Source organism: Somniosus microcephalus, unplaced genomic scaffold, assembly GCF_052327205.1.
Source record: "Somniosus microcephalus isolate GS21.2 unplaced genomic scaffold, FLI_Smic_1.0 unresolved_chr1, whole genome shotgun sequence".
In the NCBI taxonomy this organism is placed as follows: Eukaryota; Metazoa; Chordata; class Chondrichthyes; order Squaliformes; family Somniosidae; genus Somniosus; species Somniosus microcephalus.
Window position 1 is genome coordinate 112,061,123 of NW_028225179.1, and position 135,352 is coordinate 112,196,474.

A 135,352-nucleotide genomic window follows, 5' to 3' on the forward strand; every position below is an offset into this window, starting at 1 on the left:
TCGATTTTTAAGTTGTTTCTTTCTTTTTGTTTCAATAAATACTGATCTGTTTTGCACCTAAACCACGAGTCATGTTTTTTCTGTCTACATCGCTACCGAATAAATCCGGCGGTCAGAACCAGGAATAGGGGAGCACTTCGAAACCGCACGTGAGTCCCTGGAGCAGCTCAGAGGCTTCTGACTGGCCAGAGACAAATAACCCCAACCCCGCTACAGAGACAAATAACCCCAACCCCGTTTTAATCCCTACATAATGGCGACCATGGCAGGACCATCGGCAATGGTGTACAATGTGGCAGACAGTTGTTTGGGTCTGGAAAGAGCAGCAGTTATTGGTTTTCTTTTTATCCCACTGGTCTGTTTGTGGTTAGGTTCCTGCAGGCTTGGGGAGGTTACCCGCAGGCTTAGGGAAGCCAGGGCAGAGAGTTGGGATAGGGAAAGGGAGGTTGAGGAATACCATGCCAATGTAGAGTGCCTGGTAGTTCAGTTTAGTGAGAGCAAAAGCCACACGAGGCAAGAGTCAGAGTACCTGAGGTGCCTAGTTGCAGAGGCCAAGAGCAATGAGATGAGGGTGCGGGAGGAGAATGCTCGCCTCATACAAGAATTAAAAGAGCAGGAGCAGAAGGTTAGGGAAGAAAGGCAGCATATAAGCTGGCCTGCGAGCAAAGGTTTGAGGAAGCAGATCATGGCCCCTGTAGGGCAGAGATAGAAAGCCCAAGTATGGCTTTAAAAAATGCAAAGGGGGTGATATGCCTGATCAGCCCGAAAGTACGTCAGCCGGATTTTACTGGCAACCTAAGTAAAACAGCCCCACAGGCAACACCCAGGGAAAGGTTGGTCAGGGAATCAGAGGTCCCACGACCGCTACCCATGGCTCTGAGCTTTCAGGAGCTCTGGCAGCAAAGGGGAGTGGAGGATGGGAAGGTAGAGGAAGCACAGCAGGCCCCGCTAGATAGGCCGGGACCAGGACCAGTGTAACCCCTCCAACAATGGAGGTACGATCCGCCCGTTGATGGAGATGACCCAGGGGCCATCCAGAACCAGTTTGTGGTGCCATATGGCACCCATCAGCTCAGGGACATGGTTAGCAACATCCCTAAGCTCACTAAAAAGGGAGACCCCTCTCTGCACTTCAGGGAGATAGAGCATGCAGCTAGTGTAAATGACTGCGATGAGGCAGAACAAGCAAAAATGCTGCTGTTTTCCCTGGCAGGTGATCTCCTCCAGTCCCTATCTGGCGAGTACAAGTAGGGGCAGAGGGATTATGAGGGTCTCAAGAATGAGGTATTGGAGGCCATGGGACTCAATGATGGTAGCCCGCTCGCTCGGGTGGAAAGAACAGTGCAGCTCCCAGGGGAGTCCCCGCAGGCGTTCGCAGACAGGTTGTGGCCAGTCTACCGGAGTGCATGCCCGGGAATGCCAGGGCGGGCAGCACTGGACCCAGTCCAATTGACTCACTGGCTCCGGTGTCTCATGACGAACAGCCTACCCCAGATCCAAGCCCAGGTCATGGCTTGGTTTGACCCCCGAAACCCCCAGACCACTGAAGAAGTGGTGATCCACCAGCTCACTGTAGCCTTCAGGAACATGAGGGGTATCGAGGCTCCCCAACCCAAGGGAAGAGTCCATGAGGTTAACCCTGGGGGCCAGAGTAAGAGAGAATGGCACCAGGAGGGGAACCGGCCCTCTCAGGCTAGGCTAAATTGCTATGGGTGCGGGAAAGTCGGTCACTGCAGAAAAGACTGTAAAAATCCTTGGAAGGACAAGGGAAAGGATCCCACAGCCTCAGCCCAAAAGGCAAGGCCAGACCTCCCTCCTGCAGCAATTGAGTCATTTTTGCAGTCCCTACGGTCTCTTCTGACCAACCAGGGAAGAATAGCAGCCACCACCGATGCTTTGACCCCGTCTGCCCCACCTCGCTCCCAGCAATGACTAGAGCCAGCGCAGCCTGTTGACCTGTGTCCCCACGAAAATGCTGAGGGGAGCAGGACCTATGTTAAGATGGGGGAGGAGAAAGTGCAGGGGAGATATTCGGTGGAGACTGGAGCCTCCAGCACGGTGGTCCACTCAGAGGACCTGACCCATTCACCCCGGTCTAACAAGGTCCCATTCAGCTTAATGGGACCCACAGGGAAACAGGCAGCTGGGAGTGAACCTGAGAATAGTAATCCCCAGCCCACAGCAGGTCCAAGTTCACAAGCCGCACAGTCAGGCGTTGTGGCTTGCGTTAGGGGAGGAGCTATTCATGATTTTGAACAGGATTACTGGCAGGCAGCCAGTTATATCAAAGAATGCAGTTTGTTTAAGCAGGGGGCAGGGGAACAGGCAGCTGGGATTCTAGAAGCTCCCCAGCACTTGGCCCGAGCTTTTCCCCCTCTCTTGTGGGACTCTGGGGAGGAGCCTGAACCAGGTTTTAGACCTGTAGGGGAAGGTTCTCAGTCACCGGCAGCCGGTGGCAAGGGATTGCCTGTCCCCAGCCCAGGTTTGGGAAGGGAGGGACCTGAAGGAGGAGGTCCCCAGCCAGCAGGGTGTATGACCCGAGCTAAGGGTCTGCTCGCCAGGGTAGCCCCACCGGCAACACTCCCTAGGAGAACTCTTTGGGTACCCCAGCCCAAGAAGGTATGGTCAGCTACTGTCCAGTGGAGTAGGGCAGTCTCCCGGGTCAGGGAGAGGCCAAAGAGCAGAGGTTCTCAGCCAGTAGCCATAAGCTGTGAGGGACCAGAAGCTGGAATCAGTCCAGCCATGCTGCAGGGAGCAGCCTGTGGCAGCCCAACCAGGGATTAAGCTTGTATATAGCTTTGTTAAGGTAGAACGTGTATTAAGGTAGAACGTGTTGTTAAGGTAGAACGTCTTAAGTTTTGTTTTATATTGAAATTAATATTCGTGTATAAGTTTTGACTGTGGTATGGTTCCAGAATTGTATTGTGGAGCAAGGCCACGGGACCTGATTACACTTCCCTGAGCCAGGGGACCTGGCGAGATGTTTTCTTTTGTTTTTTCAGAGTTCCGGAAGACACCGAGGACCAGCGTGTCGTGAGACCCGAGGAAGAAAGCACTCCCAGCTCGCAAAGAAAAGGGGACCGCGGGAGGCGGATGCCCACAACTTTTAAACTGTTGCTGAAAACACAATTTACAGAATTTTAACTGCTTGTTTGGATTTAAGGGAACGCATTGCATATGCCTAGGAATTGTTGTGCCTGCAGTTCCATGAATATTTAAAATACATTTCTGGCTGAAGAACAGCGCCATTTAATAAAGTGCCTCATTGTAATAAAAAGAAAAGGAAGCTCGTTGTCTTCCATCTGTTTTTTTTAGCAGATATGTTGGCTGGGTGACAATCCCTTTAAAGATGTTAAAATTATGTTACAAGCGGTGCAGTGGTGTAGGACCCCCTCCATGCTTGACTTATTATGAATATAAGTGGTGCAGGGGTGTAGGCCCCCTCCATGCTTTGATTATTTAATTAATTTTGGGTTTTCTGTCAATAGATGCCTGAGATACTACAATCCTCTCTGGGCATGGGAGATGGAGGTGTCGGGGGATCAAAGATAGATTTAGTTAAGTATAAGGGAAGGTGGTTTGTGGGGGGTCAGAAATTATTGCTCACTTTTGGCAAGGATACTACAAGCAAGTTTTAGTATCCGAGGATGGACTGGAGGATTTTGCAATAATTTCAAAATTTCCTACAGCTCCGAAGATTAATTTTGATTAAAGAATCCCTGGGTGATATGAGATTAAAATTCATGGGGGCAAAATGGCCATCAGACCGCATGGCCATAGACAAAAGGACTTGGAATGAGCAGCCTGCATCTGCGAGAAAGGTTCAATGGAGCAGCCAATCTGCCAATCAAAGGGGAGTTCCCAACCTCCGGCAACAGACAATCGATGTGTTTACAGGAACTGGTACTATGTTTGCAAACCACTTAAGCTGCAGTATCAGCCTGACCACAAAGGACAATGGCTTTGTTTACACTAGCCTCCAAAGCTGTTTACTCAGCAATCACAAAAAAACATTTTTTTTTCAAACCAAGACAGCTCCATTCAAACCCATCATTGATGAATGCAAATACATTCAAAGCCAATCGCAGACAATTGAAGAGACATTTAAACTGAGAAAAGGTACAGTTTAAATGAATGGGTAATTCATCCAAACCCATCCCAGACAAGTGGACAGTTTGGATCTCTTTTTTTAGCCCAGATTCATTCGGGTTTGGGCGGGAAGGGTTCAGCCCCAAATGGGTATAAAAGATAGCTTCTCAGAAGCATCTCTCTCTCTCTGGCCTCGCCTCTGTGCCCTCTACAACATGGGAGTCTGCCTGAAGAAGTGGAACACCAGCAGTTTACTTTAAAATACTGGGGTGTTTTTACTTCGGGGCAGTGAAGATCAAAGATTGCAGGGCACGGAGAAGGCATTTTCATTGGTGAGCATATATTTTTCTGGCCTTTTACAAGGCAACTTAGAATAGGTATAGGGGTGGGAATTAATTGGGAATTTTGTTAGAACTGTGATTTTAGTCAATCTTCCCTCGTTGTGTCCATTCTCTTCTCCCCTATTTAAGTAACAGTGTTGCACTAAGCTGAGAAGTGCTTCAGTGAACACTGAAAGTAGCTGTATTAAAGTGCTGTTTTTAATTAAAAGCCATTAAGCAAAGGTGCTGTAGTGAGCAAGGTGTTTCTATATTAAAACTATAGTAATCTGGGATGTAATGTTTAAGTTATCCACCAGATGGAGCAAAATAGTAAGGGTTCACATTCACCAGTATTTAAGGTAATGGGTCATGTATTCAATGTCCTGGTACACCAGTTAGTATGATAATGTAGCATTGCATTATGGGTATGACTCAGAGAGGGATCCTCTATCTTGTGCTCGTGCAGTAAGAAAAGGTGCCTTGCTTCCAGCTTGTAAGAGATAGGGTTCTCTGCTACACCGTGTAAATAAACAGTTGGGTTTTGTTCCTAATATCTCGCTTCTCTCAGTTTCTGACCTTACCACTCGGATATCACATATTGGCGACGATGATCAACAGATCACATCGTGACGGAAATAATAAATAAAAGAGCACTCAATAACGGATCATGGCTGCTACGGTAGGAAAGATCTCTGCTTTTGATGTTCAGATGCAGACCTGGGATGAATACTGCAAGGTGTTGATGCATTTCTTTGAAGATAATGATATAAATGATGTCGGAAAAAGGAGAGCAATTTTGCTCACTTCCGTGGGAAGTCAGATGTATAGTTTAATGAGAAGCTTCTGCAGTCCTGCAAAGCCTGGAGACAGAGCATTTGCTGACTTAGTGGCCTTGCTAAAGGACCATTTCAATCCCAGACCGAGTGAAATTGTACAGTGTTTCAAATTTAATTCACGGAACAGGAAACCGGGAGAGACTGTATTGGATTATTTGGCGGTGTTGAGAAAATTGGCACACGATTGCAATTACAGCAACAATCTGAAAGACATGCTGAGAGATAGGCTAGTTTGCGGGATAATGGATGATCGAATGCAGCGGAGATTATTGTCCGAGACTGGGCTTACGTATGAAAAGGCATTGAAACTTGCTCAAGCCATAGAGACAGCGAACCGAGATGTAAAAGAAATACAAGTTTCAGACTGGGCTACTACAAAGCAAGTTGGAGGTCAGGTTATTGTGCACAAGTTAAACATGCGTCAGAAACCAAAAAGGGAGCATGTAAAGGCATGTTATAGATACAATGGCAATCACCTGGTGAGGGAATGCAGGTTTCTGGAGGAAAAGTGCCACAAGTGTGGGAAAAAAGGACATATAAAACGTGCATGCAGGGCAAAAGCAACCGTGGAGGAATACAAACCAAAAGGGGGAGGAAAGCAAAACCTAGGAAGAGAAGTGAAAAAACAGGGAGCACATCACATCAACGGAGAAGCTGAGAAAGAAGACGACATGTTCATAATGCATAGTATGCTAGAGAACATTCCAAAAGTGGATCCTATCACTTTGCAACTGACAGTAAATGACTCTAAGGTCAACTTTGAAGTGGATACCGGATGCGGGGTAACCATATGAACAGGGAGAGGTACTCAAAATTGTGGAACCGTGCAAAAGTTCCAGAGTTAAAGTCTTGCTCTATGCAGCTTAAAACATATACTGGTGAACGAGTGGCGAAATTGGGTACAGCTACTGTAAATGTGCAACACAGGGACACCGTGGAACAGCTACCTGTAGTTGTAGTATTGGGTTCTGGACCAAACCTGTTAGGTCGGGGCTGGATACAAGAACTTAAATTAGATTGGGGAGCAATAAATCAAAAAGAGGGAGGCAAACAGTTGTCTTTGCAAGAAGTGTTGATTGAACATGAGAAGGTGTTGAAGGAAGAACTTGGCACATTTAATGGCCCCCCAGCTAAGATTTATGTAGACAAGGAGGCACTGCCAAAGTTTTTTAAACAACGACCTGTGCCGTATGCCATGAAACTGAAGGTAGAGGTTGAGCTTGATCGTCTTTTGAGAGAGAACATACTGGAACCTGTGAAATGTTCAGAATGGGCAGCTCCCATTGTACCTGTTTTAAAACCGGACAATTCGGTAAGACTCTGTGGAGATTATAAATTGACAGTAAATAGGGTGTCTATACTAGAACAGTATCTTATTCCCAAAACAGAGGATCTCTTTGCAAATCTGGCTGGAGGGAAGAAATTCACAAAGCTGGATATGAGTCATGCATATTTGCAGATTACACTAGATGGGGAATCCAAGAAGTATGTAACCATAAATACACACAAGGGTTTGTTTACCTATAACCGCTTACCATTCGGTGTCTCATCTAGTCCAGCTAATTTCCAGAGGACTATCGAGGGAGTACTGCAAGGGATCCCACATGTTTCAATCTATCTGGATGACATTCTGGTGATGGGAAGAACCGACCAGGAGCATTTGAGCACTCTGAGAGAGGTACTACGAAGATTGGATATGGCTGTGTTATGGCTCAAGAGGAGTAAGTGCACTTTCCTGGGGAATGAGGCCGTGTTCCTGGGACACAGAGTGGATGCCACCGGGCTCCATCCAATCAAGGAGAAGGTACAAGCACTGCAGGAGGCCCCAGCTCCTACCAATGTGACTGAGTTAAAAGCTTACCTGGGACTGCTAAACTATTATAACAGATTTTTACTGAACTTAGTAACAGTGTTAGCACCTCTTCAGAGACTTCTGTGCAAGGAGACACAGTGGCTGTGGGAAGAGGAACAGAGGGTTTCATTTGAACAGTCCAAGAAACTGATGCTGTCTTCGGATGTGCTGGTTCACTACAATGCAGAGAAAGACATCCTTCTCTCTTGTGATGCTTCACCTTACAGGGTGGGGGTGGTTCTTTCACACAGCTTGGAAGATGTAACAGAAAGACCAATAGGGTTTATGTCTTGAACTCTGACACCAGCGGAAAAAAATATTCCCAGTTAGATAAAGAGGGGTTAGCAGTAATGTTTGGGTTACAGAGGTTTCACAAGTACATATATGGCAGGATAATGAAATGAAAGCAGTACCACAGATGGTGTCATCCCGGATCCAGAGGTGGGCAGTGATGTTGAGGGCATATGCGTATGTCATCGTTTGCAAGGCGGGCAAGTACCATGGGAACGCAGATGCCTTGAGCCGTCTTCCACTGCCAGGTACACCTATCCGTGCAGCTCCAGAGGACAGAGTTTTGATGTTGGAGGACACGGACATGACAATTGTGACCGCAGAACAAGTAAGGACATGGACCGGTAAAGATCCAGTACTGTCTAGAGTCCGAGATTATGTGATGAGGGGTTGGCCACAGCATCCAGAAGGGATTGATTTCACACCTTACAGTGTCAGGAAAACAGAGCTGGGTGTGCAGGATGGTTGCGTGTTGTGGGGAGCACGAGTGATTATTCCACAGCCAGCACGACAGTCTATCCTAGGGCAACTACATCAGTGTCATCCTGGAGTTTCGCGTATGAAAGCCTTGGCAAGGAGTTACTTCTGGTGGCCAAAGCTAGATGAGGAGATAGAAAATCTAGTCAAGACATGCAGCACTTGTCAAGTACACAGGAAGGCACCAGCAGTGGCTCCTCTCCACCCCTGGGAGTGGCCGGATAAACCATGGAGAATATTACATGTAGATTATGCGGGTCCATTCATGGGAAAGATGTTCCTCATAATCATTGATGCCCATTCCAAATGGATGGATGTTTATCCTGTAAATTCTGCTTCATCTACTGTTACTATAGACTGCCTGCGTCAGAGTTTTATTAATAAAGGGCGACCGGAGATCATAGTAAGTGACAATGCCACGTGTTTTGTGAGTACAGAAACAAAAGAATTCATGAGAAACAATGGCATAGTGCACGTGACCTCAGCTCCATATCATCCATCTTCAAATGGACTTGCGGAGAGAGCCATACAAACATTTAAGGAGATGATGAAAAAAAGTGCGGAAGGGAGTTTGGCAGCCAAGGTGTCATGAATTCTGTTCAGCTACAGAATAACACCTCAATCTACCACAGGGCTCTCTCCTGATCAGCTGTTGTTAGGACGTCGACTACGCTCCAATCTTAACCTGGTTCACCCAGACCTAAAAAGGAAGGTGGAAAACCAACAAATCAAACAAAAGGAGAACCATGACAGAAGGACAAAGAGCCGCAGTTTTGGAGAAGGAGATGTGGTCCTTACCAGGAATTTCAGTTATGGTCCAAAATGGATTCCTGGCATCATAGACTCAATGACCAGTCCAGTATCATATATGAACATGGTGGGAACTGGTCAGATAGTACGCAGACATGTAGATCAGATACTGACAAGACAAGGGGAAATCGAAATGGTGGTTCCAGAGGAGATGTCGGAGGACAAGTTGGCCCCCAGTTATCCAAATGCATCAGTGGTACCACCACCACGAACAGAGCCAGTTCCACCTGGACCCCTTTGTCAAGAGGAAACCATCGTAGCAGAGTCAGATACTCTGAGTACTGCTCAGGAGCAGCAGGTGGCTCTACCACAACCAAGCAGGGACTTGACTGTAAGACGTTCACCAAGGTCTCACAAGCCACCAGAGATTTTGATAACGACCTGCTAGATTCGTTCAGTATGGACTATCGTTAAAGGAGTTGCCTTATGGGACTTTTTAAGAATGTTGTTAAGAAATTAATGTTCAACTTAAGAGGGGAGGAATATAGTAATCTGGGATGTAATGTTTATGTTATCCACCAGATGGAGCCAAATATTAAGGATTCACATTCACCAGTATTTAAGGTAATGGGTCATGTATTCAATGTCCTGGTACACCAGTTAGTACGGTAATGTGGCCTTGCATTATGGGTATGACTCAGAGAGGGATCCTCCATCTTGTGCTCGTGCAGTAAGAAAAGGTGCCTTGCTTCCAGCTTGTAAGAGATAGGGGCCTAGAAATTGAGTAGCCTTAGCGCCGCATTTGAGGTGCTAGAGGGCCTAGCGCTGGAGTTATGGCCAGTTTAGAAATTCCCTGGGGCCCTAGAATCGGCGGTAGACCGGTTGCGCTGCGCCGGCACCGATGACGTCATCGGTGTGCGCAGCGTTCCGGTTGCCGTGGTGACGGGCCCCAGCACCGAAATTGAGTTGCGGCCGCCTCGCCCGTGACAGCCACAACTAAGATTTTTTCAACCGAGTCTTCCCCGAGTTAGCGCCGGCGCATTAAGGTCGCGCGGCGGCCGGCCGCTTTCCCGCCGGCCGCCTGCCCGCACCTCCCTCCCCGGACTCCTCCACCACCCCCCCGCGGAACAGATGCATCTGGCCTGCAAGCCCGGCACTTGTCCGAGGTGCCGGGCTCATTTTTTTCAATATTTGAACGGACAGCGGGCGGGTGCAGGCAGCCCCTCCTTAACTGAAGGAGGAGGCCTGCACTTCCCCAGCCTGCCGCACCGCATCGGGTCCTGCAGCGCCAGATTAACGCCGCAATGTGGCAGTCAGCGCCCATTGGGAGGCGCTCACGCCCGCCAGTAGCGCCGGCAGCCGTCTGGGCGCGGCGCTACTGAATTTTTGGCGCACGCAGGGGGACTTAGCGCCGGCGCTAAATTTCCGGCGCTAAAGCCCTGGCGCGGCGCCAACTCAATTTCTAGGCCAGGGTTCTCTGCTACACCGTGTAAATAAACAGTTGGGTTTTGTTCCTAATATCTCGCTTCTCTCAGTTTCTGACCTTACCACTCGGATATCACAAAAACAGTATTAAAAAGAGGTGTTGCACCAAGCAGATAAGTGCTGTGGTGAACACTGTGTAGATGTTTTTAAAGTACTGTATTTAAAACTTTATTAAAAAGGGGTGTTGTACCTAGCAGAGAAGTGCTGTGATAAACACTGTGTAGCTGTTTTTAAAGTACTGTATTGAAAGGAGTGTTGCACTGAGCAAGGAGCGCTCTCGTGGATACTGAGTGTACTGCTTTAAGCAGAAGTGCTGTACCAGGCATAGCTGTGCTATATCGATTTTTAAGTTGTTTCTTTCTTTCTGTTTCAATAAATACTGATCTGTTTTGCACCCAAACCACGAGTCACTTTTTCTGTCTACATCGCTACCAAATAAGTCCAGCGGTCAGAACCAGGAATAGGGAAGCGCTTCAAAACCGCACGTGGGTCCCTGGAGCAGCTCAGAGGCTTCTGACTGGCCAGAGACAAATAACCCCAACCCCGCTGTTAATTCCTACAGTCTTCATGGTAGAAGACATTAAAAGTATCCAAATAATAATAACAAATCAAGGGGCGATAGGGAGGGAGGAACTTAAAAAAATCAGTGTCACTAGAGAAAAAGTACTAGGCAAAGTAATGGGACTAAAGCTGGACAAGTCCCCTGGACCTGATGGCCTGCATCCTAGGATCTTAAAAGAAGTGGCTGCAGAGATAGTGGATGCATTGGTTGTAATCTACCAAAAATTCCCTGGATTCTGGAGAGGTCCCAGCGGATTGGAAAACTGCAAATGTAACGCCCCTATTCAAGAAAGGGGGGAAACAGAAAGCAGGAAACTATAGAACAGTTAGCCTAACATCTGTCATTGGGAAAATGCTGAAGTAATAGCAGGACATTTAGAAAATCATAATAAAATCAAGCAGAGTCAGCGTGGTTTTATGAAAGGGACATCATGTTTGACAAATTTGCTGGAGTTCTTTGAGGGTGTAACGAGCAGGGTGTATAAAGGGGACCCAGTAGATGTAGTGTATTTGGATTTCCAGAAGGCATTCGATAAGGTGCCACATAAAAGGTTGCTGCACAAGATAAGAGCTCACAGGGTTGGGGTAATATATTAGCATGGATAGAGGATTGGCTAACTAACTGAAAACAGAGAATCGGGATAAATGGGTCATTTTCAGGTTGGCAAACTGTAACTACTGGGGTGCGACAGGGATCAGTGCTGGGGCCTCAACTATTTACAATCCAGATTAATGATTTGGATGAAGGGACCGAGTGTAATGTAGCCAAATTTGCTGATGATACAAAGATAGGTGGGAAAGCAAATTGTGAGGAGGACACTACGACTCTGTAAAGTGATATAGAGAGGTTAAGTGAGTGGGCAAAAATTTGGCAGATGGAGTATAATGTGAGAACATATGAGGTTATCCACTTTGGTAGGAATTATTATTTAAATGGAGAGGGACTACAAAATGCTGCAGTACAGAGATATCTGGGGGTCCTTGTGCACGAAACACAAAAAGTTAGCATGCAGGTACAGCAATTAATTGGAAAGGCAAATGGAATGTTGGCCTTTATTGCAAGGGGGGTGGAGTATAAAAGTAGGGAAGTCCTGCTACAACTGTACAGGGTGTTGGTGAGACCACACCTTGAGTACTGCGTACAGTTTTGGTCTCCTTATTTAAGGAAGGACACACTTGCATTGGAGGCAGTTCAGGGAAGGTTCATGATGTTCATTCCAGAGATGAGGGGGTTGTCTTATGAAGAAAGGTTGAACAGGTTGGGCCTATACTCATTGGAGTTTAGAAGAATGAGAGGTAATCTTATTGAAACATATAAGATTCTGAGGGGGCTCGACAGGGTAGATGCAGAGAGGATGTTTCCCCTCGTGGGGGAATCTAGAACTAGTGGGCATAGTTTCAGAATAAGGGGTCACCCATTTAAAATGGAGATGAGGAGGAATTTTTTCTCTGAGGGTCGTGAATCTTTGGAATTCTCTGCCCCAGAGAGCTGTGGATGCTGGGCCATTGAACAAGAGGTCACAGTTTCAGGATACGGGGTAGGACATTTAGGACTGAGATGAGGAGAAATTTCTTCACTCAGAGGGTGGTGAACCTATGGAATTCTCTAGCACAGAAGGCTGTGGAGGCCAAGTCACTGAATGTATTTAAGAAGGAGAAGGATAGATTTCTAGCCACAAAAGGCATGAAGGGGTATGGGGAGAACGCGGGAATATGGTATTGAGATAGAAGATCATCCATGATAATATTGAATGGCGGAGCAGGCTCAAAGGGCCAAATGGCCTACTCCTGCTCCTATTTTTCTATGTTTCTATATATTTAAGGTGGAGATACACAGATTTTTGAATTATAGGGGAGTCAAGGCTATGGGGAGCAGGCAGGAAAGTGGAGTTGAGGCCCAGATCAGATCAGCCATGAATTTATTGAATGGCGGAGCAGGCTCAAGGGGCCAAGTGTCCTGCTCCTGCTCCTATTTCTTATGGCCTTATTTTCAATCTTCTCTGTCACCGCAGCAGACACATTATGTGACATGAATTTATAATGAAGATTGTAAAATAAAAAAGGTAGCTTGTGATGTACAATCTTACGTGTTGGAATAAGAATGCAACAATTTTGTGTGATTAATTAAGTGATAACTCAATCATTTACATTTCACAATCTAATTGCTGTCTAATTCGCTGTTGACATTATCTGTAAGGATTCAAGAAAGGGCCGTCTCCTCCTTATTTGCCACATGCCAACAGCGATTCATGTTATTCCTGCAAATACGAAGTTACTTATTAACACCACTCAACCTCGAACTCACGAAAAACCCGTCACTTGCTCCATGCGCTACTGAAATACGTTCCCCCTGTGATTATCATAAAGAGCAAGTTCACTGCACTTTACCCACATGTTAAACTGCACAACAGACTAACAAAAATATAATTAAAATTGTAACGTTGCCTTGCTAGTTTTTGTTAAATCTGTGAGTTGTTCAAGTAATTAATACTCAGACTTAATCAGTAACAATAAAACAGGTCTTTACTGGTTGGAGGTAGGGACTATACATAGGTCTTTACTTCATGCCCACAGGCGGGAACTGAGGGGAGATCAGTACCCACAGTACTATTTATACCCCATGGCCAGGAGTGGTACTGCGTATCACTACGCCCTACAAGTAGTGCAGTCCTGTCCATAGGTTCAAAGTAGCACACATATTACATACACAACATTCCTCCCTTCTTAGCTTTACAGTCATCTCCCCATTTAACATAACGTAATAACCTATATACATATATAACTTCAGGTTTACATAACAGAATAACATAGATACATAGATAACTTCATGTCAAAACAGATCACAGATTCAGTCTCTGCGGAAAACAGTTCACAGATTCAATCTCTGTGGTGTAGTCGGTTCACGTTGCTGGAGTGACTCATTCAATAGTCCTTCCATGGATTTAACAGTTTGAACTTCCGAACTGAATTGGCTCCATTTGGAGGGACCACGTGTGTGATCTGGTAGAGGTAATAATGGTTCAGATGGGTCATCTTCTGTTTCGACTTTTCCTTTTCTGCTTCTTGGAGACTCTCTGGGCTCCACTGTCAGCTGCCAGCTGCATGCGCAGTTCCTCCTTCTCTTCCTCCTTTTTCCGTAGTAGAGCCACCTTCTCCCGATGTTCCGTAGACTTTCGGTGCTCCTCCATGATTTCTGTATGGTGGGAGTCGAAGTTACAAGTTGGGCAGGACAGGACATAGTAATATTCGGTGTCGTCCTGATGTAGGCCAGCGAGAGGTTCTTCTATTTCCTCCATATCCAGCTGGACGTTAGCCAGCTCTTGTTCCAAATCCAGACATCTTTCCTGAAGAGACTTCTTCATGTGTACCTCTGCATCCAGCTTTTTCTGGGCTTTCAGCAAGTCGTTTACTAGTGACCTCATTTGTGATTTTAATACTTCAACTCCCTTTGGAGATTGATTGATCGGAATATGCAATCCCTCTACCGGGGCAGCTGTTTCAGCGGTCTGTTGTTCTACGTTGACGTGAGTCAGCGTACTTTTGGCATCCAAGGGCTGCTCTGTTGCAGTCATCTCAGTCTGTGTTGCCACCTCAGCTCTTCCAATAACCTTTGAGAGCTCCGAACCCCTTTCGTTTGAATATTGAAGTTCATGTTCAAGTTTTTCCCATTTCAGAGTCCTGTCCTTCAGCATATGCAGGAGTTGGCTGACCGTTAACTCCTCTGACATCAGACGTTTTGTGTGCTCCTGCTCCATTTTCTCCATCAGCTGCTTCTGTTGTCTTTCCAGATTCTCCAACTCTATATCCAAGAACTCTTTCGTTGCATTCAACTCTTGCTCAAAACGGCGAAGCATTTGTTCTAATTGCTGTTGTAGTTTGAAATGGAGTTGAGTTCGAGCCCGGTGTCCCTCAGAAATGGGCACATCAGTAGACTTGCCAGACTCAGAATCCACAGTTAAACTATGTTGTTGTTGCTCAGTGGAATTCTGTGCTGAAACTTTGTCTTTTGCACCTGAGTTGGGCTTACCATCATCCGTTCCAGAGTCTGGGCCGACTATCTTCACCGAGTTCTCACTCGTTATTGTTTGTAGGAAATGCCAGTCCATATTCATTTTCCTAATCCACTCCCATCCTAGTAGTGGAGGACCTCCTTCAGATATCACATATAAGTCCATTATTTGACTGTCTTCGCCCTTGTGGACCACTGCAACCTCTATTTTCCCGATGGGGTACACTCTTTGCCCCGTGTATGTTTCCAATATAATCCCCGTATCCTGTAGGGGAATATGTTGGAATAACTTTCCGTAATCTTTCTTATTTATGACCGTCAATGCCGATCCAGTGTCCAATTCCAGTTTTACTTGGACTCCTTCTATCTGAAGAGTGACCCAAATTGTCTGGAGGTCTGCACCCTTACCAGCGTTGAGTACTCTTAAGCTAGCCAGTTCATTACAGCTTAAGCTAGCCAGTTCATTACTGCTAGCGTCTGAATCGGACTCCTGTTCGGTCACCTTGTGTACCTTTGCGTATTTTCCTTGCGGTGACTTCTTGTTGCTGGTCTTCTTCGCTGACCTGCATACTCTAGCTATATGTCCAAGCCTACCACAAGTTCTACATTCTTGGTTTTTAAACCAACACTGGTTCTGATCATGCGTTGTCTTTCCACAATGATAACATTTGCCAGAACTCACACCCAATTTGTGTGCACTGAGCTCCGGTGACCGTAGCTGCATTACTGCCGTGCCTCTCGCTGCGGCTTCGTGTGCTGCTGCCATAGTGACCGCCTTCTCAAGCGTCAGCTCATTCTCCTCGAGCAGTTGCTTTTGTGTATCCTGTTTAAATAAACCACACACAAATTTGTCTCGAAGTGCCTCTGTCAGTCCCGTTCCAAACTGGCAATATTTCGCTAATTTACGCAATTCCAGCAAATATTCAGCATTGCTTTCATGCTGTAGCTGCCTTCTGTCATAAAATTTAAATCGTTCCGCTAGCATCAGTGGCGTGGGGTTTAGATGATCTTTCAGGACAGTAACAATCTCATCGAACGTCTTATCCGCCGGTTCATCTGGTGATAACAGGTGTTTCAATTGCCCGTATGTCTTCGCACCCATTAAATTTAATAATGTTAGAGCTTTATTTTGGTCACGAATTTTATTGGCCTCAAAGGTGCTAATATTCCCGTGTTTAGGCATTGTAGATTTGCAATTTCTCAGATTTTATTTTCTTTACTGCTATCCAAGATGGCGGCTTCCCGCTCTTGCCGTCGTCCTCCGCCCACAAAATGGCGGTTTTCCCACGCTTGGCGGTCTTCACCCGTCCCCCAATGCCGTCTCCCTTCAGCCCCCGAGTGCGGCCCTTATCTTCGCCGCGATCGCCCGAGTGCGGCCCTTATCAGCGGATGCGATCGCTGGATCGCGAAGCGGCTCTTATCAGGAGATGCGATCGCTCTGTTGAAACGCCTCCCGCTCGAAGCGGCTCTCATGCCCTATTCCTCCTGCTCCCCCAGCCCCGTTAGTGCGGCCAACGCGGTCGACTGCCTGTCGCGTCGCTGCCCGGCTCAGGCAACGGCTTACCCACCACCAAGCTGGAGAAGAAGCTGACGGTCGCCGATGGAGGCTCCGAGGTCAGGATGTCTTCCAGTGGGGTGGAGAGGGTGGAAACCTCTCTGCAACGTCCTGGCTGTGGACAAAGCTGCGTGGAGTGACTGCCGCAGGGTCCGAATCAGACTCGTCGCCAGTGTTAAATCTGTGAGTTGTTCAAGTAATTAATACTCAGACTTAATCAGTAACAATAAAACAGGTCTTTACTGGTTGGAGGTAGGGACTATACATAGGTCTTTACTTCATGCCCACAGGCGGGAACTGAGGGGAGATCAGTACCCACAGTACTATTTATACCCCATGGCCAGGAGTGGTACTGCGTATCACTACGCCCTACAAGTAGTGCAGTCCTGTCCATAGGTTCAAAGTAGCACACATATTACATACACAACAGTTTTGACCTAATCATTAGTCATAATTTGAATTATTACAGTGAAAGTATATTATTGCTATCATTAAGTTTCAATCAAACTACCACTTTCCACTTGAAGGGGTTAGACACTAACGACTGGGCACTAATATTGAGACTGCGTCACATTCCTGGGATGGCAGGACTGCCGTATGAGGAGAGATTGGGTTGACTAGGCCGGTATTCACTAGAGTTTAGAAGAATGAGAGGGGATCTCATTGAAACGTATACAATTCTGACAGGCTAGACAGACTGGATGCAGAGAGGATGTGGAGGCCAAGTCAATTAATATATTTAAGAAGGAGCTAGATAGATTTCTAGACACAAAAGGCATCATGGGGTATGGGGATAGAGTGGGGATATGGTATTGAGATAGAGGATCAGCCATGATCATATTGAATGGCGGAGCAGGCTCGAAGGGCCGAACGGTCTACTCCTGCTCCTATTTTTCTATCTTTTTATGTTTCAGCACGTCCCACCGACTACCTGCCTCGCTTCCGCGGCCATGTTCGTGCCCGGGTGGCCCAGAGATGGAGCGCGCGGTGTCCGCTGGCAGGCTCGTGGCCTTCCGTGACCGGTGGGCATTGCAGGGACTGGAGTGTGTCATCATCACCCCCGGCAACCAAATTTTAATTTGATTTGTTAAGGTTCCTTTTTATTTGTTTTAAGTCACAGTCCTTATTGTTTGTGCCCCTTTAAAAAAGGGGCACATGGTCAACTTTTAAATCGGCAATTGCCTGCATGCAGAAGAGTCAGCACGTCACAAAATCGCTTTGCAACTAAACAAGCACTTCTGACGTCTATTTATTGGTGTACTCTTTTGGTGGCAACAATAAACAAATAAACTGTATCTTAAAAATACATTATATGAAGTTTAACAACTTAAATTAAAATTTGGTTGCTGGGGGTGATGACGATGCACTCCAGTCCCGGCGGTGCCCACCGGTCGCGGAAGGCCTCGAGCCTGCCGGCGGACACCACACGCTCCATCTCCAGGGAAACCTGGGTGCGGACGTGGCCGCGGAAAAGAGGCAGGCAGCCGGGCCGAAGGATCCCCTCAACCACCCGCTACCTGGACCTGTTGATGGCCACCTTGGCCAGGCCCAGGGGCAGTCGCACGAGGAGGTCCCCCGATCTGCTCGCTCCTCTCCGCACCGGGTAACCAAAGATCAGGAGCGTGGGACTGAAGTGCAGCCAAAAATCGAGGAGCAGCCCCTTCAAATAGTGGAAGAGGGGCTGCAACCTCTCACACTCCATATAGACGTGGAACACGGACTCCTCCAGGCCGCAGAATAGGCAGTCAGCCTGGGAGTCCGGGAACCGACTTGAAACCTTATTGCATGGGACTGCTTCGTGCAACACCCTCCAGGCCAAGGCCCCAAGAGATAAAGGGAGGACTCCTGCATAGCAAGACCTCCACTGGGGATCCCCCCCTCCGCCGGACGGCAAGATGGTGCACCAAGGCGTGTCCGGACGGCAGACGGGGATGGCAAACTGGAGGGTGTGCAAGAGCAGCCCGTACGGGAAACCCCTCCACACAGAATGAAAAGGCATATTCCCTGGTGTAATGTAGTTAAATGCAGCAGCCAATTGAGCACAGCAAGAGCCAATCGACAGCAGTCAGCTCAATGACCAGATAATCTGCTTTTGGTGGTGTTGGTTAATAAATAAATAATTGCTAGTGCAATGCAGAGGAACAGATTTATAGATATATATAACCCTGAAATGCTGAGAGTTAGGGGTTGAATTTCGAGCAGGGATCTCTCGATGGTCCTCCGCAACTTTGGTGCCAGATCCAGCTACCATACATTTAGGACAGGGAAAGAGAAAGAAGGCCTAAAAAAACAGTGGAATTGACTTTGCTCACGCACTGCCGCTGAAATATCCAGCAAAGTCAATAAGTAACTTTAAATCAATATTATTGCCCAAATACAAAAAGTCACGGAAGACTATTGGGCAGCACAGTCAGGTTGACACGGAACGATCATTTACCTCGCTCCCCTACCCGCAGAGAGCGGGTCCTTCGTTCAACAATGGGAACGTTGATGCTTCTCCTCTGGTTGTCTGTAGTTATCCCTGCTGCTGAACAATCAACATCGTAAGTATGCTGTATAATGTGAAGGCTTTACAGCTACAACTAGACTGATTCCTGGGGTGAGAGGGCTGTCCTATGATGAGAGGTTGTGTAGAATGGGCCGATACTCTCTGGAGTTTAGAAGAATGAGAGGTGATCTCATTGAAACATACAAGATTCTGAAGGAGATTGACAGGGTAGATACTGAGAGGTTGTTCTCCCCTGGCTGGAGTGTCTAGAACTAGGGGTCACAGTCTCAAGATAAGGGGTCGGCCATTTTGGACTGAGATGAGGAGGAATTTCTTCACACAGAGGGTGGTGAATCTTTGGAATTCTCTGCCCCAGAAGGCTGTGAATGCTGAGTCTTTGAGTATATTCAAGGCTGAGATAGATAGATTTTTGGACTCTAGGGGAATCAAGGGATATGGAGATCAGGCGGGAAAGTGGAGTTGAGGTCGATGATCAGCCATGATCTTATTGAATGGTGGAGCAGGCTCGAGGGGCCAAATGGCCTACTCCTGCTCTTATTACTTATGTTCTAGTGGCACAGTACAAAGAATAACATTAATATGGATTGTGTTTCTCCCTTACACAACATTATAAACATTCTTACGGCTGTTAAATGAATTTCTCTAAGGTAAAATTTCCAATGTATGCCTTCCCGAATAAACAAAGGATGGCCAGTTGTTCCACCGAGTATATCGGTAAAGTCTCAGGTGAGACGTTAAACCTTGGTCTAGTCAACCCTCGCCCACTATTTGAAAAAGACCAGGCGAGTTCTCCCCAGTGTCCCAGCCGGCCAAGGTTCATCCCTCAACCAACAGGACTTACACAGATTATCTAGTCATTTATTTCATTGCTGTTTGTGGAATCTAGCTGTGTTCAAATTGGCCTTCTGCGATTTCCTGCCCTACGCTTCAAAAGAACTTCATTGACTGGCAGGGGCGCCCTGAGGTCGTGCAAAGCGCTATATAAACGCAAGGCTTTCTTTTTGCTGATCTAGCAGATCTCAGTTGTAATAGAATTTCAGCACTATGATTAGCCTGAATGGCTCTTGCTGTAGATGCGAAGATACACCAGACTGATACATGGGATGGCAGGAATGACATATGAGGAGAGATTGGGTCGATTAGACTTATATTCGCTAGAGTTTAGACGAATGAGAGGGGATCTCATTGAAACTTATAAAATTCTAACAGGACTAGACAGACTAGATGCAGGATGGATATTCCCGATGGCCGGGGAGTCCAGAACCAGGGGCCACAGTCTAAGGATAAGTGGTAAGCCATTTAGGACAGAGATGAGGAGGAATTTCTTCACCCAGAGAGTGGTGAACCTGTGGAATTCTCTACCACAGAAGGCAGTGGAGGCCAATTCATTAAATATATTCAAGAAGGAGTTAGATATATTTCTTAAGGCTAAAGGGATCAAGGGATATGGAGAGAAGGCAGGGACAGGGTACTGAATTTGGATGATCAGCTATGATCCCATTAAATGGTGGAACAAGCTCGAGGGGCCGAAAGGCCTACTCCTGCTCCTATCTTCTATGTTTCTATGTTTCTATGCAAGGAAATCATTTTCGCTGATCAGTGTCTGTTTGTCTTTTGCTTATCTGTGTGTCTAGTTTGTCTGTGTGCTTCATGTGAGGGCATGAGTGCTGTGGTCTGCAGCCAGAGAGCGCCTCCCCTTGAAGTCAAGTAGCTCTATCTAACCCGCAGCGCTCGGTCGAATGTTTAGGGCCATAAACACTGCAAGAAGACAATTTAGCAAAATACTGCGGGTGCTGGAAATCTGAAACAGCAACAGGAAATGCTGGAAACACTCAGCAGGTCAGGCAGCATCCGTGGAGCAAGAAACAGAATTAACATTTCAGGTCGTTGACCCTTCGTCAGAACACTACAAGAAGGTTGACTGCAATGGAGAGTAAAATTGGGCCGGGCGTAAAACCAGCGTTGCATGCGATCCTGTCAGATTCCCAAAGGACAGGTTTGGTTATAATTGCCCACATTGAATCAGCGCAATTGCAATGTGGATTTATCGCAAATCGATTTTGATTCAGACTCATTGAAAGATAGCGTTACAAAGAAAAAACATATTTACAGCAGTTCAGCTCAGCCATCACTTGTAAGGGTTGTTATATTTCACCTTATCCTGCAGTTACCAGTCTGAGATGAAAATCTGTCTAATGTGGTACACAGCCAACAGATCTCAGTTTTACAACATAAGAAATGGGAGCAGGAGTAGGCCATTCACCCTTCCATTTTATTGAATGGCTCCACCATTCAATAAGATCATGGCTGATCTTCCGCTTCCTCAACTCCACCTTCCCGCACTTTCCCCTTACCCCCTCAGTCTTTTATTATCCAAAAATCTATCTATCTCAGCCTTAAATATACCCAATGACTGAGCCTCCACTGCCCTCTGGGGTAGAGAATTCCAAAGATTCACCACCCTCTGAGTGAAGAAATTTCTCCTCGTAAAGCCAAAATCCAAATCTTCAATTCAATTGATTATCCCATTACATCCAAGAGGTCAGCAGGAAAACACACTGCCACATTACTTGCAAAAAAAATCAAATAAGATGTATTTAGGAAGGCAAATGGAATGTTGGCCTTTATTGCAAGGGGGCTGGAGTATAAAGCAGGGAAGTCCTGCTACAACTGTACAGGGCGTTGGTGAGACCACTGTGGTAAACCACTGTTATACCTGCCTGTGTGGGTGTTTGTATTCCACTGTGTACATGTCTGTACATGCCTCGGCTGACTCCTCCCACGAGTCCAGGTATAAAGGTGACTGCTCCACAGTCCCTCTGTATTCTGGACTGGTCGACCACTCGAGGCACACCTTCATTCTCTTGTTAATAAAAGCCTGTTAGTTACTCGCTTAACCTCAGTCTTTTGAGTAATTGATAGCGCATCAATTTTATTAACAAGATTTTTTTATAATGGAGAAGATCCTCACACCAGCATGCCTGGACTTAGACCATCAGGAGGCGGATGCATCCACCAAATTTGCTCACTGGCTTAGGTGCTTTGAAAGATTCCTGATCGCCTCCGCTGCAACGGTCAAATCGGATGAGGACAAACTGGATGTCCTGACCTCCAAAGTGAACCACCGAGCGTACTCAGTCATCCAGGACGCGACCTCGTACATGGCTGCTCTCAAGCTCCTCAAGGACCAGTACACGCGCCCAGTGAACGAGGTGTACGCCAGGCACCTCCTGGGGAGTTGTAAACAACAACCTGGGGAATCGACCGAGGAATACCTTCAGACACTGTCTGTGCTTGGCCGGGCCTGTGGTTGTAAGGATGTAAAGGCCGCCGTGCACACAGAGGAACTTATCCGGGACGCTTTTGTAGCGGGCCACAGGTCCAATTACACCCGACAGCGACTGTTGGAGCAGAGTGACCTCGACCTCAACAAGGCCTCTGAACTCGCACTATCATTGGACGCAGCCTACCGGGGCATGGATGCCTACTCCTCTGCACCATGGACGCCGCGGGGAATGACAGCCTGGGGCACGGTAGGACCGTCTCATAGCGCCGTGCCACCCCAGCCACATCCCAGCAACGGCCCAACTATCGCAGCAGTGTCCCAAGGCCAGAAATGCTACTTCTGTGGCCAGGCCAAACACCCCAGAGCGCGCTGCCCGGCGAAAAATGCGATCTGCTCGGGCTGCGGGAAGAAGGGACACTACGCCAGCATCTGCAGGGCCAAAGCCACCCCAAACCCCAGCAGTGCCGCGTGTGGGCCATGCGGGCCGCCATCTTGGGCCTCCCCAGCCATGTGCGAACCACCGGAACAGCAGCCATTTTGGACGCCTCCAGCCACATGGGGATCATAGACGCCGCCATCTTGGACGCCAGCCAGGATGCAGCAGGCCCCCAACACCGCCTCATCTGATACCCGCAGCGACACACCGGCCCGTACGCTGGCCTCCGTTACGCTGGACCAAGCGAGACCGCACCAACTGGCCCGGTCCACAATGGACATTAAGGTAAATGGTCACGAAACAACCTGCCTTTTTGACTCTGGGAGCACGGAGAGCTTCATCCACCCCGACACGGTGCGGCGTTGCTCTCTCCCAGTGCTGCCTGCACACCAGCGGATTTCTATGGTCTCCGAATCCCAGTCGGCGGACATTGGCGTCTACTGCGTGGTGACACTCTTAGTAGACGGGACTGTGTACGATAATTTTAAACTTCTGGTCCTGCCCCACCTCTGCGCTGCCGTTCTACTGGGGTTAGATTTTCAGTGCCACCTTAAAAGTGTTACGATGGTGTACGGTGGACCCCTCCCCCCACTCACAGTCTGCAGCCAGCAGCTTCCAAACTGCCCGCCGCGCACCAGGTGCAACCTCTCCACACTCAGAGTCACCCCCCCCCCACTGTTTGCTAACCTCGCCCCCGGCTGTAAGCCCATCGCCACAAAGAGCAGGCGATACAGTGCCGGGGACAGGGTTTTCATTAAAACCGAAGTGGAGCGGCTCCTGAAGGAGGGGATTATTGAGGGCAGCACCAGCCCCTGGCGAGCCCAGGTTGTGGTCATTAAGACCGGCGAGAAGCAGCGCCTGGTCATCGACTACAGCCAGACAATAAATCGCTACACCCTGCTGGACGCTTACCCACTCCCCCGCATAGCTGATATGGTCAACCAGATCACGCAGTACCGCGTCTTCTCGACCATTGACCTGAAATCAGCGTACCACCAGCTCCCTATCTGCCCTGAGGACCGCCAGTATACTGCCTTTGAGGCAAACGGCCGCCTCTATCACTTCCTCATGGCTCCCTTTGGTGTCACCAACGGGGTCTCCGTCTTCCAAAGGGAGATGGACCGGATGGATCAAAATGCGTTGCAGGCCACTTTCCCATATCTGGACAATGTGACCATCTGCGGCCATGACTTGCAGGACCATGACGCAAACCTCGAAAAATTCCTCTGCACCGCCCAACTCCTGAACCTGATGTATAACAAGGAGAAGTGCATATTCCGCACAACCCGCCTCGCCATCCTTGGCTGTGTTGTGGAACACGGGGTCATCGGTCCCGACCCCGACCGGATGCGTCCCCTTATGGAACTCCCACTGCCCCACTGCCTCAAGGCCCTGAAGAGGTGCCTAGGGTTTTTCTCCTATTACGCCCAGTGGGTCCACTACTATGAGGACAAGGCCCGTCCGCTGATCAAGTCCACCTCTTTTCCCTTGATGGCAGAGGCCCGCTTAGCCTTCCACCGTATCAAGGAAGACATTGCCAAAGCCACCATGCATGCAGTGGACGAATCCATCCCCTTCCAGGTGGAAAGCGACACGTCCGACTTTGCCCTGGCCGCTACCCTTAATCAGGCGGGGAGATCCGTGGCCTTCTTTTCACGAACCCTCCAGGGCCTGGAGACCAGACACTCCGCTGTTGAGAAGGAGGCCCAGGCTATTGTGGAGGCTGTGCGTCATTGGAGGCACTACCTGGCCGGAAAACAATTTACCCTGCTCACTGACCAGCGTTCAGTTGCTTTTATGTTTAACAACAAGCAGAGGGGCAAAATCAAAAACGACAAGATCTTGAGGTGGAGAATCGGACTTTCCACCTACAATTACGAGATCTTGTACCGGCCCGGGAAGCTCAGTGAACCCCCGGATGCTCTATCGCGTGGCACCTGCGCCAGCGTGCAGATCGATAGACTGCGGGCCCTCCACAATGACATCTGCCACCCGGGGGTCACCAGATTCTTCCACTTCATCAAGGCCCGCAACCTGCCTTACTCCATTGAGGAGGACAGGACCATGACCAGGAACTGCCAGGTCTGTGCTGAGTGCAAACCGTACTTTTATAGACCAGACAGGACTCACCTGATAAAAGCCACTCGCCCCTTCGAGCGCCTGAGCGTTGATTTTAAAGGGCCTCTCCCCTCCTCCGACTGCAATGTGTACTTCCTCAACATCATTGATGAGTACTCCCGTTTCCCGTTCGCCATCCCCTACCCGGACATGACCAGTGCCATGGTCATTAAATGTCTGAACGACCTCTTCACCTTGTTCGGTTTCCCCAGCTATATCCATAGCGACCGGGGCTCATCGTTTATGAGCGACGAACTCCGCCAGTACCTGCTCGCTAGGGGTATTGCCACAAGCAGGACCACCAGTTACAACCCCCGGGGGAACGGACAGGTGGAAAGAGAGAATGCGACAGTTTGGAAGGCCGCCCTGCTAGCCTTAAAGTCTAGGGGCCTTCCGACCTCCCGCTGGCAGGATGTGCTCCCCGATGCACTCCACTCTATTCGGTCACTGCTCTGCACTGCCACTAACGCCACCCCTCATGAGAAAATGTTTGTCTTCCCAAGGAAGTCCACATCGGGGACATCGCTACCGCCATGGCTGACGTCCCCAGGGCCGGTCCTACTGGGAAGACACGTGAGGACCCATAAAACGGACCCCCTGGTCGAGAGGGTCGACCTCCTCCACGCCAACCCCCAGTATGCTTACATTGCATACCCGGACGGGCGGGAGGACACAGTCTCCATACGAGACCTCGCACCCTCGGGGGCCCCAGTAACCCACTGCTCACTACCACCCCCCCCACGATCCAATATCCAACCCCAGCAGACAGCACGCCTGGGCCCCGCGACCCGCTCGACACCCACGAGGACTACACACCAGTGCCCCAGCCTACGCGGGACTCGACGCCGGAAGCTTCACTACCCCTGCCGTCGCCACGTCGATCACAGCGGCAGACAAGACCTCCGGAGAGACTCCAATACACAAACTTTTAATACACTTCACCCCGCCGGACTCATTTTTAAACAAGGGGTGAATGTGGTAAACCACTGTTATACCTGCCTGTGTGGGTGTTTGTATTCCACTGTGTACATGTCTGTACATGCCTCGGCTGACTCCTCCCATGAGTCCAGGTATAAAGGTGACTGCTCCACAGTCCCTCTGTATTCTGGACTGGTCGGCCACTCAAGGCACACCTCCATTCTCTTGTTAATAAAAGCCTGTTAGTTACTCGCTTAACCTCAGTCTTTTGAGTAATTGATAGCGCATCAATTAATTGATAGCGCATCAACCACACCTGGAGTACTGTGTACAGCTTTTGTTACGTCCGTGAATAATTGGGACACGGACAGCAGGAGTGAACAAAGTAAGTCTTTACTGGTGGAAGTCAATAGTGAAACTAAAAACACAGAGACTCAATAGCGCCTTTTATACAGGGGTGTTCACTGCCAGTACTGCAGTCTGAGACCAGTTATTCTCTTAAAGGTACATACACAACAATTCCTCCCCTTTTAGGTAAACAGTACATAACATTCATTTAACAACTAAATGATAACTAGTTACAATCACAATTACTGTTGCTAGATACATTGGTTAAGTTTAAGCAATTATAAGTTCAGTCTTTGAGGAGGCTTCCTGATTCTGTCTGGATAACGCCTCTTTGGGGTATCAGGTTCTTCTGGCAATGTTGAGTCGGGATCAATGTCGTTGTGTGGTTCATCTGCTTCCAATATTACCGGTTCAGCGGTAGCTGCAATTGAAACGTCGATTTCATTACCAGGTGTATCAGATCGTGGTGTGGAGTTGACGTTTTCCCGTGACTCTAGAATCTGGTCAGCATGGCGTCTTACAATGCTCTCCCCAACGTCCACGGTATACATGAGAGGTCCTTGTCATGTACAAATCGTTCCTGGCTGCCATTTCTCAGTGCGGTAGTCCCGGGCCAAAACTGGTTGACCTATCTTAAAACTCCTGGTCGGCCTTTCATTCATATTCTGAAACTGCCTGTTCTCCACATCTCTTCGGACGTTTGGCTTAACCAAATCCAAGAGGCATCATAGTCTTCGATTGAAGAACATCATGGCTGGAGTTTGGTTGGTAACCGCATGTGTCGCATTCTGATAGGCAAACAAGAAGTTGTCCACCTTGTGTTGTAGGAGTATGTCTTCATTACACATTGCCTTGATAGCCTTCTTGAATGTTTGGACAAACCTCTCGGCCAATCCATTAGTGGCTGGATGATATGGGGCAGATGTGTAATGCTTAACACCATTGTTCTTTAAGAACCTCCGGAACTCTTCAGACACAAACTGTGGTCCATTGTCAGAGCAAATCTGTTCAAGCAGCCCATTCCTGGCGAATATGGTTCGTAAAACGGTGATAGTTTTTTGCATGGTGGTTGAGGACATTTTTATTACCTCTGGCCACTTTGAATGTGCATCCACCGCAATTAAAAACATCGAGTCCATGAAGGGACCAGCAAAATCAATGTGCACCCTTTGCCATGGAGATGAGGGCCACTCCCATGGATGCAGAGGAGCTTGTGGTGGGGCGTTTTGGACCTTCTGGCATCCTGCACAGCTCTTGGTCATCTCTTCGATTTCTCTATCAATTCCCGGCCACCACACAAACGCTCTGGCTAAGCTCTTCATTTTTACCCCACCCAGATGACCCTCATGAAGCTCATTGAGCACTCTATCCGTCAACTTAGGTGGAATTACTACTCTGGATCCACACATCAAGGTTCCTCTGCACTCTCTTCTCGGCGAGAATGCTGGCAGCAGTGGTTCGCCATGTGCTGGCCATCCCTTCACCGTTAAATCATAGACCCGTGATAGTGTCGGGTCATTCCGTGTTTCCTTTTCTATGTTTGCATTCGTCACAGGGAGACATTCGACTGTGGTCGAGTCGAATAACTCCATTGGATCCACTGCAAGGTCTTCTTCTTCCACCGTCGGCAACGGTAGACGTGACAATCCATCAGCATTTCCATGCTGTTTAGTTCCTTTGTACTCGATGTCATATTGGTGTGCCGCGAGGAAAAGGGACCATCTCTGCAGCCGTTGTGCTGTCATTATCGGTACGCCCTTCTGAGGGTTGAAAATGGAGACAAGAGGTTGATGATCGGTTAGTAGAGTAAATTTTTGACCGTGCAGGTAGTGATTGAACTTCTTCACCCCCCACACTAGGCTGAGGGCCTCTCTGTCAATCTGGGCGTAGTTACGCTCGGCAGAAGTTAACAAGCGTGACGCAAAAGCTATCGGCCTCTCTAAACCATCAAGGAATTTATGTAACTGTACCGCCCCAATGCCGTAGGGAGACGCATCACACACCAGCCTGATTGGCAGTGCTGGGTTGTAGTGAGCCAATACTTCCTTCGAAGTGATTAAGTCCTTACTCTTCTGAAAAGCACGTTTACAATCATCGCTCCATTTCCATGCTACACCCGTTCGGAGCAGGGCGTTCAGTGGGTGCAGAATTGTCGACAAATTCGGCAAAAACTTATGATAGTAATTCACCAACCCGAGGAATGACCTCAGTTGCGACACATTTTCAGGCGCTGGGGCCTTAACAACCGCTTCAATTTTGTCAGGGGACTTATGTAACCCCTCTTCATCAATCACGTGGCCACAACACGATATCTGTTTCTTAAAAAATTCGCACTTGGAGCGGTTGGCTCGCAGCCCATGTTCCCGTAGTCTAGTGAGCTCCTGTTCTAGGTTGTTAAGGTGTTCACTGTCATCTTCACCTGTTACAAGGATGTCGTCCAAGTAACACTGAGTCCCCGGAATCCCTTGCAGGACTTGTTCCATCGCTCTTTGCCATATCGCCGGAGCCAATGCTACTCCGAATACCAATCGATGATACTGGTAAAGACCTTTGTGAGTGTTTATCGTGAGATACTTCCTAGAGGACTCTTCAACCTCCATCTGCAAATATGCTTGTGCTAGGTCAATTTTTGTAAAATGCTTCCCTCCAGACAGTGAGGCGAATATGTCTTCTATCCTTGGAAGAGGATATTGTACTGTGTGAAGGACCGGGTTCACCGTCACCTTGAAATCCCCACAGATGCGAATCTTCCTTGGCTCTGGACAGTCTCTCCTGCAAGTTTCCAATCCGACGATTTGGAGGGCGGTTGCCCACGGTCGACGCCCGTTTCTCGAGTCTCTTTGGATTTTATTTTATTTTTTTTCTTTCTTCTGGCTTTGACCTTCAATAACGTCGTCTGAGGTGCTGCTGAGTTGCAGTTAAGTTTGTTTCTTACTCGTCGCCAGTGTTACGTCCGTGAATAATTGAGACACGGACAGCAGGAGTGAACAAAGTAAGTCTTTACTGGTGGAAGTCAATAGTGAAACTAAAAACACAGAGACTCAATAGCGCCTTTTATACAGGGGTGGTCACTGCAGTCTGAGACCAGTTATTCTCTTAAAGGTACATACACAACAGTTTTGGTCTCCTTATTTAAGGAAGGACATATTTGCATTGGAGGCAGTTCAGTGAAGGTTCACGAGGTTGATTCCGGAGGTGAAGGGGTTGCCTTATGAAGAAAGGTTGAGCAGGTTGGGCCTATACTCATTGGAGTTTAGAAGAATGAGAGGGGACCTTATTGAAACATATAAGATTCTGAAGGGGCTTGACAGGGTAGATGCATAGAGGATGTTTCCCCTCGTGGGGGAAGCTAGAACTAGGGGGCATAGTTTCAGAATAAGGGGAAACCCTTTTAAGACAGAAATGAGGAGGAATTTCTTCTCAGAGGGTTGTGAATCTTTGGAATTCTCATCCCCAGTGAGCTGTGGAGGCTGGGTCATTGAATATATTTAAGGTGGAGATAGACAGATTTTTCAACGATAAGGGAGCCAAGGGTTACGGGGAGCGGGCAGGGAAGCGGAATTGAGGCCAAGATCAGATCAGCCATGATCTTATTGAATGACGGAGCAGACTCGAGGGGCCAAATGACCAACTCCTGCTCCTACGCCTTATGTTCTTATGTATTTGTAAAATAAATAAATGCAAATTGCATGAATATTAATCCTGCTCAGGTGATGTAACTGGTGATTGTTTCAGTCTTCAATGTCATGTTAAATTTGCTGTTAGTTGAGCTTCACAGAGACTGAACTTAGAATAGAGCGGATGTGAATTTACGGATGGATTTACTTGCTTTGGAGGCAGTTCAGAGAAGGCTGATTAGGTTCACTAGGTTGATTCCTGGGATGAAGGTGTTGTCTTATAAGGAAAGGTTGAGCAGGTTGGGCCTATACTCATTGTAGTTTAGAAGAATGAGAGGTGATCTTCTTGAAACATATAAGATTCTGAGGGGGCTTGACAGGGTAGATGCTGAGAGGATGTTTCCCCTCGTGGGGGAATCTAGAACTAGGGGGCATAGTTTCAGAATAAGGGGTCGCCCATTTAAGATAGAGATGAGGAGGAATTTCTTCTCTCAGAGGGTAGAGAATCTCTGGAATTCTCTACCCCAGAGAGCGGTGGAGGCTGGGTCATTGAATATATTCAAGGCTGAGATAGACAGACATTTGAGCTACAGGGGAGTCCAGGGTTATGGGGAACAGCAGGGAAGTGGAGTTGAGGCCAAGATCAGATCAGCCACGATCTTATTGAATGGCGGAGCAGGCTCGAGGGGCCGAATGGCCTACTCCTGCTCCTATTTCTTATGTTCTTATGTTCTCACTAGCATTAAAAAAGACATTCTATGCTCAGTTTTTAAATCTGCCCAGAGCATCAAGCTGCGTGGGTACTTTTCAAGCATTGCTGATCGCAGGTTGGACTAAACTGCACCCAGACAATTTGATACCCGTAACTTGTTATTTTTGACAAACATTACTTGACTACACAGTTTGGTTCTTCGCTTTTGGAAAGTTTCAGTCTCAAGGTCTTCTGTCAATAATTCAGTCGTGCTAAGATTTGAATTGACATTGTGTAATCACTTTATTTAGAATGGGAGTGTTTGAAGTGAATAGTATCGATGCATTTAAGGGAAGGCTGGACAAACATATGAGGGAGAAGGGAATAGAGGGTTACGCTGATAGATTTAGATGAGGAAAGACTGGAGGAGGCTCGAGTGGAGCATAAACACAGCATGGACTGGTTGGGCTGAATGGCCTGTTTCTGTGCCGTATATCCTCTGTAATGTAGAATCCTGTAGAGAAAAAAAGCTCATTTACACTTTAGCTAATTCAGTATTTAAAACAGTGCGGGTCGTTTTATAATGTTTAATGATTGAAAAATAAGTTGCTTTTCCAAAAGGAGTGCAATTAGCCCCTGTTACGTGATTTGGATATAGGTGCGTTATGGCGCATGAGCTGACAGATGCCTTCATTTTCTCAATTAGCACAAGCCAGTAGTGTTATTGACGCTTACACCACACACCCCCACCCCACCAGACACACACACAAGGACACTGATGATCTAAGTACATCTCCTGAAGGTACTGGGGCACTGTTCCATAGGCACTGCTTACCCGCAGTTGCAACATCCAAGCGGCCATATGTCAAGTGTGAGCCAGGAGTTTAAAGTTTTCAGGTGATTTCACCAAAGTTTAATTCCAACTCATCCTGATCCTGGTGCTCACTGGGGCTTAATTGCCTGCAAGGAATCATTTTGGGTACAATCGAGGTACATTCCCAAGAGGGGGAAAGGTAGGGCAACTAAAGCCAGAGCTTCCTGGATGACGAAAGAGAACCAGGCTGAATATAGAAAGTTCAGGCAAGAAGTGAAAAAGGAATTAAGAGGGGCAAAGAGAGAGTATGAGAATAGATTGGCAGCTAACATAAAAGAGAATCCACAAGTCTTCTATAGGCATATAAATAATAAGCAAGTATTAAGAGGAGAGGTTGGGCTGATTAGGGACCAAAAAGGAGGCCTACACATGGAGGCAGAGGGCATGGCTGAGGTACTAAATGAGTACTTTGCATCTGTCTTTACCAAGGAAGATGATGCTACCAAAGTCACAGTGAAAGAGGAAGTAGTTGAGATACTGGATGGGATAAAAATTGATTAGGAAGAGGTACTAGAAAGGCTGGCTGTACTTAAAGTAGATGTCATCAGGACCGGATGAGAAGCATCGTAGGATGCTGAGGGAGGTAAGGGTGGAATTTACGGAGGTACTGGCCATAATCTTCCAATTCTCCTCAGATACGGGGATGGTGCCAGAGGACTGGAGAATTGCAAATGTTAGACCCTTGTTCCAAAAAGTGTGTAAAGATAAACTCAGCAACTATAGGCCGGTCAGCTTAACCTCGGTAGTGGGGAAGCTTTTAGAAACGATAATCTGTGACAAAATTAACAGTCACTTGGACAAGTGTGAATTAATTAAGGAAAGCCAGCACGGAATTATCAAAGGTAAATCGTGTTTAACTAACTTGATTGAGTTTTTTGATGAGGTAACAGAGAGGGTTGATGAGGGCAATTCGGTTGATGTGGTGTACGTGGACTTCCAAAAGGCATTTGATAAATTGCCACATAATAGGCTAGCCAGCAAAGTTGAAGCCCATGGAATAAAAGGGTCAGTGGCAGCATGGATACAAAATTAGCTAAGTGACACAAACAGAGAGTAGTGGTGAACGGTTGTTTTTCAGACTAGAGGAAGGTACACAGTGGTGTTCCCCAGGGGTCGGTACTAGGACCACTGCTTTTCTTGATATATATTAATGACTTGGACTTGGGTGTACAAGGCACAATTTCAAAATTTGCAGATGACACAAAACTTGGAAGTATAGTGAACAGTGAGGAGGATAGTGATAGACTTCAGGAGGACATAGACAGGCTGGTGGAATGGGCGGACACGTGGCAGATGAAATTTAAAGCAGAAAATTGCAAAGTGATACATTTTGGAAGGAAGAACGAGGTGAGGCAATATAAACTAAAGGGTACAATTCTAAAGTGGGTGCAGGAACAGAGAGGGTATATGTGTACAAATCATTGAAGGTGGCAGGACAGGTTGAGAAAGCGGTTATAAAAGCATACGGGATTTTGGGCTTCATAAATAAAGGCCAATGAGTGCAAAAGCAAGGAAGTTATGATGAACCTTTACTATGTCCAATTCTAGGCACAGCACTTTAGGAAGGATGTGAAGGCCTTAGATAGGGTGCAGGAAAGATTTACAAGAATGGTTCCAGGGATGAGGATAGACTGGAGAAGCTGCGGTTGTTCTCCTTTAAAGCAGGGAAGGTTGAGAGGAGATTTGATAGAGGTGTTCAAAATCATGAGCGACCCGGACAGAGTAGGTAGAAACTGTTCCCATTGGCAGAAGGGTCGAGAACCAGAGGACACAGATTTAAGGTGATTGGCAGAAGAACCAAAGACGACATGAGGAAAAACTTTTTTACGCAGCGAGTGGTTCGGATCTGGAATGCACTGCCTGAGAGGGTGGTGGAGGCTGATTCAAATGTGGCTTTCAAAAGGGAATCGGATAAGTACCTGAAGGAAAAACATTTGCAGGACTACGGGGAAAGTGCGGGGGAGTGAGACTAGCTGAAGCGCTCTTGCAGAGAGCCGGCACGGGCTCGACGGGCCGAATGGCCTCCTTCTGTGCTGTAACCATTCTATGATTCTATGATTGAACTGGCATCAGCGAAATGAACGCTGGCTGTTTTCCCACTCCCTGAACATAGGGCGCAAAGTGCAATGTGCAATGCTGGTTTGCTGCGATCCGAATAAGAGGTCCTAATCCAAACGTTGGACTTTCTATTGAGTTTGGATGTAGTTCTCCTGCAGCTATCAGTCTCAGATCAGTACACATGATGTGTGTTCCGGATTTACCAGACCAAATGTACCAACTCTGCTGAACTGCAAGTGACATTAAAGTTAATGGGAACAGAGGTTACACTGGCAATCTTGATCGAGGTCTGCTCCCCACCAGGTTTTTTATACCTTTTGCCACCTGCTTCCTACTGGCACTAAAACATTGGCCAGTTGCACTGCGTCACGATCAACGAGAAACTGATTTGCATCAAAGTGGAAATGGCTGCATTATTGCAGGTCATTACATTTTGCCACTTGATTTGTCCACCGCAAAATCTGTTGCCAAATGTTGTCAGTTTGCCCGTTAGTCACTCAACTGAGCAATAATTTGGCACTGTGCAGTGTGGCGAGACAGGTATTCTCAAGAAGCGGAGTTAACCAAAGCCTTCAAAAATCAAATGTTACTGCTTTGCATGAATCCTTGACCCACTCGCTCACCACCTTATCTTTGCAGTCGCGCCTCATGTGATGAAATATGCCATTCATCAGGCACGCTGTATTCTCTGTGTTTGATTGTGCCGGTGACCGTGACAAGCTGGGGAGTTTAGTTTCAGTTCCATTTCCTTACCTGTATTATATTTTGTGTAGGGCTCCGCCCATACCTGGCCCCTACTTAAGCAGGCCCCAGCGTGTCTCACAGGCAGTACAGCAGATCTCTGGATGAGAGACACTTCTCCACTGTGTATTACTTTCTGAGTTAATAAAAGCCTTGCTTTGCTCCGTTAACGTTGGGTCTTGGATTCATTGAGGCACATCAATTTTATTAACTCAATTTTCAACGCAATGGCTCGACTCTTGAAGCCCGAACGTTTGGATTGGGACCCGCATGCTTCGGACGCATCGGCACAATTCGGACACTGGTTTAAGTGTATGGAATTCTTCCTGGACAATTCCGCAGCCATCACAGACGCTACGGACGCTGAAAGTATGAAACTCGGAATCCTGCGGAATTGGGTATGCCACCGGGTTTACCCCCTCATCCAAGACGCCGACACGTACCCGGCCACCTGCGACATCCTAAAGGCGCATTACCAGCAGCCTACGAACGAGGTGTACGCTAGGCATCTGCTAGCTACTCGCACACAGCGACCTGGGGAATCGCTGGATGAGTTCCTAGTCACCCTGAAAACGCTTGGCAAAGACTGCAAGTGCCAAGATGTAAAAGCCGCAGTGTACACTGACCAGCTTGTTCGTGATGCCTTTATCACAGGCCTCAGCTCCACTTACATCCGGCAGAGACTACTGGAAAAAACAGGATTGGACCTGAAACAGGCTGTGGACACAGCGCGATCCCTGGATGTGGTCCAGAGAAACTCGGATGCCTACTCTTCAGCCCGCGCTGCCCACGCCGCCACGTGTGCACCAAGGGCGCCGCCATCTTGTAAGGCATCTTCCCCGCCCGGCAGCCCGACACCATCGGGGCCCCGCTCTCCCCCCAGAAGCCCTACGACAGCCGCGACGCGTCGGGGCCCCAACTGCTACTTCTGCGGGCAGCCGAAGCACACCAGAAATCTGTGCCCGGCGAAAGGCACCACTTGCTTTAAGTGCGGTAAGAAGGGGCACTTTGGGAAGGTGTGCAGAGGGAACCCCACTGGAAAACCCGCCACCGCCGCGTGTGAGCCGTGGGAGCGGCCATCTTGGACGCCATCTTGCCCAACCTCGTGGGGTCCGCCATCTTGTGAGCAGACAGCATGGACGCCATCTTGTCTCGATCAGGGCCCTACAGTGGCATCGGTCACAGTGGACCAGACCAGATCGCACCCGCTATCCAAATCAATGGTGGACATCGAGGTAAACGGGTGCGGGGTTAAATGTTTAATTGACAGTGGAAGCACAGAGAGTTTTATTCACCCTGGAGTAGTACAACAACTCTCTCTAACGGTGGTCCCTGCTCGGGGCACCATCTCTATGGCTGATAAAACCCAGACATCGACCATTATGGGTTACTGCGCGGTACAATTGTCCGTTAACGGAACTGTATACGATAATTTTAAATTACTAATCATGAAGAGTCTATGTGCAAGTGTGATCTTGGGCCTGGACTTCCACTGCCACCACCAAAGCATCACGCTCAATTACGGTGGGTCCCAGCCGCCCCTCACAGTGTGCGGTCTGGCTACCCTGAAGGTAAAGCCGCCTTCGCTATTCGCGAACCTTACTCCCAACTGCCGGCCAATAGCAACCAAAAGCAGGAGGTACAGCTGGGGGGACAGGTGGTTTATTGCGACCGAGGTGGACAGGCTGCTGAGGGAGCGCGTTATTGAACGCAGCAACAGCCCGTGGCGCGCCCAAGTGGTGGTGGTGAGGGGTAGCGAGAAGAAACGGATGGTGATCGACTATAGCCAAACGATCAACATGTACACCCAACTAGACGCCTACCCGCTACCCCGCATATCAGAAATGGTGAACCAAATTGCCCAATACCGGGTGTTCTCCACCATCGACCTCAAGTCAGCGTACCACCAGCTCCCTATCAGACCAGAGGACCGCCCGTACACCGCCTTCGAGGCGAACGGATGCCTCTACCAATTCCTCAGAGTCCCCTTTGGGGTGACGAATGGGGTCTCGGTCTTCCAGAAGGAGATGGACCGCATGGTCGATGACCACCACTTGCAGGCAACCTTCCCCTACCTCGACAACGTCACCATCTGCGGTCACAACCAGCAGGATCACGACTCGAACCTCGAGAGGTTCCTGAAAACCGCACAAAAACTCAACCTCACTTAGAACGAGGACAAGTGCGTTTTCAACACCACGTGCCTCTGCATACTAGGCAGCGTGGTGGAGAATGGGGAAACCGGACCAGACCCCGACCGGTTGCGCCCCCTATGGGAGCTGCCCCTGCCCAACACTCCCAAAGCCCTGAAAAGGTGCCTGGGGTTATTTTCTTATTATGCCCAATGGGTCCCCAACTACTCCGACGAAGCTCGCCCCCTCTTGAAAGCATCCTCTTTTCCGCTCTCTGCTGAGGCCCACGCCGCCTTCAAAAGCATTAAGCGGGATATTGAGCGGGCCACGCTACAGGCAGTGGACGAGAACACTCCCTTTCAAGTGGAAAGTGATGCGTCTGACTTTGCCTTGGCGGCCACCCTCAACCAGGCGGGGCGGCCCATAGCTTTCTTCTCGAGGACCCTCCAAGGGCCCGAGATCAGACACTCCTCCATGGAAAAGGAGGCCCAAGCCATCGTGGAGGCAGTGTGCCACTGGCGCCACTACCTAGCTGGCAAACGCTTCACCCTACTTACCGACCAGCGGTCGGTAGCGTTTATGTTTAATAATAAACAGAAGGAAAGATTAAAAATGATAAGATTCTCAGGTGGCGGATCGAGCTCTCCACCTTCGAGTATGACATCATTTACCGGCCAGGGGCCCTTAACGAATCCCCCGACGCCCTCTCACGAGGGATGTGTGCCAGCGCCACCGGGGATCGGCTACAGACCCTCCACAACGACCTCTGCCACCCAGGGGTCACATGGCTGTTCCACTTCATAAAGTCCCGCAACTTACCCTACTCGATTGAGGAAGTTCGGTCTCTGACCAGGAGCTGCCGCACTTGCGCTGAGTGCAAGCCTCGGTTCTACCGCCCAGATAGAGCCCACTTAATCAAAGCTACACGGCCCTTTGAGCGGCTCAGCTTAGATTTCAAGGGCCCCCTCCCGTCAGTCGATGGCAATGTTTACTTCCTGAACATTGTGGACGAATACTCCTGTTCCCCATTCGCCTTCCCCTGCCCAGACATGACCAACGCCACGGTCATTAAATGCCTCAACAGCCTGTTCTGCCTGTTCGGTATGCCGAGCTACATCCATACGGATAGGGGGGCGTCCTTCATGAGTGAAGAGCTACGCCAGTACATGCTGTCCAGGGGGATCGCCACGAGCCGTACCACCAGCTACAACCCCCAGGGTAATGGTCAGGTGGAGCGAGAGAACGGGACAGTATGGAAAGCAGTCACTCTAGCTCTAAGGACCAAGGGCCTCCCTACCTCCCGCTGGCAGGAAGTCCTCCCAGATGTGCTCCATTCGATACGGTCGCTATTGTGTACTGCCACTAATGCCACGCCTCATGAACGAATGTTTGTCTTTCCCCGGAAATCCACCTCAGGCGTATCCATGCCGTCATGGCTCTCCACCCCAGGTCTGGTATTTGTACGAAGGCATGTGAGGGGCCACAAGACGGACCCTCTCGTGGAGTCAGTGCACCTACTCCACGCCAACTCCCAATACGTGTATGTCTGGCATGCCGACGGAAGGGAGGACACCGTGTCCATAAAAGACGTCGCCCCAGCCGGTAACGACAACAACCACGACAACAACAGCAACAATGATCACAGCAACTCTTACCCACCCACTATTCTTTCATCACCCCCGGAAGAACATAGACCAACGGTGCCCCCACCAACTACCCCTTCAACAACCCTGGTGGCGCCCCCGGCAGAGACCCAGGAGGCCACCGGGGACGCCCAGCCGACACCCGCGGCACCACAACAGCTACGTCGGTCACAGAGGACTACCAAACCCCCGAACAGACTAAATCTGTAGAAGGGGTGAATGTGATGAAATATGCCATTCATCAGGCACGCTGTATTCTCTGTGTTTGATTGTGCCGGTGACTGTGACAAGCTGGGGAGTTTAGTTTCAGTTCCATTTCCTTACCTGTATTGTATTGCGTGTAGGGCTCCGCCCATACCTGGCCCCTACTTAAGCAGGCCCCAGCGTGTCTCACAGGCAGTACAGCAGATCTCTGGATGAGAGACACTTCTCCACTGTGTATTACTTTCTGAGTTAATAAAAGCCTTGCTTTGCTCAATTAACGTTGGGTCTCGGATTCATTGAGGCACATCACCTCATATAAACTCTGAGCAGGAAACTGGATTAGACGGTTCCTTACATTTCCAATTTATTGTATGAATCGAACCATTCAGTCACCCACTTCTGCTCCTGGTTAGAAAACGGGGGAGAGGGAGACTACTCATCAGCTCTTCTACCGATTTATTCCCAGGCCTACAGAAAGACCACTAGAGGAATAATAGGGATACATTTCCACGGGAGTTCTGCTGGTCGTCCATCGTAGCTTCGGCAGAAACCTCGGGAAATGGCTGTCAATGTGGAGAACTCTTGGGGAAATTCACCCCCATTATTCTGTGCTTGTGTGTGTGGTTTTTCAATGAAGGGATCCATGTCGAATACTGATTAAAACATGCTTTGACTTCTTCCGTTTGCTAGCTACTTAATTACAGCCCCTAACATTATTCACGTTGGGGTGAAAGAGAGCATCACCATTCAGCTGGAGGGAGCAGGAAATCCTGTCCGCATCAAAGTATATTTATTCGATGTTACAACCTACACAAAGTGTTCAGACGACGTTGATTTTGAACTAAAGGCAGAGAATCGTTACCATCAAATTAAAGATATCATTGTAAGTATTACCACCGTAATCCGTCAAGTGAAGTGTAAAGAAATCTGTCATTTGCTTATTGTAATGTTACCTCTTATTGAAGAGCACATTGCATAGTCCGAGTTTGTTACTATGTCCATGTTATGCTAACCTTATATATAAACCATTGGTACTCTACTGCAAAAACAGACAATGGAAGTTAGTTACTTATTTGGAAAGCTTGATGCATTGGAGTCCACTCCCTCTCTGAGCACTACTGTCCAACGGATTCTTGAATTTCCAAAAATAATGTATGCAGTGTTGCACTGGGCAGCATGATAAGCTATGCTCTTACTCTGTCACAATATTATTTTCTAAATTAAATCGATATAGTTCTCGCTGCCAAAGTTAATTTCCATCCATAATAAAATGCAAATTAATTAATATTATGCATCCAGTTTTATTTGCTGTCTAAAGCTATCATTGTATGTTCTGAAGATTATAAGGTGCATATTCCTGATGTGGTGGGGGCTAATTAAAAAAAACTTGCATTTATATAGCACCTTTCACGACCACCAGACGTCTCAAAGCACTTTACAGCCAATAAAGTACATTTGAAGTGTAGTCACTGTTGTAATGTAGGAAACACAGCAGCCACTTTGCGCACAGCAAGCTCCCACAAACAGCAATGTGATAATGACCAGATAATCTGTTTTTGTTATGTTGGTTGAGGGATAAATATTGGCCCGGGACACCAAGGAGAACTCCGCTGCTCTTCTTCGAAATAGTGGCCATGAGATCTTTTACATCCACCTGAGAGAGCAGATGGGGCCTCGGTTTAACGTCTTGCCTGAAAGACGGCACGTCCAACAGTGTAGCACTCCCTCAGCACTGCACTGGAGTGTCAGCGTAGCTTTATGTGCTTAAGTCCCTGGAATGGGACTATGAACCCACAACCTTCTGACATCAGAGGCAAGTGTGCTACCCACTGAGCCACAGCTGACACTTTCAGACTAACTCGTAATTAAGGAACATGGTGTTGGCCCAGAAAATAATGTATTAGTCATTTCTTTAATTATTGAATGAAAAATTCTTTACAATGACTATTCCCAATTAAAAGTTAATGTGGGGGTTTATTTTATCGAACTTGCTGGGTGTGAACCCCACAGGATCGGGTATAACGTTGGATTTACACACCACCCATTGTTACTCACCAGTGACTTCAATAGAGATTAAAATCAACCGACTCTTAAAACCAGCGTTACACCTGATCCCTTCAGTTTCCCGACGGGTGCGTTAGTTTAAAATTGCCCCCAATGATCCTGGATTATGGCCCGGATTTCGCAGTCAGTGGTGAAGCGACGCATTTGCTGCTGACCTCGTGAAAGCTGCCCACAAAGATCTAGCGATTTCTGTGGCATCGATTGCAGCTCTTCCGACCTCTGCTTGAATCTGTCGCCAAATCAAGCGAATCTCCAGCATCCAGCCACAGTGATGTCATCAAGCAGGCTGAGCAGTCAATCGCATTGAAGAATTCTCGCAGGCAGCAAACCAGGAAGCAAATTGCACAGATTCGAATTTAGTTTTTGTAAATTTTACAGCGAGCAAAATAAAAATTGGGACATACACAAAGGATTAAGGTAGAAACTGAAATATCATAAACACAACTTAAAAAATATATTGGCCCTGCATTTGCAGTCAGTGGCATAGCTAATGAACGAAATCCGTACTTACCTCATGCGGTGCCCCCTTCACAAAGTTGCTTTGAAATGCTGCGGAGTAGCGGCCCGCGAATCCCAGGGATGCACCGTTGTGCGTAAGCGTACTTGGGATCACGTGAGAGTATGCCGTCATACCAACTGCAAATTCAGGGCCCATTATTTAAAAAAAACATGTAATTCTTAATCATATTAATGGAAAAGTTGAACATTTCTCAAATATAAAACTAGATTTTCATGGCCAGCAGTCAATATGCCTCTAATACCCAGTTACACCTCTTTCAACAAGGGTTAACTTTTTCGGGGGGGGAGTGGTGGTTTGGGGGTGTAGTGTTGCTTAAAAGCATTATTCAAGCGTAATAGAGAAGTTTTTGTCCTTCGGTGTGATTTTCATTAGTTGCCGGCTCTGGGGAGTTCCACAGCACAACCTGTGGCGAATCAGGGAATGACTGACCGCAACGTCTAGATACCCACGTTTATCTGAACAAGCGCTAAATCCAGAAGTTGCTGTTAGTTTCAGAGGGATAATGACAGCGAGCACTGACAGTTTCGCTGCCATTACCACCTCAAAATCCTGGCTTATAAATGAAAATAAAGGAAGCAACATCGGCTGTGGATTTATCATGCCTTGGAACTTCTTTTGTAGCAGCTCTAGTGTAGTGATCAATAGCATGTCATTCTATAGTGGACACTAGGTGGAGCCGTAGAGCTGTATATAGCTGTATGTATATAAGACTACACTACCCAGCTGTATAGATATTAAGACTACATTACCCATGAGGCACTAGGCTACCCACAAGGCAACAGTCAAGATGGCAGCCTGCACACAGGAGCACACATACAGCATCTCTACAGATACTGGCCTAGAAATTCAGTTCGGATGCTATTGCGGCGCTAAAGTCGGGCGCTCGTCAAATTTAGCGCCCGCCGGAAAGTGCAGGCGAGCTCGCCGAAATTCAGTAGATTTGGCCAACTTTTTGGCCGAGCGCTGCACAAGGCATTGGAACCCTGTGTTCAGGCGCTAATCCGGCGATGCAGCCTAATAACGCCGATTCCGGGCGCAGCGCAGGTGCGATCATGTGGTGAGTGTCAGCAGACACCCTGACGCCGGCCAGCTCTTAAAGGGGGAAGGGTCAACTTTGACTGCAGCCACGCCCTGCATGCTGTAGCCCTGCAACTAGGCCTCAGGAGTGGTTGTGTGGCATCTCAACGCCTGGAGGACATGGAGAGGGCCCGTGAAAGAGCCGAACGCTTCTCTGAGCATGCGCTGGGTGTGCTCCTTCATGGGGTGCGCAAAAGAAGGCGGGTCGTTTGCCCGGCTAGTGGCAGGAAGGCTCCCAGGAGCCAGTTCAGGGAGGCCTGGACCAAAATTGCCCGGAGGGTCTCCTCCAACTCAGATGTTCCCAGGAGTGCGGACCAGTGCCGCAAGAAATACAACGACCTATGTCGGCTGGTCAAGGTGAGTACCCTTTCCAATGTCCCCCTCATCCTTGCATGTGCACCTCCCATTAGGGCCAAAGGGACATCCAAGGTCTAATGGCCAGCCCTGCTGCCGCTGCAGTGGCACTTGCATGTTAATCAAGAGCTCTTTCTGCACTTACCACACTGTGCAAGCTATTCCACCACGGCAGGCCTCACACACAGCTACAGGGCACCACACTGTGCAAGCTATTCCACCATGGCAGGCCTCACACACAGCTACAGGGCACCACACTGTGCAAGCTATTCCACCATGGCAGGCCTCACACACAGCTACAGGGCACCACACTGTGCAAGCTATTCCACCATGGCAGGCCTCACACACAGCTACAGGGCACCACACTGTGCAAGCTATTCCACCATGGCAGGCCTCACACACAGCTACAGGGCACCACACTGTGCAAGCTATTCCACCATGGCAGGCCTCACACACAGCTACAGGGCACCACACTGTGCAAGCTATTCCACCATGGGAGGCCTCACACACAGCTACAGGGCACCACACTGTGCAAGCTATTCCACCATGGCAGGCCTCACACACAGCTACAGGGCACCACACTGTACTTAGATGCCCTCCTTTCTCTTGCAGGCCAAGCTGGCGAGGAACGCCAGGAGCCTCCGTGTCACTGGTGGAGGCCCTCGCGATTTCCAGGAGCTGACGCCTCTGGAAGAGAGGGTGGCCCGACTGCTGCGGCACCCGGTGATTGGGCCTGTGGCGATCGGCGACGCCGACCCTATACTGGAGCCCACTGGTAAGGACAGGACCGGCTGCACCTCTATCCTTGCCCTTGCGCATCAGATCTACATCCTTCCCCAGTGGCCGATAAATGCGCATAATGCACCAGTGCGGCCTCCATCGCTGTCGGCCTGTCCTCACTCTAAAGCTACACTTGTGCCTTCCTCCTTTCAGCTGGTGAGGAGGAGGTGCTCCCTGAAGCCCACACAGCCAGGCCCTCGGAGGAGGAGGACGTGGAGGAGCAGCAGGAAGGCGTCACCTCGGGGGAACCCTCCTCCGCTCCAGGAGATGCCAATGAAGGGGATACGTCTGGCGTGCCGGAGAGCCAGGGGGAGGCGGGGGAGGGGAGCCCCGAACCTGGTCCCAGTGGCATGGACGCCCGCGGCAAGGCTCCGGCGGCACGCGACCCTTCTGCCCAGAGGGGGGAGGCGGTGGAGGGGAGGGCAGAACCTGGTGTCAGTGGCGTGGCCGCACGCGGCAGCGCTCCGGCGGCACGCCAGCCTTCTGGCCAGAGGGTGGAGGCGCCCTCCAGTCCGGACTCGGACGTCGCCCAGGAGGTGCGCCTCCTGGACGAGATGTCGGCGGCGTCGGAGCGCCGCCACGTGGAAATCATGGAGGTGCTGGCACAGATGCCTCAGGCCATCGAAAGCCTCTCTCAAAGTGTGGTGGCTTTCGGCCAAGCCCAGGCCAGGGGCCTAGAGGTTTTCGCTGCAGCGCACGCCAGGGGGGTGGAGCTCCTTGTGGCAGCGCATGAGAGGGGGGTCGAGCAACTCGAGGCAGCGCAGCACGCCACTCGCCAGCTGAGAGGTGCTGTCCAGACAATGGGACTGCAGATGCGGGGACATGCCGGCGCAGTTGGGGCACTGACTTCTTCGACCCTCGCACTGGCGGGGAGGCGTCACCAGGCCAGGCGCCGCCCTGCTGCCTCACACCGGTCTGGCCACCCACAGTTTGGCGCGCTTGCTCCCCGGCCAGGCCGCCCGAGTGCACGTGTGTCTGGCGACCAGCGCGCGCCTGGCATCACCCACCTTGTACCCATTGGTGCAGGCGAGCCTGCCACTCCCCCAGCCACGGTGCAAGGAGCTCCTGCAGCCACTGAAGAGGGCCACCCACAGCTGCAGCAGCCACCAGCCGGCCCCTCCCGGGCCCGCCCTCGTGTAGGCCGACCCCCAAGGGCATCTGGCGAGACGCCTTGTCGCCCTGAGGATCCTTCCCCCAGCCTCGGCACAGCCTCACGGCCCAGCTTGAGGCGCAGCAGAAGGACGGGCCGGGGCAAAAGACGCCTGTCCACAGACTCGCCCTCTCGCCACACCCAATAGAGTGTGTTGAGCGAGGGTTTGGGTGATGCGGGGGCTTCTGTTCTGGGGGGCATTATGTGTTTTTGTTTTATGGGGGTCTTTGTGTTGTTGGGGGGGCTTGTTTTTGTTAGGCCAGTGACGAGGCCATTTGGATGCTGATGTTATGTTAGTCCTCCCCAGGTTTTGGGAGTGACAGAAGTTTGTTACTGTTTTTTGGGGGTCTTCTCTGTTTTGCTCTTCCATGTGGGAAGGGCCCTGAGGTTTTCAAATAAAGATGTTTATTTATTCACCATGTGCAGGTGTCATGTTTCAAGTGGTTGTTGGGTTAACCGGCTGAGGGCTTGCGAAGCGGCTGCGTTCAGTGGGCCAGGCCATTCCCTGACAGGGGGCCTAGAAGTGTCGAGCAATAAGCCCCCGGCGGACGGCCCTTGGACCTTGTCGCTCCCTCCTGGCCTGGTGCTGCTCCTCCTCAGGGTCCTCCTGCTCGCCCTCCTGAGGTGGTGGGCCAATGTCAGGTGGCAGTGCCTGAGTCCTGCGGATAGCCAGGTTGTGGAGCATGCAGCAGACCACGACGAACTGGGAGACTCTATCCGGCGAATACTGAAGAGACCCGCCCGAACGATCCAGGCAACGGAACCGTTGCTTGAGGATGCCTATCGTTTGCCCTATTAGGTTCCTTGTGGCTTGATGGCTTTCGTTGTATGCCAGCTCCGCTGGGGTCCTGGGCGCGCGGAGCGGGGTCATGAGCCATGTGCACAAAGGGTGCCCTTGTCCCCGAGAAGCCATCCCCTTGGTTGAGGCTGTGCCTGGAACATGTCAGCCACAGTAGTCTGTCGCAGGATAAAGGCATCGTGGATGCTTCCTGGGAAGCGGGCATTGACAGCTAGGATGCGCTGCCTGTGGTCACACACCAGCTGCACATTTAGGGAATGGTAGCCCTTCCGGTTGCGGTCTTGCTCGGCATTGTGGATAGGTGGCCGCATAGCCACATGCGTGCAGTCAATGGCGCCCTGCACCATGGGGAAGGCCGCGATCCTGGCAAATCCGACTGCACGCTGCTCCTGCTTGTGTTGGGTCATGGGGAAGGAGATGAATTGGTGGCTCCTCGCCAAAAGTGCTTCGGTGACCTGTCGGATGCAGCGATGCGCGGCGAACTGGGAGATGGTCGCGATGTCCCCAGCAGCAGCTTGGAAGGAGCCACTTGCATAAAAGCTGAGAGCCACCGTGACCTTCACTTCCACCGAGAGAGATGCCCTGGACATGAGCTGTGGCTGCAAATCTGCATGAAGCCGCTGGCAGATCTCTTCAACCACCTCCCTTCTGAAGCGCAGCCTCTTAACACAATGCGCCGCAGTCATGGTGAGATATGAGACCTGCTCCCGGTATTGCCTGACTGGGTAAGGCCTACGTTGGCGACGCCTAATGGCCCCTCTGCGTCTAGCCATGCCTGGGCCTGTCTCAAAGCGTCTGCCAGCCCTTCGCACAAAATGTAGCAACTGAGGGTTGGCCCCCCATGCAGCCCCCATTACAAAGTTCCAAACAGCAAAATCACAAGGATGCAAATGTCAAAGCACTGGCTAGAAGCCAAAAATACCTCTCCTATGGTGTCCGAAATCAGTAATCTCTGTGCCTTGCTCTCTGTGCAGAAATCCAAACCAGTCAAGTCATTGCAGCGAAATGGCTAGCTTTTATGGGTGAGTGGATGTGCCCTTTAATTAGCGCTCCCCGAATCCCACAGGGCCTCTGTTGAGTTCCATTTCACAGTTCTTAGCAGCGCCACGCCAGCATCGGCCGGGCGCCACTGAATTTCCGGTTTGGGGCGCACAAACGGCGTTGCACGACGGAATGACGTCATAAGATGCGCGTGCAGCTGACCGGGCGCTAACACTTTGCGCCGGCGCTAAAGCCCAGCTGAATTTCGGCGTAGGCGCAGATCCGGCGGTGCCCGGGCGCTAAGTGGATAGCGCCGGAAATCTGGCGCTAACGGCTGGCGCAAACAGCTGAATTTCTAGGCCACTGTACCTAGAGAACGTGTACTGAATAAATGACTAGCTAGAAGCTAGCTGTGTTCATAATAAGAATGTCTAGTTATTAATGAACATAAGATCTAGGTCAGAATGTTGTGGGTTCAAGTTCCACTCCACAGCCTTGAGCACATAATAAAGCTAGGCTGACACTCCAGTGCAGTGCTGAGGGAGCGCAGCACTGTCGGAGGTGCCGTCTTTCAGATGAGATGTTAAACCGAGGACCCGTCTGCTCTCTCAGGTGGACGTAAAAGATCCCATGGCACTGTTTCGAAGAACAGAATGGGAGTTCTCCCCAGTGCCCTGGCCAATCGTTATCACTCAATGAACATAACAAAAAAACAGATTATCTGGGTCATTATCACATTCCTGTGTGTGGGAGCTTGCTGGGTGTAAATTGGCTGCCGCGTTTCCTACATTGCAATAGAGACCACACTTCAGAAGAACTTCATTGGTTGTAAAGTGCTTTGGGACATCCTGACATCTTGCAAGGTGCTATTTAAATGCAAGTCTTTTATTTTCTTGTAATTGTGACATAGAACCTAGCCGACGTCGACAGATAAGAAGCGAGACCTGGAATGGACAGGTTGTCTTATGAGGAAAGGTTGGACAGGCTAGGCTTGTATCCGCTGGAGTTTAGAAGAGTAAGAGGTGACTTGATTGAAACATATAAGATCCTGAGGGGTCTGGACAGGGTGGATGTGGAGAGGATGTTTCCTCTTGTGGGAGAATCTAGAACTCGGGGTCACTGTTTAAAAATAAGGGGTCGCCCATTTAAGACAGAGATGAGGAGAAATTTTTTCTCACAGAAGGTCATGAGTTTTGGAACTCTCTTCCTCAGAGGGCGGTGGAAGCAGAGTCTTTGAATATTTTTAAGGCAGAGGTAGATAGATTCTTGATAAGCAAGGGGGGTGAAAGGTTATTGGGGTAGGCAGGAATGTGGAGTAATCAGATCAGCCATGATCTTATTGAATGGTGGAGCAGGCTCGAGGGGCCGAGTGGCCTACTCCTGCTCCTAATTCGTATGTTTGTATGTTCGTAAGCTATTGGTTACGCATTCAACATTTTGATAGTCTCAGCCACTGTTCTTGCAGGGCAGTATCAACGGTCAAGTCACACTGGAGCTAGGCCATGGCTCAGTGAAATATATAAGCAGACTAACCAGTTTTAGCACCACTGACCTCCACAGTATCAAACCCACAGGCTCTCCCTGACCGTATCAAGAAAGCTAACATTTGGTTACGTAAAGACAAATACATCTCCCTTGCTGCTGAATGCCAGCAACTGTTTCCGGAAAGGAAAATGGTTCCCGTCCTGCTCTCCTCGAAAAAGGGTTACATATTCATTCAGACAGACAAGCCAATATACACGCCAAACGAATATGGTGAGTACTGCTACAGTATAATGCACACGTTTCAATATTTACATTAATTTATTATATTTATAATAATATCAAAAAGGCGAGGGAAGCCCAGCTAATGGTTTGACACAGACTACATTCTGATAGAAATCGGAGGGCTTCCCTCTGTTCATCGAATAATGAAAGCCTTCCTACGTTCGGACACAAACATAGGGATTGGAAAGTGTTGTGTATGTAACCTGTTCCACCTTAAGAGAGCTTAAGCCTGTTCCACCTTAAGAGATGTACTACTTTCTCAGGCTGCTGTAGACGTAATACCGGGGGTGAACACACCGGTATATAAGCACTGTGCAGTAATCTTGCATTCAGTATAGTCCCTACCTCCAACCAGTAAAGACCTGTTTTTATTGTTACTCATTAGTCTGTGTCTTAATTAACTAAATAATTCACAGACTTAACAGAAAGGAATACTTAATATCATTTTTCATGGATACATTATTAGGTGGCACTTTATAAAGTCAACACTTTTAGGAAACCTTGACTGAACTCAATGACTATTCTTGCATTTGCCAAGATCTATCATGTTTAAATTCACTTGAGAGCAAGAACAGCTAGATTTTAACAGACATTTTAGGTGATATCTTAAATAGGAAGGATCCTGTGAAGTTACTTGACCTTGTTCCATTTGCTAGTGATGAATGTATGACCAGTCATAAAATAATACAGCTGGAGAGTCTAGAACTAGGGGGCATAGTCTCAGGATAAGGGGTCGGCCAATTAACATAGAAACATAGAAGATAGGAGCAGGAGTAGGCCATTCGGCCCCTCGAGCCTGCTCCGCCATTCAATGCGATAATGGCCGATCATCCAAATTCAGTACCCGGTCCCTGCTTTCACCCCATACCCCTTGATCCCTTTAGCTTTAAGAAATATCGAAACATTAAGGAATTTCTTGACTCAGAGGGTTGTGAATCTTTGGAAATCTCTGCCCCAGTGGGCTGTGAATGCTGAGTCTTTGAGTAGATTCAAGGCTGAGATCGATAGATTTTTGGACTATGGAGATTGGGCGGGAAAGTGGGGTTGAGGTCGATGATCAGCCATGATCTTATTGAATGGCGGAGCAGGCTCGAGGGGCCGAATGGCCTACTCCTGCTCCTAATTCTTATGTTCTTATGTTCTTAGAAGGAGGCCATTTGGCCTGTCGTGCCTGTGCCAGCTCAGTGAAAGACTTACCCACTCAGTCCCACTCCCCTACTCTTTCCCCGTAGATCTGCATTTTTTTTCTTTTTCAAGTATATATCCAATTCCCTTGTAAAACTTACTATTAAATCTGCTTCCACCACCCTTCCAAGCAGTGCATTCCAGATCATACCTGCTCGCTGCATAAAATTATTCTCCTCTGGTTCTTTTGCCAATTATCTTAACTCTGTGAAATCTATCAAAACCCCTCATAATCTATTAAACCTCCCCTTAATGTTCTCCACTCGAAGGAGAACAATCCCAGCATCTCTACGTAACACCACATATTGTCTCCACGTAACTGAAATCCCTCATCCCTGGTATCATTCTAGTAAAACTCGTCTGCACCCCCTCCAAGGCCTTGACATCCTTCCTAAAATGTGGTGCCCAGAAGTGAACACAATTCTGCAGCTGAGGCCTAACCAGTGATTTATAATGGTTGGCCATAACTTCCTTGCATTTATACTCTATGGGGGAGAAATTTGGCTGCTTTGCGCCTCCCATTAGTGCTTGCGTGGGGTGGGGGGTGTAACTGGGTGCTAAGGGGATAGCGACCGGGCACGGAGAATTCTGCGATGCCCGTGAACTTCCCTGGCAGTTTAATGCTGGGGCTAACACTTACCGCCTTGCCCTCTATGACGTCTCGATGTGCGAGGCGCTAAAGTGCGCAGCGCCCCGTTACCGCCCCGGGTGTGAGATTGCCTCCCGCCACCCTGCTGTATCGCCAGGTGTCAGCAGCATCAGGAAGAGGAGGCGTTGCCCCCTCGGCTGGCCACTTGGGGTGCGCTAATTAAAGGCAGTGGGTTTCAGGTAGGCCACACTTTATTCTTTGCACCAGAAGGTGCCTGCTGAAAGTTGTCGATGTTTTACTGCTGCAAGATTTCCAAGCGCTCCACTCTCTGAGAGTGTTTGGGGCTGTAATAGTAGTCGCGCAGGTCGCCCGGCAACACAGAACTGAGCACAAGTATGTTGCGCACCAACATTAGCCCTTCCCTTGAGCGAGGGAAGCAGCCTCCGATGCGCGCCACATTGTTCAGTGTACTGCCGCTACTGCCGCACTCTTGCACGTTAGCGCCATAAGGGAAGCGGTTAGCGCTTGATTTAATGCTCCATCTCCCTCTTGGACCATTAATGCTCAATTTCCCGGGACCAGAAAATGATGATCGCCTGGCAATACTTTTCCCAGATTTCAAATGTTATCGTCCCAAAGCGGGGCGCTATGGAATTTATAGCCCCCAAGTCTCTCTTTATAGTGCCGAGGATCTCGTGTGCTTTTTAACGGTTTTCTCGACTTGTCAGGCCACCTTCAAAAATACGTGAATGTGAACCCCCAGGTCCCTCTGTTCCTGCATCCCCCCTTTAAAATGTCGTTTAAAGTCCCCCTCCCCATTCTTCCTTCCAAAATGCATCATTCGAGAGGATTCGAGTACAGGAACAAGGAAGTCTTGCTGCAGTTATACAGGGCCTTGGTGAGACCACACCTTAAGTATTGTGTACAGTTTTGGTTGCCTTATCTGAGGAAGGATGTTCTTGCCATGGAGGGAGTGCAGCAAAGATTCACCAGACTGATACCTGGGATGGCAGGAATGACGTATGAGGAGAGATTGGGTCGATTGGGCTTATATTCGCTAGAGTTCAGAAGAATGAGAGGGGATCTCATTGAAACTTATAAAATTCTAACAGACTAGGCAGACTAGATGCAGGAAGGATGTTCCCGATGGCGGGGAGTCCAGAACCAGGGGTCACAGTCTAAGGGGTAAGCCATTTAGGACTGAGATGAGGAGGAATTTCTTCACCCAGAGAGTGGTGAACATGTGGAATTCTCTACCACAGAAGGCAGTGGAGGCCAATTCATTAAATATATTCAAGAAGGAGTTAGATATATTTCTTAAGGCTAAATGGATCAAGGGATATGAGGAGAAAGCAGGGACAGGGTACTGAATTTGGATGATCAGCCATAGTCCCATTGAATGGCGGAGCAGGCTCGAGGGGCCAAATGGCCTACTCCTGCTTCTATCTTCTATGTTTCTATGTTTCTATTTCACACGTCTCTGTATTAAATTTCATCTGCCATGCGTCGGCCCATTTCACCAGTCTTCCTCGGCCGCCCCTTGTGCGCCTCCCCTGGTTTTCCTTTCTATTGGATGGAAGCAAATATCAGGAGAGGTGTACAACCTGCGGCCAATCAGATATCACCTGCTTTATATTATTGCCAGAAGTCCAAATCTCCCTCGGTGGGTGCTCATTACTTCCACCACAGGACGTGGCGACCATCCCATCCGCCCTAATATTTAAAAAAATAGATTCCATGTTAAGCTTGTAAAGTGTCAGCGCTACACCAAGGGTATATATAAACGTCGTTTCGCGTATGATGGAGAAAGCTGAATTTGATTAAATTGAAATCCATGTGTTACCTAATTTAGCTAATAACATGGCTCATTCAAATGCACTTTGTTTAAATCTTTTAGATCAAAATGTTGACTAGAGTCTATTTGTTTACTTTTACTGCGTAGTGCGTTACAGGATCTTTACTCTTGATCATTATATGAGACCAGTGAGCGAGAGCATTAAAATAACTACATACGTGAGTACATTGGAGTTCTGTGGCATCAGTCAAATGCACTTTCCGCTATATTTTATGACACGGCAGTGTAGAACAAGTACAATTACTTCAATTTCCAATTTTCTGTATGGTGAACTATATTATCCGTGCAGTTCTATTTCATTTTCTCCCTAGCATCTCTCTGAGGCTGAGCCACACTGTTCGCAAACTTGGTGTCATATTTGACCCTGAAATGAGCTTCTGAACACATATCCGCAGCATAACAAAAAACGCCTATTTCCACCTCCGTCACATCGCCCGCCTCCGCTCCTGCCTCAGCTCACCCGCTGCTGAAACCCTTAACCACGCCTTTGTTACCTCTAGACTTGACTATTCCAACACACTCCTGGCTGGCCTCCCACATTCTACCCTATGTAAACTTGAGGTCATCCAAAACTCAGCTGCCCATGTCCTAACTCGCACCAAGTCCCGTTCATCCATCTCCCCTGTGCTTGCTGACCTATATTGGCTCCCGGTTAAGCAATGTCTCAATTTCAAAATACTCACCCTTGTTTTTAAATCTCGCCATGGCCTCGCCCCTCTCTATCTCTGTAATCTCCTCGAGCCCCACAATCCCCCCACCCCCCAAAATACCTGCGCTCCTCTAATTCTGCTCTCTTGAGCATCCCTGATTATAATCGATCAATCATTGATGGTCATGCCTTCTGTTGCCTAAGCCCTAAGCTCTGGAATTCCCTCCCTAAACCTCTCTGCCTGTCTTTCCTCCTTTAAGATGCTCCTTAAAACTGACCTCTTTGACCAAGCTTTTGGTACTCTTCCCTAATTTCTCCTTATGTGGCTCGGTGTCAAATTTTTTGTCTTATAATACTCCTGTGAAGCGCCTTGGGATGTTTTACTGTTAAAGGCGCTGTATAAATACAAGTTGTTGTTGTTGTTACATTAATGATGTAAGTCAATACCTAAATGGGCAAGCAATTTTAAATTATGTCTCTGTACAAATAGTGGAATCACAGATTGTATGGCTTCATTATATTCTAGTTTATGGTCACTGATGCATTAATTAACACAAATAATTACAAATGTGATTTTTATTCCTGATTTTAATTATTAGTTATTTTGCGCATGGCGACTATTCATATTTATCACATTTACTAAATTTCACTATTGATCTTATTTCAAGTATTAATGAAATCTATGTTATTATCGACTTAATATGTATCTTGGATTTTCGCCTGCAATGTCTGCGGGGTTTTTCCTGATTCCACCACTGTAACTTCATTGGAAACCCGGGCAAGCAGTTTTAATGGTCGTTGAGCTTCCTTTTACCACAGATTTTAACCCATCTTCCGCCGAAGTTACAGCGAGGTAGCAGGAAAATTCCGCAGAAATTCTACCCCGTTTTGTTAATTAAGTATAATCGAATATGCTGTCAAATATGCACAGTATAGAGGATCGTTGCTGTATTAAGTCTAAATTTGAATGCATTCAATTCTCCTCCTAGAACTCCAGAAATATGCAGTTTCCCGGCTTGTTGGTGAAGTCAGGAAACGTAGTCACTCGGCCGCTAAAGATCCCGAATATCGCAGAGTGAGTTGCCACAATATTTGAGAAATTAACCTTTTATCCCAATCGGAGTATGGCGTTTCATCGAACACTTCTACTTTATTTTTTTAAACAAGTTCAGTTTCTACAGCTTTCGTGCCCATTGTACTGTGTGGCTATTGCTCAACTGGGCAAGACAGAAAGAAGGATTTCTCACCCTACCGCAAGGTGATCTGTTCAGCAAGTCATCAGTCGCAGCTGATTAAATGATTATTATTACACCTATATGCTGAAACTACAAATCAAAAACTGTACGATTGAAAACAGTGTGCAATTTGGAAAGATTGAAAAAGTGTGCCCTGTGCAACCCATTCATAATTTTAAAGACTTCTAACAGGTCATCTCTAAGACTTTTTACTAAAGAAAAAAGCCCACCTGTTCAATCCTTCCTGAGAGCTGTAATCTCTCAGTTCTTTTGCCATCCTTGTAAATCTTTTCTTTTTGCACTTTCTCCAGTGCTTCCATGTCCTTTTTATGGTATGGAGACCAGAACTGTGCACAGGTCTCTGTGCGGCCTGACCAGCGTCCTATGTAAGCTTAGCATAACGTTACTACTTTTGAATTCTAGACCCCCAGAAATAAATCCCAGTGCTTTTATCGCATTTTTAATTGCTTTGCTGACCTGCGATGCTGTTTTTAATGATTTTTACACCAATATCCCTTTGGTCTTCTACCCCATTCAGTTTATTCTATTTTCTAAGGTGTAGGTGATATTTCCATTTTTCCTACCAAAGTGCATCAACTCGGTCACATTTATCTATGTCAAATTGAATTTGCCGCTTTACTGTCCAGTCGGCACATTTTCTAATGTTGCCTTGTATTGTGTTGCATTCCTCCTTAGCATTAGCTATACCCCCCAGTTTAGTATCATATGCAAATTTTGATATTGAGTTACTTGTTCCTAAGTCCAAACCATTAACATAAATTAACAGTGGTCCCACTACTGATCCTTCTAGCCTCCTACAATCTGAATAGCTACCTTTTACCCCTACTCTTTGTTATCTGTGTTTTTTTAGTCAATTTGCTATCCATTCAGCCATTTGTCCTCTGACTCCACATGTCCTAACTTTTGTCATGAGTCTACTGTGTGGTATCTTACTGAAAGCCTTTGGAAAGTCTAAGTATATGACATCTACTACGCTACTATCTACACTTTCCATTACCTCTTCAAAGAATTCTATCAGGTTAAGTAAACATAATTTCGCCTTTTGGAATCCATGCTAACTTTTTTTTATCACACTTTCTGTCTGTGATGTTATATTAGACAGTTGTGTCAATCCTAACATGAGAATGAAGGTGAAACTGCTGGCCATGAAGCATGATACATTAGTCACATGTCTAGCACCAATGTGAGCAGCACGATAGCTGATATTTTAACAATAGTTGGAAATTAAGCACATGCATAATAGTACATGGCAGCATTGACCTAGTCAACCACTGTCACTGTCAACCTAATTTTACAAGCCAGTTGCCGGTGTCTTGCTGCAGATAGGGTTTTGCAACTGTCAAATTGACTCAGAGCAAGCAGAGGCAATTGTACCACATCACTGCCAAATACATGGGTCAGGGTAGCCAGGTATCACCCAGCGCTGATCTCCATGGCATTCCTTCTTTTATCAGCAGCCCATTTTAAAAATCACCCCATTTTTGTTTCCCTGTTTACTTCAATGGAACAGAAAATCGAGCAGGGTGTTAAATAGGCTCAGAATCATTATCACGATTTTGCGCCTCTGCCTAAACCCTGTTTCTCCCCACAATGCTACAAACAAGCAATGATTCTGTAACCATTTTGTGCAAACTGAAACATTTGTGTTTCAGACTTTAGCTGCCCTGACATTGCGGGCAGGGCTACATCCAATTACTTGCAATAACTCCAGGAGGAGACTGGAGTAAACCACAAAGAAATGACGTAAACGCCCGTATAAACTGTTTCAGGATAATTTTAACTTTTGGCTATAGTTTAAAGTGAGCAATATTGGATTGGCCGCCTATGATGTCCCCTCCTGATTGTCCCTTCCATTGAATGTATAACGGGCAACCGACCTCATATATCCCAAGTAAATTATCCCTTTTCTCCGAGCGCCTTCTTGTCACGTTTAGTACTCAGCTGTATGTAAGAGATACAAAAGCCAGCTTCACTTAAGAATTAGTACGCCAGTTTCGTTTAACACAATTCTTGTAAAAAAAAATGGATAAAGTTTCACCTTGCTGCCCATGAGTAAAACCAAACCACAATGCCAGTTTTACAGTGGAACAGCAAGTTCAAAAGTTTACCCCATGTTGAGTGAGACAGGCGCAGAAGAGAGGGGTCAAGTCATTCAATTCAAATACAAACATCTTGTAAAATTTGTTCAAATATGTGTTTGACTGGCAGAATTCCCCATCATCTAGATTTGACCGGTCCCCTCACTTTTTTTTGTAGCTACTTATTAGTTTATGTTGATCGATTCACAAATCCAGGTTTTACCTGGAATGGCAAATAGAAAATTTACCCCAGAATTTCTGTCTGAAACTTTTCAATAGAGATAGATCAGGCAGATAGCTTCCTTAAATGCCTAAAGAAGGGAAATAACTTCTGAAAATATAATTTACACCTTTCTGGTGCACTATTTATGAACTCTTTCTTATCTTCTATCCCCAAGAGAAGTTGACAAAGTTTAGCAATCACGGACCATTTAGATGCTATTTTTTGCCTTCTAAACACAAGGAGTATCACATGAGATAATGTGATACGACCAGCAGTGTAAATATACAGAAGAGGGAACTCTGTCCATGCATTGGACAGCCTACAAGTTACCTATATACCTGGGCAAATGATAAACTCTATCAGGGGACTTAAGGATAGCGGCTCACCACCACTACAGTGTGATTGGCAGAAGCCAAACAGCGTACATAAGAACATAAGAAATAGAAGCAGGAATAGGCCACTTGGCTCCTCGAGCCTGCTCCACCTTTCCATAAGATCATGGCTGATCTTGGGCTCAAAGCCACTTCCCCACCCATTATTAATGTAGATTGTAAATAGTTGAGACCCCAGCATCGATCCCTGTGGCACCCCACTAGTTACCGTTTGCCAATCGGAAAATGACCCATTTATCTGGACTCTCTGCTTTCTGTTAGTTAGCCAATTCTCTATCCATGCTAATATATTACCCCCAATTCCGTGAGCTCTTATCTTATGCAGTAACCTTTTATGCGGCACCTTATCGAATGCCTTCTAGAAATCCAAATACACCACATCTACTGGTTCATCTTTGCCCACCCTGCTCGTTACACCCTCAAAGAACTCCAGCAAATTTGTTAAACATGATTTCCCTTTCATAAAACCATGCTGACTCTGCCTGACTGCATTATGATTTTCCAAAAGCCCTGCTACTGCTTCCTTAATGAAGGACTCCAGCATTTTCCCAATGACAGATGTTAGGCTAACTGGTCTATAGTTTCCTGCTTTCTGTCTCCCTACTTTCTTAAATAAAGGTGTTACATTTGCAGTTTTCCAATCTGCTGGGACCTCTCCAGAGTCCAGGGAATTTTGGTATATTGTAACCAGTGCATCCGCTATCTCTGCAGCCACTTCTTTTAAGACCCTGGGATGCAGGCCATCTGGTCCAGGGGACTTGTCGTCTTTTATTTTACCAAGTACTATTTCCCTCGTGATAGTGATTGTCTTTAGTTCCCCCCTCCCTGTGACCCCTTGATTATCCATTTTTGGGATGTTGTTTGTGTCTTCTACCGTGAAGACAGAATAAGAAATAACGGGGGATAATGTTAACTTTTATCGCTGGACCAAAAGCGGATGATAGCAAACCGGCAATCTGTTGTACAGCTCGCCGGATTCTCTTTGCCATTGAAGACACTGGGCCTGAATTTGTGATCGGAGGCTTCCCACGGGCGGATGCCTCCGGTCATCAAAAAATCAACACATTTACCTGGTGGCCCGGGAGATACGGAGGCTTGCGATCCTGGGCCTCTCCTAGTAGAAATGTGCAGAGCCCCACGTATCCCAGGGGTGCACACATTTCCCAAGTGCCCCTGGAATCAGGTGGGCCGGCCCAACCAATGAAAGAAGGGAATCCCCGTTCATACTTAGTGGGTTTCCGTACATACGGAACTGTCATAATATGAATGGGGATGACATAAAAAATACATGAACACATGAAATTATTTTTTTTTAATTACATATATAAAATGGCATTTCATTAAATATTTTAAACAAATATTTAATTTTTTGAAAAAGAATGCATATGTTTCAACGGGGCTAATTATAAACTCACCTTATTGGACAGGGTTTCTAATGTATAAGTGAGTGATAACATTTTATTTTTCTATTATTTTTAACTTTTATGCTGGTAAAAGCAGGCCTTATGCCTGCTTTGACCAGAAGTAAGAATTTCACAGGCATTCAGCGGGTGGAGGTTGGGCAGAGAGCGCAGATCTCCACCCGCGGAGGCCCCTCTCCCAGGGATGTGGAGGATCTGTCGAGAGGATTCTTGACCGATCGCAAGTGCCGGGTTTCAGCGCGTGCGCTTCGCAGGCTTACACCCGGAACATGCGCAGCCCCTACAGGAGGATACGCACCTCGTTCACACCCGTGGGGGTCGCAAAATATGGCCTAATGGAAAATCGGATATGGTTTAAAATGGCTAGCACCTGTTGTACAGACTGAGGTAAAAGTTAAAATCACCCCCAGAGAAGAAAGCTCCCCCAAAGCATAATGGGGTAGAAACTGATCTTGGGCACTAGCGCAAAATGGGTCACCCATTAGACTTCAATGGAACTGAATATCAGGAGGGGTGTACAACAGGTGACCAGTGGAATATCTCCATATCCGCCCACGTCCCCAATACAGTCATCTTCGCTATTTTTTTGTCTTTATCATCGAGGTGTAACCATTGTAAGATAAAGTCGAGGAAATACACTGAAGTATGTTCTGTTTTCCTTTCCTAAACAGGCCCGGCATTTGGCGAATTGAGGTGCAGTTTGACGATTCACCAATGTCCATGGTGTTCGCGCAATTTGAGGTCAAGGAATTCGGTAACACTTATTAACCTATTTAAATTTTCAGCGAAAAATAATGTACGAATTAGTTTCAGTTGCCAAGGTTTCCAATTAGGTTTGGAAGGTTTTAACATTTCTGAAAAATTACCTCAGGCTGTTGATTGAGGCAGTGGGCTGAGAAATACGAGCCGCTCATTATACGCAGAACCTGATAGTCAGTTCCATTGCAGTCTGTGTGGCGGCTGCATATGACGGGCGGCCGATCCGATATCGCCCGCTTTGCGCCACCCCACATCCCAAGATGAATTTCTGAGCCATGAATATCCAAAGTAGATACAGATAAGGAAGAGATTAATTGACAAGTATAGTTATCTGGCTGTCTACATCTATGTAATGGGGATTACTTTTCACCAGCCTTGCTTGGGGAGCAAAGTCCATGGGGTGAATTTTCACCTGCACTGGCGGATGGAAAGCGGGCAATAGCGGATGGCTGCCCGTTTTACGCCTGATTTCCGTTCACCTTGATGACGGGCCTGCTCCATAACCGAGGGCAATATGCTCCAACGCAAGACAGGTCTAGGTATATAGAAACATTTCAAATGAGAATGGGAGATGCAGGATTAAAAAGCAAGCATTGGCTGAGCAGCGCAGGGTATCTGCTTTTAGGTAAGATTGCTTCAGTTATACAAGTTACAGAATGCAGTGTACATTTTAAATAAGTAAGGCTTGGTACTTTCCAGTCTTATAATATGCTTTGTAAACAGCTATCCATTTGTTGTTCTACAGTATGCTGAGAAAATATGCCTCTCGCATATTTCCTTAAAAAGTAGTTTTAAAATTGTTGTCCTTACCTAAGGAACGATATACTTGCCATAGAGGGAGTGCAACGAAGGTTCACCAGACTAGTTCCTGGGATGGGGGGATTGTCCTATGAGGAGAGATTGAGTAGACTAGGCCTATATTCTCTAGAGTTTAGAAGAATGGGAGGTGATCTTATTGAAACAAACAAAATTCTTACAGGGCTTGACAGGGTAGATGCAGGAAGGATGTTCCCCCTGTCTGGGGAGTCTAGAACCAAGGGTCACAGTCTCAGAGTAAGGGGTTGGCCATTTAGGACTGAGATGAGGAGAAATTTCTTCACTCAGAGGGTGGTGAATCTGTGGAATTCTCTACCCCAGAGGGCTGTGGAGGCTCAGTCGTTGAGTATATTCAAGACAGAGATTGATGGATTTTTGAATATTAAGGGAATCAAGGGATATGGGTGTTATGTCTGACATTGGTAATAGGAACTCGATTGCCTTGGCCAGAGCACATGGAGTTTGATAGTGCTGTAATCATTGTATTGTGTATAGGTATTCAATTGCTTTTTGCCTGAGTGTGTGTGTGTGTGTGTGTGGCAGCCATTATAAAAGCAACATGAACTGAACTCTTCTTACGCTCTCTGGATTATCTTTGCAAATGCAACATTTGGCGACAAGGATGGTTGAAATCTCTCTTCCACCACCTCCTCCCTTCCTTGCACTACCAGGTGAGCCCCCGATCCCATGGGTTCGCTGGTTACAGTCCTTTGAACCCTTCCTCATTGCTCTTGGACTAGAAACTGTGAGTACGGCTCGGAAAAAGGCACTGTTATCCCATTGCTTGGGAGCGGAGGGCCAGCGTGTTCTTGGGACATTATGCACAGCAGACTCAATCCAAACATATGATGAGGCTGTGGCTCTGTTAAGCACACACTTCTCTGCCCCACAAAGTGCCCTCCTGCGGTGATTCATTTTTAGACAGCGTCACCAACTCCTCGGCGAGTCGGTGCATCAATACGTGGCTAATTTGAGGGGGTTAGCTAGCTCGTGCAAGTTCAGTGCATTACAAGATGAGATGGTGTGTGATCAACTAATAGAGCACATAAACAACGTGAGAGTGCGTGAAAGACTGTTACTCGAGTCCGACAATCTGTCGTCGTCACAGGCAGTCAACATTGACTTTCAAGTGGAGTCTGCAGCCGAATGTGCAGCGAAACTAGCATGCACACCCAGTGACAGCGCCCTTGGCCCCGACAGCTCTGACACGGTAATGCTCGCGCGACAGCAGCAACGCGCGCTACCGCGGCAACAGTGTGGAAACTGTGGATATCGTTCACATGCTACCAGAGCGCAGAATTGCCCCGCGCGCGGCCAAGCCTGTCGCAATTGTGGAAAACAAAATCACTTTGCCAATGTCTGCTGCTCTGCCCCGATTGCTACAAATGAACACTCTCAGTCCTCAAGCACTATAATTCACAACGTGAGCTCTGGGCCAGTAGTGGCTTTCAAGTCATGCACAATTAACCTGAATGATGTGTGCATCCCACTGTTGTTGGATACCGGTGCCAGCGTCTCACTGCTGAATGTGGACACATTCAAACGCTTTTTCAGCGCCCTCCACTACCCTTTGCGGGTATGGTAATTCGAAAATTGGACTAGTGGGCTCAGTCAACCTCACTGTATGCTATGGAACAAAAGTATTGCCAGATTTTTGTTTTCATGTGGCACGCCAAGGAGCTAATCTGATGGGACTGGATCTTTTCACTGACCTGGGTTTTTCTCTCTTGGACACCGGCGGGTCTGCGATTCTGCACGTCGCCTCACCATGGCGCCAAACATGGCCAGCACTCTTCAAGGGTCTGGGCTGCCTGACTGCCTTCACCCACCAGCCCATGGTTGACTCCACCGTTACCCCTGTCATTCAGCCACTGTGCCGCATCCCGCTTGCTCTCCATGACGGGGTCACAGCTGAACTAAAGCAGCTACTGGAAGCCGGCATCATCGAACCAGTTGATGCCTCCCCATGGGTCTCCAACCTGGTGGTCGCAACAAAAAAGCCAGGTGGTCTACGCGTCTGTGTCGATCTTCGAGCAGTGAATAAGGCCGTAATCCCTGACAAGTATCCACTGCCCACGTCAGAGGAACTCACAGCGCAGTTCTATGGTTCCATCCTGTGCTCGAAACTGGACCTTCGACAGGGCTATCTACAGGGTCCCCTCCACCCCAGCAGCAGGGACCTCACTGCTTTTGTGACACATGCTGGCATCTTTCGGTACACCAGGATGCCATTTGGACATAGCTCTGCACCCAGCTGCTTCCAAAAGGTGATGTCCTCTGTGCTCGCGGGCATTCCTGGGGTGGCCATCTACCTGGATGACATCGTCGTGCATGGGCCTTCGACCTCCACTCACGACGAACGCCCTCACAGAGTTTTCACAGCTCTAGCAAAACACAAGCTCACACTGAATGGCGAAAAGTGTGTCTTTGCTGTTTCAGAGATCGAATTTGTGGGGTTTCGGTTGTCGGCTGACAGTATATCCCCACTCCAGTCAAACGTGAATGCCATTCACAGCATCCCAAAACCCAGCTCTGCAGCACAGGTTTCCTCCTTCCTTGGCATGACTGGGTACTACCTGAAGTTTTTGCCCCAGTACTCAGCCACCACAGCCCCACTGCGCCAGCTCCTGCGAAAGGATGAGCCCTGGGTGTGGTCACAAGCCTGTACGGAAGCTGTTTGCCTCCTCAAATCGCAGCTCATGTCACCTCCAGTGTTGGCTCACTTTGACGTCGCCAGCCCCACCCTCGTCAGCTGCGACGCATCTGCTGCAGCTGTGGGGGCGGTGTTATCGCAGATACAGAATGGAGTGGAGAAACCAATCGCCTTTGCCTCCCGAGCCCTTAGCCCCACTGAACAGAAGTACTCAGTAGGTGAGTCTGAGGCGCTGGCGTGCATCTGGGCATGTGAGCGGTGGCACCTGTACACGTATGGCCGTGCCTTCACCCTGCGAACTGATCACCAGGCTCTCAATGCCCTGCTGTCGACATCCAGCACAGGCCACAGACCACTGCGTCGTCACCGCTGGTCTGACCGCCTCCGCCAATACAATTTCAGTCTCCAGTTCACACCAGGATGTGACAATGTTGTTGCAGATCTGCTCTCCCGCACTGTCTCGCTGCCCCAGCCCCACTCGTCAGGTCTGAACATGTGGAACAGGATATCGTCCAGATGCTGCACACGCCTCTCCAAACCACAGTCTCTCTCCAGGAGCTCAAAGAGGCCTCTGAACAGGATCCGGCCCTCTCCCAGCTGTGCACCTTCATCAGAGATGGCTGGCCTCGCAAGGTGCCTGAGGAACTGTCTTCCTACTCCAGAGTTAAAGAGGAGCTCTCCTGCTGGAATGACTCCTGTGTTGCATGTGGGCTCTGCACTGTGGTCCCAAGTGCCCTTCGTGCGCGTGTTTTATCCATGGCGCATGAGGGCCACTTGGGCATAGTGAAGCTCAAACAACGATGCCGAGACCTAGTGTGGTGGCTGGGTATCGACAGTGAAATCGAGGCCCTGGTCAAGGACTGTGCAGCTTGCCTTGTAAGTGGCAAGACTGGCCACCAAGCTCCCCCACCCCTGCAACCCCTTGCCTGGCCCTCTCAGCCCTGGGAGCACCTGCAGCTGGACGTCTGCGGGGAGATCCATGGTGTCCCCCACCATAAACGGTTCCTAGTGGTGACCTATGACCTGCACTCAAAATGGCCAGAGGTCACTGCCGTGGGTTCCGTCACCTCTCGGGTCATCATTGATATCCTTGAGTCCCTCTTCTCCCGCTGGGGGCATCCAAAGGCCATCACCACAGACAATGGCCCCCAAATGGTCTCTTCGGAACTCTCCTCTTACCTTGAGAGCGAGGGCATCCGTCACATTCACACAGCGTACTACCACCCCGAGTCAAATGGGGGGGGTGGAGCGTTTTAACCAGACACTGAAAAATGGCCTCAGAGCACACCTATCCCAGGGGTGTGCATTTGACAAGGCCCTCCTCCAGACACTGCTTCACTACAGAGCCTCCCAGCATTCCACTACAGGGATCTCACCCGCATCCCTCATGCTAGGCCATGAGCTCATGCTGCCCCTTGGCAGGCTCCGCCCCTCGCTAGCTCAGAGCCCTGCTCCACCGGCTCAAGCCACAGTCGCAAGACAGCAGGAGAAGATGAAACTCCGCTTCGACCAGTCGAAGAGGGCCAAGGCGCCCAACATCTCAGTCTCCGATTGGGTCAGAGTCCGTAGGCCTCACCGCAATAATAAGATGGCGTCATTCTGGTCCTCCCCTCTCCAAATCAGCCGTCAACTTGGACCAGCCACTTTCTGCCTCACTGACGGCTCTAGGTGGCATGCCAGCCGCCTTCGGAAGGTGCCAGCACCGCCTGATGCGGGATTATACGGACCTAACCCCCAAGCCTTATCCCCAGAGTGGCGGGATGCACATGTGACTCAGCCAGCCAACCACCAAGCAGATGTTGTGCCTCAGCCTGCTCCTCACCAGTCCACACCTCGGCCTGCTCGTACACGTTCTCGCCCTGGCCACCTACAGGACTTTGTCACTACATTTCATGTTTGAAATTCTGTGAGGGGGGAGGAAATGTTATGTCTGACATTGGTGATAGGTACTCGATTGCCTTGGCCTGAGCACATGGAGTTTGATAGTGCTGTTATTGTATTGTTTATAGGTATTCGATTGCTTTTTGCCTGAGTGTGTGTGTGTGGCAGCCATTATAAAAGCAACATGAACTGAACTCTTTCTACGCTCTCTGGATTATCTTTGCAAACGCAACAATGGGGATAATGCAGGAGAGCGGAGATGAGGTAGAAGATTAGCCATGATCTCATGGAATGGCGGAGCAGGCTTGAAGAGCCACATGACCGACTCCTGCTCCTATTCCTTATGTCCTTATGTTGCCTTTGTCTGAAATTTGAGCGGAATTTTGTCGGAAGAATTAACTCATTTAAAATTAGTAATCAATAATAAAGTAACAGCGCATTTGGTGCAAGTTGGCACAGTTGCTAAACCAGTAGACAAAGGAATTTCAGTCCAATACGTTAAGTTTCTGTAGAGTTTTAACCCACAATGGCGGAGCAGGCTCGAGCGGCTGATTGGCCTACTCCTGCTCCTGTTTCTTATGTTCTAGTACAATTTTAAGCCCAAGCGGTGTCAATACTAGAGTGTGTCATATTATGAAAGAGGTGCTAAGAAATTAGCATCAATGTTTTCTTTATATTTTATGGAAAGAAGCACTTTTCTATTTGAAAGCTAGCGAGGTACCTTTAACTTTGGGGCAGTGGTCTAACATGGACGACATCGAATTCAACGCCCATTACACACCTCGCCTGGTTATCCCGGCCATTCAATTGGATGGAAAGGAAAATCAGGTGACTAATGGGCGGCCAGTTCGATTATCGCTGGTTTGATACCATCGCCCAAAGTTAAAATGCTCCCCATGGTAAACATACGGGGCAAAGTTATTTCAAAGGTTTTATATTAACAGAGCAGGCAGAGAAAGTCGATTCTCAGAACAGCATCAGATACTGTGGATATTCCAACACATTGCAGGGGTAACTTTAACTTCTGCTGAAAGTGTAAACCAGGCAATATCAATGTGCCGCACCTTATACCCCTCCCCTGCTTTCTTATACCACACTGGAAAGGAAAATCGAGGGATGTGTATAAAAGGCGGCCAATCCAGTAGACCCCTTTTTAAAAAATTCATTCTTGGTATGTGGGCGTCGCTGGCAAGGCCGGGATTTATTGCCCATCCCTAATTGCCCTTGAGAAGCTGGTGGCGGGCCAGCTGATACAACTGAGTGGCTTGCTATGCCATTTCAGAGGGCAGTTAAGAGTCAACAACAATAACAACCAATTGTATTTATATAGCACCTTTAACGAAGTAAAATGTCCCAAGGTGCTGCACAGGGTTATTTTAAGACAACAAATTTGACACCGATCCACATAAGGATAAATTAAGGCAGGTGACTAAAAGCTTGGTCAAAGATCTAGGTTTTAAGGAACGTCTTAAAGGAGGAAAGAGAGGTGGAGAGGCTTAGGCAGGGAATTCCAGAGCTTAGGGCCTAGGCAACAGAAGGCACGACCTCCAACGGTTGAGCGATTATAATTAGGGATTCTCAAGAGGGCAGAATTAGAGGAGCGTAGATATCTCGGGGGTGGGGGGGTTCGGTTGTGAGGCTGGAGGAGATTACAGAGATAGGGAGGGGGCGAGGCCATGGAGGAATTTGAAGACGAGGATGAGAATTTTGAAATCGAGGCACTGCTTAACCAATCTAGGTCAGCGAGCACAGGGATGATGGGTGAACGGGACTTGGTGCGAGTTAGGAGTTTTGGATCACCTCAAGTTTACGTAGGGTGGAATGTGGGAAGCCATCCAGGAGTGCATTGGAATAGTCAAGTCTCGAGGTAACAAAGGCATGGATGAGGGTTTCAGCAGTGGATGAGCTGAGGCAAGGGTGGATACGGGCGTGGAAGTAGGCGATCTTTGTTATGCTGTGGATATGTGGTTGGAAGCTCATTTCAGGGTCAAATATGACACCAAGGTTGCGAACAGAGTGGTTCTGCCTCAGACAGATGTTAGGGAGAGGGATGGAGTCAGTGGCTAGGCAATGGAGTTTGAATCAACCACATTGCTGTGGGTCTGGAGTCACATTATACAACTGAGTGGCTTACTAGGCCATTTCAGAGGGTAGTTAAGATTCAACAACACTGCTGTGGGTCTGGAGTGAACATATCGGCCAGACTGGGTAAGAATGGCAGATTTCCTTCCCTAAAGGAGATTAGTGAACCAGATGAACAATCCAGTATTTTCTGATTACTGATAGTGGCTTTTTATTCCAGATTTATTTCATTAACTGAATTTAAATTTCCCAGCTGCCGTGGTGGGATTTGAACTTGCGTCTCCGAGTCATTAGTCCAGGCATCTGGATTATGAGTCCGGTAACATAACCACTATGCTACCATACCCCCTTAGATTGGTGTAAATAGTTATAATTACTGTTTGAAAATTTTGTGGTTAATATTCTCCAACTGCTGAAATAAATGCTCTGCACGATTTCTCGATTATACTAATAACTTTGCTACAATTTAAGGATTGCATATGCCATTATGTTATAAATATGCTCGGATTTATTTGATTAAATCATCTTTCAAAGTTCTCCCTAGTTTCAAGGTCGAGGTGAAGTCAGAGGAGATGTTTTATCTGATAACAAAGGATGCATTCAAATTCAAAATCTTGGCAGAGTAAGTAAAATATTGTTATCTAATCTTTTTTTGTAATTTTTTATTGTGGCATTCGAGTTCTACCATGTGGGACATTGTCAAAAGTCTTCTGTAAGTCTAAGTGATGTAGATAATAGGGAATGCCCTTACCGCCCCATGTCAAATCCTTATTCTGCTGATATGTAAATATTCCTCTAGTCCATCCTTGGAAAAGATGCAGTTATTTTTGTCTGTTATTGATAGTAGGCTACTAGCCTTTAGTTGCCTGGATCCACTTTTTAAATATAGGCAAAATATTTGCCTATCTTTTTTTTATCTCGCCCACGCTCACCAACTTCCAAGACTCAGAATCACAGAATCACAGAAACCCCACAGTGCAGATAGAGGCCATTTCGGCCCATCGAGCCTGCACCGACACATATCCCACCCGATCCCCGTAACCCCTACACCAACGCATATCCCACCCTATCCCCGTAACCCCATGTATTTAATCCCCCTAACACTAAGGGTCAATTTATCATAGCCAATCAACCTAACCCGCACATCTTTGGACTGTGGGAGGAAACCGGAGCACCCGGAGAAGACCCACGCAAACACGGGGAGAATGTGCAAACTCCACACAGACAGTCGCCCGAGGCCGGATTTGAACCCGGGTCCCTGGCGCTGTGAGGCAACAGTGCTAACCACTATGCCTCCGTGATGATATCGCTTTACCTAGAATTTTCCTCACTTGACATTTGCTGCAGTGGGAGGTTTATACAACTGGGTGTGGAACACTGGTCAGCCTTGAGCCCCTTACCTTACAAACTGTAATTGTCTTGCTGACAACAAAATGGATTTTGGGAGCACTATCAAGGAAGCCGGAATTGCCCTCCATAATTTACTTCTGCAAAAATAATATTTCAATATTTTAACTATGTAATTTTCTTTTAATATATCGGATCTGTTTAAAAAAATAATAATTTTGCAATCAAGTGGGAAATTCTGACTGATTTTTCCCTCCCTTTCTCCGGTATTGAGGCAAATTTCAGTACGCCTACCTGGAAGAGATTAGAGAACTCGGCACAGGCGAGGATCCGAAAATGTAAAAATTGGGATGTGTTGTTCCACTTGGAGCTTTTTAAAAAAATAAAGTGGTTTATTGTAAGCAATATGTCTAACTTGAGAGAGTGGTTAACAAAGCATAAGGGATTTTGGGCTTCATAAATAGAGGTATTGAGTACTAAAGTAGAGAAGTTATGCTGAGCATTTATAAAGCTCTTGTTAGGCCACAACTGGAGTATAGTGTCCAGTTCTGGTCACCACACTTTAGTAAGGATGCGAAGGCCCTTGAGAGGGTGCAGAGGAGATTTACCAGAATGGTTCCAGGGATGGGGGATCTTAGCTACAAGAACAGGTTGGAGAAGCTGGATTTGTTTTCATTAGAGCAAAGGGGTGAGTTGATAGAGGTGTACAGGATAATGACGGGTTTGGATAGGCTGGACGTGGAAAGGCTGTTCCCACTAGTGGATGGTACAAGGAGTGGGGGACACAGATTTAAGGTTATGGGCAAGTGATACAGGGGGTATGTGAGGAAAAACTTTTTTACGCAGCGAGTGGTGAGGACCTCAGTCTCCCTGCCGATGGAAGTGGTGGAAGAGGAGACACTTAATGTTTTCAAAGGGGAGACTGGATAGGTACTTGAGGAAAATAAACTTGCAGGGCTACGGGGATAGAGCGGGGGAATGGGACTGAGTGGATTGCTCTACAGAGAGCCGGCACGGACTCGATGGGCTGAATGGCCTCCTTCTGTGCTGTTATGACTCTATGACTCTATCTCCTGTTGATTATTTGTTAAAGCCATACATACGGCCAAGCTGTGGAAGGAATGGCATATGTAAGATTCGGAATAATTGACGGAACAAACAACAAAACCTACTTACGAGGACTGGAACAACAACTGCCGGTGAGTATAAAATGGTTACGGAATTTAGTGATAAATGGTGGTGTTCGATTTTAGTAAACACAAACTTGGGGGAAAAATTGGGTGGCGCCCTTTTTGGGGTGCTAATGTCGTCGGGGCCCGAAAAGTTAGTGCTCCTCCACCAGAAATTCAGTGGTAGCGCGCCAAGCAGGAGGCGGGGCGCTACTGGAAGCGCTCCACCTCCTTCTTGGGGCACTACAAGTGAAGATCGCGGTGCTACATGCAACAGCGCCATGCGTGCCGGCACATAGCGCCGCCACTAAACTTTTGCTAAATTTCGCGGGTGGCATTAGCGGCGCTGCGCCAGGGCGCTCGGGGATTTGCGCCCTGTTAGTGCCCCCCACTAACGAGAGGCGTAAATCATCCCAATTTTCCCGCCCCAAGTGCTTGGGCTAGAAATTTGTCTAGGGCGGTGGCGCAAAACTGCAATGACTGAATCTCAGGCGCTGCGTATAACGGGCGGCTGATCCGATAGCGCCCGTTTCCCGCCATCGGCTGAGATGAATTTCTCGGCCGATGCGTTTTTTTCGAGATTCCTTCTTCGGCTATTTTGTCGGGTGTCAACCCAGTCATGTTGACAGTTTATGCACTGGAATGCCACATCAGCTCCAACTCGTACAGTGGGAGGGTCCGGTACCAATGCTTAACTGTATCCTCCGAAATTCTTTGTTCCACCTCCAATCATTAATTTTAAGCTCAGTTTAGGTTCACGTCCACAGTTAAATACTGAATCATAAGATCACTGATATTTTGAGGGTAAAAATTTGGAAGAAATGTAATTATTAAGAATGGAACAAGGAGGAAACGGAGAGAAAATAAAGGCACTGAATTGGAATCGGATAATATGCACCTTTATTCTCACTTATAGATCAAGAAAGGAGTGGTGACCTCTTCCCTCACAACCCAAATGCTATTGGAAAAAATCAAACCTTTGGAAAGTATGAATGCTCTTGTGGGACACCATTTGTATATGGCGGTAACTGTTTTTGAAACATTCAGTAAGTGATCTAAAATTGGATAGATATCCGATTAGATGTGTTTTTAATAGTTGTTCTCAGGGTGTGGGCAAAGGTGCTGAGGTCACATTTATTCTCCATCTTTAAATCCCCTGATGAGTGATGGATCTTCTGACCTTGTGCCATTGGCGCTCCCACGACCATGTATTTTAGGTCATAGAAACATAGAAACATAGAAGATAGGAGCAGGAGTAGGCCATTCGGCCCCTCGAGCCTGCTCCGCCATTCAATGCGATCATGGCTGATCATCCAAATTCAGTACCCTGTCCCTGCATTCTCCCCATACCCCTTGATCCCTTTAGCCTTAAGAAATATATCCAAATCCTTCTTGAATATATTTAATGAATTGGCCTCTACTGCCTTCTGTGGTAGAGAATTCCACAGTTTCACCACTCTCTGGGTGAAGAAATTCCTCCTCATTTCTGTCCTAAATGGCTTACCCCTTATCCTTAGACTGTGACCCCTGGTTCTGGACTCCCCGACCATCGGGAACATCCTTCCAGCATCTAGTCTGTCCAGTCCTGTCAGAATTTTATAAGTTTCAATGAGATCCCCTCTCATTCTTCTAAACTCCAGCAAGTACATGCCCAATCGACCCAATCGCTCCTCATACGTCATTCCTGCCATCCCAGGTAGCAGCCTGGTGAATCTTCGCTGAACTCCTTCCATGGCAAGAACATCCTTCCTCAGATAAGGCGACCAAAAATGCACACAGTACTCAAGATGTGGTCTCACCAAGGCCCTGTATAACTGCAGCAAGACATCCTTGTTCCTGTACTCAAACCCTCTCGCTACGAAGGCCAACATGCCATTTGCCTTCTTAACCGCCTGCTGCACCTGCATGCTTACCTTCAGCGATTGGTGCACAAGGACACCCAGGTCTCGTTGCACTTCCCCTTCTCCCAATCTATTGCCATTCAGATAATAATCTGCATTCCTGTTTTTGCTACCAAAGTGGATAACCACGCATTTATCCACGTTATATTTCATCTGCCATGCTTTTGCCCAACCACCCAACCTGTCCAAATCATCCTGGAGTTTCTCGGCATCCTCCTCACACCACACACGCCCACCCAGCTTTGTGTCGTCTGCAAATTTGGAGATATTACATCTAGTTCCCTTGTCTAGATCATTAATATATATTGTGAATAGCTGGGGCCCAAGGACCGATCCGTGTGGTATCCCACTAGTCACTGCCTGCCACTCGGAAAAAGACCCGTTTATTCCAACTCTTTGCTTTCTGTCTGCCAACCAGGTCTCTATCCAAGTCAATACCTTGCCCCCAATCCCATGTGCCTTAACTTTACACGCTAATCTCTTATGCGGGACCTTATCGAAAGCCTTCTGAAAGTCCAAATACAGCACATCCACTGGTTCTACCTTATCTATTTTACCAGTTACATCCTCAAAAAATTCCAGTAGATTGGTCAAGCACGATTTACCTTTTGTAAATCCATGTTGACTTTGTCCGATCCTGTCAATGTTTTCCAAGTGCTCTGCTATTACATCTTTTATAATGGACTCTAGCATTTTCCCCACTACCGATATCAGGCTTACCGGTCTGTAATTCCCCGTTTTCTCTCTACCACCTTTTATGATTAGTCATTCTGAAGGGTGATAAAAGTGTAGAAATGCAGTGGTCACAGGAACAATATAGAGGGGTTATTACGCTGCTGGGTCTAGACTACAGGCCACCAAATCATGAGAAGATGATAGAAGAGCAAATTTTCAGCTAAATTGCTGAAAGATGCAAGAACTTTAGAGTTAGGATAATGGGGGACTTCAATTATCCTAATATAGACTGGAAAAATAACAGCGTAAAAGGCAAAGTTGGGAGGATTTCCTGAAATTTGTACGAGAACTTTCTTCATAGAATCATAGAAATTTACAGCAGAGAACATAAGAAATAGGAGCAGGAATTGGCCCCTCGAGCCTGCTCTGCCATTCAATAAGGTCATGGCTGATCTTGGGCTAAAAGCCACTTCCCTGCCCGCTCCCCATAACCCTTCACTCCCTTATCTTGCTAAAATCTGTCTATCTCCACCTTAAATGTATTTAATGACCCAGCCTCCACGGCTCTCTGGGGCAGAGAATTCCACAGATTTACGACCCTCTGAGAGAAGAAATTCCTTGTCCTCTCAGTTCTAAAAGGGCGACCCTTTATTATGAAACTATGCCCCCGAGTTCTAGATTTCCCCACGAGGGGAAACATCCTCTCTGCACCTACCTTCTCGAGCCCCCTTAGTATCTTATGGGCTAAAAATTCGGGGCGCCAAGCTCGCCTGGGCGCCGGAAGTCCCGCCCCGGAAGGAGCCGGGAGCACCAGCGGGATACTCAGTTTGAGCGCCCCAAACGGAAGCGGGGCACTGCTCGAGGCGCCCCGCGTCCCTCTTGGGGCGCTGAAACTGAATATCGCAGTGCAACACTGCGGCACGGCACGCTGCGGTACTGCAGGCCTTCCTCCCCTTCTTAAAGGGGAGGGGCCTGCACCAGCGCGATCTCCGATCGTGAGTGCTGGCAAAAGAGCCCGGCACCGAGGAGACGTGCCGGGCTCTTGGGACACAGCCGGCACTGCCCGGGTGGGGGGATCAGGAGTCCGGGGATGGCAGCGCGAGGAGGTGCTGGAAGGCGGCCAGCGAAAAAAATGGCCGCCTCGCACCTCCCCTTTAATTAGCGCCACTACCGCCACAGGCAGCTGCGACCGGCACTACGGGGGGGGCCCGACCCAATATCGCGTTCGGGGTGGTAGTGGGGTGCTGCGCACACCGATGACATCATCGGTCGCAGCGCAGCGCTACAGGCTAACGCCGCCATTAGCGCCCCGCTAAATTTCACGGGAGGCGTGGCCAGTGGCGTTAAAACCACTAGGTGCCCTCTTTAGGCGCTAACTGGTGGCACAGCCCACCGAATTTCTAGGCCTATATGTTTCAATAAGATCACCTCCCATTCTTCTAAATTCCAATGAGTATAGGCCCAACCTGCTCAACCTTTCCTCGTAAGTCAACCCCCTCATCTCAGGAATCAACTGTATGAATCGTCTCTGAACTGCCTCCAATGCAAGTATATCCTTCCTTAAGTAAGGAGACCAAAACTGCGCGCAGTACTCAAGGTGTGGTCTCACCAATACCCTATACAGTTGTAGCAGGACTTCCCTGCTTTTATACTCCAACCCCCTTGCAATAAAGGCCAACATTCCATCTGCCTTTTGGATTACTTGCTGCACCTGCATGCTAACTTTTTGTGTTTCATGTACAAGGACCCCCAGGTCCCTCTGAACTGTAGCATTTTGTAATCTCTCTCCATTTAAATAATAATTTGCTTTTTTATTTTTCCTGCCAAAGTGGATAACTTTGCACTTTCTCACATTATACTCCAACTGTCAAATGTTTGCGCACTTACTTAGCCTGTTTGTATCCCTTTGCAGATTCTTTGGCCCCGATTTTCTGCCAGCCATCGGGCGGCTTTTCAGGCGGCCGAAAATCGCCGAAAATCGCCGAAAAAGCGGGTCGCGACCCCCTCCCGCCTGATTCCCCAGCCCGTCCGACTTTCGGGCCGCCGTTTCTCCGCGACCCGCTTCAGTCCCGCCCGCTGCTGGCGGGACTGGCCGTCGGAACACTAATGATCAATTATTACCTTGTTTAAGTCGATTTTCAGGGGCCGTTGCGATTTTGGGGCTTTCTCCACATCAAACACGCTTGCGGGGAACCCCGCTGATGAAACCTGGCGTGAAGCTTGCCAGCTTGCTTGCTGTCAGCTGCAGGTCATTTGGAAAAGCTGCGATTTAAAGGGCCAGCACTTGTATGTTGAAGGACCTTGTTGCTGCAGGCTTGGGCTACTTCTTCAAGGCTTAGGCACAGCTGTGGAAGGTTGGAGCCTCACACACTTCTTCAATGTGATCTCCTAGGAAGCCCCTCTCGCCACCCTCACTCAGCGCTTCCTCAGCGGAGGCACCTACGAAAAGCATGGGACGTCTTTTTTTCCTTCCCTTCTTGCCATTAGAGGATCTCCAGCAGCAGAGGCGGCAGCAGCAGAACCAGGAACAGCATGATGAGCACCAGGAGCACCAGGCTGCTGCTCACTCACCTGAAGCTGCACAGGCCAGAAGGGGCCAGCGCTTGGAAGTGGCTTGAGAGCACCTTGCTGTGCTTTAGGGGGCCATGGGGACCTGTTTCTGCACTGGCAGTCCTACTCAGAAGGACTTCCATGAAGATCTGGTTTCTCTGTTCAATAGATGGCCAACGCTCCTCAAGAGATGTCATTCTCTTATGAGCACTCACCATGTTTTCTGTACCCTGGCGAGTTATCTCCTCCATGGAGGTTGCCAGCCTTTCCATGGTGATGCATTCATGCGCCAATGACTCCACAAAGGCTCTGCTCATGGTCGCTATGGACTCCTCCATTCACTCCACACTTGCAGTGACCCTGGAGACAAAACCTCCCAGAGACTCCTGCATCTGTGCCTGGAGATCCATCACCTCTTCTCTTGCGGATGGACCCAGAGGCAGAGGATCGACATGCAGCGAAGCTGAGCTGAGCTGGCAGAGTCCTGCACCCTCCGACGAGGACTCTCCACTGCTGTCCCTGTCTCCAGAATCTGCTGAGGCTCACTTGTGAGCTGTGAAACACCAGGTAACAACACTACTCTATGTCCCGAAGGTCCCCCCGAGGTGTGAGTGTCTGCGCTGGTGCTGGGTGCGCTTACTTCTGCTGACGCTGCGCCCTCAGAGGTTGGAGCTTTCTCTGAGGCGTCTGGCTGCACAGCCTCTTCCTCCTCCACAGTGAGGACGGGGGCTCTAGATGGTACTGTGGGGGAGTAAAGGAAGGAGTTAGAGATGTAATGCCAAGGTTCTTCTGGTGACTCCCAGCGAGTTGGCATCTGCTGACACCTGCATCCATGCAGCATTGGTCTCAGTGGGAGGCCTCTTCATCCCTGACCTAGGGAAGAGGACCACCCTGTGGGCCCTAACCCCATCCAATAATGCCTGCAGTGAAGCCTCGTCGAATGTGGAGGCAGCTCGGGGTCTGGTACTGGCCACAGCTGCTGCAGGCTCCTCTGCCATCCTGTATGGTTTGTTTGGAAGCCTTCAGAGGATGCAGTGCTTGCGATGGACCTTGAAAGCACCACGAATGATGACATCATACTGTGGGGCTTTTTGACTAGAAATGGACAATTAGCAAGGCTGCCCACATGCTGGGAATTAATTGGCCTCTTGAGGGAAAATTGCGTGGAGCTGGCTGACACATTTTTTTGTGTGTCAGAACCCCACATTTGGGGGAACCCAACCATTTCCCATACAAGCCACAAAATTGGGCCCTTTGAGTCCTCTGCACAACTTGCTTTCCCACCCATCTTTGTATCATCCGCAAACTTGACTAAATTACACTCGGTCCCTTCATACAAGTCATTAATGTAGCTTGTAAATAGTTGAGGCCCCAGCACTGATCCCTGTGACACCCCACTAGTTACAGTTTGCCAACCTGAAAATGACACATTTATCCTGACTCTCTGCTTTCTGTTAGTTAGCCAATTTTCTATCCAGGCTAATATATTACCCCCAACTCCGTGCGCTCTTATCTTATGCAGTTGTAGGAGTCTCTGCACTCCTAGCAAAGAATCTATAAACTCACTAGTGGTTAACAAACTGAGTTTAATGTACTGAAACTTTACAAAACAAGAAAATACAGGAGAAGCTCTAAACAAGTCTATTCACTATCACTCCACACGAGGACTGGCTGGAAACGCCCTCTACCTCTGATGTCATGACGTCATCACATTTCCCGCCATTGGGGACGTCACCTGACCCACGTGATGACATCATCGCGTCAGATCGCGATTTTGTCGATCTAGCTCTGTTTAACCAGAGCCAACATTAAAAGGTAATAAACATGATTAAAGGCAATTATACAAGTCACTGTGAGAGTCTCTTAGTGGCTTTGCCACACAGTAACCTTTTATGTGGCACCTTATCGAATGCCTTCTGGAAATCCAAATACACCACATCCACTGGCTCACCCTTATCCACTCTGCTCGTTACATCCTCAAAGAACTCCAGAAAATTTGTTAAACATGATTTCCCTTTCATAAAACCATGCTGACTCTGCTTGACTGCATTATGATTTTCCAAATGCCCTGCTACTGCTTCCTTAATGAAGGACTCCAGCATTTTCCCAATGACAGATGTTTCCTGCTTTCTGTCTCCCTCCTTTCTAAAATAGGGGTGTTACATTTGCGGTTTTCCAATCCGTTGGGACCTCTCCAGGGTCCAGGGAATTTTGGTATATTGGAACCAATGCATCCACTATCTCTGCAACCACTTCTTTTAAGACCCTGGAATGCAGGCCATCTGGTCCAGGCGACTTATTGTCTATTAGTCCCATTATTTTACCAAGTACTTTTTGCTTAGTGGTAGTGATTGTCTTTAGTTCCCCCCTCCTTGTGGCCCCTTGATTACCCATTATTGGGATGTTGTTAGTGTCTTCTACCGTGAAGACAGATACAAAATATTTGTTCAGAGTCTCTGCCATTTCCCCGTTCCCTATTATTAATTCCCCATTCCCATGCTCTAAGGGACCAATGTTTACTTTAGCTACTCTCTTCCTTTTTATATACCTGTAGAAGCTCTTACTTTTTGTTTTAATATTTCTTGCCAGTTTACTCTCATAATTCATCTTCTCTCTCTATTATTATTTTAGTCATCCTTGGCTGGTTTTTAAAAATTTCCCAAACCTCTGGCCTCCCACCAATCTTGGCAACATTGTATGCCTTCATTTTCAATTTGATAGCATATTTTACTTCCTTAGTTAGCCACGGATATTGCTCCTTTCTCTTAAAATCTTTCTTTCTCACGGGAATATATTTTTGTTGAGAGTTATGAAATATCTCCTTAAATGTCCGCCACTGCATTTCAACTGTCTTACCTATTAATTTATTTTTCCAGTCCACTTTAGCCAGTTCTGCCTTCATGCCATTGTAATTGCCTTTGTTTAAGATCAGGACACTGGTTTGAGATACAACTTTCTCACCCTCCAACTGAATTTGAAGGAGGCCATTCAGCCCATCTTGTCCGTGCCGACCGACAAAGAGCTATCCACCCTAATCCCACTTTCCAGCACTTAGTTTGCAGCCTTGTAAGTTACGGCACTTCAAGTGCCAACCAAGTACTTTTTAAATGTGATGAGGGTTTCTGCCTCTACCACCCTTTCAGGCAGTGAGTTCCAGACCCCCACCACACCCTGGGTGAAAATATTTTTCCTCAAATTCCCTCTCAACCTCCTACCAATTATGTTAAATCGATGCCCTCTGGTTATTGACCTCTCTGCTAAGGGAAATAAGTCCTTCCTATCCACTCTATCTAGGCCCCTCATAATTGTATACATCTCATTATGGTCTCCCCTCAGCCTCCTCTGTTCCCACGAAAACAACCCCAGCCTATCCAATCTTCCCTCATAGCTAAAATTCCCCAGCCCAGGCAACATCCTCATAAATCTCCTCTGCACCCCCTCTAGTGCAATCACATCCTTCCTGTAATGTGGTGTCGAGAACTACATGCAGCATTCTAGCTGCGGCCTAACTAGTGTTTTATACAGTTCAAGCATAACCTCCCTGCTCTTATATGCTATGCCTCGTCTAATAGTATCCCATATGCCTTCTTAGCCACCTTGATCAGTATTTTTCCAACCCAACAAGGAAGGAGGCAGTGCTGGATCCAGTTTCTGGGGAATGAAGTGGGGCAAGTGGAGCATGTGTCAGTGGGGGAGCATTTGGGAAACAGTGATCACAATATCATTAATGGCCCAGAAATTCGGGTTGGAAGCTTCCCGCGGGTGCAAGCCTCCGACCTGCACTTACCTAGCGCGCCAGCCATTGTGCTATGGGCCCGCGTGGGATTCCGATCCTGGGCCTGCTCCAACTGCCGGCGTGCAGTGCTTGCATATCCCAGGGACGCAGTTAGTTCGAAGTGTCCTCTGGGATCACGTGGGCCATGGAGAGCCAATGGTAGCAGGGAATCTGTATTCATAGATTTGACAGGAAGACCTGGCTATGAATACAATTCAGCCCCAAAAACATAAATAAATCTTCAAATAATTTTTTTTTTTAATCACATTTTTAAAATAACTATAAATTACATAAAATAACTATTTAAAAAAATGATTTAAATTTTTGAAAAGATTAATTACAGTTTCTAATGGGGCTAAAAATAAACTTACCTTTCTTTAAAGTATTTAAAAATAATAAACCTGTGAAAAAATTGTTTTAATTTTACTTAATTCACCACTTACCTTGTTAAAAGCAGGCCTTGCGACTGCTTTTTAAAAGCATAGCTCCTGGAGACTTACCCTCCTGGAGAAACCTGCAAAAAAAACGGAAGTTCCAGGTGCATGCGCTGCCTCTCCGGCGCACACGTTCGACCTGTGAACCCCTTCCTTTAAGGGAATGGAAGTTCTGGTTTCCCACGCATGCGCAGTGCATGCACAAAACCGGCACTTTCGTTGGGCCTACGGGTGAGTACACAGTGCGTACTCACCCGTGGGGACCCAAAGTTATGTCCCATTAGGTTTAGAGCAGTTATGGAAAAGGACACGGAACAATCAAATGTGAAAATATAAAACTGGAAGAGGTTTAACTTCAATGAGTTGAAAAGGGATCTGGCCCAGGTGGATTGGAATCAAAGATTGGCAGGCAAAGCTGTAAACGAGCAATGGGAGGCCTTCAAAGAGCAGATACTTTGGGTATTGATGAAACATACTCCAATGAGGAGGAAAGGAAGTTAGAGCTCCCTGGATGACTAAAGATAAAAGCGTGCTGGGCCTGGAGTTTTTGTTTGATTGTGCTGTTTCATTCAGTGCAATTTGCCTGAAATCAGCATAACCAGCACACAAGAATTGTGTAATTTTAAGCGCAAATTGCATTCAGTGCAACTCACGTTTCTGCGATTTTTTTTTTCCCACTAGTTTTAAACAGATTGCACTGGAATCAGGCCCCGCCCACATACATGGCCACTCCGCCCCGGGGTGATTAAATCACCGTGGCGAGTTTGCGCTAATTGCGCTCATTTGCAAACCTTCATGAAGACTCTAAAAATGAAGCTGGATCTTTCAAGGACACTGATGTTTTAAAAGGCCTCGGATGTAATTTAAAGGAACTGACTGGAAAATAGTTTTGTGTATTTATTAAAAGTCATTTACAGTCGTTTAAAAGCGGGTGACTCACAAATTTTTCATCTTTTAATACTCGTGTGAAGCACCTCGGGACGTTTTACTACGTTAAAGGCGCTATATAAATACAAGTGGTTGTTGGTGGACTGACGCTGTGATTTAAAACTGCTGATTTTTTTGTGATAACCCCAATAGTCCATCTTTACCGAATGACCACTCTTAAACATGGTGAGGAATCATTTTTGAAGCAAATTATTTTAAAAGAAATTACCTTTGAAAAGGCTTCCCGACTGTGCGGGTTCATTTGCATTCGGTTATTTGCAAATTGAGTTTGAGCCGACACTCTGGGGAGAGACACCACTTTCAAAACGTGCACTATGTTGGGTGCAATTTTCGTCAGAGTCGCCGACTGCATCCAACGCGGAAGCTTTACCTCTGATGGAGATTAAACTGATACAGAAAAAGGAGGCTAATGCTAAATGTCGGGTTCATAAAATACAGTAGAGGATCAAGCTGATTGGGGATAAAGTACTGGGTAGAACTGAAAAGGGAAATAAGGGGGGCAAAGAGAGTGCATGAGAATAGATTAGTGGGTAACATAAAAGAGAAAGCTAAAGTATTCCATAAACATATAAATAGTAAAAGGGTGGTCAAAGGAAGTTTGGGGCCGATTAGGGACCAAAACGGAAATGATCTTGTGGAGGCAGACGGCATGGCTGAGGTACTAAATTTCGTACATTGTTACGTAATAAAACTCACTACACACTTGGTTTGAGTATAAAGCAAGGCTTTAATCAACTTGTTTCAAAACATGGAGGTCTAGTTATCTTTCACTAGTTCCTGTTTACAAAATGTCTTGGGCAAGCTGGGCCCATGCCCGAGTATTTATACTCCTTGGACGGCGTCACCAGCTGGCCGTCCAGTGTTATTTCATGAGTCTTTCTTCATGGATCATAAGATTCATAACACATTGCATCTGTCTTCACGAAAGACAAAGAAGCTGCCAATGTCACAGTAAAGCAGGAGGTAGTATAGACATTGGATAGGATTAGAATAGGTCAACAGGAGGTACTTAAAGGGTTGGCAGTGCTCAAAGTAGAAAAGTCACCCGGTCCGGATGGAATGCATCCTATGTTACTGAGGGAAGCAAGGGTGGAAATTGCAGAGGCTCTGGCCACAAAGTTCCAATCCTCCTTAGATACGGGAGTGGTGCTAGAGGACTGCAAATGTTACACCCGTATTCAGAAGAGAGATAAACTCAGCAACCACAGGCCGCAGTCAGCCTAACGTCTATGGTGGGAAAACTTTTAAAGACATTAATCCAGGACAATGTTAATTGGCACTTTGAAGATCTGGGTTCATGAATGAAAGGCAGCACTGATTTGTTAAAGGCAAGTTGTGTTTTACTAAGTTGATTGAATTCTTTCATGAAGTGATGGAGAGTGTTGATGAGGGCAGTGCGGTTGACGTTGTGTATGTGGACTGTCAAAAGGTGTTTAAGAAAGTGCCACATAATAGACTTGTTAGCAAAATTGAAGCCCATGGGATTAAAGGGGCAGTGGCAGCGTGGATACAAAACTGGCTACTGTGTGCCTAAGCTAAGCAAGGTAGAGGAGGTTTAGCCTGTTTTTTTTGTACTCTGACCACTATTGCTGGAGGACCATTAAATAAATTATGAGGACGATAGCAAAATACTGCGGATGCTGAAAATCCGAAATAACAACAGAAAACGCTGGAAAAACTCAGCAGGCCAGGCAACATCCGTGGAGAGAGAAACAGAGTTAACGTTTCAGGTCAAAACCCTTCGTCAGAACTGAGGAAAAAAAAGGCAGGAAATGAAACAGATTAAAAGGCCAGTTTGGGGGCTGGGAAATGGAGGAGGGGATGAAAGAACAAAAGGGAACATCTGGGAGGTGAAGAGACATTAAGAGATATTCAAGATGAGACGAGATGGTAATAGGACAGGTAAAGAGACAATAGATGGCTCTAGATGAAGTGTGAAATGCTCTGGCAGAATGAGAGACAGCTGCCATGTGGGAGAGAAAAGATTTGACTCGTGATGAACCCCATGCTCCGATATTCCATTCATATTGTGTGCAGAGTCGTGCGTGGCAAATTCTATTGCGAGTAAAGTACCAGTGGACATCAACGAGCCAGAATGTAATGAGCTTCACTCCTGAGGAAGAAATCACTGGAAATCCTATCGCATTTGGAGAACAAAGAATAGGTAGTGAAATAGTGTAGGGCCTCGTGACTACAAACCATAGCCTAAAGAAAGTACCCGCATATTTAGAGAGTCTTATGGGGTCGTCACATTAATGATATTGGGCCGTATGTTCTGATGCCTACGGGTGGGTACGAGCTGTGTACACACCCGTAGGGACATCGCAAATGCCGGTTTCAGGCATGCCAAGCGCATGCGCTGAAAACTGGCACTTCCAATCTTCCGGACGCCTGTCCTGGAGAAGGGCCTCTGCGGCCGGATAGTTCCGCTTTCTAGAGAACCTCCGCCCGCAGAAAACCCTTAGAAATCTTACGCCTGGTAAAAGCAGGAGTAAGACCTGCTTTTACCAGTATAAGTGTTAAAAAAAGTAAAAAAACAAAAAATGTTTTCACTCATTTAACATTTAAAAATACTTTTAAAAAAGGTAAGTTTATTTTTAGCCCCGTAAAAAACTTTAATTACTTTTTTCAAAAAAATACATTTTTGTTTAAAATATTTAATTTATTGTAATTTCAGCTCATTTAAAAAATGTGATTTTTCTTTAAAATGTATTTAATGTTTTACTGTGTTTTTGGGATGATCTCCATTCATATATTTGACAGGTCTATAAAGGGGAGATTCCCTTCTCCTATTGGCCCCCCATGGCCCACGTGATCCCAGGGACACTTGCGAACTGCCTGCGCCGCTGGGATACGTGGGCCCTGCGCATTTCGAGTTTGGAGAGGCCCAGGGGCGGAAGTGTCCGGACCTCGGGAACCCTCAGGTAAGTCCGTAGATTTTTTCCAGATCGGAGGCCTCCGCATACAGGAAGCCTCCTATCGGAAAATACGGGCCGTTAATTATCACTGCATCAATTATACGTTTCCATCGAAAGTTACTAGGCGTTTTATTTCATCACCAGTTAAATAAAATAATAAATTAAACAAAATAAAATCAGGTAAAATAAATACATACTTATATTTTCCTGCAGGTGGAGAAATGGAGGATGTAGAACTGAGAAGCATCGAGTTTGTTTCCTCGCCATATGTGATCGATTTATCAAAGACAACTGGCTACTTCATACCCAGGGTTCCATTTACTGTACTGGTATGTATCATTGCAGCGGGTTGAAACCATATGTAATCTACCTGGTGAAATATAACTCTTCGTCAACTTGTGTATTTTATGGTCAGCAAGGCGAGGGATATTAACAGTGGGGGGGAGGGGTGGAAACTAAACATTGTCCAATTACGAGCCTCGATTGACGACATGGAACACTTTTAGTCATAGAGAGTCATAGAGTCATAACAGCACAGAAGGAGGTCATTCAGCCCATCGAGTCCATGCCGGCTCTCTGAAGAGCAATCCAGTCAGTCCCGTTCCCCCCGCTCTATCCCCATAGCCCTGCAAGTTTATTTCCCTCAAGTACCTATCCAGTCTCCCCTTGAAAACATTGAATGTCTCCGCTTCCACCACTTCCGTCGGCAGCGAGTTCCAGGTCCTCACCACTCGCTGTGTAACAAAGCTTTTCCTCACGTCCCCCCTGTATCTCTTGCCCAAAACCTTAAATCTGTGTCCCCTAGTCCTTGTACCATCAACTAGTGGGAACAGCCTTTCCCCGTCTCGCCTATCCAAACCCGTCATAATCTTGTACAGCTCGATCAAATCACCCCTCAACCTCCTTTGCTCTAATGAAAACAAATCCAGCTTCTCCAACCTGTCCTTGTAGTTAAGATCCCCCATCCCCGGAACCATTCTGGTAAATCGCCTCTGCACTCCATGCAAGTAAAGCATGGGTCACTGCAGTTTGAATGGCTATCAGCACTGCCCAGAAATGCATATTAGCTTCCACTTCCTCAGAAGATATATCCTACCTGGTCTAGCGTGGCATTTCCATTTGCCATCCACCGGCCATGAAATGTCCGTAAAAAGTTTGACAATTCCGTGTTAATTGGTGCTGAATTAGAAACAGTTGTGTGCTGTGGAGCAGCCTTCACTGTAAGCTAGGTTAGCAGTGTGGGTGGAATTTCCACGGGGTTTCTTGATCTCGCGCGATAAATTTGGTGGAAGATCTGTGGAAAGCCGAAGATCTGGGTGCCATTTACAATGGGCCGGACTTGTCGAACGCCACAGGTGCGTACGAGGTATGTAGGTGCCTGTAGGGGCCTCGCAAGTGCATGCGCTGAAAACCAGCACTTCCGATCTGTTAAAAATCCTCTTGACAGGTCATCCGCCTGCCCGGGAGAAGGGTCTCCGCGGGCAGAGAATTCCGCTTTCTGCACAACCTCCGCCCGCTGAAAACCTTTAAAAATCTTATGCCTGGTAAAAGCAAGTGTAAGGCCTGCTTTTACCAGCATAAGAGTTTTAAAAATTAAAATAATTTTAAAAATTCACTCCTTAATAATTTTTAAATACTTTAAAAAAAGGTAAGTTTATTTTTAGCCCCATAAGCCGAGCATAGTGGTAATATTACTGGAATAGTAATCCAGAAGCCTGGACTAATGATCCAGAGACATGAGTTGAAATCCCACCACAACAGCTTGGGAATTTAAATTCAGTGAATTAAATAAGTCTGGAATAAAAAGCTTGGATCAGCAATGGTGACCATGAAACTGTTGGATTGTCATGAAAACCCATCTGGTTCACTAATGTCCTTTCGGGAAGGAAATCTGCCGTCCTTACCCGGTCTGGCCGATATGTGACTCCAGACCCACAGCAATGTGGTTGACTCTTAACTGCCCTCTGAAATGGCCTAGCAAGCCACTCGAGGGCAATTAGGGATGGGCAATCAATGCTGACCTTGCCAGTGACACCCACATCCCACGTACGAATAAAGTAAAAAAACTTTAATTATTTTTTTCAAAAAATTAAACTTTTGTTTAAAATACTTAATTTAATGTAATTTTAACTCATTTTCAATAGGTGATTTAAAAAAAATTGTTTAATGTTTTAGTGTGTTTCTTAAGTGATCCCCATTCATACTGTTGACAGATCTATACAAAGACCTGTCAAAAGTGTGAAGGGGGATTCCCTTCTTTGATTGGTTCCCCATGGTCCACGGGATCCCAGGGACTGCTGCGAACCACCTGCGCCCCTGGGATACCTGGGCCTCTGCGTATTTCGTAGTGGAGAGGCCCAGGATCGGAAGTCTCGGGACCTATGGAGTCAACAGGTAAGTGCGTAGATTTTTTTCCGATCAGAGACTTCCGCACGCAGGAAGCCTCCGATCAGAAAATCCGGCCCAATGTGCCTCGTGGATTTCTGTCTACCTTCCGCTGATGTTACAGCAGAAGATGAGAAGGACATGTAAGCATTCCAGGCGTGCATTCCTCCAGGTCTGCGCAATAAGATTAGACCAAGAGGGGACCTCAGTACGAAAAGCACAATACAATTTTAGATGGTATCGCAGAGAAAACTGCCAGCAATTTTTAGGTGTCAGTTCAGAAAAAAGGCACCACCAGACCTTAAAGGAAGCAGCATTTTCATAGAATCATAGAATCATAAAAATGTACGGCATCGAAGGAGGCCATTCGACCCATTGCGCTCGATTTTCATTGAGCTGTGGAGTCGGGCTTGGAGGCGTGCGGGGGGTTAAAATCACAAAAACTGGCAGGCGGGACCCCCCCCCACCCCCGGCTGGTTCCCGACTCTGAGCAATTTTAACTCGGGCGTGTCTGATGGTCCCGACTCCGTCCCGCATCCAACAGGTGGGACTGGTCTTTAAGTCCCTTAATAACCACTAAATGGCCTCTACAATCCTATTTTAAAAGGCCCTTGCAAATTTAACCCTTTCCCCACGCAAAATGCGCCTGGTGGGAAACACGAATGTGAAACCTGGCGGGAGCACTATTGGATTGCTGACTGTTGTATCCGTGTGTTAATGGAGACACGGAATGCAGGAGTTGGTTTAACAGGTGTTTACTGAACAAAGTCTGGAGATGAACTAAAAGATACAAGACACTATACAGGCTTATATAGCCCGAGTGGCCACTACCGGCAATACAGTACACAGGGGCTCTTAATGGCACATACACCACAATTCCTCCCCTTTTAGACAACCAGTACATAACATTTTAAGTAATCATTAATTAACATGTTTACAAGAACAATAATCTACACATTTGCTGCAGTTAATCAATTATAAGTCAGTCTCTCTGGAGGCTTCCTGACTCGGTCCGGATAACGCCTCGGTGGCGTAGTAGGTTCTTTTGGCAAGGTCGATTCGGCTTGAATGCCAGCGTCGGGTTCATCTGGTTCCAGTATCACCGGATCGGAGGTAGATACTATGGGTATCTCTGCTTCATCATTAGGCGTATAGAGTTGTGGTGTAGGTTGTCCCTTTTCAGATGACTCTATGAACTGGTCAGCATGGTGCCTTATTATGCTTTCCCCAATGTCCACGGTATACATCAGCGGTCCTAGTCGTGTGCAAATAGTTCCAGGCTGCCATTTCTCGGTACGGTAGTCCCAGGCCAAAACTTGTTGACCTATCTGGAAGGTTCTAGTTGGCCTTTCATTCATGCCTTGAAATTGCCGGTTCTCTACGTCCCTTCTGATGTTTGGCTTGATCAAATCCAGCCGGCATCTTAGTCTTCTATTGAAAAACATCATGGCGGGAGTTTGGTTTGTAACCACATGTGTTGCATTCCTGTATGCAAACAAGAAGTTATCTACCTTATGCTGTAGATTTATGTCTTCATTACCCATGGCCTTTATGGCCTTCTTGAAGGTCTGGACAAACCTTTCAGCCAATCCATTGGTGGCGGGATGGTATGGGGCGGACGTGTAGTGCTTAACCCCATTGTTTTTTAAGAACTTCCTGAATTCTTCGGACACAAATTACGGTCCATTATCAGAACAGATCTGTTCAGGCAGCCCATTCCTGGCAAATATGGTCCTTAATACTGTGATGGTTTTTTCTGTGGTGGTGGAGGACATCTTTATTACCTCCGGCCACTTGGAGTGTGCATCAACCGCGATTAAGAACATTGAGTCCATAAATGGACCAGCAAAGTCGATGTGTACCCTTTGCCATGGAGATGAGGGCCACTCCCATGGATGTAGAGGGGCTTGTGGTGGGGCGTTTTGGACCTTCTGGCATCCTAGACAGCTCTTGGTCATTTCTTCGATGTCTCCATCGATACCTGGCCACCACACAAACGCTCTGGCTAGGTTCTTCATTTTCACTCCACCCAGATGCCCCTCGTGAAGCTCCTTTAGCACTTTGTCCTGGAGTTTGGGTGGAATCACCACTCTGGATCCACACATCAAGGTTCCTTGGCACACTGACAGCTGTTCTCTTCTTTGCGAGAATGCTGGCAACAGTGGTTCGCCATGTGCTGGCCATCCCTTCACCGTTAAATCGTAGACTCGTGAGAGAGTCGAGTCATTTCTCGTTTCCTTTTCAATGGTAGAATTTGTTACTGGTAGACATTCCACTATTGTTGAGTGGAACATCTCCACTGTTGGTGCCACTTCTACCGTTGGCAACGGTAGGCGCGATAAACCGTCAGCATTCCCATGCTGTTTTGATCTTTTGTATTCTATGTCATATTGATATGCCCCTAGGAAAAGGGACCACCTCTGTAGCCTTTGCACTGTCATAATGGGAACGCCCTTTTTAGGGTTGAATATGGAGACGAGGGGTTGATGGTCAGTCAACAAGGTAAATTTTTGTCCGTGTAGGTAATGGTTGAATTTCTTCACTCCCCATACCAGGCTGAGTGCTTCCCTGTCGATCTGGGCATAGTTACGCTCAGCTGAGTTTAATGAGCATGATGCAAAAGCTATCGGCCGCTCCGAGCCATCAGGGAATCTATGCGATAATACTGCTCCTATGCCATAAGGGGATGCATCCCATGCCAGTCTGATTGGCAGTGATGGGTTGTAATGAGCCAACACTTCCTTGAACGTGATGAAGCCTTTGCATTTATGGAAGGCACGTTTACAGTCCTCGCTCCATTTCCAAATTACTCCCGTTTGTAGAAGTGCGTTAAGAGGGTGTAGAACAGTTGACAAGTTCGGTAAAAATTTATGATAGTAATTTATCAATCCCAGGAACGACCTTAATTGTGAGACATTTTCAGGTGCTGGGGCTTTTATGACTGCTTCAATTTTTTCAGGTGACTTATGCAACCCTTCTTCGTTAGTTATATGGCCACAATATGATATTTGTTTCTGGAAAAATTCGCACTTGGGGCGATTTGCTCGTAGGCCCCGTTCTCTCAGCCTAGTGAGCACCTGCTCCAAATTGGCAAGGTGCTCGTTGTCGTTTTCTCCTGTTATAAGGATGTCGTCTAGGTAGCATTGAGTCCCCGGAATCCCTTGCAGGGCTTGCTCCATAGCTCTTTGCCAGATAGCTGGAGCTGATGCTACTCCGAAAACCAGTCGATTGTACTGGTGCAGCCCTTTGTGTGTGTTTATCGTGAGATACTTTTAAGAGTCCTCCTCAACCTCCATCTGTAGATATGCCTGTGCCAAGTCAATTTTGGTGAAACGTTTCCCTCCGGATAGTGAGGCGAAAATATCTTCTATCCTCGGAAGAGGATACTGTACCGTGTGAAGGACCAGGTTTACAGTCACCTTGAAGTCCCCACAGATGCGAATTTTTCTCTGTTCTTCAGATTTATTATTATTCAACGTTTTCTTCATGACCGGGACGATGGGTGTTGCCCACTCGCTCCAATCTATCTTGGATAACACGCCTGCCTTTTCCAAATTCTCCAGCTCTGCTTCGACTGCTGGACGAATTGCGTATGGCACCGGCCTTGCCTTAAAAAACTTGGGAATTGCCGCATCTTCCACTTTTATTGAGGCGGTGACGCCTTTCAAGGTTCCTAGTTCCTGTTGAAACACTTCTTTGGCGTTGGCCAAGATGTCATTTAATCGTTCAGGTATGACGTCATCATCATTTTTTTTCTTACTGGTCACCGTCAGTGCCTGAATGGAGTGCCAGTCTAAACGTATCTTCCTGATCCATTCACGTCCCAACAGCGGTGGACCACCATCTTGCAGAACGTATAAATACAACTTCTGTATTTCCTTGTCGTTGTATACAACAGGCACCCTTATTTTCCCTCTGGGGTATCCTTTCTGCCCCGTATATGTCTTCAAGATAATGGATGTGTCTTTCAAAGGTATATGCGGAAATAGCCGCTCGTAATCCCGTCGACTTATGACGGTGAGAGCTGATCCTGTATCTAGCTCCATTTTAACTGGGGACCCCGCTATCATGAGGGTAACCCAAATGGTCTGGTAATCTTCTTTGGCAATTACATTATGTAATTTGAGACAGCTTAGTCTCTTGTTTTCGGAGTCGCTATCGCTCTTCTGGTCTTCGGAGCTACTGTCCGTCATCATTTGTACCTTTCTGTACTTTTCCGGAGTGATTTTTTTTCTGTCAGTGGATTTTTTTTTCCAGATCGGCATACACGTGCAATGTGTCCCATCTTTCCGCATTGCCTGCATGCTTTGTCCTTGAACCAGCAGTCCCTCTGGTCATGGGTGGATCTGCCGCAGCGATAACATCTCTTGAAACCCCGTGTCATTTCATGGGTGCCGAAGTCCTGTGGCTTTTGCTGTATCTCTGCAGCTCCTCTTGCTGCTGCTTCGTATGATACAGCCACACTGAAAGCCTTGTCCAGTGTCAAATCTTTCTCAGATAGTACCTTTTTATGTGTTCCTTCACTTAGGAGACCGCAGACGAATTTGTCTCGTAGAGAATCTGCCAGTGCTGCCCCGAATTGGCAGTGCTTTGACAGCTTTCTTAATTCGATGAGGTAATCAGCGTTACTTTCATTCTTGTGCTGATTCCTCCTGAAGAATTTGAATCATTCCGCTATCAGCAGCGGTGTTGGGTTTAACTGCTCCTGTAGGGTATCAACAATCTGCTTAAAATTCTTGTCCATCGGTTTGGCTGGAGTGATTAAGTTTCGTAACAGCCCGTATGTCCTTGCGCCCATCAGATTTAGAAGTACCGATGCCTTTTTATCATCCTCTACTTCATTCGCTGTGCAATATACCTCCACTCTTTCCACACATGTGGTCCAATCCTCTATATCACTACCGAAAGCAGTAATATTGCCAGTCTTAGGCATCCTGAAAATCAAAAAGGGCGCCTCCCGCGCTTTCCTTTCTTCCCTGCCGAGAAAAAAATGGCACCTCCCGCGCTTTCCCGCCACTGCCGCTGCTGACAATGCTGTTTTCCGCGGTTTTTATTTACACAGATATTTTTACTAGTTGGAGACTCATTCCCGCCGGACTCTCTGGGACTTTTCCCTCCCTCTGCTTGGTCCAATGCTGACCTGCTTTGCAGCGCCGGCCGTCTCCCGAGTGCTCCACCCTCCGTCTCTGTTTGCCTCCACCTTCCGACTCGCTGCTTGGCCCCGCTGCAGAGCCACCCTATCGAGCCCCAGCCCACCGCCCAGGAAGGATTAGTGCAGTACCTGCCACCAGCCCGGCTAGCTGGTGAAACCACAGTTTTTTTTTTTCTTCGACCTTCGTCTGAGGAATCAATCTCCTTGAGGTGCTGCCGAATTGCAGGTAAGTCCATTTCCAATTCATCGCCACTGTTGTATCCGTGTGTTAATGGAGACACGGAATGCAGGAATTGGTTTACAGGTGTTTATTGAACAAAGTCTGGAGGTGAACTAAAAGATACAAGACACTATACAGGCTTATATAGCCCGAGTGGCCACTACCGGCATTACAGTACACAGGGGCTCTTAAAGTTACATACACCACACCCACACATTGGAAATCAATTGGCCAATTGAGTTAAAATTGCATCTATCTCCCACATCCATTTAGATTTGTGTGGGAAACACGAAATTCGGATAACACAACAACAGCCCGCACCTGAGTTAAAATCCAGCCCATTGTGTCTGTGCTGGCCGAAAAAGAGCTATCCAGCCTAAATTTGGTGGTTAAGTGTGCAGCTGGTTGTTGTTTCATGGAGTTTTAATGGTACAAAGAAGACCACTCTGAACCGGGGAAGGAACCACACCATCCAAAATAATCAATGGTCCAATACAATTGTCTTCTCAGGATCAGATACCCAAGGGTTGAGTATATAATATCTGGCAGCATATCACAATCAATTGCTGGTCTAATCTCTGATTATGGGAATGGTGGCATAATGGTTATGTTACTGGACTAGTATTCCAGAGGTAACAACAGAAAACACTGGAAAAACTCAGCAGGCCAGGCAGCATCTGTGGAGAGAGAAACAGAGTTAACGTTTCAGGTATTCCAAAGGTCCTGGACAAATGATCTGGAAATATGTCATTCAAATCCCACCACGGCAGCTGGGGAATTTAAATTCAATTAAATAAATCTGGAATAAAAAGCTAGTATCAGTAAATGGTGACCGTGGAACTATCGGATTGTCGTAAAAACCCATCTGGCTCACTAATGTCCTTTAGGGAAGCAAATCTGCCGTCCTTACCCGGTCTGGCCGATATGTTCACTCCAGACCCACAGCAATGTGGTTGACTCTTAACTACCCTCTGAAATGGCCTGGTAAGCCACACAGTTGTATAATGGCAGCTCACCACCACTTTCTCAAGGGCAATTAGGGATGGGCAATAAATGCTGGCCTTGCCAGTGATGCCCAGATCCTGTGAATGAATACAAAAAAAAGTTACATCAATTTTACATTGGATTCACTACGCTGACCGTCAGAGTTTTTACATGTTTCTGGAAACAGGTAGAATTGAAATAAGCGGGTGAGGCAAATGTAGCTCCTCATGATGTCATTCAGAAATGCCACACAACATTTTATGAATAATTCAGGCGCGATTTTCGTGTCGCCTTTGGTTCGAGCATGTGACATTACCACAATCGAAGTTCAATGGAAGGGGAATCGGGCTGACTCTGTTGCCGTGGCAAAGATAAATTCCTAAATTATCACATTCTTTCTTCCTGAATAACTGAACAATTTTTGACTCAGCTATTATTTCACTCTGTAGGTCCAGGTAACTTATCCTGATGGATCTCCTGCCTCAGGTGTTCCTGTTAAGTTAGCAGGAGAACAATCACAAAATACACAGGAAACCGGCCATGTCGTGTTAACAATGCCGTCCCCTGCAGATACAGATTTCTTTGAAATTAAGGTAAGAACCAACAGCTTGAATGATTTTTTTCTATTTTTACTTTTTTGCAAAGCTTTCAATCTTTTTGTAAATGTGTGAATACGCGACAGGTTAAAATTAATGTAACAATCTCTACATCAGTCAAGCTCTCAGATGAACAATTCCAAACAAAGTGTTGAATAAGTAAAGCGAGTAGTTCTTGATCACGAAAGCAATGTGAATTAGACGCCGCCAATATTTGTCTATGCAAACAGAACCTTGTGTAATTTGATAACATATATGTGCTACAGTGCAAGTCACTGAACATTTCTACACAACACCCGAGGGAGAAGAATCAGAAATATGAGGTCGAGTATAATTTGGAATAGCAGAAACCTCGAGAAATTGGTCTGTGACATCAAAGCTATAATTACAGCAAATGTAACCTACGGATAATTGTACACATACTTAGCAAAGCCGAGTTGTAGCATACGAGAACATTTTTTTCTCCAGTTATTTCCCTGCTCTAGTTCCTTGACTTATTACTCTTATGGTCTCTAATGTGTGGACAGGATGCAAAATGCTCAGAGTCTTAAGTTTAGTGTGCGGCAGATTTTTAAATTTCATTCTGGGGATATGGGGGTTACTGGCAAGCTCGGCACTTATTGCCCACCTCTTGCTGACTTTGAGAAGGTGGTGGTGAGCCACTTTCTTGAACCGCTGCAGCCCGTGTGGTAAAGGTGCTCCCACAGTGCTGTTCGGGAGGGAGTTCCAGGATTTTCACCGAGCAATCATGAAGGAACAGTGATATACTTCTAAGTCAGGATGGTGTGTGACTTGGAGGAGAACTTGGAGGTGATGGTACTCCCAAGCACCTGTTACCCTTGTCCTTCTGGATGTGGAGGTGGCAGCCTCGACATATCATGGTTCCTTCATGGTCAAAATCCTAGAACTCCCTACCAAACAACACATGGTCCAGATGGATTAAATCCACGCATTTTAAAAGAATCTTGGAAGAGACAGCAGAGGCATTACTACACATATTAGTAATTCATTAGAAAAAGGTGTAGTGCCAGAGGACTGGCGGATAGCTAATGTAAAACCTATATTTAAGAAGGGCGATAGAACACGTCTAGCTTACAAAGCTAGTTGGCAGTGTCAGTTGCAAAGAGGATGTGAAGAGGTTTCAAGGGGCTCTCGACAGGCTCAGTGAGTGCGTGAGAACATGGCAGATGGAATATAATGTGGATAAATGTGAAGTTGTCCACTTTGGTAGAAAAAACTGAAAGGCAGAGTATTTCCTAAATGGTGAAATATTGGGGAATGCAGATGCTCAAATGGACCTGGGTGTCCCTGTACATGAGTCACTGAAAGTGAATGTGCAGGTGCAGCAAGCCATTAGGAAGGCAAATGGTATGCTGGCCTTCATTACAAGAGGATTTGAGTACAGGAGTAAAGAAGTCTTACTCCAATTATATAGGGCCTTGGTGAGACCACACCTGGAGTACTGCATACACTTTTGGTCTCCTTGCCTAAGGAAGGATATACTTGCCATAGAGGGAGTGCAACGAAGGTTCACGAGATTGATTCCTGGGATGGCGGGACTGTCGTATGAGAAGAGATTGAGTAAACTAGGTCTGTATTCTCTGGAATTCAGAAGAATGAGAGGGGATCTAATTGAAGTATACAAAATTATTACACGGCTTGATAGGATGGATGCTGGGAGAATGCTTCCCTTGGCTGGGGAGTCTAGAACCAGGGGCCACAGCCTCAAGATAAAGGGTAGGCCATTCAGGGCTGAGATGAGAAGACATTTCTTCACACAGAGGGTGGTGAATATTTGGAAATCTCTACCTCAGAGGGCTGTAGAGGCTCAGTCATTGGGTATATTCAAAACAGAAGTCGATAGATTTCTGACTAGTAAGGGAATCGAGGGATATGGCGATGGGGCCGGTGAATGGAGTTGAGGCAAAAGATCAGCCATGATCTCATTGAATGGCGGAGCAGGATGTAAGGAATTAGCACATGCTAGCAGGGTTGGGGTTATTGTCTCTGGCCAGTCAGAAGCCTCTGAGCTGCTCCAGGGACCCCCATGTGGTTTTGAAGCGCTCCCCTATTCCTGGTTCTGACCGCTGGACTTATTCAGTAGCGATGTAGACAGAAAAACGTGACTCATGGTTTGGGTGCAAAACAGATCAGTATCTATTGAAACAAAAAGAAAGAAACAACTTAAAAATTGATACAGCACAGCTCTGCCTGGTACAGCACTTCTACTTAACGCAGTACACTCAGTGTCCACTAGAGCGCTTCTTGCTCAGTGCAACACTCCTTTAAATACAGCACTTTAAAAACAGCTACACAGTGTTCACCACAGCACTTATCTGCTTGGTGCAACACCCCCTTTTAATACAGTTTTAATATAGAAACACCTTGCTCACTACAGCACCTTTGCTTAGTGGCTTTTAATTAAAAACAGCACTTTAATACAGCTACTTTCAGTGTTCACTGAAGCAGTTCTTGACTTAGTGCAACACTGTTACTTAAATAGGGGAGGAGAGAATGGACACAACGAGGGAAGATCGACTAAAATCACATTTCTAACAAAATTCCCGCTTAATTCCCACCCCTATACCTATTTTAAGTTGCCTTGTAAAAGGCCAGAAAAATATATGCTCACCAATGAAAACGCCTTCTCCATGCCCTGAGATCTTTGATCTTCACTGCCCCAAAGTAAGAACACCCCAATATTTTAAAAGTAAACTGCTGGTGTTCCACTTCTTCAGGCAGGCTCCCACATTGTAGAGGGCACAGAGACGAGGCCAGACAGAGAGGGATGGCTTCTGAGAAGCTATCTTTCATACCCCACCTGGAGCCGAAATGTTCCCGCCCAGATCCAGACGTATCTGGGCCAAACAAAAGGGACCCAAAACCGCTCCCACTGTCTACAATGGGTTCTGATGAATTACCCATTCGTTCAAACCGTTCCCTTTCAGTTCAAATGTGTCTTCAATTGTCCGTGATGGGCTTTCGAATAAAGCTGCAGTGGTTTGAAATGTGTCCATTTCCTTGATTGCTTGAGTAAATAGCCTTGAAGGTATTGTAAACAGAAAGTCATTGTCCTTGTGGTCAGACTGAAACCAGTCTCAAGTGGTTAATCCTTTGTGTAGCAGTTTCTGTAAACATATCGATTGTCTCTGCAGGGAGGGGAAACTCCCTGAACTGCCTTTGATTGGCAGTCTGGTCAGCCATCTTTGATCTTCACCTTTTTCACAGACACACACACAAGCTGCCTTTTCAAGTCCTTTGTCTTTTGCCATGCGGTCTGGTGGCCATTTTGATCCCCTGGATTTTTAAAGGTATATTACCCAGGTATTCTTTAATCAAAATTAATCATCAGAACTGTAGGAAATTTCAAAATTATTGTGAAATCCTACAGTCCCCCATCGGATACTAAAACTTGCTTGTAGTATCCTTTCCAAAAGTGAGCAATAATTTCTGACCCACCACAAACAACCTTCCCTTATACTTAACTAAATCTATCTTTGATCCCCCGACACCTCCATCTCCCCTGCCCAGAGAGAATCATAGTACAGCAGGATTCTATAGAGAGAAAACCCAAAATTAATTAAATGATTAGTACACGGAGGGGTCCAATGCCCCTGCACCACTTATATTCACAATAAGTCAAGCGTGGAGGGGGTCCTATGCCCCTTCACCGCTTGTAACATAATTTTAACATGATAAAACTTCTTTAAAGGGGCTGTCACCCAGCCAACATATCTGCTATAAGAAAACAGATGGGAGACAAACGAGCTTCCTTTAACTCCAAACAAGCAGTAAAATAATGAACAAGTTCTGTAAATTCTTAGTCTTAAATTGTATTTCCAGCAGCAGTTTTTTAAAATGTTGTGGGCATCTGTTTCCTGCAGACCCCTTCCTTCATGGACTCGGGGTGCTTCTTCTCTCGAATCCCACGACACGCTGGTCCCCTGTGCTTTCTGGAACTCTGAAAAAGACAAAAAAAAACATCTCGCCAGGTCCGCTGGCTTGGGGGGGGTGGTGTAATCAGGTCCCGCTACCTGGATCCACAATACAATTCTGGAACGGTACCACACTCAAATCTTATACACTAATATTATTTCAATACAAAACAAAACTTAACACGTTCTACTTTAATACACGTTCTACCTTAATTCTTTAATCACACATTACTTGACCAAAACTATTTACAAGCGCCACCCATCTCTGGGTGGCCAGCTTAATCCCTGGTTGGGCTGCCACAGGCTCCTCCCTGTGGCATGGCTGGACTGATTCCAGCTTATAGACCCTCACAGCTTATGGCTGCTAGTTGGGGACCTCTGCCTTTTGGCCTCTCCCTGACTCGGGAGACCGCCCTATTCCACTGGAAAGTGGGTGACCATACTTTCTTGGGCTGGGGTACCCGAAGAGATCTCCTAGGGAGTGTCGCCGGTGGGGCTACCCTGCCGAGCAGACCCTTAGCTTGGGTCACACTCCCTGCTGGCTGGGGACCTCATCCTTTGAATCCTTCCCTTCCCAAACCTGGGCTGGGGACAGGCAATCCCTTGCCACTGGCTGCCGGTGGCTGAGAGCCTTCCCATTCAGGTCTAAAACATGGTTCAGGCTCCTCCCCGGAGTCCCACAAGAGAGGGGGAATCACTCGGGCCAAGTGCTGGGGAGCTTCTACAATCCCAGCTGCCTGTTCCCCTGCCCCCTGCTGAAACAACCCGCATTGTTTGATATAACTGGCTGCCTACCAGTAATCCTGTTCAAAATCATGAATAGCTCCTCCCCTGACACAAGCCACAGCGCCTGCCTGTGCAGCCTGTGAACTTGTACCTGCTGTGGGCTGGGGATTTCTATTCTCAGGTTCACTCCCAGCTGCCTGTTTCCCTGTGGGTCCCATTAAGCTAGATGGGACCCCGTTAGGCCGGGGTGAATTGGTCAGGTCCTCCGAGTGGACCACCGTGCTGGAGGCTCCAGTGTCCACCAAATATCTCCCCTGCACCATCTCCACCCCCATCTCAACATAGGGCCTGCTCCACTCAGCATTTTCGTGGGGACACAGGTCAACAGGCTGCGCTGGCTCTAGTCATTGCTGGGAGTGGGGTTGGGCAGACGGGGTTAAAACACCGGTGGTGGCTGCTACTCCCCCCTGGCCAGTCAAAAGTGACCGTAGGGACTGTAAAAAGGACTCAATTGCTGCGGGAGGGAGGTCTGGCCCTGCCGTTTGGGCTGGGGCTGTGGGATCCATTTCTCTGTCCTTTCAAGGATTTTTACAGTCTTTTCTCCAGTGACCATCTTTCCCACACCCGTAGCAATTTAACCTAGCCTGAGAGGGCCGGTTCCCCTCCTAGTGCCACTCTTTCTTACTCTGGCTCCCAGGTTTAACCTCATGGACTCTTCCCTTGGGTTGGGGAGCCTCGATACCCCTCATGTTCCTGAAGGCTACTGTGAGCTGGCGGATCAACGCTTCTTCGGTGGTCTGGGGGTCTCGGGGGTCAAACCAAGCCATGACCTGGGCTTGGATCAGGGGTAGGCTGTTTGTCATGAGACACTGGAGCCAGTGAGTCAATTGGACTGGGTCCAGTGCTGCCCACCCTGGCATTCCCGGGCATGCGCTCCGGTAGACTGGCCAGAGCCTGTCTGCGAATGCCTGCGGGGACTCCCCTGGGAGCTGCACTGTTCTTTCCACCCGAGCGAATGGGCTACCATCATTGAGTCCCATGGCCTCCAATACCTCATTCTTAAGACCCTCATAATCCCTCTGCCACCTTTTGCACTCACCAGATAGGGACTGGAGGAAATCACCTGCCAGGGAAAACAGCAGCATTTTTGCTTGCTCTGCCTCATCGCAGTCATTTACACAAGCTGCCTGTTCTATCTCCCTGAAGTGTGGAGAGGGGTCCCCCTTTTTAGTGAGCTTGGGGATGTGGCTAACCATGTCCCTGAGCTGTTGGCTGCCATACGGCACCAGAAACTGATTCTGGATATCCCCTGGGTCATTTTCATCAACGGGCGGACCGTAGCTCCGTTGTCGGAGGGGTTACACTGGTCCTGGTCGCGGCCTATTTAGCGGGGCCTGCTGTGCTTCCTCTACCTTCCCATCCTCCACCCGCCTTAGCTGCCAGAGCTCCCGAAAGCCCGGAGCCGTGGGTGGCGGTCGTGGGACCTCTAATTCCCTGACCAGCCTTTCCCTGGGTGTTGCCTGTGGGACGGTTTTAATTGGGTTGCCAGTAAAATCCGACTGACCTAACTTCAGGCTGATCAGGCATATCATCCCCTTTGCTCTTTTTAAAGCCATATTCAGGCTTTCTATCTCTGCTCTACAGGGGCCATGATCTGCTTCCTCAAACCCTTGCTCGCTGGCCAGCTTATATGCTGCCTTTACTTCCCTAAATTTTTCCTCCTGCTCTTTTACTCCTTATATGAGGCGAGCGTTCTCCTCCCGCACCCTCATCTCCTTGTTCTTGGCCTCTGCAACTAGGCACTTCAGGTACTCTGACTCGTACCTCGCGTGGCTTTTCCCCTCACTAAACTGAACTACCAGGCGCTCTACCTTGGCCTGGTATTCCTCAACCTCGCTTTCCCTATCCCAACTCTCTGCTCTGGCTTCCCGAATCCTGCGGGTAACCACCCCAAGCCTGCGGGAACCTAACCACAAACAAACCAGTGGGATAAAAAGAAACCCAATAAGGGCTGCTCTCTCCAGACTCAAACCACTGTCTGCCACATCGTACACCGTTGCCGACAGTCTTGCCGCAGTCGCCATTTTGTAGGAATTAACACCGGGGGGGGGGGGGTTATTTGTCTCTGGCCAGTCAGAAGCCTCTGAGCTGCTCCAGGGACCCCCGTGCGGTTTTGAAGCGCTCCCCTATTCCTGGTTCTGACCGCTGGACTTGTTCGGTAGCAATGTGGACAGAAAGACGTGACTCGTGGTTTGGGTGCAAAACAGATCAGTATCTATTGAAACAAAAAGAAAGAAACAACTTAAAAATTGATACAGCACAGCTATGCCTGGTACAGCACTTCTGCTTAACGCAGTACACTCAGTGTCCACTAGAGCGCTCCTTGCTCAGTGCAACACTCCTTTAAATACAGCACTTTAAAAACAGCTACACAGTGTTTACCACAGCACTTCTCTGCTTGGTGCAACACCACTTTTTAATACAGTTTTAAATACTGTACTTTAAAAACAGCTACACAGTGTTCACCACAGCACTTATCTGCTTGGTGCAACACCCCCTTTTGATACAGTTTTAATGTAGAAACACCTTGCTCACTACAGCTCCTTTGCTTAGTGGCTTTTAATTAAAAAGAGCACTTTAATACAGCTACTTTCAATGTTCACTGAAGCACTTCTCGGCTTAGTGCAACACTGTTGCTTAAATAGGGGAGGAGAGAATGGACACAATGAGGGAAAATTGACTAAAATCACAGTTCCACCAAAATTCCCACTTAATTCCCACCCCATACCTATTCTAAGTTGCCTTGTAAAAGGCCAGAAAAATAAATGCTCACCAATGAAAACGTCTTCTCCGTGTCCTGCGATCTTTGATCTTCACTGCCCCAAAGTAAAAACACCCCAGTATTTTAAAAGTAAACTGCTGGTGTTCCACTTCTTCAGGCAGACTCCCACATTGTAGAGGGCACAGAGATGAGGCCAGAGAGAGGGAGGGATGGCTTCTGAGAAGCTATCTTTCATACCCCACCTGGAGCCGAAATGTTCCCGCCCAGATCCGGATGTATCTGGGCCAAACAAAAGGGACCCAAAACCGCTCCCACTGTCTGCAATGGGTTCTGATGAATTACCCATTCATTCAAACCATTCCCTTTCAGTTCAAATGTGTCTTCAATTGTCCGTGATGGGCTTTCGAATAAAGCTGCAGTGGTTTGAAATGTGTCCATTTCCTTGATTGCTTGATTAAATAGCCTTGAAGGTATTGTAAACAGAAAGTCATTGTCCTTGTGGTCAGACTGAAACCAGTCTCAAGTGGTTAATCCTTTGTGTAGCAGTTTCTGTAAACATATCGATTGTCTCTGCAGGGAGGGGAAACTCCCTGAACTGCCTTTGATTGGCAGTCTGGTCAGCCATCTTTGATCTTCACCTTTTTCACAGACACACACACAAGCTGCCTTTTCAAGTCCTTTGTCTTTTGCCATGCGGTCTGGCAGCCATTTTGATCCCCTGGATTTTTAAAGGCATATTACCCAGGTATTCTTTAATCAAAATTAATCTTCAGAACTGTAGGAAATTTCAAAATTATTACAAAACCCTACAAGGCTCGAAGGGCTGAATGGCCTACACCTGCTCCTATTTCTTATGTTCTTATGAACTATAGCCCAATCAGATTAACATCGGTGGTAGGAAAAATATTGGAATTCCTACTAAAGGAGACAATAGAAGAACATCTAGTAACCAAAAATATAATAACAAATAGTCAGCATGGATTTCAAAATGGAAAGTCCTGCGTGACCAACCTAATTTAATTTTTTGAAGAGGTAACATAGAGAGTGGACAATGGTAATGTTGTAGGTGTAATTTATCTAGATTTTCAAACGGCCTTCGATAAGTTACTCCATAATAGACTAATGAATAACGTCAAGGAATGCGGAGTCAGGAGACAAGTAGCAGAATGGATTGCTAGCTGGCTTCAAGACAGAAAGCAGAGAGTAGGAGTAAAGGGTAGCTATTCACAGTAGTAGAAGGTGGGAAGTGGGGTCCGACAAGGATCAGTGCTGGGACCACTGTTGTTCACAATTTACATTAACTATTTTGACTTTGAAATCAAAAACACAATTTCTAAATTGGCGGATGACACCAAATTGGGGAGATTGTCAATACTGAGGAGGACTGCAACAAATTACAAGAAGACATTAATAAACTTGCAGAATGGGCATATAATTGGGAAATGAAATTCAACACAGATAAATGTGAGGCATTACATTTTGGTAAGAAAAATAGGGAGGTCACATATTACATGGAAAATAAGAATCTAAATGGGGTAAAGGAACAAAGGGATCTTGGAGTACAAATACACAAATCACTAAAAGTTGTGACACACGTTAGCAAGGCCATAAAAAATCAAACCAAGCACTAGGGTTTATTTCTTGAGGGATAGAATTGAAAAGTAGTGAAGTTATGCTAAACTTGTATCGAACCTTAGTTAGACTGTGGCGGAAACCACATAAGGACAATAATACAATTCACAATGTATAGCCAATGTGGTTATATGTACCTAAACACAATTCACTATGTATAGCCAATGTTGTTATATGTACGTACTTGGTTGGGTTATCGGGGCAGGGTCCCTTTAAGAGGGTCAGTAGCATGATGAAGTCATGCGTCGGTAGCGTGATGATGTCATAGCCCTGCAACGAGGCTGAGAACCTGTCCTCATGGAGAGTGAATAAAGTAACACGCGTTTTGCCTTTGCTGCAACAAAAGTCTCAGAGCCTGTTGATTTCTAACGACTCCAACTATTGTGACCCCGCTGCTCTTTTGGACGATTCCAAAGACCGCATCCGAAATGGCGACGAATGCCGTTTCCATCAGACTACCCAAGTTTTGGGAACGACAGGCTGTCGCTTGGTTCGCCCAGGCCGAGGCGCAATTTGCACTCCGGGACATCACCGCGGACGACACGAGGTACTACTACGTCGTCTCCGCTCTCGGCAGCTCCACCGCGGCCAGAGTCGTGAGCCTGGTCGAGAACCCCCCGGAGCTCAACAAATTCGAAACGCTGAAAACGCACCTCTTATAAACTTTTGGACTCACTGAAGCCGAGCGCGCACGTCGGCTTCTCTCTCTACCCGGGCTTGGCGACTCCAAGCCCTCGGAGCTGATGGACCACATGCTGGCCCTCCTGGGCACACACAAGCCGTGCTTCCTCTTCAAGGAACTGTTCCTTCAACAGCTGCCAGGTCAGGTATGGTCGGCTTTACCCAACTTTTCCATTACCGATTTCCGTGACCTGGCCAAGGAGGCCGACAAATTTTTCTTCACCGGGCAAGAGCACTGCGCGGCCACGTGGAGCCCTGCCCCCACCGATACAGCCCAACGGCGGCAGCCCACAAGCCTCTGCTTCGACCACGCGCAGTTTGGCCCCAAAGCCAGGAAGTGCCAGCCCCCGTGCAGTTTTCCCACATCGAAACAAACGAAAGACCACTCGTCGGCTGCTATGGCTGTCGGCCGTTCAGGCAGTTTGTTATTTATTACGGACACCGACTCCGGACGTCGTTTTCTTTGCGACACGGGTGCCCAGGTGAGCGTCCTGCCCATGTCAAACATAGACATGCGAGGGGGGAAACCACAGCCCCGTTCTCGAAGCTGCCAATAGCAGTTCCATCCGCACCTTCCGGAAACAGAGCGTGGCACTTTGTTTTGGCGGGCAGCAGTTCACCTGGGACTTTGTCACGGCAAAAGTGTCCACCCCCCTTCTCGGCGCCGACTTCCTCTGCGCCAATGGCCTTTTGGCTACCGTGTTCCCTCAGCGGGTCCAGCACAACGAAGTTGTCCAGCGCACTCTTGGCCTCCGACGAGTTTTCCCGCCTCCTCGCCGAGTTCCCGGACCTCATGAAGCCCACGTTCTCGTCCGCCGCCAGCAAACACGGGGTAGAACACCACATCTTGACCACCGGTCCGCCCGTCTATGCCTACGCTCGGCGCCTCGGCCCGGGGAAACTCGCTATCGCTAAAGCCGAGTTCGACACCATGGAGCGCCTCGGCATCATCCGCCGGTCGAACAATCCGTGGGCCTCGCCCCTCCACATCGCTCCAAAACCAGGTGGCGGGTGGCGCCCGTGAGGCGATTACCAGCGCCTCAACGACGCTATGACCCCCGACCGCTACCCGATTCCATACATCCAGGACTTTTCCGCCCGCCTGGCCGGGAAAGTGGTATTCTCGAAAGTGGACCTCGTCCGGGGTTACCACCAGGTTCCTGTCCGGCCGCAGGATGTCCCGAAAACCGCGGTGATCACCCCGTTCGGGCTGTTCGAATTCCTCCGCATGCCATTCGGCCTCAAAAACGCCGCCCAGGCTTTTCAACGCATAATGGACACTGTGTTACGGGACCTGACATTCCTGTTCGTATACCTGGACGACATCCTCATCGCCAGTGCTTCCAGGACGGAGCCTTTGGACTCTCTTCCAACGCCACAGCCAGCACAGCCTAATCATTAACCCGGCCAAGTGCCACTTTGGGCTGTCCTCGATCGACTTTCTCGGGCACCGCATCACGAAGGACGGGGCGGTGCCACTGCCATCGAAAGTGGAGGCCATGATGGACTTCCCGCGATCCCTCACCGTGAAGGCCCTGCAGGAATTTTTGGGCATGGTGAACTTTTACCATTGCTTCATCCCCCGAGCAGCCCAGCTTATGCGGCCCCTTTATGAGGCCCTCAAAGGCAAGCCCAACAAGCTCGCCGTCGACTGGTCCGAGGAGATGGACAATTCTTTCACGGACACGAAAACGGCCCTGGCTAACGCGACCATGCTGGCGCATCCGTTACTTGATGCGCCGATCGCTCTCACCACGGACGCCTCAGACTATGCGCTCGGCGCCGTCCACGAACAGTGGGTCAACGGCACCTGGCAGCCGCTCGCCTTCTTCAGCCGGCAGCTCCGCCCCAACGAGCGGCAGTACAGCACCTTCGATCGCGAGCTTCTCGGCCTCTACTTCGCCGTCCGACACTTCCGTTTCCTACTGGAGGCTCGCCCGTTCACAGCGTTCATGGACCATAAACTGTTGACCTTCACCATGGCCAAAGCTTCCGAGCCGTGGTCGGCCCGTCAGCAATGCCAGCTGGCCTTCATCTCAGAATTTACAACGGACATCCAGCATGTGGCTGGGAAAGACAACCCCGTCGCCGACTGTCTCTCCCGAGCCGTCGCCAGCGCCGTAAACCTCGGCATCGACTACACCCGCATGGCGGCCGACCAGGCCTCCCACCCGGACGTCCAGGCCTGCAGGACGGCGGTCACGGGCCTTCAAATAGCAGGCGTCGCGTTCGACGATGCCGGCACCACACTCCTGTGCGACGTCTCCGTTGGGCAGCCACGTCCCGTCGTGCCCAACGGGTGGAGACGGCAAGTTTTCGACGCCGTCCGTAATCTTTCCCACCCGGGCAGGAAGCCATCACAGAAGCTGATGGCAGCTAAGTTCGTCTGGCACGGGCTCAGGAAGGACGTTCGCGACTGGGCCAGCACCTGCGTGGTATGCCAACGCTCGAAAGTGCATCGCCATACTAAGGCACCGTTGGCGCCTTTCGTGGTGCCCGAGAGGCGCTTCGACTATGTTAACTTGGACCTGGTGGGGCCCCTGCCGCCCTCCCGTGGGTTCACCCACCTCCACACAATGGTCGACAGAACCACCCGATGGCCGGAAGCCGTCCCGCTGTCTTCAACAACGTCCGCCGATATGGCTCAGGATTTCATCAGCACTTGGGTCGCCCGGTTCGGCGCCCCATCTGACATTTCCTCCGACCGGGGGCCCCAGTTCACATCGGAGCTCTGGAAAGCTGTCGCCTGAGGCCTCGGGTTGAGACTCCACTGCACCACAGCATACCACCCTCAGGCTAACGGACTGTGCGAACGGTTTCATCGCTCCATGAAGGCCGCGCTGCGGGCCAGCCTCTGGGACAACAGTTGGATCGACAGACTCCCGTGGGTCATGCTGGGACTCAGGACCGCCTCCAAGGAGGACCTCCAGTCCTCATCCGCCGAGCTCGTCTACGGACAGCCGCTGCAGGTTCCCGGGGATTTTGTCCCCAATGCAACGGAAACTTGGTCCGCAGCCCGTCAGCGGTCCGACCTTCTTGACAACGCCAAGGTTTTCGCGCCGGTGCCCACGTCGCAGCATGGCCTCCCACAGTCCCACGTTCCGCTCGACCTTCGTGCGGCGGAGTACGTTTTCGTCTGCCACGACGCCCACCGGGGACCTCTTCAGCCATCCTACGATGGACCATTCCGCGTCCTGGAAACCGGGGACAAGACCTTCGTAGTGGATGTCAACGGTAAGCCGGACTGCATTTCCGTGGACCGTCTTAAGCCGGCCCACCTGGATCTGGACCGACCCGTTGAGTTGGCACAGCCCCCGAGGCGGGGCCGACCTCCGGTTTCTGCACTCTCAGTCCACCACCGAGCGCCCAAGGTCCCTCCAATGAATCCCCGGTCCCCGCCCCGGAATTGAGGAGCCGTTCCGACCGTGTGATCCAGCCCCCCCAACGACTGACATTGCCAGTGCTAGTGAATTCTGGGGGGACGTATGTGGCGGAGACCACATAAGGACAATAACACAATTCACTATGTATAGCCAATGTTGTTATATGTACGTACTTGGTTGGGTTATCGGGGAAGGGTCCCTTTAAGAGGGTCGGTAGCGTGATGACGTCATGCGTCGGTAGCGTGATGATGTCATAGCCCTGCAACGAGGCTGAGAACCTCAGTCCTCATGGAGAGTGAATAAAGTAACACGCGTTTTGCCTTTGCTGCAACAAAAGTCTCAGAGCCTGTTGATTTCTAACGACTCCAACAAGACCACACTTGGAGTACTGCGTACAGTTCTGGTTGCCATATTGTAAAAAGGATATAGAGGCACTGGAAAGGGTGCAGAGAATATTTACAAGGATGATACTGTGGCAGAACCACTGAATGACTGGCTAACTGTATATAATTCTCTTTAACAATGTTCTAACACCAGCCTAAACCTGTACCATTGTGTTAGGCATTACTGTGTTTTTTATATAGAGTTTGCATGTACGGGGCATGGCCCCTTTAAGAGCATGGGAAAACGCGGGTAAACGCGATGGCGTCACGTCGCAAACTACAGGGCTGCCAATGCAGTCCTCGTGGCATCTCCGTTGAGTAAAGACCTGTTTAATTGTTCTCTGGTGTCGATCTCCGTTATTCGTAGGAAGTCGTTAATTCCTACATTGGTGACCCTGTTTTTGTGAACATTTTCACAAAAGAAGAGCACAGCATGGAAGCAAACGACATTTCACTAAAGCTACTGCAGTTCTGGGAGCAGCAAGCGCCCTCGTGGTTTATTCAGGTCGAGGCCCAGTTCGCCTTGAGGAACATCGATGCGGATCAGACCAAGTATCTTTATGTGGTCTCCGCACTCGACAGCTCTACCGCCTCTCGGAACGTCAGCCTCCTCGAAAACCCCCCAACGGAGCGCAAGTGTGACACCCTCAAAGCGCGGTTACTGCAGGTTTTCCGGCTCACAAAATCGGAGCGCGCCCGTCGATTACTCGCTATGCCGGGGCTCGGGGACTCCAAGCCTTCAGAGTTGATGAGCCAAATGCTCACACTCCTGGGCTCAGAATGGGAATGTTTCCTATTCCACGAGATTTTCCTCAGCCAACTGCCTGAACAGGTAAAAGCTGCCCTGGCCAAATCTGAAGTTGAAGAGTGCGCAACACTCGCTGAGGAGGCTGACAAAATTTTCGCTGTAACTCGGCAGCACTGCGCCGCCATGAGGCACCCATCCCCCGCAGATGCCGCCCCAGCTCGTCAGCCTGCTGGGCTGTGTTTCTACCATGCGCAGTTCGGCGCGAAGGCGAAGCGTTGCCGCCCTCCCTGCAGTTTTCCCCAACAAAGAAAAAACGACTGACAATGCGACCACCGAGGGATGGGTCTAACGGGCACCCCGCGGCCGTGATGGTGATCGGCAATGCTGGAAAATTGCTGTTCATCACTGATACTCTCTCCGGTCGTCGTTTTCTGTGCAACACCAGAGCGCAGTGCAGCATTTTACCCGCGTCCGCCCTCGATGTGCAGACGGGGAAACACGGCCCCACCCTTGAAGCGGCCAATGGCGGAGTAATTCGGACCTTCGGCAGATGGCGAGTGGAGGTGTGCCTCGGGGGCAACATTTTCACTGGGAGTTTGTTACGGCCAAAGTTTCCCAGCCCCTCCTCGGCGCGGATTTCCTGTGCGCCAACAGCCTCCTGGTCGACGTTAGGAACCGGCGGCTGATCAATGCAGCAACTTTTAATTCTCTTCCGTGTTACCGCAGTAACACTACGTCGCGCACCGTCTCCTGTGCGTTCCCGACTCCTGATGAGTTCGCTCGCCTGCTCGGCGAGTTCCCCGACCTGACACGACCCACATTCTCCTCCACAGCCACAAAACATGGTGTGGAACACCACATCACCACCAACGGCCCCCCGGTCTATGCGCGGGCCCGACGCCTGGAACCTGGCAAGCTGGCGGTCGCAAAGGTGGAGTTCGCAACCATGGAACGGTTAGGGATTATTCGCCGGTCAAATAGTCCCTGGTCTTCACCCCTCCATATCGACCCGAAGCCTGGTGGTGGATGGCGGCCATGCGGCGACTATCGACGCCTAAACGACGCCACCACTCCTGATTGGTACCCGATCCCCCACATTCAGGATTTCTCTGCCCATTTGGCAGGGAACACCGTGTTCTCAAAAGTCGACCTCATCCGGGGCTACCACAGGTCCCAGTTCATCCACAAGACATCCAGAAGACCGCAGTCATCACCCCATTCGGCCTCTTCGAGTTTTTACGGATGCCGTTTGGGTTAAAGAACGCCGCCCAGGCTTTCCAACGCCTGATGGACTCCGTGCTGCGGGACCTCAAGTTCCTCTTCCTCTACCTAGATGATATCCTAATTGCCAGTCCTACTAAGGAAGAACATACCTGTCACCTACGCACCCTTTTTCGACGCCTCAGCCAACACGGCCTGATTATCATCCCGGCCAAGTGTCAGTTTGGTCTGCACCAAATTGACTTCCTGGGGTATCGCATCACCTCAGAGGGAGCGGTTCCTTTACCTTCGAAGGTAGAGGCGGTGACATCCTTTCCGCACCCGCAGAACGTAAAGGCCCTGCAGGAATTCCTAGGCATGGTAAACTTTTACCACCGTTTCGTGCCTAAGGCGGCACTACTCATGCAGCCCCTGTACGAGGCCCTCAAGGGCAAGACTGGCAACAGCCTGGCAGACTGGATGGATGACATGGCCCGAGCGTTCGCCGACACCAAAAGCGCCTTAGCCAACGCGACTATGCTGGTGCACCCGCTGCCAGGAGCCACCATCGCCCTCACCACCGATGCGTCAGACTACGCAGTTGGTGCCGTGCAACAGCAGTGGGTGAACGGGACGTGGCAGCTGTTGGCATTCTTCAAACGTCAACTACGGCAGAATGAGAGAGCATACAGCACGTTCGACCAGGAGTTGCTCGCCCTTTTTCTGACCATCCGCCATTTTCGGTTCCTACTGGAAGGACATCCATTCACCGCCTTTGTGGACCATAAGCCACTAACCTTTGCAATGGCCAAGACCGCCGAACCGTGGTCAGCCTGACGGCAGCGTCAACTGACCTACATATCCAAATTCACCACGGATATACAGCACGTGGCCGGTAAAGACAACCTGGTGGCAGACTGCCTCTCCCGCGTGATCTTCAATACAGTTCATTTGGGCATCGACTACGCCCTCATGGCAGCGGACCAAGCCTCAGACCCGGAAGTCCAAGCTTACAAAACGGCCATCACTGGCCTCCAGTTGGCCGACGTCTAGTTCCATTCAGCAGTTATCACGCTGTTGTGTGACATCTCTGTAATGATCAATAACATGTCATTCTAGAGTGGTACACTAGATGGAGCCATAGAGCTGTATATTTAGTTGTATGTGTTTAAGACTACACTACCCACGATGCACTAGGCTACCCACAAGGCAGTAGTCAAGATGGCTGCCTGCACACAGAAGTACATATGCTGAATCTCTACAGGATGCTGTATAATAGAGAACATGTACCGAATAAATGACTAAGCAAAAGCTAGCTGTTCATAATGCAAACGACTAGTTATTAATGAACATAACATGGTACCAGGAGTTGTGAAAATCTGCTAAACATTGTGAAACGCGACATGGAGACTTTGAAGCCACCAGGAGGTTTGAATCTCACAGGAAATGTCGACTACAATTGGCGAGCTTTCAAACAGCAATTCGAACTCTACATTGCTGCCATCGGGTTCGGTACAAAGTCAGACACAAGGAAAGTAGCATTGCTGCTTATGGTTGCAGGCCCACAGGCGATAGAGGTATTTAATACATTTGTATTTAATCCAGAAGAGAACAGAAACAAATTAGACGATGTGCTAAAGAAATTTGATACACATTGTTCTCCCAAAACCTATGAGAGGTATGTGTTCTGTTCAAGGACACAGCGGCAAAATGAGACATTTGATAGCTTTGTGACCGATCTGAAACTGAAAGCACAGACATGTAATTTCACTGAGCTGAAAGCATCCATGATTCGTGCCCAAATTGTGTTTGGTATTCATGATAAAAAGGTCAGGGAACGTCTGTTGGAAGAAACCGAACTAACATTGGAAAATGCTGTGAAAATATGAAAAGCCAGCGAGCTAGCTCAAAAGCATGCGAAGACTTTCAGTGAAATCAATAATGATGCGATTGTAGTAAGTGCTGCTGTCAGTGCTGTGTCCTACAAAGGGAAGAAACATGGGCAGAACAGAAATGAAAAGCAATCGGAGGAAGGAATTTTTAATTGTAAATGCTGTGGTTACAAACACCAGTTAAGACAATGCCCAGCATTTGGAAAAATGTGCACAAAATGTCATGGAAAGAATCACTTTGCCAAACAATGCTTTTCAAAAGTAAAAAGAAAGAAAGGGCAACAAGTCCAAGGCAGTTTGATTGACGACACTGATTTAAGTGAGACAATTTTTGTACGAATAGTGTCATGTGACAATGTCAAAAATGATACACAAAATGTGCAGCCCTCAGATATGGACAATGCTGAACATAAAATTAATGCAGTAAAAGAGGACAAATGGATGATCCCACTGCAGATAAATGGAGCATTAGTTACATTGAAACTGGACACTGGGGCAAAAGCAAACTTAATCAGTATGAGTGACATTAAAAACATGAAAGAAAAGCCCAAAATACAGAAAAAGTCAGTACTACTGAAGGACTATAATGGACAGAAAATAGATAGCTTAGGTGTATGCAGACTTAAAGTGACAGTCAAAGACAAAGTGCATCATCTCATGTTTTCTGTTGTGGCTGAAGGACTTGATTCACTACTGGGTGACAAAGCTTGTGAGGACTTAGAACTGGTCAAGAGAGTCTACCGTATAAACTGTGCCATAAGCAGACCAGATGACTCGGTGGATTCTGTAGTGAATAATTTCCAGGGTGTGTTCAAAGGATTTGGAGTTCTACCATTCACTTACAAGATCAAGCTAAAGGAGGATGCTCAGCCAGTGGTACATGCTCCACAAAGAGTTCCAGCACCCCTGCGTGACCGGCTCAAGAATGAACTGGACAGAATGACCACACTAGGAGTCATCAGGAAAGTCGAAGAGCCAACAGACTGGGTTAACTCCATGGTATGTGTAAAGAAAAAGAACAATGATCTAAGAATATGCATGGATCCAAAGGACTTAAATGCAAACATAAAATGTGAACACTACCACATTCCCAAGTGCGAAGAAATCACCAGTGAAATGTCAGGTGCCAGATACTTTACAAAGCTCGATGCCTCACAAGGATTTTGGCAACTAAAACTGGATGAAGAGAGCACCAAATACTGTACCTTCAACACACCATTTGGCAGGTATTGTTTCCTCAGAATGCCTTTCGGGATAATATCTGCATCTGAAATCTTTCATAGAACGATGGAACACATAATTGAAGGTCTGGAAGGAGTTCGGGTCTATGTTGATGACATCATCATCTGGGGCTCCACACTGAAAGAACACAATGAGAGACTGACTAAAGTGCTAGAGAGCATACGCCGGAATGGACTGAAGCTCAACAAAGCCAAGTGTCAGTTTGGCATCCAGGAAGTCACTTTCCTAGGAGATAATCTATCTGGTAAAGGAATGGAGCCAGATGTGGAAATAGTAAATGCCATACTTAACTTGCCGCGACCCACTGATAAAAAAGGAGTGCTACGCATCATGGGGATGATGAACTTCATTGGAAAGTTCATTCCTAACTTGTCAGCCAAGACAGCCTGTCTGCGAGACCTGTTACATAAAACAAATGAGTTCGCATGGACAGACAGACATGAACAAGAGTGGGTGAATCTCAAAATAGTGCTGACAACCACACCTGTAATTGTGGTGTATGTGCCTTTAAGAGCCCCAGGTGTGCGTAATGCCGGTAATTGCCACTTGGGCTATATAAGCCTGTGTATTGTGTATATCCTTTAGAACCCCCCCCAGACTTGCTTAGTAAATACCTGTGAACCAACTCCTGTCTTCAGTGTCTTTATCTACACACGGACACTACAGTGGCGACGAGGTGGAAACGGACTTACCTGCAATTCGGCAGCACCTCAAGGACATCGACTCCTCCAGCGTCCAGAAGACTCAAGGAAGTAATAGAAACTGTGGTTTCACCAGCTGGCCAAGCTGGTGGCAGGTACTGCGCTAATCCTTCCTGGGCGTCAGGCTGGGGCTCCAGCGTCGGGCTCTACAGCTGAGACAGGCAGCGAAATCGGAGGCAAGCAATAACGGACTGGGAGGGTGCACTCGGGAGACAGCCGGCACGGCAAGCAGGTCAGCGTTTAGACCTCCGTCGGGAACGAGTCTCCAACAGTGAATAAACGGAAACCACAGTAAAACTGCGTTGTTATCGGTAGCAGCGGCGGGAAAGTGCAGGAAGCGCCATATCGTTGCTACAGAGAGAAAAAAAAAGCGCGGGAAGCGCCATATCTTTTTTGAAATGCCTAAGTCTAGCAATATTGATGCTTTTGATAACGAAACAGAGCCTAACTTTGGCAATATTGATGTTTTTGATAACAAGATAGAGGATTGGACCACATATGTAGAAAGAGTGGAGGTGTTTTGCACCGCAAATGGAATAGAAGATGAAAAAAAAGCTTCAGTGCTTCTGGATCTAATGGGCGCAGAAACATACAAGCTGTTATGCAACTTAATCACTCCAGCCGAACCGATGGACAAGAATTTTGAGGAGATTGTTGATACCCTACACTGCCAATTCGAGGCAGGACTGGCAGATTCTCTGCAAGACAAATTCATCTGCGATCCCCTAAGTGTAGAAACACAAAAAAAGGTATCTTCTGGAAAAGATTTAACACTGGACAAGGCTTTCAGTGCAATAGGAGCGGCAAAGATACAGCAAAGGCCACAGGACTTCGGCACCCATGAAATGACACGGGGTTTCGAGAGATGTTATCGCTGTGGCAGATCCAACCATGACCAGAGGGATTGCTGGTTCAAAGAAAAAGCATGCAGGCGATGCGGAAAGATGGGACACATTCCACGTGTATGTCGATCTGAAAATAAAAAATCCACTAACGGGAAAAGAATCAATAAGGAAAAGCACAGAAAGGTACAAATGATGATGGACAGTAGCTCCAAAGACCAGAAGAGCGATAGCGACTCCGGGAACAAGAGACTAAGCTCTCTCAAATTACATAATGTAATTGCCAATGAAGATTACCAGACCATTTGGGTTACCCTCATAATAGCAGGGTCCCCAGTTAAAATGGAGCTAGATACAGGATCAGCTCTAACCGTAATAAATCGACGAGATTACGAGAGGCTATTTTCGCATATACCTCTAAAAGACACATCCATTATCTTAAAAACATATACGGGGCAGAAAGTATACCCCAAAGGAAAAATAAAGGTGCCTGTGGTATACAACGGCAAAGAAATACAAAAGTTGTATTTATACATTCTACAAGATGGTGGTCCACCGTTGTTGGGACGTGAATGGATAAGGAAGATACGTTTAGACTGGCACTCCATTCAGGCACTGATGGTGACCAGTAAGGAAAAAAACAATGATGACATCATACCTGAACGATTAAAAGACATCTTGGCCAACGCCAAAGAAGTGTTTCAAGAGAAACTAGGAACCTTGAAAGGCATCACCGCCTCAATAAAAGTGGAAGATGCAGCAATTCCAAAATTTTTTAAGGCAAGACCGGTGCCATACGCAATACGTCCGGCAGTCGAGGCAGAGCTGGAGAATTTGGAAAAGGCAGGCGTATTATCCAAAATAGATTGGAGCGAATGGGCAACACCCATCGTTCCAGTCATGAAAAAAGCATTGAAAAATAACTCTGAGGAACAGAGAAAAATTCGCATCTGTGGGGACTTTAAGGTGACTGTAAACCCGGTCCTTCACACGACACAGTATCCTCTTCCGAGGATAGAAGATATTTTCGCCTCACTATCCGGAGGAAAACGTTTCACAAAAATTGACTTGGCACAGGCATATCTACAGATGGAGGTTGAGGAGACCTCTAAAAAGTATCTCTCAATAAACACACACAAAGGCCTGTACCAGTACAATCGACTGGTTTTTGGAGTAGCATCAGCTCCAGCTATCTGGCAAAGAGCTATGGAGCAAGTCCTGCAAGGGATTCCGGGGACTCAGTGTTACCTAGACGACATCCTTATAACAGGAGAAAACGACAACGAGCACCTTGCCAATTTGGAGCAGGTGCTCACTAGGCTGAAAGAACGGGGCCTACGAGCAAATCGCCCCAAGTGCGAATTTTTCCAAAATCAGATATCATATTGTGGCCACATAATTAATAAGGAAGGGTTGCATAAGTCACCTGAAAAAATTGAAGCAGTTATAAAAGCCCCAGCACCTGAAAATGTTTCACAATTGAGGTCATTCCTGGGATTAATAAATTACTATCATAAATTTTTACCGAATTTATCAACTATTCTACACCCTCTTAATGATCTTCTACACACAGGAGTGATTTGGAAATGGAACGAAGACTGTAAACGTGCCTTCCATAAATGTAAAGACTTAATCACATCCGAGAAAGTTTTGGCTCATTACAACCCATCACTACCAATCAGACTGGCGTGCGATGCATCCCCTTACGGCATAGGAGCGGTATTGTCCCATAGATTCCCTGATGGCTTGGAATGGCCGATAGCTTTTGCGTCATGCTCATTGAACTCAGCTGAGCGTAACTATTCCCAGATAGACAGGGAAGCACTCAGCCTGGTATGGGGAGTGAAGAAATTCAACCATTACCTACACGGACAAAAATTTACCTTGCTGACTGACCATCAACCCCTCATCTCCATATTCAACCCTAAGAAAGGTGTCCCCATTATGACGGCACAAAGACTACAGAGGTGGTCCCTTTTTCTAGGGGCACACCAATACAACATTGAATACAAAGGGTCAAAACAGCATGGGAATGCTGACGGTTTATCGCGCCTGCCGTTGCCAACGATAGAAGAGGCACCTACAGTTGACCCAGTAGAGATATTCCACTCGACCATAGTGGAATGTCTACCGGTGACAAATTCTGCCATTGAAAGGGAGACCAGAAATGACCCTACTCTCTCACGGGTCTACGATTTAACAATGAAGGGATGGCCAGCACATGGCGAACCACTGTTGCCAGCATTCTCGCAAAGAAGAGAACAGCTGTCAGTGTGCCGAGGAACCTTGATGTGTGGATCCAGAGTGGTGATTCCACCCAAACTCCAGGATAAAGTGCTAAAGGAGCTTCACGAGGGGCATCTGGGTGGAGTGAAAATGAAGAACCTAGCTAGGGCGTTTGTATGGTGGCCAGGTATCGATGGAGACATCGAAGACATGACCAAGAGCTGCCTAGGATGCCAGAAGGTCCAAAATGCTCCGCCACAGGCCCCTCTACATCCATGGGAGTGGCCCTCATCTCCCTGGCAAAGGGTGCACATTGACTTTGCTGGTCCATTTATGGACTCAATGTTCTTAATCGCAGTTGATGCACACTCCAAGTGGCCGGAGGTAATAAAGATGTCCTCCACCACCATGGAAAAAACCATCCAGTGTTAAGGACCATATTTGCCAGGAATGGGCTGCCGGAACAGATCTGTTCTGATAATGGACCGCAATTTGTGTCCGAAGAATTCAGAAAGTTCTTAAAGAACAATGGGGTAAAGCACTACACGTCCGCCCCATACCATCCCGCCACCAATGGATTGGCTGAAAGGTTTGTCCAGACCTTTAAGAAGGCCATAAAGGCCATGGGTAATGAAGACATAAAACTTCAGCACAAGGTGGATAACTTCTTATTTGCATATAGGAATGCAACACATATGGTTACAAACCAAACTCCCGCCATGATGTTCTACAATAGAAACCTAAGATGCCGGCTGGATTTGGTCAAGCCCAACATCCGAAGGGACGTGGAGAACCGGCAGTTTCAGGGCATGAATGAAAGGCCAACTAGGGCCTTCCAGATAGGCCAACCGGTTTTGGCCCGGGACTACCGTACCGAGAAATGGCAGCCTGGAACTATCTGCACACGACTAGGACCACTGATGTATACCGTGGACATCGGAGAAAGCATAATAAGGCGCCATGCTGACCAAATCATCAAGTCATCCGAAAAGGGACAACCTACACCACCACGCTATACATCTAACGATGAAGTAGAGATACCCATATCTACCTCCGATCCGGTGATACTGGAACCCGATGAACCCGACACTGGCCTTCAAGCCGAATCAGCCTTGCCAGAAGAACCTACTACACCACCAGAAACTACTACACCCCCGAGGCGTTATCCGGATCGAGTCAGGAAGCCTCCTGAGAGACTAACTTATAATTAATTAATACAGCAATGTATATTATTTTGCATATAACATGTAATTAATAATTACTTAAAATATGATGTACTAGTTAGCTAGGAGGGGAGGAATTGTGGTGTATGTGCCTTTAAGAGCAATTGTGGTGTATGTGCCTTTAAGAGCCCCAGGTGTGCGTAATGCCGGTAATTGCCACTTGGGCTATATAAGCCTGTGTATTGTGTATATCCTTTAGAACCCCCCCCCAGACTTGCTTAGTAAATACCTGTGAACCAACTCCTGTCTTCAGTGTCTTTATCTACACACGGACACTACAGTACTCATTTACTTTGACCCAACAAAGAGAATCAAAGTGTCAACGGATGCATCAAAAGATGGCCTAGGCGCGGTCTTGCTACAAGCAGAGGGTGAATATTGGAAGCCTGTTGCCTATGCCTCCAGGTCTATGACTGATACTGAGTGTCGATACGCCCAGATTGAAAAGGAATGTCTAGGCTTGGTCGTTGGATTAGAAAAGTTCCATGGCTATATATATGGACTTCCCACCTTCACAGTTGAGACAGACCACAGCCCACTGGTTGCCATCATAAAAAAGAACCTGAATGAGATGTCTCCAAGGATTCAACGACTCATGATGAAGCTGCAAAGATATGACTTTGAACTGATCTACACACCAGGCAAATACATAGTGTTAGCAGATGCACTATCCCAAGCACCCACAATGAGTCATGTGAGCTCTACTGAAGAAGACGTGGATGTTCATGTGAGTATGGTCACTGCTGCGCTGCCCGTGTCAGACACAAAATCAAAGCAAATAGCAGCAGAAACAGTAAATGATACAGTGTTACAAACAGTAATAGAGAACATTCATCATGTTTGGCCAAAAGGTTCCTGTCCAAAATACTTTCACATAAGGTCAGAATTGAGTGTTGCAAGTGGACTATTACTAAAACAGAACAGAATAGTCATTCCGCAGGCTATATGTCAAGACATGCTCAAAAGGATTCATGAGGGACACCTCGGAATTGAAAAATGCAAAAGGAGAGCAAGAGACACTGTTTATTGGCCTGGCATAAATAAGGACATTCAGAACATGATAGGCAAATGTGAGACATGTCAGAAACACCAAAACAAACAAACAAAGGAACCAATGATAGTAGCTGACTTACCAACAGCACCATGGCAAAAGGTTGGTATGGACCTCTTTCATTTAAATGGTAAAGAACATCTAATAGTGATTGACTACTATTCTAACTATCCTGAGATGGTGCTGCTCTCAAGCACATCAGCAAGCAGTGTCATAATGCATGTGAAATCCATCTTCGCCAGGCATGGAATTCCCAGGATTGCCGTCAGCGACAATGGCCCATGCTTCAACTGTAAGGAGTGGCAACAGTTTGCAGCACAGTGTGACTTTCAGCACATCACATCCAGTCCTTTGTATGCTCAGTCAAATGGTAAGGCAGAGAAAGGTGTTCAAGTTCTCAAGCAGCTACTGAAGAAAGCAACAGAAAGCAAGTCTGATCCTTATCTCGCCCTGCTGAGCTACCGAGCCTCACCTTTAGACTGTGGTTCTTCACCTGCTGAACTACTAATGGGTCGCAAGTTGAGCACCATGCTACCCTGCTGTGCAAAAGAACAGCAAAGTGAGGAACTGAGACAGAGACTTCAACTGTTAAAGCTGAATCAGAAATCATACTATGACAAGTCATCCAAAACTCTAAAACCATTGACAAGGGATGATGTTGTCAGGATTGAGGATCCAGATGCATGGAACAGGAAAGCTACAGTTCTTGAGGAAGTACAACCAAGGTCATACGCTGTTAGAACTGAGGAAGGACAGATTCTCAGGAGGAACCGCCGTTCCCTCCTGAAAACACAAGAAACTATCCAAGAGCAGATTGATGACAATGCCGCAACTGAATCTTGTCATTCACCACCAGAACAATCTCATGAAAACACATCAGACTTACTTGTGCTGAGAAGACCCACACGTGTAGTAAAAAAGTCTGATAGACTTAATCTTTGAGTACAAAGAAAACTATATTGAAAATGTATTGACTGTTGTGAAATGTTTATGTTTATAGAGCACTAACAAAAGTGTTACTGATATCATCTTTATCGTTTTTCTTGAAAGTTGATTGATATTGATTTTGTTAACCTCAAAGAAAGGGGGGTGTAATGATCAATAACATGTCATTCTAGAGTGGTACACTAGATGGAGTCGTAGAGCTGTATAGAGCTGTATATTTAGTTGTATGTGTTTAAGACTACACTACCCACAATGCACTAGGCTACCCACAAGGCAGTAGTCAAGATGGCTGCCTGCACACAGAAGTACATATGCTGAATCTCTACAGGATGCTGTATAATAGAGAACATGTACCGAATAAATGGCTAAGCAAAAGCTAACTGTTCATAATGCAAACGATTAGTTATTAATGAACATAACAGTCTCCGTACAGGATCCTCGCCCTGTCGGGCCAGTCGTCTGGCACCGCAAAGTGTTCGACGCCATACATGGGTTGTCACACCCAGGAATGAAGGCCTCTCAGAAGCTGATGTCAGCAAAATTCATGTGGCATGGCATGCATAAAGATGTCCACGACTGGGCCAACACCTGCGTGGTCTGCCAAAAGGCCAAGGTACAGTGCCACAGCAAAGCTCCGTTGGCCACCTTCACAGTTCCGGAGCGACGTTTTGACCATGTCAACATGGACCTGGTAGGACCACTCCCACCCTCCCATGGTTTTTCACACATCCTGACCATGGTTGACCGCACCACCAGATGGCCGGAGGCGGCCCCTCTGTCATCCACTACTTCGGCGGACGTGGCCAGGGCGTTCATTTCCTCCTGGATCGCCCGTTTCGGAGTGCCCGCAGATATTTCGTCAGACAGGGGACCGCAGTTTTCTTCCGAACTCTGGAATGCAGTGGCCCAAGGACTCGGTGTCAAATTGCACCACACCACAGCCTACCACCCACAGGCGAATGGCCTCTGCGAATGCTTCCACCGCTCAATGAAAACCGCCCTGAGAGCCAGCCTCCAGGACGCTGGATGGGCAGACAAGCTTCCGTGGGTCCTGTTGGTCTTCACACGGCACCCAAAGAAGACCTTCACTCTTCATCAGCGGAGCTTGTGTATGGTCAGCCGCTGCGAGTCCCAGGGGACTTCCTACCAACATTGATGGAGCCATGGTCCACGTCTGCCCAGTTTGCTAGTCACCAAGAGGCGGCCAGATGTTTCGCACCGGTGCCCACTTCGCACCACGGGCTGCAGAGGTCACACGTTCCCATGGAGCTTCACAAGGCTGAATACATTTTTATTCACCATGACGCACATAGGGATCCACTCAAGGCCCCATATACCGGTCCCTTCCGTGTGTTGGAAGCAGGGGACAAAACCTTCACGGTAGATGTCGGTGGTAAACCGGACCACATTTCGGTCGACCGCTTAAAGCCAGCACATTTAGACCTCGACCGCCCCGTCGAGACAGCACAACTGCCGAGACGGGGTCGGCCACCCATCGTCGTTACGGCAGACCAAGTGCGACCGCCCGCCAGACCGCCAGACGACCAGCAGCCTCCGCCTCGAGAGTACAGGAGTTGTTCTGACAGGCTCGTCAGACCCCCTCACCGTTTGACTTTGTCCGTTAAAGCGAATTCTGGGGGGGCGCATGTGGCAGAACCACTGAATGACTCTGGCTAACTGTATATAATTCTCTTTAACGATGTTCTAACACCAGCCTAAACCTGTACCATTGTGTTAGGCATTATTGTGTTTTGTATATAGAGTTTGCATGTACGGGGCGTGGCCCCTTTAAGAGCGTGGGAAAACACAGGTAAACGCGATGACATCACGTCGCAAGCCACGGGGCTGCCCAGGCAGTCCTCGTGGCATCTCCGTTGAGTAAAGACCTGTTTAATTGTTCTCTGGTGTCGATCTCCGTTATTCGTAGGAATTCGTTAATTCCTACAATACCAGAAATACGAGGGTATACATACCAGGAAAGGATGAACAGGCTGGGTCTCTTTTCTCTTGAAAAGGGAAGACTGAGGGGTGACCTAATAGAGGTCTTTAAAATTATGAAAGATTTTGATAGAGTGGACACAGAGAGAATGTGTCCACTTGTGGGGAAGAGCATAACTAGAAGCCATCAATATAAGATCGTCACCAAGAAATCAAATAGGTAATTCAGAAGTAACTTCTTTACCCAGAGAGTGGTGAGAATGTGGAACTCGCTACCACAGGGAGTGGTTGAAGCGAATAGTATCGATGTATTTAAGGGGAGGCTGGACAAACATATGAGGGAGAAGTGAATAGAGGGTTACGCTGATAGATTTAGATGAGGAAAGACTGGAGGAGGCTCGAGTGGAGCATAAACACAGCATGGACTGGTTGGGCCGAATGGCCTGTTTGTGTGCCGTATATCCAATGTAATCCTGTGTAAAAGATTGTGGGCGTACCTTCACCACACGGACTGCAGCAGTTCAAGAAGAAGGCCCACCACCACCTTCTCAAGGGCAAGAAGGGATGGGCAATAAACGCTGGCCATGCCTGCAGCGCCCATACTCCCCAGAGTGAAATTAAAAAATCTGCCGCACACTTAATTTTTCAGGTTTACATGTCGTTATTATCATTAATGGATGCAATGCACCACAATCAGTGGATTATTAGTGCTGCTAATTTAACACATGCTAGACTGGCCTTCTACGACCTTTGGGCATAGGCCAAAGCAGTGTAACTCGGGTATCATGTCAGTAAGCAAGACTTGCGATGCCCAACACCAGCTGATAGTCTTGTGGTGCGTAAGCTTCTGAGAGTCTGTGGTGTAACTCCACTCAGGTGGGGGGACTACATCTTAAAGATACCTTGAACTGCCTGGGAGATTTATAGAACTGTTTAGATGCAGGGTAGCGGTGCTCTGTGGATGCATTGCTGATAGTAGGGGTTGTTAACGTCTCTGTATCACATCCCTATACCCACTATTTAAATAAAGGGAATACCATCCTAAGGAGAGAATGGATAATGGGTGGTTTAAATCCAGAGAGCTGAATGTAGTAGAAGTACATTAAGGGGTGTGTATTATAATCGCGTGTAACTGTTACAATACTTTGATCCTTAACCAAATCCGTGAGAAATCTCTCAGCGAATTTCTTCACCAAGTAATGTCCATACATCTGATTGGATAAAAACAGCTAGGGGGAAAGGTCAAAGCTTGGCTTAACCTGTGTCTGTCTTCTTCTGTCAGGTGACAGCTGGGGATGGGACTCCTGGAAGAGAGATTAGTGAAGCGAAGAAAACGGTGCGAATCTACCAGTCCAAGAGCAAGAGCTTCCTCCACTTCAATGTACCGCACCACGTGCTCGATCCAGACAGCTCGTTTTCTGCCGATGTAACAGCTGTCACTCCTACTGGCAGTGAGGCGATCAAATACTATTATTATATGGTTAGTACATTATTATAACAGGATTGTTATAAAACTCAATTTACACACAAATACGGACTTAAAAGTTATTAATAATAGAAAGAAGAAGGAAATAAATTGGATGATTCTTGCATTATTCGCGATTTGGGGACATCCATCTCTCACACACTCTCTCACACTCTCTCACACACTCTCTCACACACTCTCTCACTCTCTCTCACACTCTCTCACACACTCTTTCACACACTCTCTCACTCACTCTCTCTCACACTCTCTCACACTCTCTCACTCACTCTCTCTCACACTCTCTCACACACTCTCTCACACACTCTCTCACTCGCTCTCTCTCACACTCTCTCACTCTCTCTCACACTCTCTCACTCACTCTCTCTCACACTCTCTCACACACTCTCTCACACACTCTCTCACACACTCTCTCACTCACACTCTCACACTCTCTCACTCTCTCTCACACTCTCTCACACTCTCTCACTCTCTCTCACTCTCTCTCACACTCTCTCACTCTCTCTCATGTAGGGTTTTTTTTCCTGCTCTCTTGCCCGTTCTGGCCTCCTGCCAGGCTTCGTGCAAGAATTACCCTTGAGTGGTTCGACCCACTCCCCCTACGGTTCTAGACCTTGGACTTAGATGCAGAGAACAGTAGTGCAGAGAAAAGGACTCAATAGACCAGGCTGAATAGCACGAAATGGATGCTTTTATTTTTAAACAGTTTGAAGCATTACAAAATACATGTCATAGGCACAGATTAAAGTAACTACAATCATGCACAAATTTATGAACTTGACTCTATGGAAATGGGGAACACACGGCACATCGTAAAAGGGGAAACACATTACGATTTCCCTTAACTCCCTCCCCTATACCTAAACTAAGTTTCGACCTGGGGAACCTGGGATCATGCTCACCACTCTCGAAATCGCGAGAAAGGGGGGTTCGCAGCCCTTTTGGCACCGCTTTCCGTCGTCACGTGGATTTGGAAACTTCTGGCGCAGTCGATATTCTCTCTCTCTCTCAAGGCGATGGGGTAGACACAGCCTCGATGAGCGCTCGTCAAGGTTGAGATCCACTAAGCCTGTCGTGGATTTTTGTTCATGGAGTAGAACAACAACCCAATGGGATGTTGAGACATGGAAGTGTCAGGCCCGGACTGTCCTTTTGCCTCCGGCCTGGTCGGTTCTCCAGAGGGTTTCTTCTCCGTCGGCCTGGGTCGTCGATGATCTCCCGACCCCAGTACCCGGGCCACCCTCGTCGTCTTCTCGTCGTGGCCGAGCCTTGTTTGGCTGAACACCGACCACGTTGTCTTTTTACCGAAACCGTCCGTCTTTAAAAAGACGAAAACGTTTTCATCGATTCTGCATCTGCCGAAGTGGAAGAGGCGCCGATCCTGGCCCCGTCCGAAGAAGTTGAAGTAACGTATATAGACTTTCAATCCATAGTTATACTCTTTTGGAACAGTCTTATCTCCCGCCAAATCATAGTCCTGTCTTTGTATTAATTTTGGCGGGCAGAAATCTCTGCAGGGGCGCTTTGTCTTGTAACGGAGCCGGTGATAACTTAAACTGGCCTTCCTGGCCGATAATGTCTTTTAATGCCTTTTGCATTGTCACCGCGGCTCGGTTCGCATATTGATCGGTCCGGAGATTTTCCTTGATGGCTGCTAAACGGTTTTTCCTTTGTACAATAAATGGGTATGAGTGATTTTGCATTGTCTGCCCATATCTTGATGGGCCCCATCCTGTACTTGTAATCCATTGAATATGTATGCTGTTCCTCTGAGTTTCGGTTCCCAGATACTGGCTTTCGCGGGCTCACTGTCTTCAATCCACAAGCCTGTCTGGCTTGCAGTAACAGAAATAAAATGGTTCAGAAACTGATCACGGGGCCTGGCGGCCATTTTGTATGCCCTTTTATCAAAGGTTTTTCTGTGCAAGCTTACTTTGGTCAATAAACAGTCTTATTTTATCCAGTTTTCTTGCGTGATTTTTGCTGAAAATTGCGAATCTTACAGGCCCCCCTGTGATACTGATAGCTTGCTTAAAGCATCAATAATCCTTGATGAACAAATTTTCCCTGATTCCCCACATCCAAACATTCCTGGCACTTAGCTATCTATGACCCTCACGACACATGCAGTTCCCATTTCCGCAGAAAACGAAAATTACCTTTTGTACATTTGGACAATCATAGACAGCGTATTTTAAACTATAACACATTCACTTGTCAGATGTGCGGGGGTTGATACCCCCTGGCACCATCTGCATGCATCTTTTATTAATCCAAAAAAACTTAAGAACGACTAATAACATAACAATACTTATTTCCTTATAACCCAAAACAATCACAAAATTTTTTTTTTAAATGGAGGGACGCTTAATCTTATACTAGCAGCTTAGAGTGGGGTATCTGCTTCCCCCATTTGCACATAGCGTTCTCTCCATTCTCCTGTGTTCTCGTGCCTCTGGAGGCGTTTGCCTCTTTTGCAATGCACGAAGAGCAAAAATATCACAATCAAAACCTGACATACTACTAGGATATGGGATGCTATTCTAATCCAGGCGGGGACCTCTATGTTAGTGAACAAGTCCCACCATGGTGGGGTGGTTATGTCCAATATGTCTTTTCCTATCTCTAATGTCTTCTGCTCCAGTGTGTAGAAATGTTTCTGTGAAATTATAACGGCTTTTAAAATCTTGGTGAGGTGTTCGGGAAGAGGGGGAATGACATAACCAAAATGCGCGACAAATCGTTGTAAGTCTGTGAAATTCTCTTTGATAGTGAGGTGAACGGTGGAGGGCGCAGGAATGGGGACAATTCGTTGTTGTGCCACTTGAACCTCGGCCCTGAGTTTAAAACAGAAACTGCCATCACCGACCGAACACCACTCGTGTTGTCCATATCGGTACTGAGGCGCTGCGGTGGTGACGCAGTATGTCCCACCTCCGATATATGCTACCTGTGGGGGCACATGGTCCTCTGCCATTGCCTCCATGGTGCAATTCACCGGCTTTGCGCTAGCAGTCCTGAACCCGCACTGCGGTTTCAGAAAGGCGTTCAAGTGCTGGGGACACAGGATGATGTGTGCTCCCCGGCTCCGACATCCCGAGAGGTCGGTGCCTGTCATCGTACGCTCCCATCTGATGACGTAAGGCGGGACCGCTGCGTAACGAATGTGTGCGCCCCCCCGAATGACTCCAATGTTCTCTACTCTGTACACCGGGGCGGGCTTTGCTGCGGGACCCAACACCGGCATTCTTACTACTATTCCCATAATAGTGTGATTTGAATGTCCGCAGTCCACTGGGACTGGGTATGCTTCTGCGGCTAGTCTGAGCTGGCACGGGCTTAATGCATTCTCAAAAGGGTGGAGCGCTTGCAAGTGCTTGTTGCTGATCCAGGACGGGACCAAACCCTGTTTTAAATCCTCAAGATTACTGCGGCCCTCGCCCAGTAACCACGCCCCGTACAGCACACAGGCCTCGTTTTGCGCAGCTTGATCGGACGCATTCCGATCCTCCTTAATGAGTGCATTTACCGTTCTCGCGTGTTTCTCCAGCTCAGCAATTATGTCCTTAAAGTGTAGTGTCATGGCCTGGTCCTCATGCAACTCAGAACCCACTACCTTGTTTTCGTCTGTCAATATGTTCCTTAACTGGGCTTTTAAACCGTTGATCTGTGTCTGCAGCTCCACGTTATCTAGAGCATTGACAACAGATGTCCCGGTATTAAAAGCAGTGAATATGTCATTTACTGTACCCCTTCTTTGCCTCCCGACTCGATCCAAAACTTCTGGCGGTGTGGTGTATAATTTGTCTCTGTCGATGTCGGCAAAGTCAAATTCGTAAAATTGTCTGAACATACGGGTTAACAGGACCTGGTATAATTGTTCCGTTTCTTTGGGACACCACTCCGGCAATCTTACCTCAGTGAGATTTAAAATCACTGAGGCCACCACGTAGTGTACCCCTTGGTACAGCACCTGACCGGTGGGTACCAATACTAAACCGTTCCCGGGTCCCTTGGTGGTGGTTGGGCACCCTCCTTTCTGGGCTAGTGCTACCGGAAGCGTGGGCAGGGGCTTGCGTGGGCGGGTGATGAGTTCAGTGGCGTTCACCGGAATAGGGGAGTATGGGGCTCTGCACGCTCGAGTGCTAACATCCCATCTCATCCCCTTCCCTTCATCCTGCCACTGCCTCTGGAAGAAGATGGACACGCCCTTGGGGCAGATGTGTCTCGAACCCCACATACAGACATATATTCCCTCATCTGGTTCCCACCATTTGTCCCAACACACACGTAATTGTCCGTGAGTTCCCGTAATAGTCCGATGGGTATTATTACCCAGCCGCTCCCACTCGACCGTAGAGTTTCTCATGTCCTTTCCCAGCTTTCGTAGCCACCACCATCGCCTTAGTGGTACGTTCCCATTGCACACCAGACAAATCCTCTTTCCCACAGTGACGCTGACTCTGGGCGCAAGGATCCTCACTCGAGGGCACGTTAACGAAGTCTCTTGGTAGGCAAAACCGAAGTTGCTGGAATATTCCGTGGAATTTGTTCCCAACCAACCTGGCCATCTCCCTTGGTGGAAGTAGGTGGCGGTTTCCTCAACCTCTCGCTTCCCCGTCCCATCCGTTGCGATGGGGGCCGTGTCCCCGGAGCATCCGAAAATGATGACGTCCTTGGTGCGGCCTCGGTAGGCCCACCCGCACCCGATCGCCATGAACGCGATGAAAATCCTTTCCATCATATCCCAGGTTTCTGTAACCAACAAAATGATGTAGCCGGGCTCCCGATAGGTGCTGGCCTAAATTAATTGGACGCGCGGGTTCCTGGACCCCGCTCCCTAACAAACACACATACCGGGCAGACCTCAAAATTGTACTCTTAACACCATATACTTTACATTCCTTAAAACTATGACCATAATTACCTAACTTAACTTATGTACAGCGCCGCCCTCCGTGGGGCGGCTTTCCGAATCCCTGTGAGGCCTGTCGTGTGCCACACCCTGCGGTGGGGCTGCATTGATCTTTGGCTTTGATCCCCCGCAGCCTGTCGCTGCTGAACGGGGATCATGCCTTCCTGGGGCTGCTCTAAACCGTGATTGGGAAGGATGGGGAGAATCTGGCCAAAATTTTCTGGGCTGTGGCGCTCGAGCCGACCTACGAGGGGCTGCTTTGGGTCGGGCTCCCGGGGCCGATGGACCGGGGGTTGGGACTGTTACCGTCACAGCCTGTTGTTCCTCCGCAGCTGCCGGCTCCAGCTCCCTTCCCTCAGGCTCCGCCCCCCCGGGGTTGGGATCTGTGGCTTCTGACTCCACCTCACCTGTCCCTACAGGTAGTGGGTCTCCGCCCCCATTCCCTACCTCCCCCAAGCTTGAGTCGAGGGCGGGATCGTCGCCCTCTGACTCTTCCTCCTCCATGACTGGGTCTAAGGCGGGGTCGAGCTGTTCGTGCTCTCTCCTGCCTAAATCCCATTCAAAAGATGAGACCTCCCACTCCAATGGGATGGCCTCTCCCTTTACGCAGGCTACGGTTCCAGCCTGTGTGGTCTGTGACTCTGTTACAGGCTGAGGATCTTTGTTCTCCGACCTGGTCCCCTTTGATGGCCCTTGTGCACCCGATTTAAATAGTTTACACTGGTTGATGTGAAACCATTTGGTACGTCGGGGTGTTTTCACTGCATAAACCATGGGGCTGGCCTTGTCCACAATGCTGTAGGGCCCCATGTACAGTGGTTCAAAACTCCCTACCCTGGCGTAGTTTCGGACCATGACCTGGTCTCCGACTACCCACTCTTGTTGTTTCTGAGGTTCCAACAACAGTTTATTTCCCTGGTGCTGTCTTCCCATGTTCCCAGCCGCCTGCCCATAAATCTGCCTCAGGCGCTCCAAGAGGGTTTGGGCGAATTTGTCCCGTTTCACCTCTCGGAGCTGGCCCTCAGTGAGCACCGGGGCTAGCACATGGGTGGGTGTTCGCATGATCCTTCCAGTCATTAACTCGTGCGGGGAATACCCCGTGCTTTTGGACTGGCTGGCTCGGATCCCCATGAGGACTAAAGGCAGGACCTCCGCCCATTTCTGGGGCGAGCCCATTGTCTCTTTCCTCAGCTTTTCCTTGAGGGTCCGATTCGTACGCTCAACAATCCCGGATGACTGGGGATTGTATGCTATGTGCCACTTTCCCTCAATGCCCAAGAGCATGAGGGCGTTCTGCATTACTTGACCGGTGAACTGACTCCCCTGGTCGGACTCTACAAAACGGGGGAGTCCCCACCGTGGGAACACTTCCCGAATCAAGATCTTAGCAGTACCCAGTGCCGTAGCTGTTCTGCACGGGAAGGCTTCTACCCATTTGGTGAACACATCTACCAGGACAAGGCAGTACTTATAGCCTCCCTGGGCGGCGGGCAGGGGCCCTATGTAGTCGACCTGAATCGACTGCCATGGTCCCTCTACCCTCCTGATGTGCCCCATGGGCACCTTCCTTTTGTGGGGGTCTGGGTTGTTAGCAGCACACACAAGACAGCTTGCGCAGAACTCGCGGACATCGTCCCGAAGTCCCGGCCACCATCCCGCCTGCTCCACCCGTTGCCAGGTGACCTCAGGTCCGGGGTGTCCCACTCCTGGACCCTCGTGGGCCAATTGCAGGAATTCCCTCCGGTGCTGCTGCGGCACAACCCACTGCTCCTCTCGGAACAGCATACCTTCTTTGACTGTGAGGGCTGCCGTACTGTACGGACCTTCTACCTGTTTGCCCTCTGTGATGGCTTTTAGGACTGCTTTTAGGGTGGGATCCAGGGTTTGGACGGTCTTTAGGTCTGGGGGCGGTGTCACCCCTGTGTTCCCGGGAATTCCCTCCCTGCCTTGGATCGCCGCCACGGGTCCGGGTTCGTATGGGTCCCAGAGAATGCCGTTGCGGGCACCCTCCCTGGCTAGCGCATCCGCCTGCTGGTTGCCCTGACTGCGGGGTTCTGTGGTGGAGTGAGCCTTCACCTTATGGATGAACACCTCTCCTTTCTCCCCCACAGCTGCTAGGATCTTCTCCAGCAAGGGCTTAACTGTTAAAGGCCGCCCGTCCGCGGAGGTGTACCCGCATCGGGACCAGATGGCGAGGTACTCTGTACACGAATTGCACGTGAACATGCTGTCTGAGCAAATCGTGTATGGGGTTGGGAAAATCTCGGGGTGGGTAACCACGTACGCCACCGCGGACAGTTCAGCCTGCTGCGCGCTCATAGTGCTGGGGAGCTTAATTGCCAGGGCAATGTTTGCCGCAGGGTCATAAACTCCACACCCTGTGAGTCACTTGCCGTCAGCTACAGTGCTAGAACCGTCTACGTAGATCTCACGGCCTGTGGGATGTATCCCGGCCCGTAAACCTATGTTAACTTCCCATACCCCTTCTACGGAACATTGATGGGCTGTCCCGGGATATGCCATATTGGCTGCGAGCCTTGGCGCGCAGAGGCCTTTAACTTTGAGATCCATCTGGGAAAGGAGGAGGGTCCAGCGCGCAATCCGAGCGCTGCTTACGGTCCCATCCTTAATCCTCCCACCCAGAAGCGTCTTCGTGGGGGTGTGATGGGTGAGGAGCGTAATGGGAGAGGTCCCTGTGAAGATCACTGATCTGTTCACAGCCCAATGCGTGGCCAGGAGATGCCGTTCGCAATTGGAGAAACTCCTCTCCACATCCGTGAGCACCCTGGAGGAATAAACTACTGGTCTTAGCTTGCCGTGCCGCTCTTGGAGCAGCACTGCGCTCAGGCTGTCCCCACTAGCGGCTACCTCCAGAAAGAACTCCTCTCCCCCATCTATGGCCCCTAGGGCTGGCGCGGTCTGCAGATCTCTTTTCAACTTCTCGAACGCTGCCTGGCACCCCTCGTCCCAAGACCACTCGACTCCCTTGTGTAAGAGTCGAAGTAGCGGGGCCGCTGTGGCAGCATAGTCCTCGATGAAATCTCTGCAGTACCCGGTCAATCCCAAAAAGGACCTTACACCCGTTACTGTGTTGGGAATCGGCAGATCTTGTATAGATTCCCGCCTGGCCTTATCTATGGCTCTTTCTCCCTCGCGGATGGCCAGACCCAGGAATTTGACTTCCTGCTGGCCAATCTGGGCTTTCTTTGGGTTTACTTTGAAACCCTTCCTTTCTAACAGTTCCAACAATTCGGCTAACAGTGGGCCGTGCTGCTCCCTTGTATCTGTGAACAGGAGTAAGTTGTCCACATACTGCACTATCTGGTTGGGCTGGCTGAACTCTTTCAAACTCCCCGCCATGCACTGATGGAAAATGCTGGGGCTGTTGTGAAAACCCTGTGGTAAGCAGTTCCAAGTGCACTGTTGCCCTTTGAATGTAAAGGCAAACTTGTACTGGTCCTCCCGCCGCAGCGGAATGGACCAAAAACCGTTCGAGATGTCCAGCACCGCGAATGTGGTCGCCGATGCTGGAATACTCCCTATTAAGTCTGCAACTGCTGCTACCGTGAGCGCGCAGGCTGGGACATTACTATTGAGGACTCTGTAGTCCACCGTGGCTCTCCACGAATTGTCCGGTTTCTTTACCGGCCATAATGGGGAGTTTACGTGGGTGGCTATCATCCTCAACACGCCCTGCTGTACCAATGAAGATATTGCTGTCTCCATGTCGGGTTCTGCCTCCTTGGGGAAATTATACTGCTTTTGGGGTCGGATCATGGGGTCCCCGTCTACGCTGACTTCGAACCCAGTGACTCTCCCGCAGTCGTGCTTGTGGGTGGCGAACGCGGTCAGATTTTCTGACACACACGCCTGCAAGTCCGTTGGGACGTTTGTTATCATGAGCTCGAGATCGTAACCTCCTGACGGCTTCATAGTGCACAGGGTCCCCTTTTCTTCCTTCCCCGGGATTACAACTACCTTACCTAAACCGCCCTCGGCTCCCCAGAGACAGTGATTTCTCAGGTCCACGAGGATCCCGTGTTCCACCAAGAAATCAGCCCCGAGGATGCCTTTTCCCCCCGTCTCATTCCACTTCAATAGGATGCACGTCCATGTGGTGTGGAGTGCTCCCAACTGAATGGAGAGCGGGAGGGAGTACGCGCCAGCCTGTTCTCTACCTGTGAAACCCGCTACTAAATATGGAGCCTGGGCGGACAGAGGTGAGGCAAAAGGTTTGTCCGTGTGGATCACAGTACACGAAGCTCCCGTATCCAACAGGTAACTACCCCTTTGTTTCTCCACCTCCATCTCCACCACAGGTCTTCTCCAAGCGTCATAGCGGAGCGGACACAAGTAGACGGGCTGCGCGGGCATCAGTCATTTAGGTGTTTCGGCTGGGGTCTCTGTTGTGTATGTAACCATTTACCTTTAAAGGCGAACGGTTATACTGGTGTGGTCACTATCGGCATTACAGTATACATGAGCCAATAAATAGTGCCACCCTAAAGTAGTGCTCTTAAAGGCGAACGGTTATATTCTATAGTTCCCTTAAAGGTAAACGGTTACATACACAACACTCCTCCCTTTCTAGCTTATTACTTACAGAATCCCGTTAAACATACAATCTTCAACTTATATAGACAGTTTGCAGATATACTCTCGATGGAGTCAACGTCATATAACAATTTACAGATATACTCTCGATGGAGTCAACGTCATATAACTTCATGTTTAACATAACATAATAACATATATAACTTCATGTCAAAACAGATCACAGATTCAGTCTCCGTAGGAACAGTTGCAACATACTCTTAGTGGAAACAGTTTACAGGTTCAGTCTCTGTGGAGGTTTCCGGATTCTGTCCGGATAACGCCGCAGTGGTGTCGTCATTCCCAGCGGTCCAGTAGGTGTCTCTGGTAAAGTCGATTCAGCTGGAACAACAGTGTCAGGTTTATCTGATTCTAGTATTACTAGATCAGAAGTAGGTGTTCTGGGTACTTCAGTTTCAACATTACTCGGGTAAGGTGGTGAAGTCGGCTGCTCATTTGTGGCGGACCCTATGATCTGGTCAACATGGCGCCTTATTACCTTGTCCCCAATGTCCACCGTGTACATCAACGGTCCTAGCCTTTTTTTAATAGTTCCAGGCTGCCATTTCTCCGTACGGTAGTCCCGGGCCAAAACTTGTTGCCCCATCTGGAAAGATCTGGTGGCCCTTTCATTCATGCCCTGGAATTGCCGGTTCTCTACGTCCCTTCTTACGTTTGGTTTGAGCAAATCCAGCCGGCATCTTAGGCGTCTATTGCAAAACATCATTGCGGGAGTTTGATTCGTGACCGCATGTGTTGCATTTCGATAGGCCAACAAAAAGCTATCCACCTTATGCTGTAAACTTATGTCTTCATTACTCATGGCCTTTATGGCCTTCTTGAAGGTCTGGACAAATCTTTCAGCCAGTCCACTGGAGGCGGGATGGTATGGGGCTGATGTGTAATGTTTAACCCCATTGCTTTTTAGAAATTTCTTAAATTCCTCAGACACAAATTGCGGCCCATTATTGGAACAGACCTGTTCTGGCAGACCATTCCGTGCAAACATTGTCCTTAGCACCGTAATGGTTTTTTCCGTCGTGGTGGTGGTCATCTTAATTACTTCCGGCCACTTGGAGTGGGCATCTACCGCTATTAAGAACATCGAGTCCATGAAAGGGCCCGCAAAGTCGATGTGTACCCTTTTCCAGGGAGATGAGGGCCACTCCCATGGGTGCAGAGGAGCCTGTGGTGGCGCGTTCTGAACCCTCTGACATCCTAGGCAATTCTTCGTTATCTCCTCTATGTCCCCATCGATGCCTGGCCACCACACAAACGCCCTAGCTAGGTTCTTCATCTTTACGCCCCCCAGGTGTCCTTCGTGCAGCTCCTTGAGTATTTTCTTTTGGAGTTTGGGTGGAATCACCACTCTAGACCCACACATCAGGGTTCCTCGACACACAGACAGTTGTTCTTTCCTCTGTGCGAATGCTTGCAGTGTTGTTTCGCACTGCGCTGGCCATCCCTCCACCGTTAAGTCATAGACTCGTGAAAGAGTCGGGTCATTCCTTGTCTCATTTTCGATCATTGAGTTCGTGATCGGCAAACACTCCACTATTGATGAGTGGAACAACTCTACTGGGTCTACTGTCCTCGCTTCTTCTACCATTGGCAATGGCAAGCATGATAGCCCATCAGCGTTTCCATGTTGCTTGGACCGTTTGTATTCAATATCATACTGGTGTGCCCCAAGTAAGACTGACCATCTTTGTAGCCTTTGTGCTGTCATGTTGGACACGGCCTTGTTCGGGTTAAATATGGACACCAACGGCTGGTGGTCTGTCAGCAATGTGAACCTCTTACATTTCAAGTAATGGTTGAATTTCTTCACGCCCCACACAAGACTGAGGGCCTCCCTGTCTATCTGGGCGTAATTTCGCTCCGCGGGTGTCAAAGATCGGGACGCAAAAGCCACTGGCCTTTCCGAGCCATTTGGTAGTCTGTGCGAAAGTACTGCTCCAATTCCGTACGGTGAAGCATCACACGCCAGCCGAAGGGGTAATGCTGGGTTGAAATGAGCCAACACTTCTTCAGAGATAATCAACTCCTTGCTTCTGCGAAAAGCCTTTTTGCACTCCACACTCCACTTCCATGGTGTCTCCTTTCGCAACAGCTCATTCAGTGGATGCAGCACCGTGGACAAATTTGGTAGGAACTTGTGGTAGTAATTGATTAACCCCAAGAATGATCTTAACTGTGACACGTTCCCTGGAGCGGGAGCCTTCACGACTGCTTCTATCTTCTCCGGTGATTTATGTAGTCCCTCGCGGTCAATGATATGACCGCAGTATGAGATTCGTTTTTGGAAAAACTCACACTTATTGCGGTTAACCCTAAGGCCATACTCCTTTAGCCTGGTGAGTACCAGTTTCAAATTCGTGAGGTGTTCCTCTTTATCCATTCCCGTGATTAGGATATCATCCAAATAGCACTGCATGCTTGGAATTCCTTGTAACACCTGTTCCATGGCCCTCTGCCAAATTGCTGGTGCCGAAGCCACTCCAAAGACCAGTCTGTTATAACGGTACAACCCTCTGTGGGTATTGATAGTTAGGTATTGGCGTGACTCTTCCTCAACCTCCATCTGTAAATATGCCGGAGCTAGGTCTATCTTCGTGAAGTGTTTTCCTCCAGCCAACGAAGCGAAAATATCTTCAATCCTTGGCAGCGGGTATTGTACCGACTGAAGCACCGGGTTCACTGTGATCTTGAAATCCCCGCAGATACGGACCTTCCCCGGTCCCCCTGGCTTACTACTTGGTGAGGATTTCATGATGGGTACAATGGCCGTGGCCCACTCACTGTGGTCTACTTTTGACAGAACCCCTGATCGTTCAAGTTCTTCTAGTTCTGCCTCCACTGCTGGTCGTATTGCATACGGTACCGACCTGGCCTTACAAAACTTTGGGCTTGCATGTTCTGCAATCTTGACCTTTGCTTTAATACCTCGTAGCTTTCCCAGTCCTTGCTGGAATACCTCTTTAGCTTCGTCTAATATTCTGGCCAACCGTTCAGGTTTGACGTCCTCTTTTTCGGGCTCCACCGTCATGGTGTTTAGTGCATGCCAATCCATCTTTATTTTCCGGATCCACTCCCGTCCCAGAAGTGGTGGGCCTCCCTCAGACAACACATACAGCTCCAACCGGTGGTGAACTTTATCTTTGTATTTCACCTTGACCTCTATCTTCCCGATGGGGAATACTTTTTGCCCCGTGTATGTCTTCAGTATCAGATCCGCATCCCGTAGTGGAATATGCTTGAAAAACTTTTGATAGTCATGCTTATTCATGACCGTCAACGCCGATCCGGTGTCCACTTCCATTTTTACTGGGACCTTTTCAATCGGTAGCGTTATCCAAATAGTTTGACGGTCGGCTTCATTGCTCACGTTGTGAATTCTTAGACCATCCAGTCCTCTGCCTTTGGCGTGTGTGTCCGACTTCTGTCCCTTCAGACTCTTCCTATTTGCGTCATGTACCTTTCTGTCCCATTTTTGTGAGGACTCATTATTGTTGCACGTCATTCCTGACCGGCACACTTTAGCTATGTGCCCGATCTTGCCACATTTCCAGCATTCCTGGTTTTTACCCCAGCATTGCTTTTGGTCGTGTGTTGACTTCCCACAACGATAGCATTTGGTGATATTACCTTGTTTAGGCATCTTCTTCTCTTCTCGAGAACAACACAAGTATTTCTTTACTTATTATTAATTTTTGAAAATTCTTAATAATTTCCAAGATGGCGGTTTCCCGCTTCCGTCTTCTTCTTCTTCAGCGGTTTCCCCGCGAAAATGGCGGCTTTCCCGCGCTTCTCGCTCTCCCCGCCCACTTCAATGGCGGTTTTCCCGCGCTTGGCGGTCTTCACCCGGTCCCCCGACGCCGTCTGTCAGCCCGAGTGCGGCTCTTATCTATAATGCGATCGCTGGATCGCGAAGCGGCTGCCGGCCCTTATCTGTAGATGCGATCGCTCTCGCGGCTCTTGGCCCTTATCTGGAGATGCGATCGCTGGCTTGCAACGCCTCCCGCTCGGCTCTGGCTCCCCCGCTCGCGCGGCTCTCGGCTCTGACACTCCCGCGCCTACTCGCAGGCTCAGCGCTTCGTGGCAGCGGTTGCTGCACGGCTTCTCACACTGCCCGCGGTCCGGCTGTCACCCGACACCGTTGGACCCGAATGCTTTGCCCTTCTCCTCCAAATACTTCTACCCCGTTTTTTTTTTTTTTCCTACTCACAGTCTCTTCGGCCACCTTGTTTTAGGCTGATTGGCTCGCTCAAGATGTGGTAGCAGGGTAATCTGTGCCTGTTGCTGCCGCAGCATTGCTGTTAATCTTCCAGCTTCCAGTAAGTACTATACTTTTAGTAGACGGAGCCTCGTGTTTTCTTTTTGAAGCTCTCTGCTACTGGTTAGTCTTGCCGCAGGGTACGATCGGACTCGTCGCCACTGTAAAGTCTGTAGGTTGTGCAGTAAATAACTTCAGAGACTTTAGAAGTACAAACAAAACAGGTCTTTACTATTCAGAGGTCTGGGCGATTTCTGCCCTAGTTAACGTATTCCAACCCTTATATACTGGTGTGGTCACTATCGGCATTACAGTATACATGAGCCAATAAATAGTGCCACCCTAAAGTAGTGCTCTTAAAGGCGAACGGTTACATACACAACAGTCTTGGGGGCGATAGGGCTGTTAGCAACCGCTACCTTCCCCTGCCAGGTCATCAGAGACCGCATAGTCTCCAAGACTGACTCGATCGCAGCGGGGTCCACAACCGCACCACCCCCTTTAGTCGGGGCAGAGGCTACGGTTGGGTTCTGGACTGGTGTTGGGGCAGCGGCCTGCACTTGTGGTTGTGCTGGTGTTGGGTAAACTCTCGGGCCGTTGGCGACTCGGGCTTGGGCTTGATCTTGGGCTGCGGCGAACGCTCTCTCCCTCTTATCCTTCCAAGGATTCCTACAGTCCTTGCGCCAATGACCCTCCTTCCCACACCCGTAACAACTGCTATTGGCTTGGGGATGGCGATTTCCCTCCTGACGCCATTCCCTTTTAGCAGAGGCTGCGGGCCTCACCTCATGCACCTTTCCTTTTACAACAGGCGTTTTCTTGCCCTTGTTATTCCTATAACTGATCGTGAGCTGATCTAGCACTAGATCCTCCGTGGAGCGGGCGTTGGTGGGGTCAAACCATGCTTTGGCCTGTTCCTTCACTACTGGCAGGCAACCTGCTACCAGGCACCGAAGCCAGTGAGCCCTTTGTTCGCCATCCAGCCCGGCCCGGGCCGGCCCGCCCGGGCAGCTGCGCCGATACACTGGCCACAACCTGTCGGCGAAAACCCGTGGGGGTTCTCCCTCTAGCTGCACTGTCTTTTCTAAACGGAGGAACGGAGTTCCGGCCCCCCTCTCCCATGATCTCCAGAATCTCATCCCGTAGCAACTCATAGTCCCTGTGCCCTCTCTTGCTCTCGTCAGGGAGACACTGGAGGAGCGAACTGTCCAGGGAGAACAGCAGCATTTTAGACTGTTCAACCCCGTCGCAGTCATTGACTGCTGCGGTCTGCTCCACGTCCCTGAAATGCACGGAGGGATCTCCTGACTCGGAGAGTTTTGGGATGTGACTTATCATCTCTCTTAGCTGTCGTGCGCTATGAGGCATTATGATCTGACTCTCAAGGGGTCCGTCATCGCCATTTTCTTCATTTGGACCGAGCTTCCGGTGCCTCGTTGGACACAACGGCGCTGGCCCCGACTCTACTGTCTGGGGTTGCTCTACCTCAGGGCTCTCTTCCTCTACCGTCTCCGTCTCCTGTCCCGGAGTCCAAGACTCCTCATAGGCAGGAGGCGCAGAGGGTTCGGGGGTTGGTACCCCAACTGCCTCTTGTGGAATCGGTCTTTTGGATTCCTTGGCTAGCAACAGCTGACTCGCTGGTGGATTTATGAGACACACCAACCCGTTTGCCTTCGCTAGGGCCTTTCTCAGGTCCTCTAGCTCCCGGCGGCAAGCGCTGTGGTCGGTGTTCTCAGATCTATCCTCCATGGCCATCTTATATGCTGCCCTGGCTCCCAGGAGCTTTTCCTCTTGGGCATCTACTTGTTTGGCTAGACGGAAACACCTCTCTCTCATTCTACCTTCACTGGCCTTGGCCTCAACGACCTGACATTTTAAATATTCTACCTGGGTTTCGTGGCAGCGAATTACGGAGCGGCGTTCCTGATTCAGCGCGTCAAGCGATTCAATCAGTTTTTGACCTCCCGCAACCTTTTCCTCTACGTCTTTAAGCAAGCCGTTGATCTGGACTGTCTGTGCTGCAACTACCTGGTCCAAAAGCTGGACTTGCTTCTTGTAGCACATCAGCCAGACCGCCTTTTCTACAGATTTCTTATGCTCTCTACCCGCTGTCCACTTGATGGCTGCGTCTAGCGGGCGCCTATCCCTTAATAGATCAGATATCCATTGTTTTGTGAGGTTGACTTTTCCGAAAACATAATCTGCTATTCTTTCATCCATCACATTGCGTTTATTCAGATCTTGATCTAACACACTACTTTCCTGCTGCCAAGGTCCTGCCGCGGTCGCCATTTCTATAGGTTTTTTTTTCCTGCTCTCTTGCCCGTTCTGGCCTCCTGCCAGGCTTCGTGCAAGAATTACCCTTGAGTG

At 48.2% G+C, this 135,352-nt stretch overlaps 1 protein-coding gene across 2 annotated transcripts; it reads left to right on the plus strand.

Moving 5' to 3' along the window:
• The first annotated feature begins 18,584 nt into the window (after nt 1-18,584).
• Nucleotides 18,585-121,157, plus strand: LOC147095711 (complement C3-like). 2 transcript variants are annotated; one of them, XM_085974759.1, is made up of 12 exons: nt 18,616-18,768; nt 38,491-38,683; nt 47,100-47,280; nt 51,009-51,079; nt 52,560-52,645; nt 57,612-57,694; nt 65,666-65,753; nt 67,572-67,677; nt 68,564-68,693; nt 81,062-81,177; nt 90,039-90,182; nt 118,998-121,157. In XM_085974759.1, exons 1-12 carry the CDS (start codon nt 18,704-18,706, stop codon nt 119,211-119,213), a joined length of 1,479 nt encoding a protein of 492 aa, XP_085830885.1. In that variant the 5' UTR covers nt 18,616-18,703; the 3' UTR covers nt 119,214-121,157. The 2 variants fall into 2 exon arrangements, with proteins under 2 accessions (XP_085830884.1, XP_085830885.1); XM_085974758.1 differs by lacking the exons at nt 47,100-47,280; nt 51,009-51,079; nt 52,560-52,645; ... (5 more) ...; nt 90,039-90,182; nt 118,998-121,157 and adding exons at nt 42,428-42,590; nt 42,749-43,991 and having other exon boundaries at nt 18,585-18,768.
• The last annotated feature ends 14,195 nt before the right edge of the window (nt 121,158-135,352 follow it).

Bases quoted from the DNA above. Each gene is read 5' to 3' on its own strand.
- LOC147095711 (XM_085974758.1), top strand. From the start codon at position 18,704: ATGGGAACGTTGATGCTTCTCCTCTGGTTGTCTGTAGTTATCCCTGCT. The intron at 18,769-38,490 runs GTAAGTATGCTG...TCCGTTTGCTAG, and splicing joins GCTGCTGAACAATCAACATC to CTACTTAATTACAGCCCCTA. The intron at 38,684-42,427 runs GTAAGTATTACC...TTTCTCTTGCAG, and splicing joins ATCAAATTAAAGATATCATT to GCCAAGCTGGCGAGGAACGC.